We start from the raw sequence: 139,972 nt of genomic DNA, 5'->3' as shown, positions 1-139,972 counted from the left end.
TGGGCTCCCACCCTGCTCTGGCTGCTGGGGTGCAGCTGGCAGAGGCTCCAGCCCTGCGTGCTCTGGATGTGCTGGCAGGGGGCAGGGGCAGCATGGAGCATCCCTTCCTCTTCCTCAGACCTTCCCCTTTCCCAAACTTCCCAAACCCTTCCCTTGCCCCTTCCCCAAGCCAGCCCCTGGCAGGGCCGGCCCGGGGGCACAGGGTCACACCCCCCTGTGTCCCCATGTCCCCCTCCTTTGGTTTTTGGGGGGCTCCTCAGTGCCAGCCCCGCTCCCCCCGCCCCCACGGGCACTGACAGAGCCTCTCCCGGCTGCCACTCCTGTACAATTCCCATTTATTTTTCCAAGATCTCATTCCAGAGAAGTCCACTACCTCCTGAGAACCTACCGGGCTCCCCGCAGAGCCCCCGGGGCTGAAGCAACAAAACCTTTAGGGGAGGGAGATACAGAGGTTCCGGCTGCTGGAGAGTCCCCAAAAATGGAAAGGAAGGGGAGAAATTCCAGGGGAAACATCGGCCCCGCTGGCTGCTCCTGTCCCCAGGGAGGGCTGCCTGTCCCTGCACAGTGCAGGGGCTGTGCTGTGCCCCCTGCCCGGCTCAGGGCACGCCAGGAGAGTCCCTTGGGAGCCGAGGGCATCAAAGCTGGGAGTACAGGGAGTTCTCCACCTCCGGCGGCAGCTTGGCGTGGAACGGGGCGAGGCCCACCCCGAAATCTGGAGGGAGAGGGGAGAGAACTGTCAGCACCTCGTGGGGGGGGCACATGGACCCCCAGGGGCATCGCAGGGGCTGGGGGGCACATGGAGGGCATTGGCAGGGCACACAGACACCCCCAGGGGCATCGCAGGGGCTGGGGGTACAGAGAGGGCAAGCACATGGACCCCTCCAGGGCACAGCAGGGGTTGGGGGGCATGGAGAGGGCACTGAGAGGGCACACACAGCCCCCAAGGACATTGAGGGCTGGGGGCACAGGGGGGCACTGGGAGGGCACACAGACCCCAGAGACATTGAGGAGTTGGGGGCACAGAGGGGGCACACAGACACCCCCCAGACCATTGCAGGGGCCGGGGGCACAGGGGGGGCACACAGACCCCAGAGACATTGAGGAGTTGGGGGCACAGAGGGGGCACACAGTCCCCAGGCCGTTGCAGGGGCTGGGGGCACAGGGTGGGCACACAGTCCCCAGGCCGTTGCAGGGGCCGGGGGCACAGGGTGGGCACACAAACCCCTCCGGGGCACTGCTGCAGGCTGGGGAAGCAGGGACTGGAACCCGGCCAGGCCGTGCCAGGACAGATGGAGCAGGATGTGCCTTATCCCCGCGGGGCAGTGAGCCCATCCCGGCAGCCGGGGGGTCCCTCCCGTACCCATGTCGGCCTCCAGGCGGCCGGGCGGGGGGTTCTTGCGGTGGTCCTCGATGTGCAGGGTCATCTCCTGGCGGGAGGCGGTGGAGAAGGGGCACTGCGTGCAGCTGTAGCGGCCCCGCGTGTGCTCCCAGACGATGCGGCTGTTGGAGGAGTGCCCTGCAAGGACGGGCGGGCAGGGAAGCACAGGGATCGCCCTGGGATTGCCCCGGGATCGCCCCGGGATCGCCCGGAGCCGGGTGGTGCCGCGGGGCTGTGGGGGCTGGAGCCCCCCCGCTCTGAGCCCCACTCGCTCAGGGGTTCCCTTCCCAAGGGAAGAGCCCCGAATGTGGGAGCAGGGGGCCAGGCTGTGCCCCCCGCCCCGCAGCAAAGGGCACGGCGGCTTCTGGGCTGGGACTGGGGGTACTGGGGGCACTGGGGGTACTGGGGGCACCGGAGCCCAGGCAGCTGCTGCTGCTGCTCCTCCTCCTGCTGCTTCTGCCCTCGGGGCCAGGCTGGGGGGTTTTGGGGGGGTGCAGCCGGTACCCCCCCTGCCTCGGAGCCCAGCTGGGCCGCATCCCCTCTCCGCGTGGCTCCCAAAAAGGAGGGAGCCCGCCCTCCCCCTCTGCTCTCCCGGGAGCACTGCAGTGCCCCTGGGGCATCTCCCACCCCCTGCGCCCCCCCCGCCGCCCCCCAAACCCCCCAGTGACAGAAAGCAGCCCCCACCCAGGAGGTGCCAAACTAACCTGGAGTCACTCCTGAGCCAAAGCATGGGAGGAGTGGGCTGACACTCACACCTGCGGAGGGAATCGAGGCCCGAGACAAGCATTAGGTCTTCCCCTCCCTGGGGGGACATGTGGGAGGGCAGGCCTGGCCCGGCCCCCCCGCACGCCGGGGAGCAGCAGGGCCGGGAGAATTTGGAGGCGTTTTTTTGGCCCAATCGAGCATCATCACCCAGGGGGTGGCACGGGCGGGACGGGGCTTTTTTTGGGGGGGGCGGCCGGGCCGGAGCGGGGAGGAGGGGGCCGGATCCTCGGCTGGTCCTGCTCGGGAGCTGCTGCTGGTCAAGGCGGGAGCAGAAGAAGCTTTGTCCCGAACGGCTCGGCGCTCTCACCTTGGCTTTTCTTCCAGACGGCGTTGGAGACGCTGGGGGGGCCGTGGCCCGGCAGGAAGGGCCGCAGGCGGTGCTGAGCCGGGGGCTGCGCCAGCCCGTAGGGCGAGGGGGGCACGTAGGACAGGAACGGCACCGAGGACGGGGGTGGCGGCCCCGAGAAGCGAGGCAAGGACGAGGGCCCGAAGAGGCCGGGCTCCAGCAGCGGGAAGGGGTGAGGAGCCGGCGACACCAGCGGCAGCGGCTCCAGCGAGCCGGGCAGCGCCGAGGGCAGCGCGGCCGCGGCAGAGTCCGCGCCCGCCGCCGGCGATTCCTTCTGCAGCGGCCGCGGAGCGCTCGGCAGCCGGGGCAGCCCCTCGGCCGGCTTGGCCGGGGGCTCCTTCTCCGGGGCGGCGGGCGGCAGGACGGGCCGGTCGGGCCGGGGGGGCGGCGCGGAGCCCCCGGCGCTGTCGGAGCAGACGTGCAGGTGCTTGAAGAGCGAGCGGTGCGTGCGGAAGCGCAGCAGGCAGTTCTCACACCTGCGCGGCCGGGAAGGAGCCGTCAGAGCCGGGCACCGCCCGCAGCCCAGCCCCGGCGCCCGGGGTGGGGCTCGGGGGCGCCGGGTGGCCGCGGAGAGGAGGATGGGGACGGGAACTCACTTGAAGTAGCGGTTGGGTTTGTAGTGCACCTTCATGTGGGCCATGAGGTCCTGCATGCTGGGGAAGGTCTCGGCGCAGCCCAGGGTGGGGCAGCGGAAGGTTTTGCCTGGGCAGAGCAATTCGGGGAGAGGTTCAGCAGCGGCCCCGCTGCTGGGGCCGCTCCCATCTCCCCCCGCCAGCGCTGCCTCGGCTCTGAGCCCTGCTCTGCCCCCTCGCAGCGTGGCGTGTCCTGGCTTACCCTCGAGGGACTGCGTGGGTCTGTAGTGCACCTTCAGGTGGTCCATCAGCTCCTGCATGCTGGGGAAGGCCAGCTTGCAGCCGTAGCTCGAGCACTGGTAATGTTTCCCTGCAAGGACACAGATGCCGCGTCGGCCTCGGCCCTGCCCCGGCCGTCGCTGTCCCCTCCCCGGGGCGGGGCTGGGCTCACCTGGGACAGGTCTGCGCTTCAGCGGCCGCAGCTCCGGGGCCGGGGTCCCTCCGCTCCCCGCCAGCGGCATCGGGGCACCGGGCAGGGCCGGGGCACTGCAGCCTGCGGGGACAGCTCGTGAGGCTCGGCCCTGCCCTCCCCATCCCTTCAGAACAGCAAAGCGGGGCTCTGGCTGCAGGGACGGAGAGGCCGGAGCCCCCGGGTGTGAGAGCTGGCTGTGCCCTAGGGAAGCAGCCTTCCCAGGTGTGAAGGTGAAGCCTGCTGGCGGCTGGAACACGCTGGGTGATGCCACCTGCGCACCCAGGCACGCCCTGGCACACCTGGGCACATCCCCACGGGGGGGCTTCGGCCAGAGGGACCTCCCAGCCACAGGACCAAAGGCTTTCCCCTGCTCCTGGGGCACTCACCTGCCCCCTCCATGCCGAATTTGCCCCGCAGAGAGAAGGTGGCCACGGGCTCGTCCTTCTCTGTCTTCATGTCCTGGTTGGAGCTGGGCACAGGGACACGGCGGCTCCTCCTGGTGATGCTGCACAGGGATCAGGGAGGGGCGTTAGATCCCAGCCCGGGGCCACACTGACTCCCTCCTCCTCTTCCTCCTCTTTCTTTTCCTCCTTCTCCTCCTCGGTGCCCCGTGGTTGTGGGACTGATCCTCCCACCCAGGGCTGAGCCCGCAGGAGATCCCAGAGCTGTCGCTGTCCCTTCCTGTCTCTCCCAGCCCAGGGTGGTCCCCAAACCCCCCTGACATCCCCCCAGGCATCACCAGGATCCTGTTCGTGTCCAGCCCACAGCAACTGTAGCTAAAATTTCCCCCAAGTTGGGGGAATTCCTCCAAGGGGATCCCCTCCAAGGCACAGCCAAACCACGGATTGCTGCAGCTGCTCCAGCCTCCTGCTCCCAGGGCTGGGGGGCTCACTGGGTGCTCCCCTCAAAATTCCAAAGGGTTTCCAGGCAGGAGGAGCAGCAGGTCCCACTGAGTGACTGGGAGTTGATGATGGGCACTTGGGAACCGTTCTTGCCCAAAATTACATTGGCTTGGCACAAGGCTCCCATGTGGATAAGCCAAACTCAAATTCCCAATGAAAATCATCTGGAAAATCCCCTCAGTTTGGGAGATTTCCCTGTAGTGTCTTAATGTTGGAGTGAGAGAGAAAATGGTGGTAATAATGTCAATAATAATAATAAGTAATGATGAAAATAAGGTCAAAAGGTTAAAATAGAAAGGATAAAAGGGTAAAAATATTTATAATAATGCTGATGATAATGCTGATATTGATAATAATGACAGTGATAATAACAATAATATCAGTGATGGGGCTGAGAAGTGGCCACTGGGTGATGCTTTCCCAAGAACTCAGTAACTCCTTGGGAAATCTGGTGCTGGGGCACCCCATCCTTCCCATTAACATCTGCTCCAGAGGCATTTCCCAGCTTTCAGCTCTGGGTCTCGCCCAGAGGGGCTCAGCCTGGCCAAGCCGGGCTCAGCAGCTGTTCCTGCAGCACCCAGAACACTGGGATCACAGCCCAGCGGGAAATAAATCAGGGAGGGGGGAAAAATCCATGTGGGATTATTCCTGTGGCTGCCCCCGGGCTCCTGGCTTTGTCTGGGGCTTGTGGGGCCTTTTTTTGTTGTTGTTTTCTCAGCTCAGCAGCCTCGGGATGGGATCAGCCAACCATGGAGGGGGGTTGGCCATGGAACAGGGAATCTGGGGCAGGGCTGGGGCTGCTCATGGCCCAGGAGGAGAAATTCAGCCCTGGATGGAGGGGATGCTCCATCTCCATCCTCCATCCCTGCAGGACATGGGGTAAACACGGGAATTTCCCAGCAGCTTTGATGGAGCTTTGTTCATCAGGTAGAAATGAGGGGTTTGGTGGGAAAAAGGGTCTTGGGAATCTTCTTTTTGAGGGAGACAATGCTGAAAAGGTTGAGGCAGGGCTGTGCCTGCCTGCCCAGCCCCTGGGCAGTGTCCCTGTGGCATGGCCACGTTTTGGTGCCCAATCCTGATGTGTGAGAGCTGGAAGCACCGGTGCTGGAGAGCGCAGTGAGACAAAATTCCTGCTGCCCTGCTGGAAAAGCCCCTCTGGATCAGAGCCGGGTGGCCCAGCCTGGGCTGGCAGAGCCCTGGGACCGACAGGCTCCAGATGAGCCCAAAAGGAGCAGGGCCACGGTGCTGAGAGCTCAGGGGCAGCACAGGAAAGTCTCCCCAAGAAATCAGGACATTTTTCCCCATCAGCAGCAGAGGACAGGAGCTCCTGGAGCCCCAGGGTCAAAGGCAGCAGCCCCTTGAGATGTTGGAACCTCTGGGATCACAGATGCCACTCTCCATTTCCCTGTTGCAGCATCCCAGTGATGCCTTGTAAAATGATATTTTCCCTCTGGAAAAGCTGGAGAAGCTCTTGAGCAGATCCTGTGAGGGCAGGCGGGATGGACACTTGGCCCCAACGTTCCCCACGGGTGACATGGCAGAGGACACGGTGGCAGCACTGTGGCATTGCCCTGTGCCCAGCCCAGGTTTTTAGAGAGCAGGTGGCACCTGGATCATCTTGCTGTCATTTGTCACCTCCCCTGGGATGGTGGCCAACACTGCCCCTCCTCCAGCACTGTCTGTTCTGCAGCCCTGAGTGTGACACCCCACCCAGGTGCTGCTGAGCTGCCACTGTCCCCATCCCCAGTGACCTCCCGTGGTCACCAGAGATGTCACTGCCCCAGAGATGTCACTGCCCCAGAGATGTCACCCCCCCTGGTGACACAATTCCCCCAGAGACAGGACCCCACTGGAAATATGACTCCCCCCAAGATGTGACCACCAGTGCAAACCTGCCCTGGAACCCAAATCCTGTCCCTGTCATTATCCCCAGCATTTTCCTGCCTCCCCAAAAAGCTGCTGGCACAAAACTCCCTCCTCCCAACCCCTGTGGGGTGAACAGGGACCCCAAAAACCCTTCCAGGGACTGCCAGCCATGAGGGCAGGCAGGATGTTTGCATCTGCCCATCACCCTGAGGAGTCTGTGCTGCTGATTCAGTGAATAATTAACACCATAATTAGCACAATAATTAGCTCATCCCCCTCAAACCATCCGGGGGGGGCTTTATCCATACCCTGAGACTTTGCCCAACCCACCCCGCGAGGATAAATGGCACAAATAATCCGACTGGAGCATCTCTGAGGCCCGAGGATGAGGAGGCTGCCCCCAGCCGCGGCTCCTCGGCGCAGAGCTGAGACAAAGGCTGGGAACAAGGGGCTCATGTGATCGCATCGGGGGAGGAAGCGCCGGCAGTGCCACCAGCCCAGCTAAAACACAGCCTGTGCGTTCTCCTGGAGCCTTCAGGCAGCGCCGGCAGCTCACCGAGCTGGGGGTGCCGGGGGCAGGATGCTCCAGGTGTCCCACGCAAGGTGGGTGCCCCAATCCGGCCGTGGGCTGGGGCAAAGCTGCTGCCTGCGGTGCCACCCCTCCCTGGAGGGGTTCCCTGCGTTCCAGCTCACAATCTGCCGAGGAGCCTGAGGAGCACCCCCCAAAGCCAGGGTGGGCATCCAGAGGGGTGAGTGCTGAGCCTCGTGCCCGGCCTTGGTGTCACATCCCTGGCCTGGGGGTCCCCACTGGCCCTCAGGGTGCTCCAAGCCCTGCTGCCATTTCCCCACATTCCCACACCACCCCAGTGCCCACCTTTACCTGCCCATCCACCCGGCCACATCAGCTGGGAAAAAGCCCCGCTTTCCCTTCAGGAGCCACCGGGGGATGTTGGAGCTCCCTCCCCGAGCCTGGACAAAGCTGAGCCCAGCACCAGGCGAGCTCACCCCGTGGCCAAGGGCAGGATCCCCCCGCTCGGACAGCCCCAAAGCGGCTCCCAGAGGCGCGGCAGGATGGAGGGAGCACGGGCAGATCCCGGCAGGGGCAGCCCGGGATGTGAGGGGGTCCTGCTGAACCGAGGGCAGTGGCTCCCGTGGCCCCCTGTGCCTGTCAGCCCCACAGGTGACAATCCCAGGGTAGCCCCCCTGGCTACTGGTTTCTGGGGCTGGTAGCCCCCCACGGGCCATACACCCATGGCTGCAAGTCCAGGGGGTGGTGACAGCCACGGCCACCCAGCCCGTGGGCAGCGACCCCGTGGCTGGAGCCCCCGCGGGCAGCAGCCCCGGGGCTGCCGCAGGTCCCGGCTCCCTGCAGAGCCCCGGTACCCCGGGCCCCGCTCCGGTACCGCTGCTGGCCCCGGGGCAGCTCCAGCCCCGGTGCCGGTCCATCCCCCGGTACCGGTGCTGGTTCATCCCTGGTACCGATCCAGCCTCGGTGCCAGTACACCCCTGGCCCGTTACATCCCCCGGTACTAGTGCTCCCTTCCCGGTGCCAGCACCCCGCCGGTGCCGGGGTACCCCCGATACCGGTACACCCCTGATACCCGTACACCCTTGATGCCGGGTTACCCCCGATACCGGTACACCCCTGATACCGGTACACCCTTGATATCGGTACACCCCTGATACCGGTACATCCCCGATACCGGTACACCCCTGATACCGGTACATCCCCGGCGCCGGTACACCCCCGATACCGGTACACCCCCGGTTGCCGGTACACCCCCGCCGGTGCCGGTAAATCTCCGGCTGTCTGCGCACCCCCTGTGCCAATCCATTCCCGGTGCCGGTCCGTTCCCCGGTCCCGGTCCTGCCCCGGTGCCCGCCCGTCCCTCCCGGTCCCTCCCGGCCGTACCGGGGCTGCGGCGGGGCCGGCGCCGCCCGGGTCGCGCATCAGCGGCGGGGCGGCCGCGGGGCCATTTTCTGTGCGGAGCTGTCGCGAGAGCGGGGGGAGGAGGAGGAGGATGCCGGGGGGAGGAAGGAACGTGCGGAAGGGCGGGCGGGGGCCTGGGGGGGGGACCGGCCCCGCCCCGCCCCGTTCCCCCCCTCTCCCGGCTGCTTTTCCCGGGAGATTCTCCGCACCCGCATCCCGGCGTCTGCGGGCAGCTCGAGCATCCCGGGGTTTTGGAGCATCCCGGGGTTATGGAGCATCCTGAGGGCTTTGGAGCATCCTGCGGGTTTTGGAGAATCTCGGGGGTTTTGGAGCATCCCGGGGTTTTGGAGCATCCCGGGGCTTTTGGAGAAATCGAGGGTTTTGGTTTATCCCAGGGTTTTGGAGCATCCTGGGGGTTTTAGAGAATCCCGGAGAGGGAAAGGCATTCAGGAGCATCCCAGGGTTTTGGAGTATCCCAGGGTTTTGGAGGATCCTGGGGGCTTTCCAGGATCCCAGGGTTTTGGAGCATCCCAGTGGTTTTGGGGCATCCTGGGGGTTTTGGAGAATTTCAGGGGTTTTGGAGCATCCAAGGGTTTTTGAACATCCCAGGGTTTTGTGGGATACAGGGCTTTGGAGCATCCCAGGGTTTTGCAGGATCCCAGGGCTTTGGAGCATCCCAGGGGTTTTGGAGCATCCCAGGATTTTGGAGCATCCCAGGGCTTTAGAGCATCCCAGGGTTTTGGAGCATCCCAGGATTTTGGAGCATCCCAGGGTTTTGGAGCATCCAAGGAATCTGCCAAGTACCCCAGGGACTTTGGAACATTCCAGGGCTCATGGAGCATCCTGAGGCTTCCAGAGTTCTTGGGGGGCTTTGGAGCATCTCAGACTCCTCAGGGCATCCTGGGGCTTTGCAGTGTCCAGGGAGCTCTGGAGCATCCGGGGCTGCTCTGAGGGAACAGAGCCCTGTGGGAGGTGCTGGACCCTTGGAGCATCCCGGGGCCCTCTGAGCACCCCGAGCTCCTGGGAACACCCCGGACTCCTGGGAACACCCCAAGCTCCTGGGGACACCCTGGATTTTTGGGAGCACCCAGGTCTCCTGGGAACACCCTGGGCTCCTGGGAGCACCCCAGATTTTTGGGACCACCCCTCCAGCTCATGTGTGCCCCAAGGAACAGCCCAGGATGCTCCAGGATCCTCACAGCAACAAAAGCCCCTGAGAGACCCCAAATCCCTGGGAGCCCCTGGAGCCCTCGGGAGCAGCCCAGGGAGTGCCTGAGCTGGCCCAGTTCCCGTGTCCCTGCCAGGACCCAACACCCCAATCCCCATCCCCCTGCCACCCACCCACCCCCATTCCCATCCCCATCCCCCTGCCAAGACCCACTGCCCCCATCCCCATCCCCCTGCCAGGACCCACCGCCCCCATCCCCATCCCCCTGCCAGGACCCACCCACCCCCATTCCCATCCCCATCCCCCTGCCAAGACCCACTGTCCCCATCCCATCCCCCTGCCAGGACCCACCGCCCCCATTCCCATCCCCATCCCCCTGCCAGGACCCACCGCCCCCATCCCCATCCCCAGCCCCCAGGAAGGGCTGGAAGGTGCAGGATTTCCTCAATCCTCAGTTCCCAAAGCCAATATTTTTCATTAAAATCAAATCAGACACCTCCCTCTTGCACTCTGCAGTGCAAGTATTCCTAAAAAAGCTGTGATTTACAAGAAAAATCACCCCGAGGAGTGCAGGGGCTGAAAAACCCCCTCATGGTGGGAGGGGGAACCCACAATTTCCAGCGTGGGGCTGTGAGGAGCTGGGAATTCCACGGGAAAATTCCCATCCCAGTGGGGTTGTGCCCTCTGTCAATCCCACCCTGGAGGACACAGGATGCGCAGAACACCGCTGGACCCCAAATCTGAGGTGGGGAGGAAGGTCTGTGTGACATGGGAACAGCTCCAGAGCGGGCTGGGAGGGAGAGAGGAAGAGGAGGACTGGGCTGTGAGGTCAGGGAGGAAGAACAGGGCTGGCTGTGGGATCAGGGAGGAAAAGGAGGGCTGGGCTGTGGGCTCAGGCTCTGTGGGATTATGCTCTGTAGGATCAGGAAGAGGAGGGATGGGCTCTGTAGGATCAGAGAGGAAGAGGAGGGCCGGGCTGTGGGCTCGGGTTCTGTGGGCGCACAGAGGAAGAGGAGGGCTGGGATGTGGGATCAGGGAGGAAGAGAAGGGCTGGGCTCTGGGCTGAGGCTCTGTGGGGTCAGGCTCTGTGGGCTCAGGCTCTGTGGGCTCAGGCTCTGTGGGCTCGGGCTCTGTGGGATCGGGCTCTGTAGGGTCAGGCTCTGTGGGCTCAGGCTCTGTGGGCTCAGGCTCTGTGGGATCAGGCTCTGTGGGCTCAGGCTCTGTGGGCTCAGGCTCTGTGGGATCAGGCTCTGTGGGCTCAGGCTCTGTAGGGTCAGGCTCTGTAGGATCAGGCTCTGTAGGTTCAGGCTCTGTGGGATCAGGCTCTGAGGGCTCAGGCTCTGTGGATCAGGCTCTGTAGGATCAGGCTCTGTAGGGTCAGGCTCTGTAGGATCAGGCTCTGCGGGCTCGGGCTCTGTGGGATCAGGCTCTGTGGATCAGGCTCTGTAGGTTCAGGCTCTGTGGGATCAGGCTCTGAGGGCTCAGGCTCTGTGGATCAGGCTCTGTAGGGTCAGGCTCTGTAGGGTCAGGCTCTGTGGGCTCAGGCTCTGTGGGGTCAGGCTCTGTAGGGTCAGGCTCTGTGGGCTCAGGCTCTGTGGGGTCAGGCTCTGTAGGGTCAGGCTCTGTAGGGTCAGACTCTGTGGGATCAGGCTCTGTAGGGTCAGGCTCTGCGGGATCAGGCTCTGTAGGATCAGGCTCTGTAGGGTCAGGCTCTGTAGGATCAGGCTCTGCGGGCTCAGGCTCTGTGGGCTCAGGCTCTGTGGGCTCGGGCTCTGTGGGATCAGGCTCTGTAGGGTCAGGCTCTGTGGGATCAGGCTCTGTAGGGTCAGGCTCTGTAGGGTCAGGCTCTGTGGGCTCAGGCTCTGTGGGCTCGGGCTCTGTGGGATCAGGCTCTGTAGGGTCAGGCTCTGTGGGATCAGGCTCTGTAGGGTCAGGCTCTGTGGGATCAGACTCTGTGGGGTCAGGCTCTGCGGGCTCAGGCTCTGTAGGATCAGGCTCTGTGGATCAGGCTCTGTGGGATCAGGCTCTGTAGGGTCGGGCTCTGTGGGCTCGGGCTCTGTAGGGTCAGGCTCTGTGGGATCAGGCTCTGTAGGATCAGGCTCTGTGGATCAGGCTCTGTGGGGTCAGGCTCTGTGGGCTCGGGCTCTGTGGGGTCAGGCTCTGTGGGATCAGGCTCTGTGGGATCAGACTCTGTGGGATCAGGCTCTGTGGGCTCAGGCTCTGTAGGATCAGGCTCTGTAGGGTCAGGCTCTGTAGGGTCAGGCTCTGTGGATCAGGCTCTGTGGGCTCGGGCTCTGCGGGCTCACGGAGGAAGAGGCGGGCCGGGCTCAGGGCTCGCACTCTGTGCGCTCACGCTCCCGTCACTTCCTCCGGCGCAGGGCCGGGCTCGGGGCGGGCGGGGCCGGGCTCGGGGCGGGCAGGGCCGGGCTCGGGGCGGGCATTCCCGGCCCGTCCATTCCCGGCCCGTCCCTCCCTCTGCCGCTGAAATCCTCCCGGGGCGGCCCGGGCAGGGCTCGGCCCCCACCCGTCACCCCATCCCACACCCCACACCCCTCACCTCACACCCCACACCACATTCCGCACCTTCACTCCACACACCCCACACCCCATCCGACCCCACACACCCCACACCCCACACACACACCCTACACCCCACATCACACCCTGCACACCCTTCATCACACACCCCTCATCCCACACCCCACATCCCGCACCTCATCCCACATCCCACACACCCCACATCCCCCACATCCCCCACATCCTGCACCCCCAGCCCCACACCCCACATCCGACATCCCGCACCCCTCACCCCATCCCGCATCCCACACCCATCACCCCTCACCTCACACCCCACACCCACATCCCGCACCCTTCACTCTACACACCCCACACCCCACACACTCTGCACCCCACACCCCCCCTACACACACCCTACACCCCTCATCACACCCCGCACACCCTTCATCACCCCACACACACACAGCCCACACCCCTCACCCCACACCCCAAACCCCGCACCCCACATCCCCCACATCCCGCACCCCCAGCCCCACACCCCACATACCTGGCACCCCTCATCCCGCACCCCATCCCACATCCCACACATTCCACATCCCACATCCCCCACATCCCCCAAATCGCGCACCCCCAGCCCCACACCCCACATCTGACATCCCAAACCTCTCACCCCACCCCACACCCCTCACCCCATCCCACATCCCACACCCATCACCCCATCCCACACCCACATCCCGCACCCTTCACCCCACACACCCCACACACCCCACACACCCCACACACCCTTCATCACCCCCCTCACACACACCCCACACCCCACACCTCAAACCCCGCACCCCACACCCCCAGCTTTGCCCTGCCCTGGGCTGTGGCGTGTGGGCACAGAGAGTCGTGGTTGCCACCCCAAGCATCGGTCCTGGCCCCACAGGGATGTGACCCCACAAGCTGCGGGGCCCAGCAGCCTCTGAGCTCTGCCAGGAAAGGCTGTGACAGCTCCGTGGGCTTTGCCCGAGACACTCTTGGAGTTGTGACAAGCCAGGGCACAGTGGCAGCAGCCTGCTCCTGATCTGCCTCGCCGGCTGTGCTGAGTGACCCAGCGCCACGAGCTGCCTGAGCTGGAGCTGGTTTGTATTTTCAGCGTTTTCTGGAGGGTTCACGCTGGGAGGAACGGGGCTGCCTCCGGTCTGTGTCTGCCCACACAGCTTTTGTCACAGCCGGAGCGGGTGAAACACAACCCCCAAACTCAAGGTTTGAGTCAGGTTTGCTGAGTCTGCGTATTTGCCATCATTGTTAACAAAGACTGTGTTCGGACCACGGAGCAGTTTTGAGTCCCAGGGTATGAACAAGCAGCCGAGAGCCTGTCCTTGCCCCAGCTGAAGGGCCTGGCATTTGGCACAGTCCGGGGGGCTCATGAGGAAACGCTCACTCTGTGCCAGCATTGGTAGGAAAACTTCATGGTTTGGAAGTTTTTTAGGAAGTTTTGAAGTTGGTGGGAAAACTTTAGGTGCCCTGGCACGTTGGGAACAGCGTCTGTGGGTGGGGTGGGAGGATGGTGACCTCGTCCTTTTCTCCAGCTCAGATCCTCTGCACATAATTCCCAGGGAAAAGCCCTTCCTTGCCGTGCAGCTGGCCCTTCCACCAGCCAGAGGCATCTGGGGAGGAGACAAAAAATCAGCTGTGGTGCCAGCGCAGGGGCGTGGAGAGGAGCCGGGCAGGGCAGGAGCCTGGTACCTTCCATCAGGATGTCAATGACGTCCCCCACGTTGAAGCTGAGCTCGTCCACGTCCTGCCCGATGTACTGGTAGAGCGCCCGGCACCGCGGGCCCCCGGCCTTGGGCTGGGGCTTGGGGCGCCGGGCCGGGGGCGGCCGCTGGCCCACGCTGCGCCGCCGCTGCACCCTGAGGGCGGCAGGGCTGGGGTCTGCACGGGCACGGCGGGAGGGATGGCATGTGCTGCCCCCCTGCCCATCCTTCTGCTCCCCTGCCCATCCTGCTGCTCCCCCTTTCCCATCCTTCTGCCCCCCTGCCCATCCTGCTGCTCCCCCTTTCCCATCCTGCTGCTTCCCCTGCCCATCCTTCTGCCTCCCTGCCCATCCTGCTGCCCCCCTGCCCATCCTTCTGCCCCCCTGCCCATCCTTCTGCTCCCCCTTTCCCATCCTTCTGCCCCCCTGCCCATCCTGGTGCTCCCCCTTTCCCATCCTGCTGCTCCCCCTTTCCCATCCTTCTGCCCCCCTGCCCATCCTTCTGCCCCCCTGCCCATCCTTCTGCTCCCCCTGCCCATCCTGCTGCCCCCCTTTCCCATCCTGCTGCTCCCCCTGCCCATCCTGCTGTCCCCACACCCACCCCTGGGGTGCTCCGTGCCTGCAGGTGGGTGCTCCTGGTTCAGGGACTGGGGGAACTGGAGCAGGATGAGCTGCCCACCCTGGTGCTCTACCCATGGGGTGCTCTGTGCCAGCAGCACATCTAGGTGCTCCCAGTTCAGAGATTGGGAGAACTGGGGCAGGATGAGCTACACCCTCCTGCCCATCCTGAGATGTTCTGTGCCTGCAGGTGGGTGCTCCCAGTGCACAGACTGGAACTGGGGCAGGATGAGCTGCATCTTCTTGCCCACCCTACTGCCCCCACACCCATCCATGGGATTGCTCTGTGCCTGCAGGTGGGTGCTCCAAGTTCTGGGACTGGGGGAACTGGAGCAGGATGAGCTGCCCGTCCTGCTGTCCCACACCCATGGCATGCTGCATGCCTACACGTGGGTGCTCCCAGTGCAGGGACTGGGAGGACTGGGATGCACAAGAGCCTGGGCGATGTGTCCTGCCAGCAAAGCCAGATTGCCCCACTCCGGTCTCCTCCATCTCCCAGCGCCGGTGGCAGTGGGAGAGGAGGATGGGGCAGGGACAGGGAGGTGGGACAGGACCTACCCGGCCACCCCCTGGTCAGGCACGTTGAGGAAGTCCATGTTGTGCTCTGATGGGGGCCGTGCCTTGGGCTGGTGGCCGGCGCTGCGGGCGGGAGGAGCCGCGGCCGGGGGGCCCCGCGTCTGCTTCTGGGGCATCCTGTAGGTGTCCCTCTGGGCCCAGCCATCGCCGCGGGAGATCTGGGGACCCCCGTTCCTGCAGGCCCCTGGAACAGCCCGGCCCAGGAGGGTGCATTACAGCGGGGCCATGCACAGCCTGCACCCCCGGGTGTTCCCCACCCCGTACCCCCTCCTCACCTCTGGGTGCTGGTGGGGCACTTCGGGAAGCTGGACACCTGCTGCCACCTCTACCCTGTGCTGCCCCCTTCCTTGTGGGCTCTGGGGGGACACAAGCCCCCCGTTAATTGACAGTCCTCAGAGCCAGCTGTAGGGGCTGTCCCCCCATTTGTACCCTGTTCCCCAGAGGTCCCGGTGCTGCCCCATCACCAGAGCAGAAATGGGTCCTTCCCAGGGGAGACACAAACCCCACAGGGTACACCCAGCTCACCCCAATGCTCCAGCTGTGCCCTGTGACCCCAGCGCTCCTGTGTCCCCCCTCTGCCACCCCCCAGTGCCCTGGCACTCACTGGCATTCCTGGGGAGCCCATCCCCGATGCTGACCATAAGGGTTTTGCCTCCAGCTTTGAGGGCGGCCACATCGCCCTGTCCTCTGATGAAGGTGACGTTGCGCGTGCCACCGCCACCCCAGCCCTCCTTCTTCACCCGAAACTGTAGTCTGGGGGCAAGAGAAGCCATGAGGCCGTGGTGACAGGACCCTGTCCTGCTTTGTCACCTCTCCTGGCCTCCATCCTTACGTGTCCTTGAAGGAGAGGGGCAGCTTGGAGTGGGTGAGCTCCTCAAAGCGTTTGCACAGGAGGCTGATCAGCTCTGTTTTGAAGATCGACTCCAAGAAATTATCAGCATCATTCTCATGGAGAATGAAGAAGTCGTCCTGCCTGGTGCTGGGGGAGAAACCAGGGGTGTCAACCTCACTAAAACTGGTGGGGATTTGGGGATCCCACAGGGTTTTTGGGTCCACCCCAAGGAAATTTGGAGGGTGATTTGGCTGGAAAACTTCCTGGCTTCTGCAAAGCACACATGAGGAGCCTCCTCCTCAGGGCTGGACACCCCCATGGACGAGGGACTGGAGAGCAACAGGGCATGGAGAGAGGGAAAGCCCAGCCATGGGGACACCCCGTGCAGAGCCCCTGGTAAGGGACACACCTCAGCGAGACGCCGCTCACCGCCTGCAGCTCCACCTTCTTCTTGAGCACCTCCTTGATCTGCCCCTTCTCAGGCCCCTTCTTCACCTTCTCCCGCCCGATCAGGTAGAAGTACTTGGGGGTGAGAATGAAATCCCGCTTGATGGGCTGGGAAAGGGCAGGAAAAGGGGGTGAGGGGGCTTTGCTGGGGGGGCACAAACCCCCCCCACACACATCCCACCCGAGGGAAGCCACCAGGAGCTGCACCAGCTGCCCAGCCTCAGGTGTGTCCTTGTACCTTGAACCTCCGGTCATACTTGGTGACGGAGTCGGCGAAGTCGACGCGTTCCCGCTTGGCCAGGAACTGCCGCAGCTCCGGCCGCTCCTCCATGCCCAGGTAATCCCCCACGAAATTCCTGTTGATGCTGTTCCTGCGCCGCTCTTTGAAGTTGTAGAGGATGCTGGCGGCTGGGAGGGACCCCAAAGAGGTGCAGGTCTGACATGGCTCTGTGCTGGTGGCTCAGAGCCCCCCAGATGTCACACGGGTCATGGCAGCAAGAAGTGGGGCTTGTTTTATACCATGGGAGGAATCCCAGCTGCTTGAGCTTGGCTGGCTTTGAAACCCATTAATTGCCTTCAAAAAACCTTGTGCTGTGGGAGGGAGGGATGGACCCAGCCATTTTCTGGGTTTTTCTCCTTGATTTTTCCTGCTTGCTTGGGAGGGTGGGAAAACCCATGATGGGGTCAATGGCTTGTCCCATCCTTCTGCCAACACTGACTCCCAGCTACTCCCCTCCATCCCTGTGCAGGCCTTGTGAAATGCAGAGTGAGACAGCACAAGGCTCCCAGGGCTGGAAATAGGAGCAGGAAATCCATGCTCTCCTTTAGAGTGGGAAAAGACCCCCAACAACTCCCAGGCTGGTTCCTCCATCACCTAATCACCATTAGTGCCATGATTAGGAGCCAGGCTGCTGCTCTGACAGCTGGGGACACTATAAGGGCTGCTGGGGTGGCACTGTCCCTGTCCTTGCCCAGCCTTACCCTCCTCTCTCATCTGCTCGTATTTGCGGATGGCGACGTGCCGGCGCCAGGCCTTCTGGATCACCCGGGCGAAGCTGTCAAATTTCCTCTCCCGCATCTCCTCGAGCAGGAAAAGCTGGGAGGGACAGGCAGTGCTGAGCCAGGACACCCCAAAAACCCTCCCCAGTGATGCCCAGCCACGGGCAGTGCCCCCCAGGAGTCAGGGCCACCCACCGACTCGGGGTTCTTGACGAACACCTTACTCCTGCCCATCTGGTACTGGTCTGGGTCCATGTTGACCGAGCGCAGGAGGTGCTGCACCCCTTGGCGCTCGTCCCCGCGCCACGACGGCCACGTCTCGGGGGTGAGGATGGCGTAGCTGTGGGGACAGAGCAGGGTCACAGAATCCCACAGCAGTTCGGGTTGGAAGGGAACTTAAAGCCCATCCAGTCCCACCCCTGCCATGGAAGGGACACCTTCCACTGTCCCAGGCTGCTCCAAAACCTGTCCAACTTGGCCTTGGACACTGCCCTGCTCTGGGCACCCTGGGCCAGGCCCTCCCCACCCTCCCAGGGAACAATTCCTGCCCAATCTCCCATCCATCCCTGCCCTCTGGCAGTGGAAGCCATTCCCTGTGTCCTGTCCCTCCATGCCCTCATCCCAAGTCCCTCTGCTGATCACTTTAGTCTCTGGAAGGGGCTTTAAGGTCTCACCAAGGCCTTCTCTTCTTCAGGTTAAACACCCCCAACTCTCTTCACCTGTGAAGCCATGCCAGGGCCTCCCACACCCTCATCTCCTCCTGAGGAGGTGCTGTGGGATCTGCCAGCCCCGTGCCAGTGGCCACTCACCGTTGCAGGAACTTGTGGAAGAGGCGGCGGTAGGCAAACCCTGCCCGGCGCACCCGGATGTTCTCCTTCAGCCCCAGGTACTCGACCTGGTGCTTCACCCTGTGCAGCAGGGAGGGATGTGTGGGATGATGAAAGGTTGGGACGAGACCTAAAGGTGCGCCTAAAGAGGACAGTGTGTCCCCACGTGCTCCTTGTGCTTCCCTAAGCTAGTGGACAGCTCAGAGGGACAGCCCAGGGCTGCAGTTTTTGGAGGAAAGTTGGTCCTGGCCACATCTCCATGGCTGGGTGCCATTTCCTGGGCTCTGTGGGCTCCCTGTTACCTGCTCTCCTCCCAGTCCCGGGGTTTCTTGGTCTCGTTGGGTTTGATGCAGCGGATGTAGTGTGGGGTGCACTTCATGAGCGTGTTCACCAGGTCGTTGGCCTGTTTCTGGTGCAAGGATCGACCTCTGTAGCATCAAAGGGGGTGGTGGGAGCACTGCCCTTGCCACCGCCCCAGAGGCAGCTGCTGCTCTGCAGCCCATGGGACACACCTTGATTTTGGAGCCCGCGGTGGTTGGCCGTCCTTTTTTGTCAGAATCAAGTTTTTCTGGGAAAAGCATCCGGATGAAACCACTGGAAGGGAGGCGACAGTCCCCAGGTGAGAGCTGCCAACATGGCCTGGGCTGAGGCCAGCTGGGAAATCCTCTACTGTGGGGCTGAGTGCCACCTCCCTGACCACCCCCAAGAGCAGGAGCAGGAGCAGGAGCAGGAGCAGAGCTGCTGATGACCCTGCTCTGCCCAGCCCTGCAACCCTGGGATGCCCCCGGTGCCCATGGGGCCATGCAGGACTGAGCACCCCAGCACACAAAGGCAGGACCAGCCTTAAAGATCTGCATATTGAGGACTCTGCCCTCTTCCCCAGCCCTTTTGGGGTGCCCCAGGTCCCCAGCACTGCCAGACTCACTATTCACTGCTCTGCATCAGCTCGATCAGGTCGGTGAAGAGCACGTCCCGGTTGCGCTCGCAGAAGCCGTTCACATCGTAGGACACCTGGGGACAGGAGGGGACCTCAGCTGCGGCAGGTGGGGCTGTGGGGTGCCGGCTGTGGGGTTTGGGGTGCCCTACCCACCTTGCCAGCGTAGTGGTGGATGACAAAGCCTGAGCTCCAGCTGTTGAAGTGCTCGTGGGTGCCCACGGCCGCCTGCAGCTTCTGCAGCAGGGTCTGGTCGGCGCCCTCGCCCGTGGCGTGCATGGTGGCACACACGTCATCCAGGACACTCATGATCCCGGGAGGGTTCTGCCACAGGGAAAGGGAAGCTGTGGGTGTGCCAGGGCTCAATCCTGCAGCTGGTCACAGCTGCTTCATGCTGAGCCACAGCTTAGTGCTGGTGCCCTTGCACAGGTGCTGGAAGTGTCCAAGGCCAGGTTGGACAGGGCTTGGAGCACCCTGGGATCATGGACAATGTCCCTGATCCTGGCAGGGAGTAGAACAAGATGATCTTTAAGGCTCCTGCTAAACCAAACCAGTCTGGGATTCTCTGCTGCTTGGCAGGACCAGCTTTTACCACCTCATCATCCCACCCAGCCCCTGTCCCTGGGTGCCTATGCTCCCCAAAAAGCCTCCCCAGCAGAGGGGACCCCACTCACCAGCTTGTTCTCTATCAGGTCACACACCACCTTGTTGTTGAAGTACTGGATCTGCGTCCACTTGATCCCCTCCTGCACATACTCCTCCTGGAGAAGCACAGGGAGAGCTGGATGTGCCCCGAGCCCCTGGGAGGTGCTGCAGACTCCCTGCTCCAGCTGTGGTGCCGGGGATGAGGGAGGTGCAGGAATTGGGGTGCTGGCACTGCCCCACAGCCCCCAGCCCAGCCTCTTGTACCTGCTCTGCCTTCAGGGTCAGCTCGATGAAGATCTGCTGCAGCTTCTCATTCACAAAGTTAATGCAGAATTGCTCAAAGCCGTTTTTCTGCAGGAAAGATGGAAGAGAAAATGGAGCTGAGTGTTTGTCTGCTCATCTGCCTCATCGGGGGTATCCCAACCAGCAGAGCTTGGATGCCACTCCAGGGACCCTTCTCAGGTGCTGTCCTGTTGGAACTCAGAATGTCCCACAGACATTTTCGGAGGTTCCAGGCTCTGGTCAGAAGCATTTGAGACCCTAGCAGGCAGCTGGAAACAGCTGTGATTTTGGGTTTGAGCCATGGAATGATTTACCAACTTTACAGGAAGAACAAGAAGTCACAAAAGTTTAGATATTATAGTAGAAGTAGTCACAAAGTAGAGGGAAGAATTTTTTAGTATTGTACAAGGGGGTTTTAACACCTGTACAGGGGGGTTTTTGTTCTGTACATGGGGGTCAGAGGGTTTAAAATAGAGGAATGTAGGTCAGTCCTGTTCCTCTGCTTTCTTCCTCCTTGCCTCCATGTTCTTAGTGATGTTGGCACTCATAGATTAATTTAAAGTAGAAAAGCACCATTTAATATAGGTAATAGGTATTGGGGAAAAACTGTAAACATTTATCACGTAATGTACCATATAAAAAATAACAGCAGCCCAGGGGCAGGGGGAGAGAAGAAAAAGTCAGAGGACAGAAAAGATGTCAGGGTGTGTGTGTGCCTCTGCCTGAGCTGCCTTGAGACCGAACAACAAGAGACTGCTGAGTCTTTCTTTAGAAACACAGGTTAGAGGAGAGACTTTTCCACCACACAGAACCCCTGAAGCAAGCCTGGGTTCTGTCACTGTCCTTGCTGTGGGAGCAGGGCAGGACAATCCAGCCGGGCTGCACAGCACAGCCACACACACCTGGAATATCTCGAAGCCGTAGATGTCCAGCACCCCGACGCTGTACTCCTCGTACGGCTTCTGCATGGCCCGGTTGATGGACTGCGGGGACACAGGGGACAAGCTGGCTGCAGGGTGGTGGGATTGGCCATCTCCTGGAGCAGGGGGTGACCATCCCCTCTCAGGCCCACACACCTCCACCAGGAAGTCGAAGACGCGGGCGTAGAGCCCCTTGGCCAGCGCGTCCCGGGTGTAGGCCGCCTGCTCCACGTTGAGGGTGACGGTGATGGACTCGGAGCGGCCGCCCCACTTGCTGTCCATTTTCCTGCTGGTGACCTTCTCGTTGAGGCGCTCCTGGTCGACCCCCAGCAGGTAGGCAGGGAAGGCCAGGGCTGGGCAGAGCGGGGTTGGTCAGGGCTGTGTTCTCCCCACCTGCCTCCAGCCATGGTCAAAACCCTCGGCCCCATCCAAGTGTGAAGGACAGCAGTGGGACAATGACAGAGCACATGGGTCCTTCCTCTCCCAAAGTGACACCTGGCATCTGTCCCCTGGCTGATCAAGCTCTGGCTGAGCCATTTGCTTGCTGCCTCAGTTTCCTCATGTCTAACCTGGGGAGTGTGCTGGTGCTGTTTCCCTCCTCTGCCAGGGGATTTGTGACACAGCCAGTTTGCCGCTCATTCCCAAGGCTCCCCCAGTTCCCTGGAGCCACTTGGCTACTCACAGTCAGCGTTCTCCACCCGGGCGTAGTTGCCTTCCTCCCTGAAGCTGATGTTGCCCAGGTGCAGGATCCCTGCCACGATCTGCAGCACCAGCTGCTGGTCCTCGCCGCGGATGCCGATCACCTGCATGGCGTTCTGGGGGTGCACAGACCCCGTGAGCCCCCGCCCGGCCCCAGAGCTTTTGGGGACTCTCCTCCCTCGCAGGCACTCACCATGGTCTCATGGAAGTCGCTGTGGTCATCTGTGCCCTCCACCTGGTAGGTGTCTGTCTGGTTCAGGTAGAAGTAATAATCCGGGCTCATGATGCCCAAATTCTGCCGCTGCTCTTGGGACGCCCCTTGGATGAGCTGGGAGGGGACAGGGGGTTGTGCTCAGCCAGCTCTTGGTCCCCCCTGCAGCCTGGTGGCTCCAGGCCACCCCCATACCTGGTAGTAGATGTGGAAATTCCGCTCGCACTCGTTCTGGCTCACCACGCGCGACTTCTCCAGCAGGAAGTTGGAGATCTTGCCCCCATCGGGTTCTCCGCCCCGGCTGAACTGGATCTCAAAGTATTTTCCCTGCTCGGGTACAAATCCTGCTCAGAGCTGTGGTCCTGCCTCAGGGGATTCCTCATTCCCCCCAGGCTCTTCCCCACTGCACGAGGAGCTGTGTGGGGTGTGCAACCCCTGGCTGAAAACTTTATGGTTTATGTGGGGACCTCACTGCTCCCTCAAATACGCAAAGGAGGTTGGAGCCCAGTGGGGTCGGTCTCTTCTCCCAGGTAACAGGCAACGGGGACAGTGGAAATGGCCTCACATTGGCCCAAGGGAAATTTAGATTGGATGTGAGGAAAAATTCCTCCAGGGTGGTCAGGCACTGGAACACACTGTGGTGGAGTCACCATCCTGTGGTGGAGTCACCATCTCTGGAGGGATTAAAAAGCTGGATGTGGCACTTGGGGACACCTGGGGCAGGGTTTGGGGAATGGCTGGACTTGATCTAAAGGTCAACTTTGCAACCCAGCTGGTTCAGTGTTCTGCTGCAGCGCTGACCCTGCACCTGCCCTGGCACTTACGAAGCGGCTGGAATTGTTGTTCCGGACAGTTTTGGCATTTCCAAAAGCTTCCAGCAGCGGGTTGGACTGCAGGATGATGTCCTTCACGTGCTGGGGACAGAGGAGGGCAGGGCTCAGCACTGCTGTGTCCCACTCCAGGCCTGGGGACATGCCTGAGGCTTTGCGTGTCCCAGTCCTGGAGTGGCTGCCCCGTGTGTCACCATCAGCCCCCATCAGGGGGATGCTGGGGGCCGGGGTGGTGGGGATCAGTTGGGAAGTGAAATGATGAGTGGCAGGGGGGACAACAGACCTACCTGGACTTTCTCCCCACCCCCAGACACTTTGGAGATGTAGCCCATGATGTATTTTGCTGCCACCGTTTTCCCAGCTCCGCTTTCTCCGCTGTGCAAATGGCGAAGAAGAGCAGATGTGAAACGGCCCCACCAGAGCCACCCATCCTTGGGGGGGCTTTGGGGTGGGTCCAGGAGCAGGACCAGAGGATGACAGTGAATTCTGGGGACTGTGCCACCCCCTTGGATGGGGCTGCCCAGGGGTATCAGTGTGAGCAGAGTGTGGCTCAGTGAGGAGCAGCTCCATGAGACGTTGAATTTGTTCTCACCAGATTTAGAAGTGGAGGAGGGGGACTTGGGAGCCTCAGAGGGAAGTCTCTGGCCTTGCCCCACATCCTGACCATTTCCCTTGCAACACTGCCCCACAGAGCTGCATTGCACAAGGCTCTGTCCCTGCCTGGAACACCCCTGGTCACAGCCTCCAGTCACGCCAGAGCCCAGGAGCCAATTCTTCAGCCACCTCTCAGCTGGCAAACCCCAGGCTGGGGAGAAGGGGTGGTGGGGACAGGTGTCCCCAGGGGCAGTGGTGGCCCAGCTGTGCCCAGTGTCCCCAGTACCTGATGATGACACACTGGTTCTCCCCGTCGATCAGCATGTTCCGGTACATGTTGTCAGTCAGGGCGTAGATGTGGGGGGGATTTTCATACTGGGCCTAACCAGGGGACAGGGACAGCGGGGCTGAGCACAGAGCAACCCCCAGATCCCCTCCCCAGATCCCCTCCACTGCCCACAGGGGAACCAGGCTCTTCACAGTGACCCTAAAAGGGACAAGGACAGCAGTGCCGGGCACAGAACTCCCCAAATCCCCTCACTCTGCCCCTGTGGGAATCAGCCTCTTCCCACAAACACCAGCTCATCAGCAGCGTGTCTGGTGGTTTCTATCTCCCCCCTCCTCCTCGGGAAGCTCGCTGGGGCTGCATTTTACCATGTTTGGGTTTCTTTAGTGAGCCCTTCTGAGCTGAATTCCCCAGGATTTGCTGCTGGGTCTCTTGTTAGGAGCACTGAGCCCTGCAGCAGCCGGAGGGCTCTGGAGGATGGGGACCCTCAGGGGACGCCCCTAATTGCACGGAATTAACCCCAGATTGCCCCCGGGGCAGCCTCACCGCGCCCTGGTACAGCTCGATCTCGCGGTCGGTGAAATACGGCATCTGCTTGAAGGGGTTCACGGAGATCAGCACGGGCCCGATGTAGGTCTGGGCAGCAGGTCAAGGGCCGTGTGTCCTTCCCGTGTCCCCCCTTCCCACTGCCCGGTCCCACCCGGGGGCAGGAAGGTGCTTATGGGGTCCCTGGCACGTCCCGGGAGCTGCGCCGGGAATGCCACGAGGGTGGCAATTCCAGCCTGGCACAGGCAGGGCTGCCCTGCTGCCGTGACCTGGGGCACTCCCAGAGCTCCCTCAGCCCCTGCAGCGCCATGGGTGCAGGAGCATCCCCTCAGCTCCCTGCTCGGGCTGGGGATCGGCTCCAAAAACTTCTCCAGCATCCCTGGAATCCGCCCTCTGCTCACGCTCCACCTGCGGCTTTTCCAGCAGGAGCCCATCCTGATTTCACATCCAGGGAAACTGAGGCACGGAGAGGGGAGGAGCCGCGGGTCCTGCCTTTCCCTGCCCACCGGGCACCCTGCTGCTGCCTTTCCTGCATCGCTCCCGAGTCACTCAGTGCGGGCAGGGGCGCGGAAAAGCGGGAATTGCACCTGGGAGAGGCGCGGCAGCGGGATGGGGGTGAGCCGCAGCTGGGTGAGGAGATGGAGGTGGCGATGGAGCAGGTGGGCTTATCCCAAGCCTTTGCTGCCCTATTTGTGTCCCACCTGCCGCTGGGGCAGGGGGACAACGGCCAAAGGGCAGGAAGGAGCTTTTCTGGGAAATGCAGAAGCTTGGGATGTTGAGTCATGACTGGACAGAGCCCTGCGTGCAGCAGCGCAGAAAAAAAAAAAAGGAAGGGAGAGGCTGCGTGGGGTATTTTTCCCCTCCAAAAAAACAAAATCAAAAAGCTAAAAAAAAGCCAACCCCAAAGGCATGTAAAGCCCCGGGGCTGCGGGGGGAGGTGGCTGAGTCACAGCCGGGACAGCATCGCCTTGTAAGGACGGGGCCACATCCCCACGTCCCGGGGAAACGCAGCGGCGCGGGGAGCAGCCCCAGCCCCGCTGCCACCCCTCCCCGTGCCCTGCTGTGCCCCTCGGGGCTCTGCTCCTTGTCCCCAGCAGGGACAGCCACCCCCGGCCCGGGAGCAGGGCACCGAGCTGGCCACGTCCCCAGGCAGGTGTGGGGTGAGAAGGGCTCGGGGACACGTCCCTGTCCTCCTGCAGGGCTGTGGTGCCCGGCAGTGCCAGCTCTGCCGGAGCAGCTCCGTGTCCCCTGTGCCCTGGCACGGTGTCCCCTGCACTGGCACGGTGTCCCCTGTGCCCTGGCACAGTGTCCCCTGCACTGGCACGATGTCCCCTGCCCTGGCACGGTGTCCCCTGCGCTGGCACGGTGTCCCCTGCGCTGGCACGGTGTCCCCTGTGTCCTGGCACGGTGTCCCCTGCACTGGCACGGTGTCCCCTGTGCCCTGGCACAGTGTCCCCTGCACTGGCACGATGTCCTCTGTGTCCTGTCACCGCTGGGGACGAGGGGTGGCACCTCCTCCCCGCTCCATGCGGGGCTGGGTTTGCCGGGATTTGGGGGATTCAGCGCAGCCAGGACGCGCTGTGGGCACCGCTGGGGGTGGGTGACAGCGAAAGGGGACAATGTCACTGCTGCCAGCCCGTCACGGCAGGGTGCAGGAGCGGGTTTGGGTGCTGTGGCAGTGCCAGGAGCGGGGTTTGGGTGCTGCGGCCGTGCCAGGAGCGGGGTTTGGGTGCTGTGGCCGTGCCAGGAGCGGGGTTTGGGTGCCTTGGCCGTGCCAGCAGAGGGGTTTGGGTGCCTTGGCTGTGCCAGGAGCGGGTTTGGGTGCTGCGGCAGTGCCAGCAGCGGGGTTTGGGTGCTGTGGCCGTGCCAGGAGCGGGGTTTGGGTGCTGTGGCATGCCAGGAGCGGGGTTTGGGTGCTGTGGCCGTGCCGAGCGCGGCTCAGCTCGGGAGCGCGACATTCCCGCAGCCGGGCCCGCTCCTGTCCCCGCGGGGCACGGGACGCGCTGTCCCAAATCCCAACAAAGCCTTGGAGCCCATCCCCGCCTCTCCCCGCGCCTGGGGAAGGATACGAAGATGAAATCATCCATGAAACGCTTCTTGAGGTTCTCCACGATGGCCTCCTCGGAGATCTTGGACAGCAGCACCATGTCGTCCACGCCGCTCTGCTTGACATTGTGGCTCTGCCAGTGGAAGCGCTCCTTGCTGCCCTGAGGGGACGGGGACACGGCGGCTGTGCCGGGGCCACCTCCTTCCACCGGGGCTGCCTCGGAGCCCCCGGGCCGGCCCCGGCTCCCCGGCTCAGCCGCCACCCGAACCCGGCACCCCCGGAGCGCAGGAGGGGTTCGGCCACGCTGGAACTCCCAGAGCTCGAATGTCAGCGCGCTGGGGCTTGTCCCAACCGCCGGGACCCTGCTCCCCTCCTGGTACGTGCAGAGAGCTGACAGGACCTGCCCCAGCCCCCTGACAGGACCTGCCCCAGCGCCCTGACAGGACCTGTACCAGCCCCCTTCTCTCCTGGCACCCGCAGAGAGCTGACAGGACCTGCCCCAGCCCTCTGCTCCCCTCCTGGCACCTGCAGAGAGCTGACAGGACCTGCCCCAGCCCTCTGCTCCCCTCCTGGCACCTGCAGAGAGCTGACAGGACCTGCCCCAGCCCTCTGCTCCCCTCCTGGTACCTGCAGAGAGCTGACAGGACCTGCCCCAGCGCCCTGACAGGACCTGCCCCAGCCCCCTGACAGGACCTGCCCCAGCCCCCTGACAGGACCTGCCCCAGCGCCCTGACAGGACCTGCCCCAGCCCCCTGACAGGACCTGCCCCAGCCCTCTGCTCCCCTCCTGGTACGTGCAGAGAGCTGACAGGACCTGCCCCAGCGCCCTGACAGGACCTGCCCCAGCCCTCTGCTCCCCTCCTGGCACCCGCAGAGAGCTGACAGGACCTGCCCCAGCGCCCTGACAGGACCTGCCCCAGCGCCCTGACAGGACCTGCCCCAGCCCCCTGACAGGACCTGCCCCAGTCCCCTGCTCCCTCCTGGCACTTGAAGAGAGCTGACAGGACCTGCCCCAGCCCCCTGACAGGACCTGCCCCAGCCCCCTGCTCTCCTGGCACACGTAGAGAGCTGACAGGACCTGTCTCAGCGCCCTGACAGGACCTGCCCCAGCCCCCTGCTCCCTCCTGGCACTTGAAGAGAGCTGACAGGACCTGCCCCAGCCCCCTGACAGGACCTGCCCCAGCCCCCTGCTCCCTCCTGGCACCCGCAGAGAGCTGACAGGACCTGCCCCAGCGCCCTGACAGGATCTGCCCCAGCGCCCTGACAGGACCTGCCCCAGCCCCCTGCTCCCTCCTGGCACCCGCAGAGAGCTGACAGGACCTGCCCCAGCGCCCTGACAGGACCTGCCCCAGCCCCCTTCTCTCCTGGCACCCGCAGAGAGCTGACAGGACCTGTCCCAGCCCTCTGCTCCCCTCCTGGCACCCGCAGAGAGCTGACAGGACCTGCCCCAGCCCCCTGACAGGACCTGCCCCAGCGCCCTGACAGGACCTGCCCAGCCCCCTGACAGGACCTGCCCCAGCCCCCTGACAGGACCTGCCCCAGCCCCCTTACAGGACCTGCCCCAGCCCTCTGCTCCCCTCCTGGCACCCGCAGAGAGCTGACAGGACCTGCCCCAGCCCCCTGACAGGGCCTGCCCCAGCCCCCTGACAGGGCCTGCCCCAGCGCCCTGACAGGACCTGCCCCAGCGCCCTGACAGGACCTGCCGCAGCCCCCTGCTCCCCAGCCGGGCTGATGAAGGGCTTTTGTTGATGCACAGACGGATGAGGAGACAGAGGACGCAGGGGAAGGGCGGTGCTGGCATCCTCTGCACCCCCACATCCTCCTGGCTCCCTGCTCCCCTTCCTCGTGCCCAGGGCGGTGCCAGCAGCCCCTGCCCAGCTGTGCCCAGCCCTGTGCCCCGGGGCTGTGGGGCAGCAGCAGGGCTGGCCTGGGATTTTTGCCTTGTGGGGTGAACACAGCCCTGGGCTGGCAGGGAGGGATTTCACCGTGCAGAAACCACCCCGAGGCATCCCCTCGGCCTCAGTGTGCCCACAGACAAGCTGGCACAGCTGTGGTGCCCGTGTGGCCCCGGCACGGTGCCCAGGAGGGGTCACCCCGTCGGGACCGCTCCTTTTTCCCCACCCCCACGGTTCCTCTTTCACCCCCCGAGCTCCTGTCACCGATTTCACTTCTCCCCCATCAGCCCTAGCCTCTTACTCTTTCCATTTCCCTTTTCTTCTCCTCTTCCCCTTTTTACTTGATTTCCCTGCAGGCTCTCAAGTGTTCAGGGCTCTGCATCCCAACACCTTTGCAGGCTCCTGGCAGCCTCTGGTTGTCACCAGCTGTCCCCAGCCCCCTTGGGGTGTCTGTCACAACCTGGCTCCATCACCTGCCTGCCTCTCTCCTCACTGGGCCCTGCAACCCCAAACATCCCCTCTCCAAACCCCAAATTCCAGTCAAGCCCACGTAGCTGCTGAAGGGGTTTTTTGGTGTTGTTCCACCACCTTTTTTTGGGGTCATCTCAGGGGGCTCAGGGCGTCCAGGGCTGCTCACACAGCCTGAAATCACCCAGAGAGCTCCTCCTCTTCCTCCTGGGCCTTTTTCTTGCTTTCATCCTATTATCCCTTAGGAAATCACAGCAGGCTCAGCTGTCCTCTCCAGTCACTGTGGTGTCACCCACGGAGCTGCCAGGGACCCCAGGAGCTGCCCAGCTTCACCCAACCTGGCCCAAACCCTGGGTTTCAGGGGGGGAAGAGCCCATGGGCAGCCAAGCACCTCGGTGCCCTGTCCCCATCACCCCAAAGCTGCTGGCACAGGCACCCTGGGCTGCTGATCGAGGCCAAATTAAGGCAAAAGGAGAATTTCCTGCATTGAGAGCTCAAAGGTTTTGAGCTGACACCCAGAGATTCTCTGTCAGCCGCTCAGAGCTGTCAGTGGTGAGCGTGCCTTCACCTCCTCTTCCTCTGGGCCACTCAGGGGCTTTCCTGCCTCTGCTGGGGCACCTGGTGCAGCCCAGATGGGAGGAAAACACCAGCTCACTGCTGCCAAATGATGGGTTTGTCTGCAGAGCTCTGGGTGCTCCTGCCTGCCTTCCCTGAGCCTGTCACGGGGGGTTTGCAGGGTCAGGGCTCGCTAAAAGATGGGGTAAAATCAGAGTAAAGTCAGGATGAAGGGGAATTAGGATCCCTTAAAACCCTGATGTTGGCCCAGCTCAGTGCCCAGAGAGCTCCCATGGGACAGGGCTGCAGGTGTCATCCCTGTGGGGAGTGAGAGCACAGATTAATTTGCTTCCAGGGGTTTGGGGCAGCAGTTTCTCCATCCCCTGCTCTGTCCAGTCCCCTCCTGCCCTAGGCCAAAGCTGCACCGAGCCATTCCAGCCTCACGCCAAGCAGGGAGAAGATTTTGCCCCCCTCCACCTTCCAGGCAGCCTTTGCAGCCCCTGGGCACGAAGGGCTTTGCTCCGAAGGGGGCAGGTGGCACACGAGGAGCCCCTCAGCACCCCCAGCTGCGGGATGGGCACTGTGCCCACCCCTGTGCCCGGGGCCAGGATGCTCCTGGCACTCAGATAGGATCTCTGGGCAGGAAGGGGAGCAGCCCCGTGGCAGCACTTTGAAAACAGTGTATTCTGTTCAAAGCTGTGGTCTAAACCACAAAAGAAGCTGCAGCCCCGAGCAAGGAGCGGATGCAGCCCAAGGTGGCACCTTTTGAGATGAGATAGACCAAGCCCAGAAACATCAGCAGCTCCAAAACCACCAGAAGCGTCCACAGAGCAGCAGATTTGTCACAGCACTGTCACAGCAGACTTAGGCAGGGCTGGGGCTGGTAGGAGTCAGGGCATAGCTGCCTTTGGTCCTCCAGGAAGCCACAGAACAGTTTCAGGTGGTGGAGGAGGGGACAGTGCAAGTGTCTTTTGGGGACAGCATCTGAGCAGCTTCTTGGAGGTGACAGCCACAAGTGTGGGTGGCAGAAGGTTCAGTTTTAGCCTGGCCACTGTCCTCTTCCTGTCTGGTTGGAAACAGCTGGGGACAGCATCACCCCGCGAGCTGTGCCAGCCCCTTCGGCCATGTCTGAGCATCTTCTGAATTTTGAGAGCTTTCACCTTCCTCTTCTGCCTCCACACCAACCTCCAGAAGGGGCTGCTGCCCACCCTGCAGCCCCTGGCCCCTGCACGGCCTGACCACGGGGACCAGCACCCAGAGGGTCCCTCCTGGCCTGGGCCATGTGGCTGCCACCCCCACCCCACCCTGTGCCCCACCAGAAACCAGCACCACCAGTGGGGACAATTTGTCCTGTGGGTACCACAGTGACAGCAGTGACAGCAGTGACAGCAGTGACAGCACACCCCAAACCCCTCTGTGTCAGCACAGAGCCATCCCCTGGTGCTCCCCACCCTGTCCTGGGGGTCACCACCCCCCTGCACCCTCCCCCAGGCCTGTCCCCAAGCTGGGGCCATTGTCCCCTGTGCAGCAGGGACACGGGGCAGCTCCCGGAGCAGCCAGGGGCCAGGCTGGCAGCAGGGAGGGCAGGGCTCAGGTGGCCCTGGGGTGGCAGCAGGAGGAGGTGACAGCCCGGGGGGCTCGAGGGGAGCAGGGTGGGGCCCTGCTGGCACTCACCATGATGTCCCTGTGTCCCTCCCCAGGCCAGGTGCTCGGGCTCCCGTCACCGGCGGCCCGGGGCCATCCCGGAGCACTCGGATTTTATCTTTCTGCTGTAACAACGATCGTGACGAATTTTCTTTCCCTCCCACTTCCTCATTTTGAACCCTTTGTGGGGGTGGGGAGGACAACGACAGCTTTGCTACCGGGGACTTGGGGGTGGCCCTGCCCGGGGTGTCCCCACCTCTGCTGCTGCTGGCTGAGGGAGAGGATGCAGGGCAGAGCCCAGCAGGGATGCTCAGAGCCTCCGGACCTGTCACCCTGCAGTGGCAGCTGGATGTCACCTGCCCAGTGCTGGTCAGTCAGTGCTTGGAGGTGGTTTTAGGAACGAGATGCTTTTGGTTGGTTTTTTGTTGCTGTTGTTTTTTGGGCTTTCCCCCCCCCCCCCCCCCACTTGAGGTGCAGAGAAAAGTGGGGTTACTGCAGGAAACTGAGGCCACCCTGTCCTCTGCAGAGATACAGGATGGTTTGGTTGGAAGGGGCCTCAAAGCCCATCCAGTGCCACCCCTGCCATGGCAGGGACACCTCCCACTGTCCCAGGCTGCTCCCAGCCCTGTCCAGCCTGGCCTTGGGCACTGCCAGGGATCCAGGGGCAGCCACAGCTGCTCTGGGCACCCTGTGCCAGGGCCTGCCCACCCTGCCAGGAACAATTCCTGCCCAATCTCCCATCCAGCCCTGCCCTCTGGCACTGGGAGCCGTTCCCTGTGTCCTGTCCCTCCAGGCCTTGTCCCCAGTCCCTCTCCAGCTCTCCTGGAGCCCCTTCAGGCCCTGCCAGGGGCTCTGAGCTCTCCCTGGAGCTTCTCCTCTCCAGGGGAGCCCCCCCAGCTCTCCCAGCCTGGCTCCATGGCAGAGGGGCTCCAGCCCTGGCAGCATCTCCGTGGCTCCTCTGGCCTGGCTCCAGCAGCTCCACGTCCTCCTGCTGCTGCTCCCCAGGCTGGGGCAGCTCTGCAGGTGGGGTCTCACCTGAGCGGGGCAGAGGGGCAGAATCCCCCCTCCCCTGCTGGCCCAGCCCAGCACCACCAACACGGGGTGGGGTCTCTGTGCCATGGGGGAAATTGTTTCTCCCTGTCCTAAACAGCTCTGGGTGAATCCCCACCTCTCCAACCTGTTCTGCTTCCCAGAGAAAACCCTCCCCTGCTTCCAAACCCCTCCTTGGGGTGAACTGTGGTGCTGTGGGTGCCCAAACCCAGCCCCAGGCTGGAGGAACACAAGTGGGAGCAGAGGCTGTGCCCGGGATCGTAGCTACTCCTTTATTATAATTCATGCCTTACGTCGCTCCTCCTCAGAGTTAGTATGTTAAACATTGGTCAGTAGGATATATATCGATATAAAAATGGTGAAAACACCCCCTCCCCTCACCCAAAAAACATCAGAACGGAGCATGGCACCAGGAAGGAAGAGAAACGAGGTTTGCTGAGCACCAGAGAAGCTGCGATCGGCCGAGGAGCAGGTGGACACAAAAATGGAGCTGGGAGAGGAACACACGGGGGCTTTGCTCTGGGGGAAGGGTCTGTCCCCTCCCTGCACCACAGGGATGGCCCCAAGGGAACAAAACACAGCTTTGGACAAAGGTTTCCCATCGCTGTGATGTGGAAAGGCCTGAAAAGGAGTATAACAATAACAATTACAATGCCAACAAAAAGCACTTTGGAGGGTTGAAGTCAGGTCTCCTCCACAGGCTGCCCGTGGAGGAATTGGCCCAGCTTTGGCCACGAGGTGACCTGGAGGAATGTCAAACCTGTTCTTTTCCCATCGCTGGAGGCCTCCTGTGGGCAGAGAAGTGGGTGGCACTGGGACTGGCACCTCGAGGCCACAGCCACACGTGGCCAGGCTGCCTTTGGAGGCAAAGCACCTTTCGGAGGCAAAGCACCTTTGGAAGTCAAGCACCTTTGGAAATGAGGCTGAGGCTATCTCTGGGCAGGGTCCTGCTGTGCCAGGCCCTGGGGACACTGTGCCAGGCTCTGGGGACACTGTGCCAGGCCCATTCTTGTCTGCACCCTCCTGTGCTGCTCTCCCTGAGCCTGGCACAGCCTCGATGCCCGTGAAGTGACTGCAGCCCCCTGCACGCCTCTGCCCCCAGCTCAGCTCGTGCTTCGAGGGGTAAAAACTGGTCCTAAAAGTGACAAGGGCAAACAGGGGAACAGCCCAATCCAAGCTGGTGGCTACAGGAGGTTGGGGAGCCCCCTCTCCCAGTGTCACCCCCTGCTCATGGGGTGACCTGATCCCAGCCCCGAGGACACAAAATCCCTGCTCCGGCCCCACTCCCCCGGCGGCTCCTCTCCATCCATCACCCAGGAGCCACGAGCCACGCCGGTCACCCGAGGCACTGAACCCTCCTCCCTGGCTCCCCTGGGGTCCCGAGGGAAGGGCAGCAGCCCCGGGAGTGCCCAAGCCCCGTGATGGTGCCCTGGGGGCACGGAGCAGGATGAGGCAGGAGCGGGGCGAGCGGTGCCGCTTCCCCCAGCGGGACCTGGCTCCGCTACTAATAAATAACAACATCAGCATTTCAAGTAAAGTCCCTGCTCTGCCCAGCTCCCCCCTCTCCCAGCGCTCATCCAGCTGGGGCTGCAGTGGTTGAACTGGGAACCTGCCTCTGAGAAGCTCGGGGGCCGAGGGGGCTGTGGGGGACGGGTTTGGGTGACGCCCGTGGAAGCGTGACCGGAGTCAGCGTGGGAGCCGGGGGAGGTTCCCGGGGAGGGCAGGGCTCGGCAGCCCTCCAGTGAAGCTCTGGCCTTCCAGTTTTGCCACGGGGCTCCCGCTGGGTCCCGCTGTGTCCTAGTGGCCCTGGCAGGTTTTACAGCACATCTGTCGGAAGTAGGTCCGGCTGCAGAACTTGAACTTGAGGACCAGCGGGCAGTAGGCCACCTTGTTCACATCCTTGCACTCTGCAGGGGACACAGAGGGGAGCAGGGTCACAGCCAGGCTGAGGAGATCCTGGGGGGGTTTGTCAGGGAGCTGGAAGATGCAGCCGTGGTGAAGAAGCTGCTGAGGACATCACTGATGGAAACCTGTCTTTACCAGGGTGCATTTCTCAAGGTGGAGTTCCCTCATTTCTCAGGGTCATGGCACACCAGGTTGGCCCGGGACCAGAGGGGACCAGAGCCATAGAATGGCCACATTTTCAACAGAATGGTTTGGGTTGGAAGGGACCTTAAAGCCATCAAGTGCCACCCTGATACGGGCAGGGACACCTCCCACTACCCCAGGTTGCTCCAAACCCCAATGTCCAACCCAGCCTTGGACACTTCCAGGGATGGGGTCTCCCACCCTAGAGCCCAACTCTAGCTGCCATGTCCCTGTCCCCAATGACACGTGTCCCCTCTGCAGAGACCCCTCTTGCCTCCTGGCACTACACCCCGTGGACCATGTGCTGATGCTGGGCTGCTTCGGGGGGACATGTGGGACTCCCCCATGCTGTGTCTGGGTTTCTTCTTGGCTCTGAGGAGCTCTGGGGTCTCTACACAGCCCCACCCTGCACTCAGCCAGGTGAGAGTTGTGTCAGGCAGTGCCAGGGCAAAGAACCCGGGTGCCATCTTCAGCTGGGCCACAGGTATGGGTGGAAGAACCTTAATGATCAAATTTTTCCACCTCCTGCCATGAGCAGGGACACCTCCCACTACCCCAGGCTGCTCCAAACCCCATTGCCCAACCTGGACACTTCCAGGGCTGGGATCTCCCCACCCTAGAGCCCAGCTGGTGCTGTGCCAGCTCCCATGTCCCTGTCCCCAGTGGGACACGTGTCCCCTCTGCAGAGCCCCCTCACCTTCGGGGTTGTCCGTGGGCCCCGACTCGCACTTGCTCTCGCACTGCTGCATCCCTGGGGGCTGCAGGGCCTCCACGCAGTCCATGGCCGGCTGCCCGGTGTGCGCCAGGCACTGCACGGATCTCCTCTGCTGCCCGAGGCCACACTGGGCAGAGCACTGTGGGCACAGCACGCAGGGAGCTGCCGCGGCCACCACGGCCCTGGGACCGCGACAGCAGCGGGCACAGGCGGGGCAGGGGGTGCCAAGGGTGCTGGAGGGGGGTGTCCCTTCCCTCCCCGGCACGAGCGAGTGATGCTGCCCTGCATCCCAAAAAATGCTTGGTTTGATTCTCCAGGGCTCGGCGAGGATCCCACATCCAGCCCTAAATCACTGGCCTTTGCCAGGTCTCCTGCACCCCCCTGCAGCTCCAGGGGTGCTCAGGGCAGGGAGGACTGCCAGGGTCACCCCGTGGGGCTCTGGGGGGACCAGCAGTGGCCCTGCTTGGCAGGAGGGCCAGCCCACCTCTGCAGCCACTGCCCTGCTGACCCCCAGCCACCACAGGGACCCTTCCACAACTCCTGTGGGGTCCTGGCACACCCCCAGGGTCTGTTCTGTCCTTGGGGCACCAGCACCATCACAAATGAGCCGAAAAGGGGACAAAGAACACTGCCACGGGTCCCTGGATAGCTGTGGTGGCCACCCAGGCTTCTGCTGGCCCATAAAGGTGTCCTGCAGGGCAGGATTTGAAGGCCTGGGGAGGCTCCTGCTGCAATTCCCCCGTGGGGACGGCTGTCCCTACCTCTCCCCACTCGCCGGTGACCCAGCGGGGTGGGGGGCAGCGCCGCAGGTTGCACCTCATGCTGGTGGGGGGCTTGGCAGCCTCGTGGCACTGCGAGGTGGGCAGGGTCACGCTGTGGTCGCCGCTCTTGCACAGGACGATGCGGTGGCGGAAGCCGGGCCCACAGCTCGGGGTGCACTGCAGGGACAGGGGACACGGTCAAGGAGGGGACAGAGGCAGCTCTGGCTCCCCAGCCCTGCTGCTCCCAAATTTCCTGGCTCCTGAGCTGCCACATTCCCACACTGAGCTCTCCGTGGCTGTCACTGGTGATGGGCACTGTGCTCCTAGGGAGCAGCGCCCTCAGAGAGGGGAGGGATGGTCTCAACCATGGAACCAGAATATCCTGAGCTGGGAGGGACCCCCAGGGATCATCAGCCCAGCCCCTGTCCCTGCCCAGACCCCCCAACAGCCCCACCCTGAGCAGCCCTGAGAGCGCTGTCCAAACGCTCCTGCAGCTCTGGCAGCCTCGGGGCCGGGACCATTCCCTGGGGAGCCTGGGCAGTGCCAGCACCCTCGGGGGGAAGAACCTTTCCCTGAGCTCCATGCCAAGGCCTGGCACAGCTCCAGCCCTCGCTGGGCTCCAGGAGCTGTCCCAGAGCAGAGCTCAGCCCCTGCCCCTCTGCCTCCCCTCGGGAGGAGCTGCAGCCCCGAGGAGCCTCCCCTCATCTCCTGTGCTCCAGCTGAACGAGCCAAGTGCCCTCAGCCGCTCCTCAGACCTTCCCCAGCTCCGTGTCCCTCCTTGGCACTCGCCTCTGACCAGTCCAGGGCCACCCACTCAGGAGGACACGTTTGGTTGTTGCAGGGCTCCAGCATCTTTGGCCGTGGCTGCGTGCAGGAGGCGTCATCCAGGGTTTTCTCCTCGCTGGCAGAGATCTTCCTCTTGCAGAAGACGCTGCGGGTCCGGACGCCCTCGTTGCAGCTCCGGCTGCACTCGGACCAGTTCCCAATGGCCCAGCTGGAGAGGGGCAACAGCAGAGCTGGGAGGGACAGCCTGGGCTGGGCTGGGCTGGGCTGGGCTGGGCTGGGCTGGGCCGGGCTGGGCTGGGTTGGGTTGGGCCGGGCTGGGCTGGGCTGGGCTGGGCTGGGCCGGGCTGGGCCGGGCTGGGCTGGGATGGACTGGGCTGGGCTGGGCTGGGCTGGGCTGGGCTGGGCTGGGCTGGGATGGACTGGGCTGGTCCCACAGCCCTGGAGCTCCTCCAGGCACAGCCTGGCAGGCAGCTCTGCCTGAGCCACTGCACATCTGCCCTTCCCCTTCAGGAGGGGCTGGCACAATCCCTGAGGGACCCACTGAGATCCTGGGACACAGAGGAGAAACTCCCCCAGCAGAGCTGCAGTGACACCAGTGGGGCTGTGACTTGGGAAAGGCAGCCAGGGGGGAATTTCACTTGCTCACTCTGGTTTTCCCCCACAGCTCCCTGCATGTTGGATGAAGTCTTTTATTGACTTAGAGATGGGGTAAATGAGAGGCACTTCAAACATGTAAATTTTAAATTAAATTTTAAAAATTTAGATTAAATTATTGTAATTTAAAAAAATATATTTTTTATCTTTTTAGTCTCATATGAAAGGTGAGACAATACAGATGTTATAATTTACACTATTATAATTAGAAGTTAACTATTTCTTAATTATAATATGTTATAAATTTCTTGGGTTTTGAGTTTTTGCTACACTATATTGTAAATGCTTTAAATCTATTCTTATCTAAAATTGTTAATATTATTAATGATATTATATAATACTATAATATTAATACTATAATACTATAATATTAATACTATAATACAAATATTAATACTATAATACTATAATATTATAATATTATCCTAATATCCTAATATTATTATCTAAAATTCTCTAAAGCTATTAATATCTAAAATTAATAAAATTATTATTATCTAAAATTACTCTTTGTAGGTTTATCTTTCTTCGTTCTATTTCTCCAAAGAAACATTGATCTCCTAAATCAACATTTCTTATCTCAAAGTTTATGTCCAAATACAAACGACAGAAACTTTCTGTTAAATTCTAAAATTCTCTCAGAGTTCCTTTGCCACACTGTACTCACGCCGGGGGACAGGGCTCGGTGTTGCAGCTCCTCTGGCGCTCGGGGACTTTGGTGTCGGCGCTGCAGAAATGGTTGGGGACAGTTGAGCCATCAGAGAGTTTCCTGCACACCACAGACTGGATCTGGCTGCCTGCCCAGGAAAAAGAGGGAAGGGGGAAAGGGAGGAGGAGGCTGTGAGGCCTCAGGTTTGAGCTTTTATCATTTTCAGGTTCTGTGCTGCTTTAGTGGGTGGGTCTGGGCTTCACATGAGGGGATGCTGAGCTCTCTGCACAGAGCAGGGAGACAAAACAATTCCTGCTCCAGCTGGGCACCAAGGACAAATGATCCAAATCTCAGCCCAAGAGCATCAACAACATGGAATGAAGAGAGAAAAATAAGGATGGGACTTCATAAACTAAAGCTGTAATTGGACAATGATCTCCAATATGTAAATGGAGCAGAACATTTAAAAGTGAGAGACCCCATGACCAGTTGTCCATTTTTGTAGCCATTTTGGATTGTGCTGCCCAAGGTGGATCCATTGATGCCTTTTAATAAATTCCTGGTTTATTCTTTAGCTCTGTCCAGCCTCTGTTCTAGGTCAGCCTGCACAAGGCATCACTGAGGCTGGAGCAGAGGCAGGTCCTGGGTGCCAGCCCCACAGCTCTGCTGCCATGGGCTGATGTGACAAAACAACCTCTTGTCTCTGCACATCGAGCATGAATTTATTCCTCCATTCATAACCAAGGACTTCTCTGACATCTCCAGAACAAATGGATGGTGTGGAATGTTGGTGTCGATGCCTGGATGTGGCACTGTGGGTGACAAGGTGGGGAGCAGGACTCGGTGGCCCTGGAGGGTTTTCCAACCTCGATGGTTCTGGGATTCATCAGCCAGGGTAGGACATGCCAGAGGATGGAGGATCACAGCATTCCAGGGATCTCATGCTCAAATGAAGCTGTTCCAACCTTGGCCTTCTAACCAAGGTCTTGTGAGCCTGTTCTGACCTTGGTCTTGTGGCTTTCCTGGGCAGCACTTGGGGAATAACAGGAACAAGGAGGGACAGCTCTTGATTGAGGTCTGGCATGGAAGACAAGCCCTGAGCTTTAAACAGGGAGCATTACTGAGCCATTCTCTTCTGAATTCCAGCTCAGCCCTCCCACACAGGCTCTCCAGAGCCCTGAGACATGGCCCAGCCTGTGTGCCAATCCCCATGGGAACCAGTCCAAGGATTCAGGGAACACCAGGGGTGTTTCAGTTCACAGGCTGCAGAGCTGAGGCCTCAGGGGCTGTGATCAGCCAACCTGTCCTTGCTCCATCCCTGGCAGTGCCAAGGCCAGGCTGGACAGGGCTGGGAGCAGCCTGGGACGGTTGAAGGTGTCCCTGCCATGGCAGGGGTGGCACTGGATGAGATTTAAGGTCCCTTCCAAGCTAAAGCCATTCTATGATTGCATGAATTGCACAAGTAAATGGGTTTGAAAATGGATGGAGAGACAGGACACAGGGAATGGCTTTCCACTGCCAGAGGGCAGGGCTGGATGGGAGATTGGGCAGGAATTGTTCCCTGGCAGGGTGGGCAGGCCCTGGCACAGGGTGCCCAGAGCAGCTGTGGCTGCCCCTGGATCCCTGCCAGTGCCCAAGGCCAGGCTGGATGAATTGGAGCAGCCTGGGACAGTGGAAGGTTTTTCTGCCATGGCAGAGGGTGGAAAAATTTGATCTTTAAGGTCCTTCCACCCATACTTGTGGCCCAGCTGAAGATGGCACCCGGGTTCTTTGCCCTGGCACTGCTTGACACAACTCCCACCTGGCTGAGTGCAGGGTGGGGCTGTGTAAAGACCCCAGAGCTCCTCAGAGCCAAGCAGAGACCCAGACACAGCACGGGGGGAGGTCCCACATGTCCCCCCAAAACAGCCCAGCATCAGAGCTCACCCCCTGCACACAGCACGGAGCACTTGGTCCACGGGGTGTAGTGCCAGGAGTACAGGCTGGAGCCATCCCTGCCCACGGGAGCGTTGAACTTGTAGCGGATCCCCTGTGGCTCCGTCCGCACCAGCACCTGCAGGAAAGGCACCCCCAGGACATCAGTGCCACCACGGTGACCAGCCAGGTGGCATCCCACAGCCCCTCTACCAGCCAGGGCAGCTGCAATCGTCCCCTGCCCCCTTCCAGGGCAGCCACCAGTGGTGCTGGATCAGAGAATGAGCTCCCAGGCACTTAAGGGTGGAGTCATCCCAAAACCTGACAGATTAGGGCAGGAGGCCTGAGAATTAGGGAGGGAGATCTGAGAGTGCCCAGTGGACACAGCAGGCAGGGACTGTGGGCTCCTGTCCCACCTGGGGTGACTCTTGCAAGGCTGGATGTGGCACTCGGTGCCGTGGTCTGGCTGACAAGGCGGTGCCAGGTCACAGCTTGGACTCGATGGTCTCAAAGGGCTTTTCCAAGCTGATTAATTCTGGGATTTATTGTGTCAATTTAGCCCAATTTACCTCTGCTCTCTGTGTCCCTCTACTCCCAACAGCCACAGCAGGGGCTGATCAGCTCCAGTCCCCAGGTAGCCACAGCAAGATCCTTCTAGCCCGACTAGGACCGCACCGGGAGGGGCACGAAGTTACCAACCATGACAAAGAGGGTGATGTTGGTGGGTCCCAAAGCCTCCAGCGACTCAGGCTCCTCAGGAGACCTCCTGTAGTGGAAGGTGGTGCCGGCGATGTCGAAGCGCCGGGGGGGATCGATGGAGAGCTTCCCGTTGATGAAATATTCCCCACTGTCCCCTCGCAGCGCTGCCACGACAGGGGAGGTGGCTCAGCACAGAGGCTCGAGGCACCTGGGCCAGCTTCAGCCAGGTACTGCTCCCCTGCCGGGCTCAGGGCATGGCAAGGACAGCGGGGATGGCACCGGGGTGGGCACAGAGCCGCCAGCAGGGATGGAGCGATGGAGCCGCGCTGCGGGCTCAGCTGCCCAGCACCTCCCTGCGCTGCGGGCCAGCTGCGGCCACAAAAGCAGGCTCGAACACGGCTGGGCACGCTGGCCGGGGCTGCCGGAGCTGCCGGGGCCCGAGCCGGGCTGTGCTTGCCCGGGAGAGTCGCTAGAGGGGGAGCCGAGCGCTCGCTCCTGCCGCGCTCCGGGCGCCGCTGCCCGGCCGGCCCCATCGCGCCCGGGACACGCGAAACGTCAGTTTTAAGGAATTTGGAGATTTTGGAGGAGTTAAGGTTTTAGCCTTACTAGAGTTAATGAAAAGAAATGAGTGGGCCTTGATGAAGTTAAGGGTTAGTAGTTAACTAATAACTAATTGCTCGTCAGCACAATGTTGTGTTAGCTGGGTTTATAATGAAGAATACACAAACTGACAAAGAGTTTTAAGAACATAAGACAATTGTGGGGCTCCTCTGTTCTGAAACCAACTGAAGACAAGGAATGGGAGTTCTACCAAGAGTTCATTTGTCATATTTGCATTGAAAATGTAGAAAGGTCAGAACAAGGAAGACTTCATTGACTTCCTCATTTTGGGACCCCTCCGCATGAAAGGGACACCGACCCATTTCAAGGAACAAACCACGCATGCTGAATGGCTTTTGGAGTGATTAGCATGCAAAGCAGGGAATGGGATGTACCAAAATGATGAATATGTATTTGTATTTTGCGTATTCAATACTTGTATGGGTAAAAGGACTCTGGAATCACCTGGAAGCCACGGTGTTTATTTGATCCCACACGCAATAAACACACACTTTCTAACTTTAAACTGTTAGAGAATTTTTGTCCTTCACAGTTGGATATTGGTACTGTTACATTGAGCTCATGGGCATTCTGTTCCCCATTCCCCGGGACCCCTGTGACTCTGATCAGAGAACCCTGGACCCTCCTTCCTGCCCTGACAGGGTTGGTGTAGAGCCAGGGAAGCCCACCCTGTCCAAAGTCTGTACAGACCCCTGACATTTCCTGTTTGTTCTCTTTTGCCCCGCTCTCCACGTGGACATCGCAGAATAAAGAGAGCTGAACCAACATATCTGGGGTAAGAGCCTCTTTTGGGAATCTTTGCCATCTCCTGATATTCCTCCTCTCACAGCCTCAGATCTCTGGGCTATCCTGATAATTTAGGGGGCTGAGAGGGGGGGGGAAACATCAGGTACTAGATCAATAGCCGTATTTTTTTAATAAATCACACAGAGGATGCTCCCCCCATCTGGATGCCCGCAGGGATCCCAAAGTGGCAGAGCCTGTGGGCAGCAGAAATCCTGAAAGGAGTCCCCACGCCCTGGGCAGGGAGGGATGGAGGCACCTCTGATGCCAGGGGAGGGATGCTGCCAGGAGAACCCTACTGGCACCCAGCAGCATCCAGGGAGAACACCCTGCCCTGCATGGCTCAGAGGACAGGGAGGGAAAAAGGGGAAAGAAAATCCTCGTTGTGAAAGCAGGACTGAGCAAGGCTGGAAAACCAAGCCTGAGGAAAACATGAGCATTTTTAATCCCCAGGGTGGCAGAGGGGGGATGCCAGGGAGCCACAGGCAGTGCCAGGAGCTGAGGACGTGGGGTTTGCTCAGGGCTGTGATGCTAACGAAGGACAGGGACACTGGAGACACACAGCCCACACTTCCCCTGCCCCACATCCCCATTCCCAGCTGCCGTGGCAAGTTCTCCTCGCCAGGCCTTGCCCAGAGCCTGTTAATGCCAGGGAATGGCAGGGCCTGGCTGGGGTTCCAGCACCCCAGCCCCAGCTCACCCAGGTAGTTGATGGAGAGGTTCAGCTCCCGGATGTCGATGTGGACGGAGCCCTTGGGGATCTGGATCACCTCCTCGTAACCTGTGGGACAAACAGGTGAGCAGCATCTTCATCCTCCAGTCCCAGAGCCAGAGCTGCCCTGGGCTGGATGGGAGCGTGAGCCACCCCCTTATCCATGGGGAAATGATGGAAAAAGCATTTTGTGCACCAAAGTGTGTGACTCGGATGCAGTCAAAGAAAGAAACGGAGAGTTTCTAGCCAGGCAAGAGCCTGGGAAAGAGCTGGAGAGAATGTAGATAATTCTTTATCTCTCTTGTTGTTCACCTTGTTTATAGTTAAGTTCTATCACTGTGCATCAAGCACTTTGCACCAATGCTTTGAGTTGTTTTCACTTCAGAACCAATGGATTTGGTCCTTGCAGAGCTCTGTATAAAAGAGCAGGGTATTTTGAATAAACAGGAGTTTTACTCTCAGCAGCCTTCTGAGTCAAGTCTATTCATTCCCTTCCTGCCTCCACAGCGACACCAAAGTGCAGCGGGTTTGCACGGTGGGCTCTTGTGGTGGCACTGGCTGTCCTGGGAATGTGCTGTGGAGCTGGGATCAGCCCTGGGGAGCAGGAAGGGGCTTGGAGCTCTGTGCCAGAGACTGGGCACAGCTTGGCTGGTGGGCAGGAGGGATTTGCTGCCTCCTAGCCTGGCCCTACCCCTTGGGATTCAGCTCTGGGATTTGTCCCTGCCTGTCCCCAGGGGCAGCTGAGGTGGGGCAGGGATTCAGGGTGAGCAGGCTGTTTGTTCCCTACCTCCCTCGGGCAGGGACTGGTTGAAGACGCCCTCGATGGTCTCGCAGGAGCTGCCATCTCCCCCACAGACCCGGCACTTGTCCTCCTTGGCGTCGGAGCCCAGCACCCGGTCACAGCCCACGTGCTGCGGGAGGAGCAGCAGAATGAGCCGGCCTGGAGGGGCCCTGCCCTCCCTGCTGTCCCCACAGTGCCCCAAACACCTCAGCACCACCACCTCTGCCTGCCCTCTCCTGGGAGGGTCTCTCCAAGGCTGGGATAAAGCAGAGCTTGGCTGGAGCCAGGGGAAGCCCTGTCCCTGCAGCTGATGTGGCCTCTGTCCCCCTGCCACCACCCGTGGGGTGGCACCAGGGACACCAGCACAGCTGTGGCTCCCTCGGGTGTGATCCCCCTTTGTTCCACAGCCCCGTGGAGACAAACAGATCCCAGAGATACAGGAAGGGAGACAGACAGACACACAGTCAGTCTGTCTGTCTGTCTGTCTGCTGACCTCTCCCACAGCACTTCCTTAGAATTAACTTTTACATCTCCACCCAGATCCCACTGCAAGTGAAACATCCAAGGGGCTGGGAGTGCAGAGATCCATCTGTGAGGCAGGGAATGCAGGCTGGATGGGAATATTCCTGCTCCCACTGGGTGTCCAGGCAGAGAAATCATGGAATCACAGAATGGTTTGGGTTAGAAGGGAAGTCAAAGCCCACCCAGTGCCAGCCCTGCCATGGCAGGGACACCTTCCACCATCCCAGGGTTCTCCCAGCCCTGTCCAGCCTGGCCTTGGGCACTGCCAGGGATCCAGGGTGGGCACCCTGTGCCAGGGCCTGCCCACCCTGCCAGGAACAATTCCTGCCCAATCTCCCATCCAGCCCTGCCCTCTGGCACTGGGAGCCATTCCCTGTGTCCTGTCCCTCCATCCTTGTCCCCAGTCCCTCTCCAGCTCTCCTGGAGCCCCTTCAGGCCCTGCCAGGGGCTCTGAGCTCTCCTGGAGCTTCTCCTCTCCAGGGGAGCACCCCCAGCTCTCTTAACCCTCCACCCATCCCACATCTGTGTGAGCAGTTTGAGGGCAGTGCTCACCTGCCCGAGGGTCTCTTCTTGTCCCCTGCTTGGGGGTCTGCCCTTGTCCCCCCTACCCAGGGATCTGTCCTTGTCCCCCTATCCCGGGGGTCTGTCTGTGTCCCCTCTGCCCAAGAGTCTGTTCTTGTCTCCTCTGCTTGGGGGTCCTCCCTTGTCCCTCTTCTTTGCATCTGCCCTTGTCCCCTCTGCTTTGTGTCTGTCCTTGTCCCCCTGCCCAGGGATCTGTCCTTGTCCCCCCTGCCTGTGAGTCCATCCCTGTCCCCTCTGCCCGGGGTCTGTCCTTGTCCCCTCTGCCCATAGGTCTGTCCTTGTCCCCTCTGCCCAGGTTTGTCCCTGTCCCCTCTGCCTGTGGGTCTGTCCTTGTCCCCTCTGCCCCAGGGATCTGTCCCTGTCCCCTCTGCCCAGGGGTGTGTTCTTGTCTCCTCTGCTTGGGGGTCTGTCCTTGTCCCCCCCTACCCAAGGATCCGTCCTTGTCCCCTCTGCCCAGGTTTGTCCTTGTCCTTGTCCCCTCTGCTTTGGGTCTGTCCCTGTCCCCCTGCCCCAGGGCTCTGTCCCTGTCCCCCTGCCCAGCTCTGTCCCTGTCCCCCTGCCCCAGGGCTCTGTCCCTGTCCCCCTGCCCCAGGGGTCTGTCCCTGTCCTCCTGCCCAGCTCTGTCCCTGTCCCCCTGCCCCAGGGGTCTGTCCTTTCCCCCCCTACCCAGCTCTGTCCCTGTCCCCCTGCCCCAGGGCTCTGTCCCTGTCCCACCTTGCACTCCCCGTTGACACAGATGTCGTTGGAGTCCTGCCTGCACGGGGTCCCGTCCACCACGGCCGCCGCCCGCTCCGTGTAGAAGTTGAAGCCCTCGGCCAGGCAGTTGAGGGAACAGGCCTTGACACCCCCTGGGGAAGGAGCACAGCTTCAAACGTCTTCAAAAGGTAAAGAAAAAAAATCATAAAGGCTTCATAAAATCAAGCCTGCTCTCCTGGAATTGGTGGCAAAGCCAGCACTTTGCAAGTTCCCATGTGAAAGCAATCCTGGTGTGAGCATTTCGTTAAGATAACAGTCTGTTCCTGGATAAAAAACAACCAGCACCTTATAAACTGTTTTTAGATAGAAAAATGAGAACTATCTCTCACAAACAACTTTCCCTGCACATACACACCAGGGGTTTGAGTGACCAGTCAATACAGAATAACAGCTTGTTACTAATCAATAAAAGTAATTGGCAAGAAAGGTGCTGACTAATTGGAGTCACATATGAGGTCTGTAAAACTGGATAAAAAGGAGTTGTGTGAATAAAGAATTGGTTTTTTTCAACCATGAGGAAATTGGAGCTCGTGTGATTTATTCCCGTAAGAAAGGATGTGGAGAACCAGGAGGATGCCCCAGGAGGAGGGAGCCAGGCCCTGGAGCTGGACACAGACCCCTGTGGGGACACTGCCCCTCCTGCACAGCCTGGCAACGTGGGCTGGGTGTGACAGGCAAGGAAACAAAGTGGTTTGTTCTTACCCGGGGCACTCCTGGCACTTCAGGCATTGTAAAACCCTTCTGCCCACTTTACCAACAGGGAAACTGAGGCAGCAGCTCCTGAGTTACCTTTCCAAGGATTTTTCAGCTGCCAGAGCAGAACAACCAAGTTTCTGGGCCAGGGAAACCATTCCTTTCTGTCTGAGGTGAATCCTTCCCAGCAAAGGTGATGACAGCGGAGTGAGGGTGAAGAAAGATCTTCAAGTTACAGCTGAAATTTCTGCATTTCCCATATTTCCCAACAACCTTCACCCCAGGAACAGCACCTGGCTATCTGGATGAAGTGCCTGGGAGCAGGATGTGGCTCCAGCAGAGCATTCCCTGGCTCCTGCCTCTGGATTTTCTCAAACCCTGCTGTGGCTTGTGGCGTTTGCTGCCTTTCCTGAGCATCCCAGGAGACCCAGCAGGAGCCTGGCAGAGGTGCCTGAGCTCTGGCAGTTCCCCCCTGGAGGCACCACCCAGCTCCTGATCCCTGTGCCAGGGCTGGGAAGCACCTTGGATGGGAGGAATGGGAATGTGCAAAGCTGGAAACTCGTACAGAACATCAAAGGGGCAGAGGGAGGGGAGGGGGCCCAGCTGTGCCTGGAGTGCAGCTGGGGGGAAGAGAGAGCAAAGCTGGGAGAGGGAGGAACAGGAGGAGACAGGAGAGGGGAATTCAGCAGCCTGGAGGCATTTTCTGGAGCAGGATGCTTGGGCAAGCTCCTGGAGAAGCAGGGAGAGCTCAGCAGCCACCCCCTGTGAGAATCCAGAGCTTCCCTCTGGCTGCCCTGGCAGGTCTGGGACCCTGGCAGGGGTCAGGAAACCCCCTGGACAGAGCCCCCAGAGACACTGGCTGTGATCTCTGGCCATGGAAAAGAGTTTTCAATCTTACAGGATGAATTACAGGCTCTGAGTGGTTGATATCAGTAATAATTAAGTGTGTCACAGGTGCAAAAGTAAAATTTTAGGATTCTAGATAAGGGGTCCAAAGGGGACAAGATGGAGGAAATTGGGTGTGCCTTGTCCTTTTTCTCCTTCTTCATGCCCTCCATGTCTCACTGTGGTGTTGGCATTTTTCTGTTGGTTCAGGCTGGGGACACACTGTCCAACGGAGGTGACAGATATTGGCACGTTCTTGTAAATCCAGCCCAGGGAGTTTCTGGTATTTAATGTTTGTCACATCCCACTGAGGGCAGAGCCCCACACGCTGCCCTGCAGGACAGAGCTGGGCAAGGCAGCAGAACATGTGAGAGATAAACAGAATAAACAACCTGGAAACCAGCACAGACCAATTCTGGCTGATTCTTTGGCAGCGGGGCTGACAGACAGAGACTTTCTACAATCTCAAAATCATCAATACCTCAGATCCTGACACCCCTGAGAGCTGGGAGCTGGCACTGGGGTCCTGTGGTCCCACTGCTCCATGTGGGATGCTGCCTTGCCCCAAGGTATCAGTGAAAATTGTCCTTCAATTTGTCCTGTCTCAGAGTTTCTGATTAAAACTGGAGGATTTTCTTTCCATTTTGCCTTTGTGCTATTTGAAAAGTGCCTAAAAGTTGGAAGATTAGAGTCTGCAAATGAGCTATTAAAAAAAAATTAAAGACATGTCAAGCTTTGCTCAACCTCATCTTAGGGTTTTAGCTTTTATATTTTTCATCTGTTTGTAATCCTGCAGCTCTTTAGTGTAGAACTCTAAACTCAGAATTCATTGTGAGCTGCTGCTGTCCCATTTTGGGCAGACACAACAATTCCTCTCCAGGCCTGGCAATCAAGGACACCTCACTGCCTCAGGCCCAAGAGATGGAAACAAAAACGAGTTTGGGGGAACAAATTTGGGGTAAATGACTTCATTACCGGAAGCTGTATTTGGGAAATTAACCCCCAATATGCAAATAGACCAAACTTATAGAAGTGTGTAAACCTGTGACCTGTGGTCCATTTTTGGGTGTAGTCCCTGGGGGGCTTCATCTGCCCCAAATGTACCTGAAGGCCCTTCAATAAATGGAACTGCTTTTTATTCTAGAAATAGAAATAAATTATATATTATAGAAATATAAAAAAATTATATATTTTGTGTATTCATAATATATTTTGTTTATATATATTATAGTTTGTATTATATATATTATATATATAATTTATAATATATATGCATACTTTATCTATATAATATATAGATATTATAGTGTATATTTTGTTTATTGTATACTTTGTTTATGGTATACTTTGTTTATTGTATACTTCATATATTTATTTGTATTCTATAAATATATAATATTAGTATATAAACATAATATTTATAGTCTATGTTTATAGAAGAAATATATTCTGTATATAATACTATCTATGTTATATTAAAAAATTAAAATTATATTTATATATAAATGGAACTGCTACTTATTTCTACAAATCCATTTCTCACACAGCCTCTGTTTTTAGGTAGCCCAAAAAGGCCTCAGGGGTGAATCCCTGCTGGCTCTCCCCACTTGGGACAGGCCTTCACATGGGGATTCCTGCCCATAAAAGTGCCAGGGAAGAGGAACAGGGGAGGGAGCGTGCAGGAGGCCCAGAGGGGTGACCCTGCATTGGTCCCCATGTCCTGACTGCCACTGCTCCCCGAGCTCGGAACTGTCCCCAGAGCCTCCCTGGGGACAAATTCCAGGCAGGATTTGCCCTGGGCAGCCAGGTCGCCAGAGGGAAGGAGACTGGCACCGCTGCCCAGGAGCTGCAGTGTCCTTGGCCAAGAGGTGCCCTGGTGGCCTGGGCAGGTCCTTGTCCTTGTTCAGGTGGCCCCAGTGTCCCCATGGCAGCAGCGCTGAGCACAGCAAGATCCTCTGGAGCAGCACAAGGTGCCTCAGAATCCCTGGAGGTGGGAGAGGAGCGGCTCCCACAGAGTGATGGCACCGCTGAGCTGGCCCAGGGGATGCTGTAAACACAATTATGGAATCCCAGAACATCCTGACTTTGGAGAGACCCCCAGGGATCAAATCCAGCCCAGACCCCCCAACACCCCACCCTGAGCAGCCCTGAGAGCGCTGTCCAAACGCTCCTGCAGCTCTGGCAGCCTCGGGGCCGGGACCATTCCCTGGGGAGCCTGGGCAGTGCCAGCACCCTCGGGGGGAAGAACCTTTCCCTGAGCTCCATGCCAAGGCCTGGCACAGCTCCAGCCCTCGCTGGGCTCCAGGAGCTGTCCTGGAGGGAGGAAAACCCCAGCCAGGCAGATTCTGACCCCCTCCCTTCACTTGGGATCTGCCTGGTTCCTCCTTTGCACGTTTAACAGAGCTATTAAAACAGAATGTTTTCAGCTGATGCCTCCGAGGATGTTTTGTTCCTCCTGCTTGCCCTCTCCCATGGAGGAATTAAGCCTTATTACAATTTTTGGTGAGCAATCTCCTGGTTTCCTCAAGCTCCCGCTCCTCCCATGGCTCTCCCCGAACTCCCGAATGGGCCAAGAGCAAAATGAAGAAGGCAGCGAACAAAGCAAAGTAAACAAACAATGAAATCCGCATTCCAGGAGGGATGTGCGGACTGCTGAGCTCAGCGCTCCTCTCCGGGGCTTTGCCTCCCCATCCCGAGGTCTGGGCTGCGGGATCGCTGGAAATCAGCGCCAGGAAAACAGCCCCGACCTCAGGGAGCTGCTGTCCAGCTCCTTCCCTTCCCAAATTCCCGCAGGATTGGTGACCCAAATCCTCCAAGCTTTTGGTGGACTCCTTACCTGCAAGCTGGGTGCATATTTCCCAGAGAAATATGGTGAAGCAAGAAACCCCCAAACTGTTGGAATCTGAGGTATTGATGATTTTGAGATTGTAGAAAGTCTCTGTCTGTCAGCCCCGCTGCCAAAGCAGAAGCCATAATTGGTCTGTGCTGGTTTCCAGGTTGTTTATTCTGTTTATCTCTCACATGTTCTGCTGCCCTGCCCAGCTCTGTCCTGCAGGGCAGCGTGTGGGGCTCTGCCCTCAGTGGGATGTGACAAACATTAAATACCAGAAACTCCCTGGGCTGGATTTACAAGAACGTGCCAATATCTGTCACCTATGTTGGACAGTGTGTCCCCAGCCTGAACCAGCAGAAAAATGCCAACACCACAGTGAGACATGGAGGGCATGAAGAAGGAGAAAAAGGACAAGACACACCCAATTTCCTCCATCTTGTCCCCTTTGGACCGCTTATCTAGAATCCTAAAATTTTACTTTTGCATCCATGCCACACTTAATTATTACTGATATCAAACACTCAGAGCTGGTAATTCATCCTGTAACATTGAAAACTCTTTTCCATGGCCAGAGATCACAGCCAGTGTCTCTGGGGGCTCTGTCCAGGGGGGTTCCTGACCCCTGCCAGGGTCCCAGGGCAGCCAGAGGGAAGCCCTGGACTCCCAGACCAAACCACCCTCCCTTTTGGGATGAGCTGAGCAGCTGAAGGGGCTCAGGGTGGTGAGGATGGGCTCACAAAGCACCCAGAACCAAGCTGAGGAGCAGATTCCCTGCCAGCCGGAGGGAGGGATGCCCAGGGATGAGGCTGCCAGTAAAGGGGGATCCTGAGGGGCTGATGGGGAGAGGGGGACTGGCACCCCGAATGTCTGAGGCCTCTGGGCACTGCTGGAAGGGCTCAGGAGGTGAGGAGCAGCCCTCACTGCCACCCCAAAGTCTGGGGACACAGCCTGGGAGCAGAATATCAGTGGCAAGGGCAGGACAGGAGGGGTTCCCTGGGGTCAGATCTATGACATGGGAAAGGTGGAGCTGCAAGGGATGTCCCCACCTCCCCAAGATGTACCCCTGTCACCCAAATACCACCAAAAATCACAGAACCCCCCAGGCATGTGAGGATGGAGATCCTGTTGCTGCTGAAATCATGGAGTCACAGGATGGTTTGGGTGGGAAGGGACCTCAAAGCCCACCTAGTGCCACCCCTGCCATGGCAGGGTCACCTTCACTGTCCCAGGCTGCTCCCAGCCCTGTCCAGCCTGGCCTTGGGCACTGCCAGGGATCCAGGGGCAGCCACAGCTGCTCTGGGCACCCTGTGCCAGGGCCTGCCCACCCTGCCAGGGTACAATTCCTTCCAATATCCCATCCATCCCTGCCCTCTGGCAGTGGGAGCCATTCCCTGTGTCCTGTCCCTCCAGGCCTTGCTAAAATTCTCTTTCCTGCCCCCTTTAGGTACTGGACACACACCGGGTCTCCCCAGGTCTGAGAGAGAGCTCAGACTTGTGCAGAGAGATTCCTTGACTTCTCCCACTTCAAGGTTCCTCAGGGGACAACAGTGACACCCTTTGACTCTGAGTAAACAAAACAAAAATGCTTCTCATGAGCCACAGCCACCATGGGAAGAGGAGATGAAGCTCCCAGATCCCTTCAAAACATGGCACTGTCAGCACTGCCAGCCTCCCACGAGGGGAGAGGTTTCATCACTTATTTTGTGGCAGAGGAAGCTGAAGCTGAGAGAGGAAGGGGCTCTTTATGAAAGCAAATAACTCATATCAGGGACAGATGACACCCCAGGGGTGATGTTCAGCTGGCCAGCCAAGCCCTGGGCCATGCCTGGGGAGGAGAGAGGTCTGAGCCAGGGCAGCTCCAGCCTGCAAGGTTGTCTTCCACCTTGACATCCACTGGGGTCTTGGGGTGACTTTACAGCCTCCCAGTTTTATTACATTTTTATTGATCCATCCCCTGCAGCCTCAGCCCAGCTGCTCCAGCTGCAGGAGCCCTGCTGGGAGCTGGGCTTGTTTACACAGCTGGGAAGGATTTCCCCAGTCCAGTTCATTAACTGCACCAAGGAGATGAGCTCTTCCTCCTCATTATTGAGAGATTTCTGCCACAGAGCCTCCTCCAGACCCTTCTGCAGGACCCAGGGCTGACCTCAGGAAGAGGGAAGTGCTGCTCTTTGAAGGATCCACCAGATCCCATCCCTTCTCCTGCTCAGGAAGCTTTCCCTGCCTGCTCTGTCTCCTCCCCATCGGGCACCTGACTTATGATCCACCCCAGTTCTTTTCCCCATATGTTCCAAACTCTTGTGGTTTCTCCTTTCCCTGTTCTCTCATTGGTTGTGGTATCCCTGGTGGCCAGCCCCATCTTCCCTGTAGGCCAATGACCTTGACCTCAGACTGTGGCAAATGGATTTGGTAGAAAATTCTCAAAACGTGACAGAAGCCTCACACAGTGTGCATCTATACACAAACCTTGAGATAAGAAATGCTGACTTAGAATTGCCATGGAATAGGACAGACATTGTTGAAAGATAAATTAAACTAGAAACAAGTTTCAAAAAATAACCTTACAAAAAAACCTAAATACTTTTAAGAAACAAAACTATAAAAAATACATTCTATTAGGACCCACAAAGAATAATTTTAGATTATTTGCTTTAAGGCATCTACAGCATGGTGTGGTAAAAGCTGATAGGCCAAGAAATGCTTACAGTGTTTTGTAATTAGGAAATAGTTGGCTTCTAATGGTGATGGTGTGATTTATAACACCTGTATTATCTCACCCTTCAAAGGAGACTGAAAATGGAATAAAAGTTTTTAAAACACCTCTCAGTTGCCCCATTTCTGTGTCAGAGCAGGGCTTAGTCTGACATCAGACCATTGGCCACTGACCCCTACTTAACCTTGTGCAGAGCACATGGCCAAGTGTTTGTCCCTGATCCCTTTGGCGTGGTGGATGCCATAAACCTTCGCTGGAATACATCAAACAAAGACCCTTCCTGTCCTTCCTCCTCTGAGCTATCTGTGGTGTGTGTGTGCATGGACTTGAAGTGGCTGTTCTCACAGAATTCACAGAATCACTGGGTTGGAAGAGACCTCCAAGATCATCGAGTCCAGCCCAGCCCCAACATCTCAACTGAACCCTGGCACCCAGTGCCACATCCAGGCTTTGTTAAACACATCCAGGGATGGTGACTCCACCACCTCCCTGGGCAGCCATTCCAGAACTTTATCACCCTTTCTGGAAAAGGCTTTTTCCAAATATCCAACCTATATTTCCCCTGGGGCAGCTTGAGGCTGTGTCCTCTGGTTCTGTCAGTTCCTGGAGAAAGAGCCCAACCCCACCTGAGCACAGCCACCTTTCAGGGAGTTGTGGAGAGTGATAAGGTCACCCCTGAGTCTCCATTTCTCCAGGCTGAGCACCCCCAGCTCCCTCAGTCATTCCTCACAGGGTTTGTGTTCCAAGCCCCTCACCGGCCTCTTTGCCCTCCTTTGGACACATTCAAGGATCTCAATGTGCTTCCCAAACTGAGGGGCCAGAGCTGGACACAGCACTCAAGGTGCAGCCTTGTACAGGGCCAAGTACAGGGGCAGAACGTCCTCCCTGCTCCTGCTGGCCACACCATTCCTGATCCAGGCCAGGAGCCATTGGCCTTCTGGGCCACCAGGGCACACTGCTGGCTCATGTCCAGCCTGCTGTTGACCAGCACCCCAAGGTCCCTTTTGCCACACCGTCCCCAGCCTGTAACGTTGCCTTACTCCAGTGGCTTCTGAAGGAGACACCTCGAAGAAGGCTGCAGCATTTCTACCACCCTGCAACAAAGGAGAGCAGCCCCGAGCAGCCCCTGCCCCGCCTCACCTCCCCGGTAGGTTTTCCAGGTGTAGTACTTCCCTCGGAAGGGCACGTTGTCGAACTCGGCGCACTGCAGCTCTCGGAAGTCCTGCGAGCCCGGCGGGCAGTCCTGTGGTCACACAGCCACTGGTCACTGTGCGGCTGGGGCGGCCTGGCCTGGCTGCCCGGAGGGCAGGGGCACAGCCAGGCACTGCCACCAGCCCCTTAGGGACAGGGACACCAGCCCTGAAATGGGGACTGCCACCAGCCCCTCGGGGACAGGGACATCAGCTCTGACAATTTGGCACTGCCACCAGCCCCTTGGGGACAGGGACACCAGCCCTGAAATGGGGAACTGCCACCAGCCCCTTGGCGACAGGGACACCAGCCCTGAAATGGGGCACTGCCACCAGCCCCTTGGTGATAGGGACATCAGCTCTGACAATGGGGCACTGCCACCAGCCCCTTGGGGACAGGGACATCAGCTCTGACAATGGGGCACTGCCACCAGCCCCTCAGGGACAGGGACACCAGCCCTGAAATGGGGCACTGCCACCAGCCCCTTGGTGATAGGGACATCAGCTCTGACAATTGGGCACTGCCACCAGCCCCTTGGCGACAGGGACACCAGCCCTGAAATGGGGCACTGCCACCAGCCCCTTGGTGATAGGGACATCAGCTCTGACAATTGGGCACTGCCACCAGCCCCTTGGCGACAGGGACACCAGCCCTGAAATGGGGAACTGCCACCAGCCCCTCAGGGACAGGGACACCAGCCCTGAAATGGGGAACTGCCACCAGCCCCTTGGTGATAGGGACATCAGCCCTGACAACAGGGCACTGCCACCAGCCCCTCAGGGACAGGGACACCAGCCCTGAAATGGGGAACTGCCACCAGCCCCTTGGTGATAGGGACATCAGCTCTGACAATTGGGCACTGCCACCAGTCCCTAAAGGACAGGGAGACCAGCCCTGACAACAGGGCACTGCCACCAGCCCTGACAAGGGGGAACTGCCACCAGCCCCTTGGGGACAGGGACATCAGCCCCTCAGGTACAGGGACACCAGCCCTGACAATGGGGCACTGCCACCAGCTCTGACAATTGGGCACTGCCACCAGCCCCTTGAGGACAGGAACACCAGCCCTGACACTGCTACACAGTGGCAGGACAGTCCCTCCTGCAAAGCTGGACACAATTTGAAGACCAAGAGCATGAGGAGGGGCCCCAGGAGCTCTGCCTGATCTGTCACCTGGGGAGCAATCCTTCAAAACCCAGGGAAGCAACAGGACCCATCTGTTTCCCTCTCCAGCAGCCCGTGGGTGTTGAAGCTGCAGTTCCCCAGGTGCAGAGGTTCTCTGAGCATTCCCTCAGCACAGTTTTTTCTGTAAATCTTTGAGGTTTAACCCTCAGCCCCGGGAAGCAGAGTCTGACCCAGCCTCTCCTGAGCAGCAGGTACAGCCTGGGAGAAGCAGAGCTGGAATTCTCTATCTCCCCTCCTTTCCCTCCTTATCTTTGGGCCCCTCTGGATTCTGAAGCCCTGCAGGTCCGTGCAGCCCCCCCACCCTTGGAGCTGGCTCCCACACCTGCCTGGTCCTGCCCGGAATTCCCCAATGTGGGATCACTGCTGGCACAGCCCGCCCTGCCCCCTCCTCCTCTTCCTCCCACGGCTGCACAGAGCACCCCGCACCTGTGTGGAGAGGGCTCATCCCACCTGGACAGGGCTGATCCCACCCAGAGAGGGCTCATCCCACTTGGACAGGGCTGATCCCACCCAGAGAGGGCTCATCCTACCCAGGGAGGGCTCATCCCACCTGGACAGGGCTGATCCCACCCAGTGAGGGCATATCCCAGTTGGAGAAGGTTCATCCCACCCGGACAGGGCTGATCTCATTTGGAGAGGTCTCAACCCAACCCAGACAGGGTTCATCCCAACCAGAGAGGGCTCATCCCACTTGGAGAGGGCTCATGCCCCCTGGACAGAGCTCATCCCATCCAAAAAGGGCTCATCCTGCTGGAAGAGGGCTCATCCCACTGAGACACAGCTCATCCCAATCACAGAGGGCTCAACCCACCCAGAGAGGGCTTCTCCCAGTTGGAAAAGGCTCATCCCCTCTGGACAGGGCTCGCTCATCCCAACCGGAGAGGGCTGATCCCATGTGGACAGGGCTAATCCTTTCTGGAGAGGGCACAACCCAATCCAGACAGGGCTCATCCCAACCGGAGAGGGATCATCCCACCTGGACAAGGCTGATCCCAACCTAGACAGGGCTGATCCCAACCTGGACAGGGCTGATCCCAACCCGGACAGGGCTGATCCCAACCCGGACAGGGCTGATCCCAACCTAGACAGGGCTGATCCCAACCCAGACAGGGCTGATCCCAACCTGGACAAGGCTGATCCCAACCTGGACAGGGCTGATCCCAACCCAGACAGGGCTGATCCCAGCCTGGACAGGGCTGATCCCAGCCTGGACAAGGCTGATCCCAACCCAGACAGGGCTGATTCCAGCCTGGACAAGGCTGATCCCAACCCAGACAGGGCTGATCCCAACCTGGACAGGGCTGATCCCAACCCAGACAGGGCTAATCCCAACCCGGACAGGGCTGATCCCAGCCTGGACAGGGCAGATCCCAACCTGGACAGGACTGATCCCAACCCAGACAGGGCTGATCCCAACCCAGACAGGGCTGATCCCAACCCGGACAGGGCTGATCCCAACCCGGACAGGGCTGATCCCCCCTCCTCCCTCCCTCCCAGTCCCGCTGTCCCCACTCACGTCAGTGTTGCAGGAGCGGTAGCGTTTCCTCTCCCCCAGGCAGTACTTCCCTCCGATGGTGGGCCTGCCGAAGAGGGAATGAAGGTGTTGAACAGCTCCAGGCAATGTTCAGGGCAGGTTTTTGCCACAGGTGGCTTTTCCCAACCCTGCTGTACTACAAGGACTGATCCTTGCTGGGCACAGCCCCTAAAATCTCCCCCTGAGTGCACCGAGGGCTTTGCACAGGGGGTTTGGGGTGTGGTGCAGCCCCAACACCAGTGCAGAGCACAGAGCTGGACAAAGGCATTCAAAACCTGCCAAACCTTCCAGGAGTCATTACTGAAATGGAAGCAGGTCCAAATTTATGCAGACAGACCAAAGAGCAGCTGTCATTGATGCTCAGGTGACATGAAGGGACAAGCACAGGGCTGGGGTGGCACTGGAAAAGTGGATTATTGTCAGGGGTTTTTAATAGGATAATGTCCCTGCTCCACTGGGAATGGCCCGAAGGTGCTTTTCCTTCTCTCTTCCCTTTCCTCCCCCCACCCATCCCAAATGGATGGAAAAGGCAGAAATTGGTGGGTGAGTCAATTCTCCAACTGGGAAATTTCCTGTCTCCTCAGGGCAGTGCCATCTGTGCCAGCTTTATGCCTCATTCTCTGCAGTTTCACTCCTTGCCAAGCCTCAGGCACTTCCAGGGCTCTGAGGAGGGAAGGCAGAGGCTGATAAAGGAGCTGAGTGTGGAGGCACAGGTGATGCCTCAGGTTTGAGCTTTTATAATTTTCACGTTCTGTACTGCTTTAGTGGGTGGGTCTGGGCTTCACATGAGGGGATGCTGAGCTCTCTGCACAGAGCAGGGAGACAAAACAATTCCTGCTCCAGCTGGGGACCAAGGACAAATGATCCAAATCTCAGGCCAAGAGCACAAACAATGTGGAATGAAGAGAGAAGAACAAGCAGGATGGGACTGCCTGGGCTGGAGCTGGAATTGGACAATGAACTCCAACGTGCAAATGGAGCAGAACTTATAAAAGTGAGAGACCCCGTGAGCAGTTGTGCATTTTGTGACCATTTTGGGTCATTTTGGGTGCAGCCCTGGCTGGGCTCTTGTGCTGCCCAAGGTGGATCTATTGAAGTCTTTCAATAAATCCCTGCTTTATACTTTAACTGCACCTGTTGGAGCCTGGTCACTGAGAATTTCAGCCTTTCTGTGCTGACAGGCACTGACCCCCAGGAGAACACTGCATTGACCTGAGGCCATGGAGAAGCTTCCAGAATGGAATGACAGAACTGGGATTGTGGGTGTGGAGTTTGAATTGAAGTGTGGAATATCACAGGGTGGAAAACTTCAAGTTGAAGGGTTTAGAATATAGTAACATCTATAAAACAAGATTGAGGTTTTAGGGCAGAGGCTGGTCCTTCTTCTTCTCCTTCTTCTTCTTCATTCTTCTCCTTCTTCTCCATGGGTTTGGGTGGTTTTGTGTAATTGGATAAAAAGTCTGCATTGCAGACCATGGGTGGTTGGTTATTGGGTTAAAAGTAAAAATAATTTAGGTATAATTTCTTAACTGGACAATTTATCCTTAAAAGGCCTTGTAGAGAGAGAGATGAGGCTTCAATTTTTAGCTTGTTAAAGTGAAGTGCTGCAGAACTCAGGGTTTGTGAGACTGAAGGACTGATAGATAAGAACTAATAAACACCTGAGTCTGAACAAGAAAGAGCAATTAATCCTGACCCTGGCAAAAAGAAATTAAGACTCCACATCCATCCAGCCTCTGTTCTAGGTCAGCCTCCACAAGGCATCACAGGCACCTGGACTTGCCTTCCCCACGGGCAGAGGGCTGGGGACACTGCAGGGCCACGGTGACAGAGCCACGGTGACAGAGACATGACAGAGACATGACAGAACCATGGTGACAAGGCCACGGTGACAGAGCCACGGTGACAGAACCATGGTGACGGAGCCACGGTGACAGAGACATGACAGAGACATGGTGACAGAGCCACGGTGACAGGGCCATGGTGACAGAGCCACGGTGACAGAGCCATGGTGACAGAGACATGACAGAGACACGGTGACAGAGCCACGGTGACAGGGCCACGGTGACAGAGCCACGGTGACAGAGCCATGGTGACAAGGCCATGGTGCCAGGGCCATGGTGACAGGGCCACGGTGACAGGGCCACGGTGACAGAACCATGGTGACAGAACCATGGTGCCAGGGCCATGGTGACAGGGCCATGGTGACAGAGCCACGGTGACAGGGCCATGGTGCCAGGGCCATGGTGCCAGGGCCACGGTGACAGGCCATGTGACAGAGCCATGGTGACAGGGCCATGGTGACAGGCCATGTGACAGAGCCATGGTGACAGGGCCATGGTGACAGAGCCATGGTGACACAGCCATGGTGCCAGGGCCATGGTGACAGGAGCACGGTGCCAGGGCCACCCGCGCGTACCTGGGGCTGTCGCAGTGGCGCACGGACGAGGACACGCCGCCGCCGCACGTCCGGCTGCACTCGCCCCACGATGACCACGACCCCCAGGCTCCATCCACGCCCTCCGGCCGCGTCCCGAAGGGCACACACTCCCTCTTGTAGCACCACTGCGGGGACACAGAGCTCGGTGTTACGTGTAGTGAACATAATCCGGGCCATTCCTTGTATGAAATACGTAATATTAGATACTTCTTAAGATTTTCTAAAGCCTTCTGAGTTTACATTCTGTTAGAAAACTTTCTCACACAATTTTCTATAAACAACATATTGTTTTACATTCCTTCATAGGGGTAGAGAAACTTAATACACTAGTAGTTTGTCCAATGTCTTTGGAGAGGTGGCCCATTCACTCTCCAATCCACTGTCACCTTTGGAAAAGTATAAAAGTTAGAGAAAAAACTTTCTTCTTTACCTTGCAAATAGCAGTGGCTCGAGTTGTGCTTTCACATGTCCTATAGCGACACCCTCCCCCCCCACACACCCTCACAAAAAACCTGGTGTATATTAGAACCCAATTTATAAGTAAAAGGATGTGGCTCGGCCAGGAATGGGCCATGTCTGGAGAGATCCGGGGCACTGATCATGGCATAAATGATCCAAGATGAATTTCATGGAAATCCTTGGGCAGATCCACGTGAATGCAGGTTCCCGTAAATTCCATCAAGGGATTCAACAACTCCGGACATTGAATTGTTCTTCTTCATCACCAAAAAAGAAAATCTTATTAACCTATGGACTCTGAAGGGAAGAAAAGACTGATTGCTGAAATCTTAGCCTCAGGCAGAATTTTCCCTTTAAAAACCGCTCGTGCTAGGATGGAGGTGTGTGGGCATAGAGGGAAACCTCTGCTGAGGCTGACTTCTGGTGCTGATCCTGGGCTCGGCTCTGTTCTTTCCTTGTGGCTGGCTAGATAGAATTTGATTGCAAAATAAATATTTTAAGGTTTTCATTTTAATTTGGCTGGGCAAATTTTCATTTATAACATTGGGATGGCCTGGGCAGGGGGCTCCTTCTGCCAGAGCCTCCACAGAGCCAGCGCAGGGCTGGGATCTGCTTTGGTCCTGAGGAATCTGAGCTTGGAGCTGCACCAGAGCCAAATTCTCCGAGGCAAAGGGTGCTTGCCTCTCCTTGGGGTCAGTGGGAACAGTGTCCCCAGTCCTCGTGCACCATCCTGGAGGACAGGGAGGCACTGGCAAGGGGTCACATCCCACACGTTTCCTAGAGCAGCTGTGGCTGCCCCTGGATCCCTGGCAGTGCCCAAGGCCAGGCTGGATGGGGTTTGGAGCAACCTGGGCTATGGAAGGTGTCCCTGCCCATGGATGAGGTTTAAGGTCCCTCCCAACCCAAACCAGTCTGGGATTCTCCTCTAAAGAGGTCCTGGTCCCACACCTCACATCTTATAAATGCCCTCAGCAGAGTTCCAGGTGATCTGGGATTGGAGTTGCTGCTGCCAGGCAGGGCCAGGATCTCTGGGGGACATGGACAGAGACACTGCCAGGACAGAGTGAGTTTTGTTTGTACTAGGAGCTCAGATTGTGGTTCATGTGTCCAAAATGTCCAGATCAGCAAAGAGCTTGAGTTCAAATAAAGTTTAAATTATAATAGAAACGTTGTTGTGTCATCGTTCTGCTGAGGATCCTTAAAGAATCCGCCTGTCCCCGTCCTACTGGGAGACAGATGCTCATGGAAATTTGCCCATGAAATATTTCCCTCAGGCCTGGCACATGTCCCACACCCCCTGGAGTCCGCAGCGATGGGAGGGTGGGACGGTGCCAGAGCCGCTGTCCGGGCGCAGTGCCGGACACGGAGCCCTGGGGGCTGAGATAATCCCAGGAAGGAAGAAAGCGCTGTGTGCTCCTTCCAGAGACTGGGAACCCACCCTGGAGCTGCTGGCACAGCCTCTCCCTGCTCCTCCAGAGCCAACTCTGCTTGGGCAGCTGGGAAAAACGCATGGTGGCTTCCCAGGAATCCCAGCTCACGAGGCCTGGGAGCACCAGCGCCTCTCCAAAGGGGGATCCCATGTGGAGGAGATATTCCACAATATTCCCACAGCCTGGGAATAGCTCTAATAAATCCTGGGGGCACCTTCCCTTCCCTTCCCTTCCCTTCCCTTCCCTTCCCTTCCCTTCCCTTCCCTTCCCTTCCCTTCCCTTCCCTTCCCTTCCCTTCCCTTCCCTTCCCTTCCCTTCCCTTCCCTTCCCTTCCCTTCCCTTCCCTTCCCTTCCCTTCCCTTCCCTTCCCTTCCCTTCCCTTCCCTTCCCTTCCCTTCCCTTCCCTTCCCTTCCCTTCCCTTCCCTTCCCTTCCCTTCCCTTCCCTTCCCTTCCCTTCCCTTCCCTTCCCTTCCCTTCCCTTCCCTTCCCTTCCCTTCCCTTCCCTTCCCTTCCCTTCCCTTCCCTTCCCTTCCCTTCCCTTCCCTTCCCTTCCCTTCCCTTCCCTTCCCTTCCCTTCCCTTCCCTCTGAGGAACCCTGGTTAAAAAACAATTACAAAGCTGGGGGAAAGGGATGATTAAAAGTGGGGAAAAGGAGGAAAAAATGCCACTGTGGATTCTTGGGGTAAGACAGGTGAAGCCATAACAACCACTGGAGATTGATTAATGTAAAAAAGAAGGATCTGAGAGGAGGAAATACCCCGAGGTTTGGGATGTGGGCACAGCAGAGCTTGGCTCAGCCTTCCCCCACACTGGCTGGCAGAGAATGGGAATTTTCTTTCTCCTTTAATATTTCGTACTTTAAATTCCCTGATCCTTCTGTCTGCTCTCCCCAGGGCAAAGGGAGAAGCCAGGGAAGACCACGGAGATCTCTCCAGCCAAGGGCCGAGGTCTGGGGCTCACCCCAGGAGCTCCAGCTGGGGGCAGTGCAGAAACTTAATATAAAAGTATATTCTTCTTAATATAAAAAACATTATTCTACCCAAGGCCATCAAATCACTTCCAAAAAACAACTGGATCCAAAAGGATAAGCACAGGGAGGTAACTGAGGTTTCAAAGAGAGCCAGAATCCTGGGGGCTGTGACTGCTTCATTTCCCTTCCCTCAGGGCTTTTGAAGAAGCTTGGATAAAAAGCAGTCACAAAGTAGGGGGAAAAGGGATATTTAAAAGTGGGAAAAAGCCATGACTAGGAGGGGAAAAATGCCACAGTCCCTGTGAGTGTGCAGCAGGAGGGATGTGCAGCCCCAGGAACTGTCTGCTCCTCTCTGCCCCAATTCCCTGCAGAACTAAAATGAAAAAAATTGTGGATTTATCAGAGCCATGGTCTCCCCTGCACACCAGCTCCTCCAGCTTCCTAAGGATCTGAAATGTTTATTGGGGATTACTTGTCTTCTGGTGGAATGGGGAATGTCCCAGCCCTGATTCTCCATTGTCCCAGTCTGCAAAGGCTCTTTGTTTGAGCGGTGCATTCCCTTTGTACTGGGAAAATGAATGTAGGAGGAGAAGGGAGTGAAGCAATCAAGGCAAAATTCATGGTCAGGGAAAATCCTGCCCCCCCTTCCCAGCTGAGGGTAAAAAGCCAAGGTTTCATTGCAGCCAGTTTTCCCCAAGTTCCTCTGAAAGCAAAAATCTGGGAAAACTGGGGAGGGAAAAAAAAAATCCCTTTTCTCAGACCAGCCAGGAGATCCCAGGAGATCCCAGCAGACCTGAGGACAAGGTGATCATTTAAGGACATGGCATCCCATGACATCCTATTCCTCCTGAAATTATCCATGGAAAACTTGCTGCTTTTCAGGAGCAGCTTGCCCTGTCTGAAGTTATCCAGGAAATGTTAAACAGGTTCAGTGTCAGTGACAGAAACTGTCCTGGGATGGGCAGCAGAACCCAAGCTGCCACACCTGCTTGAGGTCACCTTGCTGTGCCTCAGGGGTGACACCAAGGAGGACTTTGCTAGAGCAGTGATTTCCCATTCCATATTCCACATTCCATTTTCCATAGTCCATATTCTATGTTCCATATTCCACTTTCCCCATTCCATATTCTACATTCTGTATATCGCATTCCATATTCCACTTTTCACATTCCACATTCCATTTTCCATATTCCATATTCCACATTCCACTTTCCACATTCCATTTTCCATATTCCATATTCCACATTCTGTATATCGCATTCCATATTCCACTTTTCACATTCCACATTCCATTTTCCATATTCCATATTCCACATTCCACTTTCCACATTCCATTTTCCATATTCCATATTCCACATTCCACTTTCCACATTCCAATTTCCACATTCCATATTCCATATATCACATTCCATAGTCCACATTCCACTTTCCACATTCCATAATCCATATTCCACATCCCACTTTTCACATTCCACATTCTATATTCCACATTCCACATTCCATATATCACATTCTATATTCTACTTTCCATATTCCACATTCCACATGTCACACTCCATATTCCACATTCCATATTCCCAAAGCAATCCATTGGGATAAATTTTGGTGAGGTTTTTTGTAGGACAATGGCACTTTCTAGAGGAAGGACATTCCACACTCCACTTTCCATATTCCATATCCCACTTTCCATATTCCACATGTCACACTCCATATTCCATATTCCACATTCCATATTTCATATAGCATATTCCATATTCCACATTCCACACATCACACTCCATATTCCATATTTCATATTCCATATTCCACATTCCATATATCATATTCCATATTCCACATTTCACACATTACACTCCATATTCCATATTTCATATTCCACATTCCACGTTCCATATTCCATATATCATATTCCATATTCCACACATCACACTCCATATTCCATATTCCATATTCCACATTCCACATTCCACATTTCATATTCCACATTCCACACATCACACTCCATATTCCATATTTCATATTCCATATTCCATATATCACATTCCATATTCCATATTCCACATTCCGTATTTCATATAGCATATTCCATATTCCACATTCCACACATTACAGCCCATATTCCATATATCATACTCCATATTCCACATTCCACATTCCACATTCCACATTCCATATTCCATATATCATACTCCATATTCCACATTCCACATTCCACATTCCACATTCCATATATCACATTCCATATTCCACATTCCACATTTTCATATTCCACATTCCACATATCATACTCCATATTCCACATTCCACATTCCATATATCACATTCCATATTCCACATTCCACATTTTCATATTCCACATTCCACATTTTCATATTCCACATTCCACATTCCACATTCCATATATCATACTCCATATTCCGTATTCCAGCACAGCACAAGCTGAGCTCTGAGCTGGACTTTGGGGTGATTTCTGGGCTCCTTGGCCCATCCCAGCCTCCCTCCAGGGCAGCTCTGCACTCTGGGCTCAGGGCTGGACAGGCTGCTGGGTGCTCCTAAGCCAACCCCACACCCCCAGCACAAGCAATAATCCTGTTTTTTTCTTGGAAAAGGGATGCAGCCCCTCCCTGCCAGCTCCCTGCAGTGCCCAGGGCTGCCTTACCCCCTTGTCGATGGTGTTGGTTTGGCAGATGGTGCCCTCAGCTGCCGGGATGCTGTTGGTGATGCAGCGGTTGCTTTTGCTCAGACACCACAGCTCGCTGCAGACTTCCTGCAGAGAGGGAGATTTGGGGGGGACACGGGGGCAGGGAGGAGGGGAGAGACAAGGAAACAAAACCCAGATTAGGATTTGCTTGTGCCAGGGGCAGTGTCACGCCTGGCAGGCACCAAGGGCACGGGGACATGGGGACATCGAGTGTCTTCAGCATGGTGGGGACAACGAGAGATCAAAGCCTGCCAGGTGCTGCCAGCTGCAGCCACCCCAAGGCCACCAAAGGTTGTCTGCTCACTGCACTGGGTGACACTGAGGACTCCAGATCTCCTTCCAGAAGGTTTCCTGAGCTTCAGCCCATTCTGACCTCTCAGAGCTCCAGCAAACAAAAAAATCTTCCCTTGGCTGTCCCAGCACCCACCCAAAAGTGAAATCAGGAAGTCCAGGCCCTTCCCAGCTCCTGTGGCACTCTATCCCCCAGGCTGGACTTCAGCAAGGCAACCCCTAAACTCTCATTTCCTGAGTTTTCTGCCTGCTCCCCCTTTCAGGGTTTTCCTGGGCTCAAAGACGAGGGGATGGCAGTGAGGTGGTGGGAGGGGGGGTTGAGGTGGGCAGCAACATCCAGCACATCCCTCACCTCACCTGGGACAAAGACTTTTCTCTGCCTGAGTTTATATGAGCAGCACAATGATTTATAGAGAGGATTATGGAAAATATATCTTTGTACAAAGAGAGGGGAGCCTGGATGGGCAGGACCTGCAGCAGCCAAGGAAGAGGCAAGAAGTTTCTTGCCATGGGATTAATCTGACCCAAACTGAGCTGGGATCAATACTTATTGATGGGACATCCCCTCCTGTGTGCTCTGCCAGGGAAGCACAGCATGGAGCTCACCAGGAGCTCACCAGTGCCCCTGGTTTGGAGCAGCACAGTGATGTGTGTGGGAATCAGAAAAACAGAAACTTCCACAGACACTGAGGGATTTGATCTGCAGCTTTGGAAGAAGCTGGGATTGATGTACAAATACAATACACAGATATTAAGCAGAAAAATCATGAACTTATGTTCCTATAGTTGTAAGTAAGAATATGCTCTAATGAGGTGGGAAACTGTATAGGTAAGATGGTGAAGGGTTTGTAATATAGGAAACTGTATTGAGAAAATGGTGAAAGGTTTATAATGTAGTAGATGTAGATGTTATAATGTAGATGGTGAAGGGTTTATAAATTAAACTTCCACAGACACAGGAGGGTTTGATCTGCAGCTCTGGAAGAAGCTGTGATTGATGTAAAAATAAAATACACAGATATTAAGCAGAAAAATAATAAACTTATGTTCCTATAGTTGTAAGTAAGAATATGCTTTAAGTAAGTGAGAAACTGCATTGGTAATATGGGGAAGGGTTTATAATGTAGGAAACTGTATTGATAAGGTGGTGAAGTATTTCTAATATAGGAAACTGTATTGATAAGATGGTGAAGCGTTTATAATGTAGGATAACATGTTGATAAGATGATGAAGGGTTTATAAGGTAGGAAACTGTATTGATAAGATGGTGAAGGGTTTATAAGGGTGTGCTTGTATAGAACAAAAGTTATAATATATATGTGTGCGAGTGAGACAGAAGCCATTGGGCAAAAATATTCACAGTGCAGTAGAAGTAGGTGAAGATGATAGGTTAGAAAAGCAAAATAAACGCTGTGGCAACTGTCTGTTGGTTTAGAAAGTTCTATATTGCCTTGTAAGAAAAAAACTTGTGACTTTGAGCTATGACCAACTGCCTGCTCCTCTGAAATCTCAGGCCTCTGACACCGATGTTCATCTGAGCAACAAATCGCTCTTAGCTTGAAACTAGTCCCATCCCTTCATTTCTAACGGCGACAATGGCAGATGTGGGCAGCGGGGACAGCCCCATGGACCCTTCCTCCCCCACATGCCCCCTCCTCCAGCCCTGGAACCGATAGTAAAGCAGGAAGGCTCTCTACCCCGTATTTACACTGGCGGGATTTGACTCCGTACTGGAAGCGGCACTGCTCGTCGGCGTCGTAGGCCTGGCCCGGGGCCACCGTGGGGTAGATGAAATCTTGCTTGGGAGGAGCGTTGTTCAGGCACAATCCCATCCCCGAGCTGAAAGCACAGAGGGACAATCAGAGCTGAGAAAGGGTGAGGGGAGAGAGAGCTCAGGAGGGGAGGGATCAGCCGCTGCCGCTGGCGGCTCTGCTGAGGGGATAAATCTGGGTCTGCTCTGGGTGAGAGAAAGTGCTCTGAAATCCTTCCCAGGCCGGGAAACACATCCTGGTTCCAAGGTCACTCTGGAAGTGTTGGTCTGAGGGTTCATAGATCATGGAATATCCTGAGTTTGGAGAGACCCCCAGGGATCATCAATCCTGCCCAGACCCCCCAACAGCCCCACCCTGAGCAGCCCTGAGAGCGCTGTCCAAACGCTCCTGCAGCTCTGGCAGCCTCGGGGCCGGGACCATTCCCTGGGGAGCCTGGGCAGTGCCAGCACCCTCGGGGGGAAGAACCTTTCCCTGAGCTCCATGCCAAGCCCTGGCACAGCTCCAGCCGCTCTCCAGGCTGTTGCCAGCCCCTGGCAGTCCCCGTGGTGTGCCCAGCACCCTCAGGTGGGCACTGGGTGGGCAGAGGGGCTGCTCCCCCACCTGCTGTGAAGCCCCAGCCTCCCCTCCAAGCCTGACCTCCTGCTTGCCAGACCTTTGTAGGAACATCCAAATTCTGCCAGAAATGCCTTTCCCTCCCTCCCCTTTCCTCACTGCTCTCTGAGCACCCCCTAAATCAAATCCGCTGTCATCACCCCCAGCCCCAAATCCTGCACACACCACATCCCACTGGAGGCTCCTGGAGCCTGGAGTGGCCACCACAGACCACGAGGAAAGGGGATGAACTCTCCATCCTCCTCCAGCCCTGCCAGGAGCTTGGGGTCAGCAGAGGACGAGGCTGTGCCACGTGCCTCGCTGCCTGCACGGCCAGCGGGCACCAGGCCAGGCTGTGGCCAAGCCACAGCTGCCAGATGTGGGATTTGGCCAAGCCACAGCTGCCAGATGTGGGATTTGCTGCTGAGCCACGAGGTTTGGTGGCAGGACAGAGGGAGCCCCTCAGGGAGGAGCCATGTCTGCTCCTCTTGCTGCATTCCAGAAGCTGAGCTCTGCTGCTCACACTTGTCCTGGCTTGTAAGATCAGCAGGTGTTCTATTGCCATCTGTTGGAGGTGGGGCAGTTTTCTTATCTCTTCCAAGAACAATGTCTCCCTAGGGGAGATATCTTCTGTTAATGGGCCATTAATGACTCCCTGCATGACCGGTAGAGTTCCATCATCCCATTGTGAGATGCTCCACCCAGAGGGAGGAGCCAAGCATTCCTGCCTACATAAAATCAGCACTTTTTTGGGACACTGGGCAGCCCCCTTCACTGGATTCCCAGAGAAGCAGCTCTCATTTCTGCTGGAATCCCACAGGAAGACCAGGCCCATCTACTCCATCACCAGACCTTCAGAGAAAACTCCACCCTTCTAGAGTTCACCACTTCAGCAGCATTTCATCTGCCCCTCCAGGAGGAGCAGCCACCATTTAACTGGACTGCTACCAACACCCTGACTCCTCAGGGTATCCTGACTCCATCACTAGTTTTGTTTGTACTAATTACATTTTTAAAATTATTTTTATTTAGTTTTTCTCCTAGTAAAGAACTGTTATTCCCATTCCCATATCTTTGCCTGAGAGCCTTTTTTAAAATTGTGGTAATTCGGAGGGAGCGGGTTTGCCTTTTCCATTTCACAGAAGGCTTTTGCCTTCCTTCACAGACTTCTGTCTTTTCAAACCAAGACAACACTCTCTGGGGGCTTCCCTCCATGCTGACCACACACTTGTGCTGCTTCCAGTCATCCCTCAAGCCCTGCCCAGTCCTTCCTTTAGGAAGTGCCGTTGTCCTACAAAAAAACCTCACCAAAATGGATCCTGATGGATGGCTTTGGGACGGAAAGTCCTACAAAAATCCTCACGAAAATGGATTTTGATGCATGGCTTTGGGATGCAAAGTCCTACGAAAAAAAAACCTCACGAAAATGGATCCCATTGGATGGCTTTGGGATGCAAAGTCCTACAAAAAACCTCACGAAAATGGATCCCATTGGATGGCTTTGGGATGGAAAGTCCTACAAAATAAACCTCACCAAAATGGATTTTGATGGATGGCTTTGGGATGGAAAGCCAGAGGCTGGCAGTACCTTGCTCAAGGGTTTGATTCAGGCATGGTGACAGCCTCCAAATGCTGGATTCAGGAGCTTAAATTATGGAATGGTTTGGGTTGGGAGGTGTTGGAATCCTGGATGCAGAAAATTAAAAAGTTTCTGAGCTAAAAAGCACAGACTCGCAAAAAGCCATAACATTTGACCTAAGGCTATAGAGAAGACTTCCAAAATTAATTAATAGCACTAAAATTACAAGTGTGTAGTTAATTAAAAGTGTGTAATATCACAAAGTAGAAAACTTAGAGTTTAACGTTTTAGAATATAAAAATAAATATGGAACAAAACAGAGGTTTTAAAGCAAAAGCAAGTTGTTCTTTTTCACCTTCTTCTTCCTTCCTCTTCATGGGTTTGGGTGGTATTTTGTAATTAGACTAAAAATTCCACATTATGAGCTTCAAAGAATCAGTTACTAAGTTAAAAAATAAAATAACCTAAGTATCATTTCTAAGTAGTTTAGTTTAATTTAACATTAAAAGGCCTTAAAACTATATATCAAAGGCCATTTTTGTACTATTTTCCTACATACAAAGTCTAGTGCAAACGAGATACTAAAGTTTTGAGAAGATAACAATAAACAAGAAGCTAAAAACCAAAGAAGTCCAATGTGTTTCTCATCCCTAACACAAAACTACTCCAAGAGGGATTCCCCCATTAGGGAAAGCTCAAAATAAGACCAAGAAACCAATAGGGAGGGACCTAAAAAATCATCTTATTCCATGGCAGGGACACCTCCCACTGTCCCAGGCTGCTCCCAGCCCTGTCCAACCTGGCCTTGGGCACTGCCAGGGATCCAGGGGCAGCCACAGCTGCTCTGGGCACCCTGTGCCAGGGCCTGCCCACCCTCACAACAAAGAAATTCCTCCTAATATCCAATTTAAACTGCTTTTTTATAGTTTGCATCCATCCCCCTTTCCCTGCCCCTTCTCCCGAATCCTAAAAGTGCTTTGTAAGAAAAAGAAACACAAAATCTTTGCCCTGCTTTGCTCATTGACACAGAAAACTCCTCCTCACAGCCTGGAGAAAGCACCTGCACCACACAAACCCAGCCCAGTCCCCAGCACAGCAACCCTGCTCTGCAGTTCCTGGCTGGACTTCAGAACCTGCCAAATGCCCCCAGGGGGGACTGATCTATTTGTGAAGTTTCTGGATGTGGGAATAATAAATCAACAAAGATAAATAATAATTATTTATAGATTATAAATATAGTTATTTCTAAATATATATATAATATATATATATATATATATATACATAAGGGATGGGGGAGGCTGGAGCAGGGGCGGGGAGGGGAGCACTCCTTACTCCAGGAAGCTGGTGATGTAGTCCCTGCTGCAGGTGGACCACACGAAGGGGTTGGTCTTCATGGTGATGTGAGCAGCCATCAGCTTGGCCGTCTCCTGCCCCCGCGAGCCGCAGCTGTTGCCGACCCCGTCGTGGTTCATGCCGAACCTGGAAACCACCAGAGCACGCACACACACTTGGGCAAATTGGCTTTCTCCTTCGTTTCTTAAAAAAGCTGCTCCAGCTAATGCTTTGTGCAATTTAACAATCGCTCTCGAGAACACCCAAACTGTTTTAACTGATTTTTTTCACTTATTTAAGTGCCTTGTGCTAGATCATTAATATATCTTATGATTGACAGTCTAATGACAAATTTAACTTCCTTTATGAACTGGAATAAATATTTCTCAAGAAGGAAATCAAGTTTGCAGATTTTTCTTTTCCCCTAAGCCCCAGTTATTGGGAAAATTCATCCAGCTGGGTTTGGACAGGCGTGGATGGTCCACATGAAGGGTTTTCAGGCTGAGAAAAACACCTTCACTCTCCTGTGAAAGTCTAAAAAGTTTAATAAAGGAAGGGTTTTCAGGCTGTGAAAAACACTTTCACTCTCCTGTGACAATTTAAGAAGTTTAATAAAGGACAGTAGTAGACAAAGACAAGTAAAGCAAAAATTATGGGATGTATCTTGGCGTTCAGCCAAGAGCACACCATTACCTTTGGGGACACCCCTTAAATACCTTTTCCTTTACATCACCCTGTTGCATATTCATAGATCCTTATGCATAGTAAGCTTTTCCCCCAAACTGGTTTACATATTCCAAGAACTGCTTAGCCTGGCTCCTCCTTGGGTCTGCCTTTTTAGAGCATGCACATTCCTTGGTTATGGTTTTAGTCCTTTATTTATCACCTTGTTTTTGGGCCTTGGTGCTCACTGTCTTCAGTCAGTGAGTGCTGATGGTTGGCAGATCTGTACAGGTGTCCTCGTTATATTTTTATTGGATGTTATCCCATCCCAGCAGGCATTTTATATATATATATATATATATATATATATATCAGCTATTTCACTAAGCTTAATTAACAACAGAAATAATAAACTATATCTTTATAACAAAGTTACTTTAACACCACACATACAGAACCCACTTTAATATTTGGATGAAATATTTAGAAGCCAATATTATACATTAGATGTGTCTATACCAAGCCCTTGGTGGCAGGGACGAGCAGCAGGAGCTGCTGGGGGCTCTCGGGTGCTGCACTCACGTGTGGCCGATCTCGTGGGCGATGGTGAAGGCCGTGGCCAGCCCGATGTCCTCGTTGATGCTGCAGCTCCTCTCCCGCTCACACATCCCACCCACGGGGGCCAGGCCTGGGGAGGGGACAGAGCTGTCACACAGGGCCACCACAGGGTGGCTGAGGGGTCGTGTTTGGGGATTTCCTGATGTGTTTCATGCTCTGTAACACTGAGCAGCTCCTTCTCACCACTGCACTGGGCATTGGGATGGACTCGTGGCTCTTAGGGGACATGGTCACTGAGCACTGATGGTAAATTAATAGTGACAGGCTCAGAAATGCCAAAATTCCTCTGAATTTTGTATCCAAATGGTGCAAAGGGGAGCAATCCTTGGCACAGCCCTAGTGGGGAATCTCAGCTGGCTGCACCAGCTCTGGAGCATCCAAAGCTGCCCAGGGAGAGCTGAGCAAGCCAGGATCCAACCTTGGTTCTGCCTGGCACCCACCAGCAATCCAGCATGACTCGTGTGGGGGACTGGGTGATGCTGTAATTCCCTGTGAATTGTGACAGCAAATTCCCTCTGCACTGGGCCAGGGCGGGGCCTGGCTGTGCCAGGAGAATGATTTGAGCCATCCCAGCACGTCCAGCCTCAGCAGCCGGTCAGAGATCCACCAGCTCTCCCCACAGTGATGCAGAGCAGAAATCCCTCCCTGCCTGCCCAGTCCAGACCTGGGCGAGACAAAGGAGGAGCTGCAAGGCTGCGGGGCCTGGCTGTGACAATAAAAACTCCCTTTGCAGCCATCACAAAAATACTGGATTTCTCCCTGCCCAGCCAGGAACTCCAGCAGGCCATGGACAAGCCCAAAATGAGAGTGGCTCTTAATCACCAGGCTGGAGCTGGCCCAGGGGTGGAACAGAGGAGGTCCAGAGTCCAGCCGAGATCAGGGCTGATGGTTTAGTGTTCACAGAGGGACAGGGGGCTGGAAAGCGCTGGGTTGGTCCTGGCCCTGCTGCTGGGCTGGGGCAGGAGCTGCACCTTCACTGGGAAGGGATGGAACAGCTGGGAAAGGGGAATGGAACAGCTGGGATAGGGATGGAACAGCTGGAAAGGGATGGCACAACTGGAAAGGGATTGCACAAGTGGGAAAGGGGAATAGCACAGCTGGGAAAGGGGAATGGAACAGTTCGGATGGGAATGGCACAACTGGAAAGGGGAATAGCACAGCTGGGAAAGGGGAATGGAACAGCTGGGAAAGGGATGGCACAGGTGGGAATGGGGATGGCACAGGTGGGAAAGAGGAATGGAACAGATGGGATGGGACTGGCACAAATGGAAAGGGGGTAGCACAGGTGGAAAGGGGATGGCAGAGGTGGGAAAGGGGAATGGAACAGCTGGGAAAGGAATGGCACGGGTGGGATGGGATGGCACAGCTGGAAAGGAAATGGCACAGTTGGGATGGGAATGGCACAGGTGGACATGGATGGAACAGGTGGAAAGGGGGTGGCACAGGTGGGAAGGGGGATGGCACAGCCCACCCTCATCACACTGCCAAAGCTCTCTGTGCTGCTGGGGGCTGCTGAGGGGGGGTCAGATTTCCACTCACCCAGGGTGCCACAGGGCTTGTTCTTGTAGATGCAGATGTCGTACCTGCAAGGAGAGAAGGCGATGACGTTAAGGACATTCTGGTTTTGGTGGTTTTCATTTCACCCATGTGTTCACATCCAAACCACTCCAAACCAGCCCATGAAATATTCTGGGATGAAGATAGCAATGGTGACAGTGAGGACAACACTCACTTTGCCCAGGCTGAGATTCGTTGAGTTTTAGTGACAGAGCTGAGCCAGGTCAGAGGTTTGGTTTTGATGAAATGTGGTGGTAGAGCATGAGCAGGGAAGGGAATGGAGCTGGGGAAGGGTCTGGAGCCCCAGGAGAGGCTGAGGGAGCTGGGAAAGAGGCTCAGCCTGGAGAAAAGGGGGATCAGGGGGGACCTTGTGGCTCTGCACAGCTCCTGACAGGAGGGGACAGCTGGAGGGGTCAGGCTCTGCTCCAGGGAACAGGGACAGGAGAGAAAACAGCCTCAAGCTGTGGCAGGGGAGGTTTAGATCAGATTTTAGGGAAAATTTCTTCATGGAAAGGATTATCAGGCATTGGAACGGGCTGCTCAGGGCAGTGGTGGAGTCACCACTCCTGGAGGTGTTAAAAACATAAGCAGATGTGGCACTTCAGGATGTGGTTTAGTGGGCAAGGGAATTTAGTCAAAGGTTGGAATTGATGATCCTGGAGGCCTTTTTCCAACCTTAATGGTTCCATAAATCAGCAGGGACAAGGTTATTCCAGACCTGGAGCTCTTTGGGTTTGGGTGGGTCCTGCTCTGCTCCCCAGCACTCCTAGGAGGCATCGGGCACAGAGGGAAGAGGACAGGGCCAACCTCTTCTCTGTCAGCTCAGGTCTCTTGCAGGAAATTGTATCAATCCAACAGAGAAACACAGAATGCCAGCATGGTTTGGGTTGGAAAAGACTTTAAAAATCATCTCATTCCACCCCCTGCCATGGCAGGGACACCTTCCACTACCCCAGCGTGCTCCAAACCCTGTCCAGCCTGGCTTTGGACACTGCCAGGGACGGGGGATATGAAATTCTGATGAAAAACAAAATAAAAATAAACACTTCAGTTTGAAAACATGTTCTGTTTCAAACCCCACTGTGGTTTCATGAAAACACTCAAGTGATTTTTTTTATATCTATTTTTTTTCTAGTTCAGTTTTTTACTGAGAATTTTCCAAACAAATCCAGTCTGAGTTGATTCAAGGTGACTCTTCCCTCTGCTCCTGGCCTCGACTTCCAGCCATTGCATGAAGGAATTCTCTGTTTGCACATCATTAGCTGGGTACAAGGAAAGGTAAAAAAAGGAGAGCAAAAACCTCCAGATGGAAATGCAGCATCCTCAAAATGGGAAGAGGTGGCAGCTCCAAAGAACACCAGTTTGGGTTAGAGAGGGAATATTCTCATTTCCTTTCAAAGATAAACATTTGGGCTTTGAAAATCTGGGCTGAAAGAGGCCAGGCTGAGAGCTGGGTAGGGTGGGGTCAGCTGAGTGACCAGGGGCAGCTGGGCTGGGCTGGGCCACCCCAGAGCCAAGGATTGTGACCCCACAGCAGGTTTGGGGACACCCATGGGGCAGGCAGGACCGAGGATTGTGACCCCAGAGCCAGTCTGGGTTCACTCATGGGGTGGGCAGGAATGAGGATTGTGACCCCAGAGAGGGTTTGGGGACACCCACAGGGTGGGCAGGGCCGAGGATTGTGACCCCAGAGTGGGTTTGGGGACACCCACAGGGTGGGCAGGACTGAGGATTGCGACCCCAGAGCAGATTTAGGGACACCCATTGGATGAGGGTTGAGGATTGTAACCCCAGAGATGGTTTGGGGACACCCATGGGGTGAGGGTTGAGGACTATGACCCCAGAGCAGGTTTGGGAACACCCACAGGGTGGGCAGGACCGAGGATTGTGACCCCAGAGCCAGTTTGGGGACACTCATGGGGTGGGCAGGAATGAGGATTGTGACCCCAGACCCCATGGGTTTGGGGTCACCCATGGGGTGAGGATTGTGACCCCACAGCAGGCCTGGGGACACTGGGCAGGACCGAGGATTGTGACCCCAGAGTGGTTTGGGGACACTGGGCAGGAATGTGGATTGTGACCCCACAGCGGGTTTGGGGACACCCTTGGGGTGAGGGTTGAGGATTGTGACCCCAGAGCGGGTCTGGGGATACCCACAGGGTGGGCAGGACTGAGGATTGTGACAGAGCGGATCTGGGGACACCCTTGGGGTGGGAGTGGAGGATTGTGACCCCAGAGTGGGTTTGGGGTCACCCATGGGGTGGGAGTGGAGGATTGTGACCCCACAGTGGGTTTGGGGACACTGGGCAGGACCCTCTGGCACCGCTCCCCCCACTGACCCCCGGGGATGAGGGTGGGCGGTGAGAAGCGGCAGCACACGAAGGGTTAAGTGCGACACATCCCGGGGATGGCTCCTGTCCCTTTGGCCCCTGGCGCTCCCTGGAAGTGCCCAAACCTCTCCCCTCCTCTCGGCAGGAAACCGAGCAGAGCACAAAACATTCGTTGCTTTGTTTTGAGCGAATGCCTTTAAAGCCTTCGGAGGCTCTGCTTTGCCTCGTCCCCGCAGGAGAAAAAAAAAGCCCCGAGCTCAGCAAGATCTTATCGGGACACCGGGAATTTCTGGGGCCGGATGCCGGGCGCTGTCCAGGCTCAGCGAGCGGCTCCGGGCTGGCTCCAACATCTGGAGGGAGGATGGAGAGCTCGGAACCGGCGTTTGCATCCCAAACGTGTGGAGGGAGGGCAGGAAAAAGCTGCAGCCCCCTCGGGAGGGGGAAAATCTGGGGTTGAGGGGTTCTTTTGTCGCTCCTCTGTGGGGTCTCATCCGTGGGGTGATCCAGGCTCGTGCTGGGGCTGGGGCAGGGAGCAGCACATGGAAAAAGGAAGCAGCTCCCGCCTGGAGGCTCCCCCCGCCAGCACTTCCATTTCCTGACTTTCTTCCTCTCCACGGGAGAGGGGGAAAAGGCACAAAATAATGTTGGGTTTGCCTTTGGCCTCTCCCAGTTTTATCTCTGTCCAAGCAGGGATTTGTGGGGACTGGAGGGACAAACCTGGGCACAGCACCTGGGGAGCTCAGCACTCCCTGTGCCCTCCATCCCTGCAGCATCCACTGGCCTTCCAGCTGCTCTGCCATTCCTTCCATTGTCCCTGTCATCCTCTGTGTGTCCTCCTTCCTTCTGACCATCATCCATCAATCCATCCATCCATCATCCATCCATCCATCATCCATCCATCCATCCATCATCCATCCATCATCCATCCATCCATCATCCATCCATCATCCATCCATCCATCCTTCCATCCATCCATCCATCCATCCATCCATCCATCCATCCATCCATCCATCATCCATCCATCATCCATCCATCCCAGCAAAGACTGAGAGAGAACTGGAGGGTGATAACAAACTGGGATGGAGATTGATACCAGACTGAACTGGAGATTGATAAAGACTGAACTGGAGATTGATAACAGACTGAATTGGAGATTGATAACAGACTAACTGGAGATTGATAACAGACTAACTGGAGATTGATAACAGACCAGGTGCAGGGTGATAGGCTGACCTGGAGGGTGATAATCTGAATTCAATAATCTGCACCCATGGAGACTCGGGAAGCCTTGGACAAGCTTGGAGCCAGGAGAGCTGCCAGCCCAGGGGACAGGGCTCACCTGGTGATCAGCACGGCGGTGTCGTGGTTGGCGATGCCGTTCTCCGGGATGGCGTTCCCGTTGCCGTTCCTGTTGACGATGGATTTCTGCCACTTGCAGAAGCTGTCCAGGGATTTCCCAGCGTGGTGGTTGATCTCCAGCGTGGGCTGGAAAGGAAGCAATGGCAGAGTGTGTTCCCAGGTGTTGGAACTCAAAATGTCCCTCAGACATTTTTGGATGTTCCAGGTCCAGGTCAGAAGCATTTGAGACCCTGGCAGGCAGCTGGAAACAGCTGTGATTTTGGGTTTGAAACATGGAACGATTTACCAACCTTGCAGGAAGAACAAGAAGTCACAAATGTTTAGATATTAGAGTAGAAGTAGTCACAAAGTAGAGGGAAGAATTTTTGAGTGCTGTACAAGGGGGTTTTAGTTTTGTACATGGGGGTCAGAAGTATTAGGATGGAGGGATTTGGGCCTGCCCTGTCCTCCCTCTTTCTTCTTCCTTACCTCCATGTTCTTGGTGATGTTGGCACTCACAGATTGGTTTAGAGTAGAAAATCACCATTTAATATAGGTAATAGGCATTGGGGAAAACTGTAACCATGTAACACGTAATGTACCATATAAAAGATAGAAAATCACCATTTAATATAGGTAATAGGCATTGGGAAAAACTGTAACCATGTCACACGTAATGTACCATATAAAAGATAGAAAAGCACCATTTAATATAGGTAATAGACATTGGGGAAAAACTGTAACCATGTCACACATAATGTACCATATAAAAGACAGCAGCAGCTCTGGCGGGGAGAGAAGAAGCCGTCGGGGTCAGAGAGGATGTCAGGGGGTGTGTGTGCCTCTGCCTGAGCTGTGAGCAAACCACAGCAGCCCCAGAAGAAAATCTTTTAGATAACTCACAATAAACTGCCTTGAGACCGAACAACAGAGGCTGCTGAGCCTTTTTTTGAAGGCACGGGTTGGAGGAGAGATTTTTCCACCACACGGAGCCACCCTTGACCTAGGGTGAGCTCCAGCACCCAGGAAAGCTCTGATGGGAAGGCACTGCTCACTCTGTGCCAGCAGAGCACTGCCACCACTCCAGGCACCCCCAGTTCCTCATGGAGCCCATGAGAAAGCAAGAAAAGTGGGACTTTGTTGAGTCTTAACTTCTTTTTGCCAGGGTTGGGATTAAGTGTGTGAGACATCATTTCTTGTTAGGACTCAGATGTTTGTTCTTATCTGTCACAGTCTCACAAAACCTGGGTCCTACAGCACTTCACTCTAACAAACTAAAAATGGAGCCCCATGTCTCTCTCTCCACAAGGTCTTTTAAGGATAAACTGTCCAATTAAGAAATTACACATAAATTATTTTTACTCTTAACCCAATAATCAGTCACCTGTGGCTCATAATGTGGACTTTTTTATCCAGTTACACAAAACCACCCAAACCCATGGAGAAGAAGGTGGAGAAGGAGAAGGAGAAGGAGAAGGAGAAGGAGAAGGAGAAGGAGAAGGAGAAGGAGAAGGAGAAGGAGAAGGAGAAGGAGAAGGAGGACCAGCCTCTGCCCTAAAACTTCAATCTTGCTTTATATCTATTACTATGTTCTAAACCCTTCAACTCTGAGTTTCCCACCCTGTGATATTCCACACTTCAATTCAAACTCCACCCCCACAATCCCAGTTCTGTCATTCCATTTTGGAAGCTTCTCCACGGCCTCAGGTCAATGCAGTGTTCTCCTGTCAGTGTCTGTCAGCACAGAAAGGCTGAAATTCTCAGTGACCAGGGCTCCAACATCACTGTAGGAGAACTAAAGCTGCTTAAACCTCCCTAAAATCACCTTATCATGGAAAAATACAGATTTCCAGAGGTCTGCTCAGCCCAGTCCTCAGGGGAGGATGTGCACTGGGGGGAATTCCTGGGAGTGACATCCAGGGGGGGTCACACAGCTCCTGAAGGGAAGTGCAGGCACAGGACAGGCTCAGCAAAGCCCAGCTTACCTGGTCCTCGGTGAGCAGGATCAGCCGGGTGACCAGGATATTGACAATATTGCCCAGACTCGAGTCCTGGAAAAGTTTGGCAACCTGACCTCCAAGAAACAAGAAAAGAGGAGTCTTAAAAATGAGCTCGGTGGCCAGGCGAGCTGGGGAGGGCTGGGCACTGCAGTGGGGGGTGTGAACCCAACATTTTTGGGAAGCAGGGATGGGAATGGGACCCCACACCACCATTGAGTAGCAGAATCCCCTGAAGCACGGTCCGAGCTCGCTGTCTCAGAGCAGGGAAGCCAAAATCTCCCAGCCCAGGCGGGGCAGTCCCCACTGCTGGCATTCCCTGCAGCACAGGGCTGGAGCTGGGCTGAGGGGAGGGCACAGCATCCCTCGGGGGATCTGGAAGGCCACAGCATCCCCCAGGAATGTTTCGGAGCAGATGAAACACCGGGATTGTTTGAAAAGCTGGCGGTCTGGCTTTAGAAATGCAAAGCATGGAAAGCGATCCTGGGGAGGACGGGACAAAGAGCCGTCTCAGAGGGGTTGCAGAGGGTTGATGGATAACTTCCAAGCCCATCTCACCTCACAGGAGGATCCAGCTCGGCCAATTCAGGCTGTTCACGGAGCCAGCAGTGCCCCAAAGCAGAACCACAGCTCGGGGGGATTTCTGAGCCCCTCTCTCTGCTCAGCCCCCAAGCGTGAGAGCTGCCTGTCCTTATGCTTTCCCATGTGTTTCTCAGCTTGCCCGGCAGCATTTGCAATGCTAATTTGAGCTGGGAGATGCTGTTCAGAGAAAGGCTTTTGTTCTCCCAGCCCGGGGTCAGACAGGCCAGAGTTTACCTCTCCAGGCTCCGGGGTCCCAGGGATCAGCGGCAGCAGCCTGGCAGGATTTTTGACCCCAAAACCTTGCTCTGAACATGGGGAGAAGCCACTGCCAGCCTGGAACAGATCCAATTTCCCCATCCTGCTGCATGCAGGAAAATCTCCTCTTCCCAACACGGATTTTTGGGGTTGGGAGGAATGACAGATTTATCTTTACAAACTATGGGGCTTCTGGTAGATAAAACCAGCACTGAGAGATAAAAGAAACAATGGGAAGGATTCCACTGATTGATGAATGGAAAAGGATATTTACCTTTACAAACAAACCCTAAGTTTGCTGATAAATGAAATTGGATATTGAAAGATGAAAGAAACAATGGGGGAAACCCCTAAATTGCATACGAATTAAAAATTAAAATGCAGGGTTATACATTAGAGGGAAATCTCTGGTATCAGGCGTTCCAGGAAGTCTGAACCTCTCAAGTACCTCAGCCAATGGGGAAAGAGAGAGGGAAATTGGGATATAAAGGAGGCTGCATCCTCCAAAAATTGGAGAGACCCCAGGGGAACGCCCCATGGCCTCTCCCTTTATTCAAATAAAGAAGAAGGACTCCTCTGTCTCCTCTGATATTTGGGGGTTAATTTTCCTGCCAGAGTGCCGAGCAGGAATTCTCCCCCATCCCGCGGGGTTCCTGGTGTGGGTGTAACACTTACAATATTCATGATGGCCAGGATGTATTGCTCGATGTCCCTGCGGCCGTGGTAGCCCACCATCATCTTGTCAGCCACCACCAGGGTCTCCACGTAGCGCTCGGTGCTCACCGACCTCTTCAGGGGCAGCTGGCCCCGCTGGCTGTGGTTGCCCGAAGGCTTCAGAGGGGAGGGTTTCAGCGTCCTCAGCCACCAGTGCCTCCCCTTCCAGGGCTTCTCGTCTGAGGAGGGAAGGGGATGAAGGGGATGGGTGTGATGCCCTCAGGCAGGGCTGAGGGGAGGGTTTGAGGCCATGGAAGAGCTCTTAAGCTGCACCAGGGGAAGTTTGGGCAGGATGCCAGAAAGGAATTCTTCACTGAAAGAGTTCACTGGGCAATGGAATCGTCTGCCCAGGGAGGTGGTGGAGTCACGGATGCTGGAGGGGTTTAAAAAAGCCTGGAGGTGGCACTCAGCGCCAGGGTTTAGCTGGTGAGGAGGTGTTGGGTCACAGGGTGGACTGGATGATCCTAAAGGTCTTTTCCAGCCTCGCTCATTCTGTGATTCCGTGATTTGTGCACCACAGGTGGACCCAGAAATGTCCCAAGGGCAGACCAGGGCTGTCCCCAGACTCCTGCCAGCCCTGCTGGCCTCTCCTCTGTCCTTCTGTCCCCTCCTGCCCAGCAGATCTGTGCCAAACCCTCAGTCCCAAACCCCTCTGGGCTGCACAGCCCTGCCCTCACCTCTGCCCCGGGGTGGGCTCAGAGACTGCACAGCCACCACCTGAAAATGAAGCCCTTGCAGAGCCTTTCCTCCCTCCTTTTCCTGCCAGGACCTGCATGTAGGACTTGGCTCTTCCACCACAGAAAGGGCTGCAGTCTCTGCTGCAGCAGCAGCTTCGTGGGACTTTGCTTCAAGTGCTGCTGAGCCGAGCCTGGGGATGTCCCCAGCAGAGCCATCAGCTCCAAATTCCCCACCTGGAGACCACCAGAGGACAGGGGAGCTGACTGGGACACTCCAGCCCTGCCAGCAGCCCTGCTCTGAGGTTCATCACACCCAGGCAGCCCCAAAAGCTCCCAGCTCCAGCTCCTGCAGGGATCCAGGGGAGCTCCTGGGCGTGTTCAGGGCCCAGGAGTGCTGGGCAGGGCAGGGCAAGGGTGGCCTTGCTGGAGCCATTGTGCTGTGGTTGCTCTAAACTTTGGCTCCCCCTGCACATCTCTGCTTTCCAAGAAACAATTAGGACAATTAGGAGCGGGCTAAATTATTTCTGGAAGCTGGGGAATGTGGCAAAGAGTCAGCAGGAGGGGAGTCTGCATCCAGCGTGGCTTCAGGAGCTGGGATGGGCAGGGAAGCACAGGGTGGCTCCAGAGGTGCTGGTGGCTCTGGGACACTCAGAGAAGGTGGCAGTGCCTTCCATCTGGCCAAGTGTCACTGCTGGGGTGGTGGATGGACACCCTGAAGTGACACCCAAACAGGAGCAGTCAGGGCCAGCTTTGCTCTGTTCCCACCAACGGATCCAGGAAAAGCTCTTGTGCAGGGATGGCATCTCCCCTCAGCCCTGCAGAGCCTCTCTGAACTGAGGGAGGGGCATCCTTCAACATTTTGGGTAGATGCTGAAACTCTGCCTGTTCACAAGGGCCAGGGATTCCAGCCAGACTCTGGGACAGACTGGTGGGAAGGGCAAGGACCAGGAGGTCTCATGGGGAGTGGCCAGGGCAGAGGTTTGTGGTTCCTCTTGGAGGTCAAAGCCCTGTAGGTGCAGAAATGGGGCTGATGTGCTGTCACATTCACCCTAAACATCCCACTGTGGTGGGCCAGGCCCCACATCCCCCCCTCCAAGGGCCTTTTCCACCTGGTCCCCACCAGCAGCAGAGTTATCCCAACATGGACATGACCAAACCCCAGAGCCAAGGCTGTGCTGAGCACACGTGAGCTGTGATTTCCCAATTCTCTGCAAACTGGCCAAATTTGGGAGCATTCTTCTGAAGAAAAACAAGAGGTGTTTTTTTTTTCTCTCCTATTCCATGCTCTATTTACAAATTTTCAAGCCCTGCTGCGAGGAGGGGAGGACGGGAGCTTCCCACAGCCCGGGCCACCAGAAATGGGTGAAAGCAAACCCAGGAAAATCTCAAATTCAGGAGATAAGTTTGGTTCTTTGCCACGTGGAACAGAGTGGGCCTGTTCTGCCAGGATTTTCCCAGCGGGTTTTGGGCAGGATTTGAGGAGGAGGTGGTGGGAGCACCTACCCATCACTCCACAGGCTGCATCCATGTGAGGGTACTGCAGGGACGAGCGCTTGTACACCACGTGGGGGCTGCCCTTGCCCTCTCCCCCCGTGCTGACGTTGGCTCCGGGGCTCAGGGGCTCGATGAAATATTCCTCCTCATCCGCCACGATCACCCCGTGCTGCAGGAGGGAACAGAGGGTGTGGAAGAGCTTTTACAACGACTTCTGTGAGCCAGAGAGGAGTTTGAGAAGAGGATCAGAATTTTCTACCGAAGTCATTGACAGAGAAACCAAGAAAGAAAGAAGGATAAATAAGAGAAACCTGCAACTGTCTGTACCAATAAACACTTTGTTTGTCTCATCACCAATGAGTAAAGTGTAAACTTATCAGCTTTGTAAGATTGTATAAAAGCATGCACGCTGTAATAAAAACAGGTTTGAAGCCTTCTGAAAATGGAGAGTTTTGCTTTGTACTGTCTGTCTCCACCATGACAAGAGGGGGGATAATAACAGAGGTGCACAGACAACCTGGTGGCCTCTCACGGTGAGGTTTTTGCTGATTAACCTGAATTTCTGGGGACTGACAAAAGCTGTGGAGGAATCCTGCACAAACACTGAACTACAGGAAGCCACAGAGCAGAGAAAACCCAGCCAGATGGTGGTGGATGCCTTGGGACATCTGTGTTCACTAAAGTCCTCTGGAAATCACAGCCTTGCCTTGCTGAGTTATGAATGAGTTGTTTCCTATTCCACCCACTCGGTCTCAGTGGGATCCCTGTGGGATCCCAAAAACCCGTTCAAACACAGCAGCACTCAGCTCTGAACTTGGCCTCCCCAAAAAACCTTCCCAAGCAGCTCAGGACCATCTCCAGCAGCTGAGAGCTCAGACCTGCAGAGTGGTAAATACCCAGAGGCTTTGGGAAACACCCCAAATGTTTAAAATCTGGAGGCTGATTAAGCAGAGGCCACCAGCAGTGCCAAAACCCTTCTCTGGAGCCTGGATGGGGCAGCCCAGCCCCTTGTACACCTCAGTGAGATCACCTCAGGTTTGCTCCCTGATTTTAGTTTTTTATTCTTTGACTGACTCAGTCTCAGCTGTGAGCCCAGGCTTTGCTGTCCTGTGAGGCAGTGACAGCCAGGAGGAGCAGATCCTGCAGGTGATCACCAAACCCACCAGGTACTTGCAAGGTCCCTCCTCCTCACCCTCACAGCAACTTTCCCTGAAGGGTCTGAGCAGCACCAAAAGTTTCTGGGAGCCCAAGACCAGCTCCATCCCGATTCCTGGCACTGAGTTTCTCCAAGGAATGTGCTGTCCACATCAAGGATTGTGGTGCCTGGCTCCCTCCAGGCACTCCTGCCCATGCTGGGCTCAGGGGGCTCCTCAGGAAAGCTGTCCCTGGATCCCTGGAAGTGTCCAAGGCTGGGCTGGACAGAGCTTGGAGCACCCTGGGACAGTGGGAGGTGTCCCTGCCCATGGAGACCAGCTCCATCCCAATTCCTGGCACTGAGTTTCTCCAAGGAACGTGGTGTCCCATCAGCTGAACTCCACCAGCAAGCAACTGAGGCACAGAAATGTGCCTGACACGGCTCAAACATCATCCCCAAAGTCCAGCACAGCTCTGGGTGCAGGCACAGCCCTGCCCTGCCACCAGCAGCGTGCCTTGGATGTGACAGCGCTTTTCCAGCTCCCTCTGTGCCCCAGGGATGGGAGCAAGGGTGGGGAGCAGGGAATTCTGCCCCTGTGAAACACCCCGAGGCCCCTCCATGGAAGTACCCCCTGGAACAGCTCCTGTGCCGGGTGTGGGTGGGGAGAACCTCTCGGGGTGTCACTCCCTGCCGGGCTGTCCCTGTCCCCTCCCCGGCTGGAGCTCAATCGGGGCAGTGTGTGAGCAGTCCCCCCATGCCGGGGGATTTCCTCCTGCCCCGGGCTCTGCTGCTCTTGGCTGGGCTCCACCTTTTCAAACACAAGCGACGTACTGTGAGGTTCCCTGGCCAGGCTCCGGCAGGGCCAGCTGGAAAGGCTTTGTGGGATGGGGGGAAGGAGGTCACCCGGAGTCCTGCCCCACATCCATCCCGCTGCAAAAGGAATGTTCTCACTGCAGCCTCTGCAGAGGCTCCACGCCTGCCTGGCACCTTCCAGCAGCGAGGTTTGGATGTCACAGGAGTCTGAAAATTGTCCCATCGCTGACCCCAAGGGACTGAGCTCTGAGGGCCAGGCATGGACGTGACACAGGGCTGGTAAAGGGGGTGGTGAGAGGTCCTGAGGGAGCTCTGTGGTTTGTGGGGGAGCTGGACTGCATATCCTGTGTGTGATTCACACAGGTCAGCTGCAGAGCAGGAGGGTTTGCACTGTCAGCTCATACTGCACTTGGCAAAGGCACAGCCACAGCCTGGGACCAGGCTGTGTGACAGCAGGGCCAGCTGGGTCCATCCTGCCCACCTGGGTCCATCCTCCCCATCTGGGTCCATCCTCCTCATCTGGGTCCATCCTGCCCATCTGGGTCCATCCTGCCCACCTGGGTCCATCCTCCTCATCTGGGCCCATCCTCCTCATCTGGGTCCATCCTGCCCATCTGCAAGAGGAGATGCCTCCTCATCTGTCCTGTGAGGCAGTGACAGCCAGGAGGAGCAGATCCTGCAGGTGATCACCAAACCCACCAGGTACTTGCAAGGTCCCTCCTCCTCACCCTCACAGCAACTTTCCCTGAAAGGTCTGAGCAACATCAAAAGTTTCTGGGAGGCCAACACCAGCTCCATCCCGATTCCTGGCACTGAGTTTCTCCAAGGAATGTGGTGTCCACATCAAGGAATGTGGTTCCTGGGTCCCTCCAGGCACTCCTGTTCATGCTGGGCTCAGGGGGCTCCTCAGGAAAGCTGTCCCTGGATCCCTGGAAGTGTCCAAGGCTGGGCTGACAGAGCTTGGAGCACCCTGGGACAGCGGGAGGTGTCCTTGTCCATGGCATGGGGTGGAATGAGATGAATTTTAAGGTCCATCTCAACCCAAAGCATTCTGGGAGTCTCTGATGAAGACTTGGCCTTTCAGCTGTTCTTCTGACACAAGAGGGAAACAATGGCCCTTTTCTGCTCATGGTTTTCTCCTGGCTGTGGTTTTTTGGTGGTGGGACGTGATGGATCCTTGGGGTTTCTTGCAGCCCAAGGGATAAAACACAGGGATTCCAGCTCCTGGCCAGGCTGGGGCAAAGCTGCCTGGGCTGCTCCCTGGAGGCTTCCAGCTACCTGGCCCTTCTGGCAGCTGAAAATCTGGAATATTTTTGGAAATGGACCATGTCACCCTTTGCTTCTAACAAAGGTCATGTGGTGAGATTGGCACTGTCCTGTGCAGGACCAGGATGGACTTTGAGAACCTTGTGGGTCCTTTCCAGCTCAGGATGTTCTGTGATTCTGTGACTCTGGGGACTGGGTGACTCTGCCTGGGCTGAGCCTGAAGCCCAGCAGGGCGTGGGAGATGGGTGGGGTGAGCCCTGCTCCCTGCCTGCCCTTGGGCCAGCTTGACAGTGCCTGTGGCTGGGAAGGGGAGTCACTGGGAGAGTGTCCAGGTGTTGGGAAGAGGAGTCAATGGGAGCCTCTCTAGGTGTTGGGAACAGGAGTCACTGGGACCATGTCCAGCTGTTGGGTGAAGGAGTCAATGGAAGCATGTCCAGAATGTCCAGCTGTTGGGAAGAGGAGTCAATGGAATCATGGCCAGGTGTTGGAAAGAGGAGTCAATGGAAGTGTGTCCAGTTGGTGGGAGAAGGAGTCACTGTGAGCATGTCCAGGTGTTGGGAAAGTGTCAATGGAAGCATGTCCAAGTGTTGGGAGGTGGAATCAATGGAATCATGTCCAGAATGTCCAGTTGTTGGGAGGAGGAGTCACTGGGAATGTGTCCAGGCATTGGGAGAAGGAGTCAATGGAAGCATGTCCAGTTGGTGGGAGAAGGAGTCACTGGGAGTGTGTCCAGGTGTTGGGAGGAGGAATAAGTGGAAGCATGTCCAGGTATTGGGAAGAGGAATCAATGGAATCATGTCCAGAATGTCTGGTTGTTGGGAGGAGGGGTCAACGGAAGCGTGTCCAGGTGTTGGGAGGAGGAATCAGTGGAATCATGTCCAGAATGTCCAGCTGTTGGGAAGAAGAGTCAATGGAAGCATGTCCAGATGTTGGGAGGAGGAATCAATGGAGGCATGTCCAAGTGTTGGCATCCAAAGCTGCCGTGCTGTAAGGTGAGAGGTGTGCTGGGGTCATTCAAAACCAAAGTGGTTCCACACCAAACCTTGCAGGCATGGGAATTCCTGAGGGATGTGGGAGCTGGAGAGCAGGAGGATGGCCTGGAGCTCGTTGCTGTGTTCACAGTCATCCCTTCCCCTCCTCCTCGTGCTCAACTCACCCCGTAACCAGCTCAGGTCCCAGTTTGTGCCCAGTCACCACCACAGTGCCCAAGTGCCCTGTGCAAAGGTGGGGCAGTGCAGAGCCCCCTGAGCAGGAACCTGCACATGGGGCCCTCTTCTGCCCCTTCCAGGATGGGTGATGCCCTCCTGAGGCAGAGCCTGCTGGGGACGAGGCATGGCACGAGTGGATCAGCTGTTCCTGGATACCCAGAGCACTGAAAACATCTCCCATGGCAAGTCCAGCCCCAGCTAAAAACATTCCAGACTCCTCTTGCCCAAATCCAGTTAAAAACATTCCAGACTCCTCTTGCCTGAATCCCCAACCCCACTGTCCTCAGTGACCCCAAAGCCCTCCTCCCCCATCCTCGCCGTGTCCGTAACTCTGGAGGGCAGAAGGACAGAGTTCAGGCAGAGGAGAGCATGTTGGATGACCCTCTGTCCCTCTCTGTGCCTGGCTGCATTCTCCCCCAGACAGCCCCTGGTGCCTCTCCAGAGCTAAACACGGCATGGGGACGGAATTCTCCCCGTTCCAAGTGCTGCTGGGCCGGTGCTTGCCGCGGCCGTGCTGCCCTGGGCAGTGGGAAGGACGGGGGATGCCAGGTTCCTCCGGAGCCAGCAGCACCCAGCTCACCCTTTGTGAGCACCACGGAATTCCCTGGGACTGGAGCAGAGTTCCCATGTCCAAACAAAGGGCTCGGGAAGCAGGAGTTTGTGCGGCTCGGGTTGCTGGCTGTGAGCTGGAAACTTTCGACTCTGTGATATAATGAGTCAGATTCTCATTTCTGCTAATAACCCACAGCACTGTTCTGGCAGGGTCACCCAGCAATAAATCAAACGGGAATTCGTTCCCATTTGGAAGCTCTTCCACACTGCCAGAACACTGCAAGGAGCTGGGGCTGGAGCAGAAATGAATATGAACCTGGCCTAGAGGGGCTTTTTCTACCCCTCCAAGGGAGCCCTCAGCCTTGGGATATGTATAAAACATTATGCATATAAAATATATAATGTTTTATACAAATAAAATATTATAGATAAAATAATATCAATCAATTTATATATGAATATATTCCTTTTATATAAATTATATATTAGGGCAGTATATTATATAAAATATAATATATTTTAAACCTGTAAAATACATATAATTTCTATATATTTTTTATATATATATTTTTTATATATATATATACAGAGAGATATAGTGTCCAGCAAACATACTCACGGGGTATGTTTGCTCCATCCTTCCATCTGGCAGCTCAGGAAATGCGCTGTGCAAGCCAGAAATCTCAGAAAATCACAGAAAAATAGGGATAGAAGTCCTCAGTCTATTCCCAGGGCTGGGAGAGCTAATGAAGGGTTTTTGAGAGGCTTTTGTCTGGCCTGCTCCAAAAGATCTTCCAAGATCTCGCTCTGTCCAAGCAACCTAGTCCAGAGCTCAGCTGTTCTTACACTGATGTCCACCACTAACATTCCTTGCTGATATTTAGGACTGGGATGTTCAATTTGAGCTGTCAGGACTTGGAAAATCAACAATTCCCACCCTCCTTCCTGCAGCCTTCAGCATTTGAGGAAATGACACCTTGCCCCCTTTTTGATGTTCCATTTTTCATATAGAAAAACTGATTATTTGGTTTTCTTTTCCTTTCAGAAGTAGCATTTTTTTATCTGCTTGAATAAAAAATGGATAAAACATGGACAGAAGCAACAGAGATTCCCAGGAGAGCACCTGCAGCTGGAAGGATCTGGATGCACGTGTGGCTCTGTGAAACCCCTGCCCTCCCTCACTTCTTCCTCACCAGCACAGCAAAACATCCTTTTCGTGGAAGAACTTGGTGAGAGGCAGGTCGGGGTATCCCCAGAGAGCCAGGATGATCCCATTCCAAGCCAAATCAGTGGGAAAATGCCCAGAAACTGGACTGGAAGTGACACAGAGATCAAGAACACCCAGGGATGTCTGAGGGATGCCTGCACCTCCACCAGCCTTGAGGCCAGTGTGGAATATTAAATATAAAATATATGAAATATATTATCTCTCTCTCTTTATCTACATATATATATTAAAAATATAATAGATATAAAAATAGAAATGATATGTACTTTATAGATATAAAATATATTTTATATAATATACTCTCCTAATATATAATTTATATAACAATATCTTTATCTATAAATTGATTAATATGATACTATCTGTAATATTTATATGTATAAAACATTATATATTTTATATGCATAATGTTTTATACATAGAGAATATTCTATGTATTTTATGTGCATAATATTTGATACATAAAAATATAATCCATATATTATATATATGTATATTTTGTATATTTATATGTATATAAATATAAGTCTAGATATATATGCATATACATATTATATATTTATAGGTATATATATGTATATGTACCTTTCTAGATAAAATATATATGTATATATTGTGTATATAAATATATATACATTTATATATATTATATATAATATATGTATATATATACTATATATTATAATATATGTATATACATTACATATTACATATTACATATTACATATTACATATTACATATTATATATTATATATTATATATTATATATTATATATTATATATTATATATTATATATTATATGTAATATATATAACTATGTATATTTTTTATCTATGTATATTTAGGCATATATATATTTATATTTTTATATTTTATGTATATTATATATATATTTAAATATATATATAAACATACCTACTTTTAATATATTATTTTTAATATACTAAAATATTTTTCTATATGTAAAATATATAAAATATATTTTTAAAAAAATATATATTAAAAATATATTTTAAAAATATATATTTTTAATATATTAAATATAAATCTTGCCACAAGCCCAAGCTGTTCCCAGCGCAGGGCTGCAGCTGCTGCGGGTCAGAGCTGCCGGCAGTGCCCTGGCCCAGGCAGACTCACCAGCCCGTTGCAGTTGCTGATGGCCACCTTGGAGCTGAGGTGCTGGTCCTGCAGGTGGCCGGCGTAGTGGCAGTCCTCGTGGAAGTCGTGCTGCCAGTCCACCCCGTCCCGCTTCCAGTACTCCACGGTGAAGTGCTCGGCCAGCAGGTTGGAGTGCAGGGTGAGGTTGAGCAGGAACTGCGTGTGGTGGGCAGAGACTTTGTAGAAGACCTGCTGCTCCGAGGGCTCGTAGGGCAGCGAGCGCCGCGGCCGCGGCCTCAGCTGCCGGCGCATGTCGAAGGTGAGGAAATCCCCGTTCTGGTCCACTTGGATGGGGAAGGCGATCTCATAGTGATCCAAGCTGGAGAGGAATTCCTCTGGGGAGGAAAGGATGTTGCGGTGTGATTTCATGGTTTATCTCGGGTTTCCCCCTTGAAGATTCCCTCCCAGGTGTGTCCATGCCTCCTCCTTTCCCCACCCTGACCCCTGCCAGCACTGTCTGCCACTCCTGGCATTCCAGAAGTGATTGGGCAGATTCAAAAGATGCCCTCCACCCCCGGAGGGCACTGGGCCATCCAGGTGTCCTTTGTCCCCTAAGACCTTCTCTCCCGTACCTGGCTGGTGGCTCCCTGTCCCTTCCCCCCTTCTCCCCCAGGTAAAAGAGAGGGGAACCACGAGGGCCGGGAGTTCTGCTGGAGGGGTTGCTGGATTCAGAGGCCTGCAGGCCAGAATAAAAACTCTGGATTAAACCTTCCATCAGAACCGACTCCTTTCCTTCACTGTCGCCTTAAAAGCTTCTCCAACAGCAGGAAACCTGAGGAGCAGAACCTCTGTGAGGGAAGCTCCATCCTGCTGCCACCTGAGCTCTGGCATGCCTGGACTTGGCTCCACGTGTCCAGGTGCAACATCCAGCTTGCCAAAAGTGTCTCTGGGCTGAAACACCACAGTTGCCTCTATTTGGTCCAGCTGCAGGGCCCAGACAAGCCAAGGCTCATCCCGTTCTCGACATTGGTAATACAAACAGAAGGACACACATGGGAGTGGCAGCCTGCAAAGGGAGCTGGACACCCAGCAATGCCAGCCCGAGAGCAGGGCAGCTGGAGGGTCAGCATCCTGCCACGGCATTCCAAAAATTGGAATCTCGAGGCTCTGCCCAGCCCGCATGATCCTGGGAAATTCCCCAAACACTGCAGCCTACAGAGCCTTGGCACGACAGTTTTTGGAATGCAACTTTTTCCTCTGCAGGTGATGGAGAGGAACAGCCTCGCCCAAAGAGCCCTTCAGGACACCCCGACTGTGGCTCTGGACCTGGAGTATCCCAAATCCTTTAATCCTCACTGGGCAGAGGGAATCCCAATTTTGCAGAGTCCAGCTCTGAGCTTTGGAGGGTTATTTTAACCTGGATCCTTCCAGGAAAAGACCCAGCAATGAGGTCTCTTCAAAAGGAGGCAGAAGGAGCCTTAGGGTGACAATGGCTGTGAGGAAAATCTTATTTAATTTTCTCCCTGGGGGTTCCTCAGGACATCTGCAGCTGCTAGAGGGAGCTGCTGGCTCTGAGAACACAAAACAACAGCACCACCCCAACCTCCCCTGCAGTCAGAGCCGTAGGGGTTATGGGGCACAGAGACCTTGAAATGCCAATCTTGACATCAAAGTAAGAGAGGGCAACCAGAATTCCTGCAGTGGTGCTGAAAATGAGCAGGAGAAGAAGGCAGACATCCCCATTGCCCAGCCAGGCCTCTGTCTGTGACCCCACCCCACCTTCCCTGCTCCCTGGGGTGGTTTTTACCACCTCAGCCTGGCTTAGCAGCTGCTCCTGGGGCCCTTGAGCTAAGCCTGTGTGGTTGTGGCTGTGGTGTGACACGGGCACTGTGCCCAGCCCCTCCACCTGTGCTGGCACAGCAACACAGCTCTGCAGGCTGCCAAACAAACTGGCACCCTGCAGCCTTGGCAGAAACTCCTCCTTTTCAAAGGAAAATCTCCCAGGGACTGCCAGACTGGATCTGAGCAGAGATCTGGTGTTGGAGCCCTGGTCACTGAGAATTTCAGCCTTTCTGTGCTGCCAGGCACTGACCCCCAGGAGAACACTGCATTGACCTGAGGCTGTGGAGAAGCTTCCAGAATGGAATGACAGAACTGGGATTGTGGGTGTGGAGTTTGAATTGAAGTGTGGAATATCACAGGGTGGAAAACTTTGAGTTGAAGGGTTTAGAATATAGTAATATCTATAAAACAAAATGGAGGTTTTAGGGCAGACGCTGGTCCTTCTTCACCTTCTATTTTTTTACCTTCTCCTTCATCTCCATGGGTTTGGGTGGTTTTGTGTAATTGGATAAAAAAGTCCACATTATGAGCCATAAGTAGCTGATTATTGGCTAAAAAGTAAAAATAATTTAAGTGTAATTTCTTAATTGGACAGTTTATCGTTAAAAAGGCATGTAGAGAGAGACATGGGGCTCCATTTTTCAGTTTGTTAGAGTGAAGGGCTGTAGGACCCAGGTTTTGTGAGACTGTGACACAGATAAGAACTAATAAACATCTGAGTCTGAACATGAATTACCACCTCGAGTGGTTTCAATCCCAACCCTGACAGAGGCAGAAAAGAAGCAAAGAACTGAGAGCCTGGCTCTGTCTGACAGCCCTCAGCCCCCAGGCATGGGCTGAAATGGGAAATATCCATGTGCTGGACCAGGAGAGCTCCTCCTCCTGAACCCCTCATGCCTGGAGGGTCTGAGCCTCCTGAGCCCTCACGGGAGGAGATTTTCCCTCTGTTCCCTCTGGAAAAGTCTTCCTGTGCTTTCTGCATCCTACTTGTGTTGTTTCCCAAGCAAGCAGGAGGGGCCTGGCTGCTCCAGGGGGGCTGAATTTTGCCTGGCTCCACAGCCCCCACCTTCAGAGCCTGCCCAGCCAGCTCCAAACTGCACTCTCACCACAGGGCAGCACTGGAAAGTTTCCTTTTCCTCTGTTTTTCAGTGTGGGAGCCTGACAGAGTGGTTTCTTTGGCCACCAGGACTGGGACAGCCCTTCCACCCTCTGGGATTGGGGCTGAGCTCCCACCTTTCCCGACCATAAACACTCCAGGCACCTCTGCCTTGCCAGAATTAATTATTAAGATTTTAACTTCCAGCTTTTCCTGCATCCCAGCACCTCCCTGTGATGGGGCTGGGCAAACAGGGGTGACTTTTTGCACTTAGAAATGACTTCAGGCTTGGAAAAATTTGCTGTCGGAAGTGTTTTGTTTTCCTTTTTGCCTCTTTGCAGTCCACGTGGGCTTGGAAAAGAGTGACTCAGAGGGTGGTTTGTGCTCTCTGTGACTACAAAGCACCTGGAACTCGGGGCTGGAGGCTCTGATCCTGACCTAAAAGGCACTTCCAGGAGGAAAAAAACGTGTCCAGAGCCGAGGGTGAGGTGTGGGAAGCTGGTGGTGTTGTGGGGCTGGACACTGCATCTCCTCAGGGATGTCACCCTGGACACAACCAAACCCACGACACCATCCTGTTATTACAGGACACGTGAAAGCACGACGTGAGCTAACTGTTATTTGTAAGGTGAAAAGAAGTATGTTTATTTTTTGACCTTAGCATTTATACTTTTTTAAAGGTGACAGTGGATTGGTGAGTGAATGTGCCACCTCACCAAAGACATTGGATAAACTACTAATATATCAAGTTCCTTCACCCCTATGAAGGAATGTAAAATAATAGGTTGTTTACAGAAAGTTGTGTGAGAAAATTTTCTAATAGAATGGCTAGAAGGCTTTAGAAAAATCTTAAGAATCAGGGCGACACCATCCCATCCCGTCCCGTCCCATCCATCCTGTCATGGTTTGACACAGAAATAGCAAACTTTTTCTCCAGTGCCATGTGTAACATAAAAGCACAAGATATAACAACTATATTTCTTAAGAAGTCTATAACACAAGAAAAACTCTTCTCTCCCTCAATAAATTAAGTATCAATTATCTAAAAAGTAAAAACCTAATTAAAGTCCAAATTGTGTCTCACTGCAATTTATTAGAGTTAAGTAGTAGGAAGAAAAATACTTCACAAACTTTTCATTTTAATCTTTGTGTATATTTTTTCTTCCTTTTTTTTTCTTTTATAGTAGTAGCTTAATAAAGTTTTTTTTCCCCTGTTATTAAACTTAAGCCTGTTTTACTCTATTCCCAATTGCATTTCACAACATTCAATTTAAAAATTACATTTCCATAAAGGCACTAGCATTGTGCCAGTGTCAAACCATAACATCCCTACCTTGTGACTGGAAGGGGAAGCCGGGGAAGGTGCCCCCGGCCAGGCTGAGGGTGACGGTCCAGGTGAGGAACCTCCAAGCTGTGGCCATGGTCAGCGCCGCTCGTGTCGGAGCAGGGAGATCTGTGCCGGCTGGCAGGGCGCTGTCCCCACATGTCTCTCCCTCGGCCACCCCCTTATGTCCAGAGAGGAGTCCCGGGTCCCTCCGCAGGCATCCTGGGCCGCTCCGAGCTCTCCCGAGGCTGGCAGGGGTGGGCAGTGCCAGGCCAGCGCCGCGGGCTCAGCGCGGGCTCGGCCCCAGCGCCGGCATCGCCCCTGCGGGACAGAGCAGGATCAGCCCAGGGATGGAGGAGAAGGACTCCACACAGACACAGGGATGAGGGAAAAGGGTCCTGGAGAAGGCAGGAGTGGGATGGAAGGAGAGGGAAAGAGGAGAAAAGGATGGGGAGGCTTTGAGCATGTGTGAAAAATGCATATTTTATGATTGGCTTTTCACAAACATTACAATGAATATTATATGCATAATGTTAGAAAGTGATGCTGTATTAATTCTCTTACGTAGTGTGTTAGTTTTAGGGTACAACATAATATTAAAATAGAAACTCTGTGATATAGGATTTGTTACAAGCTCAAGCAGGAAGATGAAATAATCAAGAAACTCTTCACACAGAGATGTCAGCAAAGGGGGCCCATAAAAAGTTACACCTCCTTATCAGAAAAAACAAACATTCTTCCACCTTCTCTCCGTCTTTGTGGAACCAACAGGATTAAGGAGAAGTTGACAAAAACCAGAAAAGTTCTTAATTTGCAAGGAATTTATGCATCATGTATGAGATATATGAATATGAATATGCAACAGGCTATTGCTTTTAAGGTCATTCCTTTGTTCACAAGGGATGCTTTTCGTGACTTTAGTGTCCAAGAGCATCCGGACATCCGTAATTCTTTGCTTTTTATTGTCTTGTAATTGTCCTAACTCTAAACTTTATTACTCTCATTGTATTATTATTTTTATAGCCATTTAATTAATATTAAACTTTTAAAATTTTAAAAACCAAGTGATTGGCATTTTTCACAGCATGGATTAACCCCATCAGCTCCTGCTCCACACTGCATTCCCGGGGGTTTTCCCAGCTTGGATTTATCTGGTACCTGCGGAAAGGAGCTCAGGATCAATGGGAATCCTTTATCCTTTGGCAGCACCCTCGGGGAAGAGCTGCCCCAAGAGTGTCCTGGGTCATCTGATCCCTTAAAGCGAGCAGGAAATAGCACTGGCAGGGGGGTGGGGAGCAGCAGCCCAGAAATCCTCTCTGGGGTTTCTCTGGATTTCAAACTCACTTTAAGAACTGTCACTGCACTGAGGGAAGAGCACTTGCTCTCAAAGTGTACCGGCTGAACCTAAAAAAGTGATGGAAAACGAAGAACCCATTCAGGAACTCACCCTCAGCCTCATCCACAAATGAATCCCGAGATTCCAATCGCATTTGTTCTTTAAAATGCTCTGCTAATTGCTCCGGTGAAAGATTCCTGGCAGAGAATTTCCACTCAGTCTGAGGCGATTACATCAAACTCGAATCGCGCTGGGGACTCGCACAAAGCCTGTGGCGTTTTCTTCTTGCCCACCCATTCCATGAGTGTGGGATGAGTGCAGCCCATCCCTCACCTCCCACAGAATCCCAAATATCCCAGCGGTGATGCTGCAGGGCAGCCCAGCAGCCAAACCCAAACCTCCCTGCAGGGGTGGCAGATCCCACGGGCTGGAGCAGGGCTGGGGACGGCGGGATCAGGTCCTGGGAAAGGCGGGATGAGTTCCCGGGAAAAGCGGGATGAGTTCCCGGGAAAGGCAGGATGAGCTTGTTATGTGTAGTAGATATAATTTGCGCAATTTCGAATATTATATGTGTGATATTGAATATTTGTTGGAATATACACGTTTGTATTAGGGCTCCCCCCACCCTCGCAGGCGAGACCTGGTGTATGTTGAAACCCGATTTACAAGTCAGAGGATGTGGCTCGGCCAGGAGATGGGGATGGGCCATGGCTGGAGAGATGCGGGGACCCTGATCGTTTTGTGAATGACCTCAGATGGATATCATGGACCTGGGATGGATCTCATGGACCTGAGATGGACATCATGGATCTGGGATGGATATCATGGACCTGGGATGATGGATCTCATGGACCTGGGATGGATATCATGGACCCGAGATGGATATCATGGACCTGGGATGGATCTCATGGACCTGGGATGGATATCATGGACCCGAGATGGATATCATGGACCTGGGATGGATCTCATGGACCTGAGATGGATATCATGGATCTGGGATGGATATCATAGACCCGGGATGATGGATATCACGGACCCAAGATGGATATCATGGATGTGGGATGGATATCATGGACCCGGGGTGGATATCATGGAAATCCTTGGGCACATACATGTGAATGCAGTGTTCTTGTAAATCATCAAGAGATTCAACAACTCCGGACACTGAATTGTTCTTCTTCATCACCAAAAAAGAAAATCTCATTAACCTATGGACTCTGAAGGGAAGAAAAGACTGACTGCCAAAATCTTGGCCTCAGGTGGAATTTTCCCTATAAAAACCACTCGTGCTAGGATGGAGGTGTGTGGGCATAGAGGAAAACCTCTGCTGAGGCTGACTTCTGGTGCTGACCCCGGGCTCGGCTCTGTTCTTTCCTTGTGGCTGGCTAGATAGAATTTGATTGCAAAATAAATATTTCATTTTTTCATTTTAATTTGGCTGGGCAAATTTTAATTTATAACAAGTTCCTGGGAAAAGTGGGATGAGCTCCTGGGAAAAGAGGGATGAACTCCCCGGGATGAGCTCCCGGGAAAGGTGGGGTGAACTCCCCAGGAGTGGCAGGATGAGTTGCCAGGAAAAGCGGGATGAACTCCCTGGGAAAGGCGGGATTGAGCTCCCAGGAAAAGTGGGATGAGGTCCCCGGGATGAGCTCCCCGGGAACGGTAGGATGAGCTCCGAGAAAAGCAGGATGAGCTCCCCAGGAATAGCAGGATGAGTTGGCAGGAAAAGTTGGATAAACTCCCCAGGAAAGGCGGGATGAACTCCCCGGGAAAAGCAGGATGAGCTCCCTGACAATGTGGGATGAGCTCCCAGAGCATGGGAAGAGGCTGGAGATGGGAGGAGGGTGCTCTTTACAAAGGTGTCCGCAGCCAGGGACTGTTCGTGCTCCTTATCCAGGAAGGAAAAGCTTAACCCCTGCCTTGCTGTGCTCTGGGCTGGTTTGAAGAGCCCAGGATGGGGGAGCTGCGTCCTCCTGGCATCTGCTGTGCTCCCTTCATGTCCTTATTGGAATCTGAATCCCTGAAAGTGAATTTCTGCTCCTGTGCCATGAATGGTATTTGTGCCGTAGGAATGACACCCAGCACAGCCCAGAGGTGGTGTAGGGGAGGTACAAGGGGAAATCCAGGAGAGGATTCCGGCCCCAAATTTATCATGGAAGTCACAGAATGGTTTGGGTTGGGAAGGACCTTGAAGTTAATCTCATTCCACACGGGCAGAGACACCTTCCACTACCCCAGGGTGCTCCAAGCCCTGTCCAACCTGGCCCTGGACACTGCCAGGGATCCAGAGGCAGCCACAGCTGCTCTGGCCAACCTCACAGGGAAGGATTTCTTCCTAAAATCTCATCTAAATCTCCCCTCCTTCAGCTTAAATTAACCTAAATTAATGTTTTTTCCCCCTACTAGGCAGAAACGGTGAGAGATGAAATGCGCAGCTTTAAACACAATTTGGAGTTGCATAACTTAAAGATTAAGATTTTTCACATAAGATTAAGATTTTTTTCACTTAAGATTAAGATTTTTCACTGTTTATTTGCAGTTCAAAATGGCCAAAGATCCTCAGTGAGGCCTCGGCCTCGACTCCCCAGTCCCATCTGGGGCCACTTGCCGAGATTTCCTCTGCAAAGCCCAGACACAACAGGATGGTGGCCTCCAACATTGTGTATCCTGTGAGTGGCCCTGAGAACAAACTGCCTGGGAGAGGAGCAGTCCCACCTTGGGCTGCTCCTTTTCCCAGGTAAAGGGGATCAGGGATTGGGGGAAGAGGGTTGGGGCAGGAATTCTGCCTTGTTCCACCCCAAAAGAGGATGCTGAGATATGGTGACAGCATCACCGGTGGTGCCACAGAGCCAGGCAAGAACTGTGGGGGCTGTGGGAATTGAACTGGAAAAGGGAGGAGTTGAAAGCAAATCCCTCGCCTAAATCAGCATTTTTCAGCATCTCCCAAAACTCGCCATTCCTTTTTTTCAATCCTGTCACAGCTCCAAAGCCCACGGAGCCCAGCTAAAGCGTATTTTCCCCTGGGCTTCACAGGACTGATTTCCCATTTTCCAGCTGTCAAACCCTTTTCCTCCAGGCTTCCCATCCTCCCCCCAGCTCTCCATGAGCCTCGTGTCCCCCCTGCCCTTCCCGGCTGCTCAGCATCCCCCGGAACAGCGGCCGGGAAGGAGCCCCGGCGCCAGGAGCCCTCAGCCTTGACCTTGGGGGAAGGAGACGCGCTGGGAGCAGCAGAAGGCAGAAATTCCAGCTGCTGCAGAATTCCTGCGGGCCGGGCTGGGGGAAGGGCCCGGCTGCGATCCCTCCCTGCAGGCAGCGGGGAAAACACAAACCACGGCCCCTTCCCGGCAGGGCTTCACTCCCAGAGCCGAGGAGCACCTGGAGGAAGGTTCATTCCCCACAGGTGGATCCTGATCCTCTCCCCATGGGTGCATCCAGCTCCAAGGAGCAGGAGGAAGGTGCTCTCCTCAAGGTGGATCCAGCTCCAAGGAGCACCTGGAGTACCTGGGGGAAGGTGATCTCCTCACTGGTGGACCCTGCTCCTCTCCCCACAGGTGGACCCAGCTCTGAGGAGCACCTGGAGAAAGGTGCTCATCCCACAGGTGGATCCAGCTCTGAGGAATACCTGGAGCACCTGGAGGAAGGTGATCTCCTCACAGGTGGATACATCCCCAAGAAGCACTTGAAAGAAGTTCTCTCCTCACAGCTGGATCCTGCTCCTCTCCCCATGGGTAGACCCAGCTCCGAGGAGCATCTGGAGAAAGGTGCTCATCCCACGGGTCAATCAAGCTCCCAGGAATACCTGGTGGAAGGTTCTCTCCTCACAGGTGAATCCTTTTTCCTCTCTGTGATGGGTAGATCCAGCTCTGAGGAGCACCTGGAGGAAGGTGCTCACCCCATGGGTGGATTAAGCTCCCAGGAGCACCTGAAGGAATGTGCTCTCCTCACAGGTGGATCCTGCTCTGAGGAGCACCTGGAGAAAGGTGCTCATCCCACGAGTGGATCCAACTCTGAGGAGTACCTGGAGCACCTGGAGCAAGGTTCATTCCTCACAGGTGAATCCTGCTTCTCTCCCCATGGGTAGACCAAGCTTCAAGGAGAAGAAGGAATGTGCTCTTCTCACAGGTGGATCCAGCTCCAAGGAGTACCTGGAGGAAGGTGCTCATCCCGCGGGTGGATCCAGCTCTGAGGAATACCTGGAGCACCTGGAGGAAGCTGTTTTCCTCACAGATGAATCCTTTTTCCTCTCCCCATGGCTGGATCAGGCTTCAAGTAGCAGGACCACCGGAAGGAAGGTGCTCTCCTCACAGGTGGATCCAGCTCCTCTCCCCATGGATAGATCCAGCTCCAAGGAGCAGGAGGAAGGTGCTCTCCTCACAGGTGGATCCAGCTCCGAGGAGTACCTGGAGCACCTGGAGGAAGGTGTTCTCCTCACAGCTGGATTCTGCTCCTCTCTCCACAGGTGGATCCAGCTCCAAGAAGCACCTGGAGAAAGGTGCTCATCCCACGGGTGGATCCAGCTCCAAAAAGTACCTGGAGGAAGGTTCTCTCCTCACAGGTGAATCCTGCTCCTCTCCCCATGGGTAGACCCAGCTCCGAGGAGCACCTGGAGGAAGGTGCTCATCCCACGGGTGGATCCAGCTGTGAGGAGTACCTGGAACACCTGGAGGAAGGTGCTCTTCTCACAGCTGGATCCACCCGTGGGATGAGCACCTTTCTCCAGGGGCTCCTCGGAGCAGGATCCAGCTCCTCAGAGCACCTGGAGGAAGGTTCTTTCCTCACAGGTGGATCCTGCTCCTCTCCCCATGGGCAGATCCAACTCCAAGGAGCAGGAGGAGAGCCCAGAGGAAGGAGAAGAGAGCCCGAGGAGCCCTGGTACTTCCATCCCTACCAAGTTTTCCATAACCTCACTTTGCATCTTGCAGGACAATCCCGAGGATACACGGGGGAGCTCGGGGACACGGTGTGACCTCTCTGCTCCCGTGCCTCCCTCGCTTGGGCCGCTTCCGATTTTGCTCCTTCCCAAGGAATTCGTTGTCCTTGGCAGGCTCGGCTCGGGCTGACGCTCCCGGCTCCCGGTGCCAAGGGTGGCTTTGGAGCCCAGCGACACCAGGGGACAATGCCACCAGCGCGGCCAGCTCAGCTCCTGCCAGCGGCCAAGGAAAGGGCTGGGAAAGGGGGGTGAAATTCCAGCTGGGATGGAGAGAGGAGAGAAGAGGAAGAGGAAGAGGAGGAGGAGGAGGCAGATGAGATGAGAGCTGCTGCAGACAGAGCTCCCCGCAAGCGGCTGCTGGGCCGGCTCCAGCAGCGCAGGGGAAGGTAATAGGAAGCAGATGGGCGATGCTCGGGGCCAAGAGGAAGGTTCAAGGTGCCTCCTAGTGCAGGGAAGAGGAATTTAACTGCTTTTAAAGATGCAGGCCCCGGCGGCTTCCAGGTTTCTCATCCAACTTTTGCAAATTATGAGCTCAGGTGTCCTTTTCCCTTTTTTATTTTTTTTTTTTCTGAGGGAGAAATAAATACAAACACAGATTTCTCCTTCCAACTTACCCTGGTGGGAGGAAATACTTTTAGTGCGCTCCCTGCCAGGCCTTCCACTGACATCTTTCAGACATGGGAGCACTGGGAAGTGAGAGCAGCATCCCAGTGGGAGCACTGGGAACTGTAAGAAAACAGAGGGAGCAGGACCCCACAGCTGCACCACCCCAACAGCATTTCTGGGCTGTGTTATTTTAAGGAATGAAAGCCTCAAGGTTCTTTTATTCTTGTGTAAAACAGGGAACTGACCCCCCCTATAACCACACCAGGGTTATTTGGGTTATCGTGGTGCCACATCTCACAGCTTGGCTCCTTTTTGGCCCCAGGTACCCCCTGACCCTCCCAAGGAGCTGCTCAGCCCCACAGCAGCCCTGGCAGCCACTCCAGACAGCACTGCAGGGGTTTGTGCTCCTCCAGCTGCTCCAGCCTGGGACTTGTTCCACCAAGTCAAAGTTTATCTCTGGGGGGAAGAGCTGTGAGCCCCAGGCCAGCCCCACGGGTCTCATTTCCTACAGAATCCAAGTTAAACACTGCAGGGACTGCAGGGGACTGGGACTGGGGCTCAGGGGCTGTGCCAGCGCAGCGAGGGCATTGGCAGCAGCAGCAGCAGGTTTTCCAGGCTTTCCCACCAGCCACACTGGGCTCAGCCGTGCTGGGCTCACTCCTGCTGCTCTCCAGGACACACAACAGCCCCGTGGTGCCTGCAGCTCCTGGCTGCTGCTCCTAAAGTCACCTGAGGAACAGGGCCCCTGTCACCTGCCATCGCTGCTTCGTGGAGGTGATGCCTCAGGTTTGAGCTTTTCTATGTTTCAGGTTCTGTGCTGCTTTAGTGGGTGGGTCTGGGCTTCACATGAGGGGATGCTGAGCTCTCTGCACAGAGCAGGGAGACAAAACAATTCCTGCTCCAGCTGGGCACCAAGGACAAATGATCCAAATCTCAGCCCAAGAGCACAAACAACGTGGAATGAGGAGAGAAGAACAAGCAGGATGGGACTGCCTGGGCTGGAGCTGGAATTGGACAATGAACTCCAATGTGCAAATGGAGCAGAACTGATCAAAGTGAGAGGCCCCGTGAGCAGTTGTGCATTTTGGGACCATTTTGGTTCATCTTGGGTGCAGCCCTGGCTGGGCTCTTGTGCTGCCCAAGGTGGATCCATTGAGGCCTTTTAATAAATCCCTGCTTTATTCTTTAGTTCTGTCCAGTCCCTGTTCTAGGTCAGCCTGCACGAGGCATCAGAGGGCCATGGAGTCAACTTTCACTCTTCCAGTGAAGAAATTTTTCCTCATATCCAATCTGAACATCACCTGGAGCAATTTGAGGCTGTGTCCCATTGCTTGTTCCCTGGGAGCAGAGGCTGACTCCCCTGGCTGTCCCCTCCTGTCAGGAGCTGTGCAGAGCCACAGGGTCCTACCCGAGCTTCCTTTTCTCCAGGCTGAGCCCCTTTCCCAGCTCCCTCAGCCTCTCCTGGTGCTCCAGAATCACCAAATCAAAGATCATGGAATATCCTGAGCTGGGAGGGACCCCCAGGGATCATCAGCCCAGCCCCTGTCCCTGCCCAGACCCCCCAACAGCCCCACCCTGAGCAGCCCTGAGAGCGCTGTCCAAACGCTCCTGCAGCTCTGGCAGCCTCGGGGCCGGGACCATTCCCTGGGGAGCCTGGGCAGTGCCAGCACCCTCGGGGGGAAGAACCTTTCCCTGAGCTCCATGCCAAGGCCTGGCACAGCTCCAGCCCTCGCTGGGCTCCAGGAGCTGTCCCAGAGCAGAGCTCAGCCCCTGCCCCTCTGCCTCCCCTCGGGAGGAGCTGCAGCCCCCAGGAGCCTCCCCTCATCTCCTGTGCTCCAGCTGAACGAGCCAAGTGCCCTCAGCCGCTCCTCAGACCTTCCCCAGCTCCGTGTCCCTCCTTGGGACACTCTCCAACAGCTTTGGACCCTTCTGACCTTGTGGTGCCCAAAGTGCCCCCAGCACTGGAGGTGAGGCTGCCCCAGTGCAGAGCAGAGTGGGACAATCCCTCCCTGACCCTTCTCACCATCTCTACATCCCTGCTCCTGCTCTCTTTGGGTTCTCTCTGTACACCCCAGGGCCTGGCAGGGGCAGGTCCCTCGCAGCTGCAGCTGCATTTCTGTGTTTCCTGGGGGGGTCTCAGCCCCTGCACTCCCCGGGGCTCTGCGTGTTCCGTGCGGGCTCAGCCAGCTCGGGGCTCCCAGCCCGCAGGTCCTGGCAGGTCCCTGCACATTCCCGAGGGAACATCCAGCCCCGCTCCCTGCTGCAGGCTGCTCCTCCCGCGGCACGGGCTGAGCACGGCCGGGATGCAAAGCTGGCCCCGAGACCTCCCTGGCTACCAGCATAACGTCCAGATATTCCCGACAAAATATTTGGCTGGGCTGCCAAGTGGAAAACATGCTGAGCTGCAGATGGCAAAGTCTCCTTGCAGTCATCTCGCCGGCACGACAGCAATTTCACTGGGAAGTCATTTCACTAGGGGTTAAACCCACAGAAATCAGCATTTTTGCTGCCAGGAGCATCTGCAAACTGCGAGAAAAGGGTTAAAGTCACAGGTCTGCAGAGCACAAAATAACTTGAGCCATAATCTGCTCTGCTGCTCCAAGTGTGGCCTCTCTGAGGCCACGGCGTGTGAGGAATTAGAAACATGGAGTTTTCCCTGTTCCCAGAACACGGCAGCCTCCAGCCCTGGGGTGGCTCCTGCCTGCACAGCCACCCTTTGGCTGCCCTGCAACCCCTCTGCTCGTCCCTGCCACCAGTGCCAGCTGGTGCAATGCCAACTCTGCCTGTCCCTTCCCTGCTGACCCCTCGGGGCTGGGAAGGGGCTGGGGATGCTCAGTGCAGCCCCTCTCCTTGCGAGGGCTCATTCACCTCCCCAAAAGAGCTGCCCCCAGTGACTGCGGGTCCCATTTCAGCTCCCCAGGAGGGGAGGTGCCATTTTCACACTGTTAAAATCAGATCCAACCCCATCCAAAGGCGCTGCCCGGCAACGTGGGAAATGCAGACCGACACTGCCAGCGTGACCCTGAGAGCTGAGGGGTCTGGGCCGGGGTCTCTGTCCCCCTGCCAGCACCCCGGTGCCAGTCTGGGTGCCAGGGGCATGCTCTCCCTGCCTTTGGAGCAGCAGCTCCCTCTTCCAGGCTCTCCCTGGTGCTCCACAGCCGGCCCTGCTGTGCTCTGGCCAGGCACACCCTGCATCCCTTTGTACAGCAGCTTCACGGGGCTTTGGGCTGACTCCAGCACTGTGTGGGAGGAGTTTTTTTGGTTTTGTTTTTTCAAAGACACGATAATTATTTTACAGTCAAATCTATTCAGTGCAATCTTGGTGAGAAAAGAGCTGAATCCCCCCTGCCTCGCTCCTCTCCGAAATATGTAATTTTGCCAGCAAAGGGGCAAAAGGAGCTTGTGCCAAAGCCAGGGCAGTGAGAGGAGAGCTGGGAGCAGCGACCTCGCTCTGACACCGCCGGCTCGGCTCTCTGGAAATCCTATCCCTGTGTTACATAAGGACCTGGCCCTATCTGGAACGCCGGGGTCATTGCACTTCTCCAAGTGTGGTAAAATGCTCGGAGGTCCTCAGCAGGAAAGCAGGAGGGAGGTGCCAGCTCGGATCCTCCTCGGGATGGGGAGCTGGGCCCGGGGCAGGGCTGGGCCCCGCTGGAGCTGCCAGAGCAGTGCCAAATCCCAGCCCGCTGCCAGGTGGGCACTGGGATTCCCAGTGCTCCCACCCTGGGACTCCTCCTGCTTTCGGGAGAGGACTCCACCAGGCAGGTCCACTCTCAGACAGCACTTATGCAATAGTTTGGAGCCTCTCCATGTGACCCAGACTTGCTGGCGCTCTGCCATCGCTCTCCTCGCTGGCTGCAGCCAGGCACGGAATTAGAGAGCACGGCGGGATTAGAGAGAGGCCGGGCAGTCATTAACGGAGTGCCAGTCATTAACGGAGTGCCAGTCATTAACGGGTCTACCATCATTAACGATGGTACCAGTCATCAACGGAGTGCCAGTCATTAACAGAGTGCCAGTCATTAACGGGTGTGCCAGTCATTAACGGGTGTACCATCATTAACGGGTGTACCATCATTAACGGAGTGCCAGTCATTAACGGGCGTGCCAATCATTAACAATGGTACCAGTCATTAACAGAGTGCCAGTCATTAACGGAATGACAGTCGTTAATGGGTGTGCCAGTGATTAACGGTGGTACCAGTCATTAATGGGCGTGCCAGTCATTAACGGCAGTACCAGTCATTAACGGCGGTAGCAGTCATTAACAGAGTGCTAGTCATTAACGGGTGTACAATCATTAACGGGTGCACCATCATTAACGGAGTGCCAGTCATTAACGGGTGCACCATTATTAACGGAGTGCCAGTCATTAACAGAGTGCCAATTATTAACGGCGGTACCAGTCATTAACGGGCGTGCCAGTCATTAACGGGCGTGCCAGTCATTAATGGAGTGCCTGTCATTAACGGAGTGCCAGTCATTAACGGGTGCACCATCATTAACGAGCATGCCAGTCATTAACGGAGTACCAGTCATTAACGGAGTGCCAGTCATTAACGGGCATGCCAGTCATTAACGGCAGTACCAGTCATTAACGGAGTGCCAGTCATTAACGGGGTACCAGTCATTAATGGGTGTGACAGTCATTAATGGAGTGCCAGTCATTAACGGGTGTACCATCATTAATGGAATACCAGTCATTAATGGGTGTGCCTGTCATTAATGGGCATGCCAGTCATTAACGGGGCGTGCAAGTCATTAATGGAGTGCCAGTCATTAACAGAGTGCCAGTCATTAACAGGCGTGCCAGTCATTAACGGAGTGCCAGTCATTAACAGAATGACAGTCATTAACGGGTGTGCCAGTCATTAATGGGCGTGCCAGTCATTAACGGTGGTACCAGTCATTAACGGAGTGCCAATCATTAATGGAGTGCCAGTCATTAACGGCGCTACCAGGCATTAATGGAGTGCCAGTCATTAACGGGCGTACCATCATTAACGGGTGTGCCAGTCATTAACGGAGTACCAGTCATTAACGGAGTACCAGTCATTAACAGGTGTACCATCATTAATGGAGTACCAGTCATTAACCGAGTGCCAGTCATTAATGGGCATGCCAGTCATTAACGGGCGTGCCAGTCATTAATGGAGTGCCAGTCATTAACGGGCATGCCAGTCATTAACTGGTGTGTTAGTCATTAATGGAGTGCCAGTCATTAACAGAGTACCCGTCATTAACTGGGGTGCCAGTCATTAACGGAGTGCTAGTCGTTAACGAGTGTGCCAATAATTAACGGAGTGCCAGTCATTAAGGGTGTACCATCATTAACAGGCGTACCAGTCATTAACGGAGTGCCAATAATTAACGGAATGTCAATAATTAACGGAGTGCATCCCCCACCACACTGGGACACACGTCCCATGAGTGAAGGGACACACGTGTCACCCGCACACACCCAGGGCACATCTGCAGCCCCTTGTGTGTGCAAGGGGATGGGGATACGTGGAGTTTTTATGCTATTTGCACACGGATACACGTTATCTGCATGTGCTAACACGTTATCAGCATGGGGATACACGCTGTCTGCATGGAATAGCTCTTATCTGCATGGGGACAGACATTGGGCATGGATACACGTTATCTGCATGTGATAACACGTTATCAGCATGGGGATACACGCTGTCTGCATGGAATAGCTCTTATCTGCATGGGGACAGACATTGTCTGGGCATGGATACATGTTATCTGCATGTGATAACACAATATCAGCATGAAGATACATGCTATCTGCATGGGAATGCATGTTATCTGCATGGGGATTCATGTTATCTGCATGGGAATACGTTATCTGCACATTAATAACTCTTTGTCTGCACACACTACCTGCAGACAGGTCTGATGCCCACTCCCCCGGGCCCTGCCATCCATGGAATACAGATATTCCATGCACAAATGCCATTTTTATACCCGGCACCACCGTGGCCGCGTCTGCTCCATGAAATGCTCCCTCCGTGTGGGGTTCAGCACAGCCAGGACAGAACCCAGACCTCCCGGGTCTGTGCACAGACAGCTCTCCCTGTGCTCCTGCTGCTCCTCCCGGCACGGAGCAGCACCAGGGCTCTGCCAGGAAAGGGCTCTGGGAAAGGCACGGAGCACTCACACCCTGGGCAGGGAAGCACACGCAGAGCCAGCCACCTCCATCCTGGCACGGCTGCTTCATCCCCATCCCAACCCGGCTGCTTCATCCCCATCCCGGCACGGCTGCTTCATCCCAATCCTGGCATGGCTGCTTCATCCCCATCCTGGCACGGCTGCTTCATCCCCATCCCAGCCCGGCTGCTTCATCCCCATCCCGGCACAGCTGGTTCATCCCAATCCTGGCATGGCTGGCTCCTCTCTCCATCCCAGCCTGGCTGCTTCATCCCAATCCTGGCATGGCTGCTTCATCCCCATCCCGGCACGGCTGCTTCATCCCAATCCTGGCATGGCTGGCTCCTCTCTCCATCCCAGCACGGCTGGCTCTCGTTTCTCCATCCTGGCACTTCTGGCTCATCTCCATCCTGGCATGGCTGCTTCATCCCAATCCTGGCATGGCTGCTTCATCCCCATCCCAGCCCGGCTGCTTCATCCCCATACCAGCACAGCTGGTTCATCCCCATCCCGGCAGGGCTGGCTCCTCTCCCCATCCCAGCACGGCTGGCTCTTGTTTCTCCATCCTGGTACTTCTGGCTCATCTCCATCCCGGCAGGGCTGGCTCATCCCCATCCCAGCAGGGCTGGCTCCTCTCCCCATCCCGGCAGGGCTGGCTCTCCTCTCTCCATCCCGGCAGGGCTGGCTCCTCTCCATCCCGGCAGGGCTGGCTCCTCTCCCCATCCCGGCAGGGCTGGCTCATCCCCATCCCAGCAGGGCTGGCTCCTCTCCATCCCGGCAGGGCTGGCTCCTCTCCCCATCCCGGCAGGGCTGGCTCTCCTCTCTCCATCCCGGCAGGGCTGGCTCCTCTCCATCCCGGCAGGGCTGGCTCCTCTCCCCATCCCGGCAGGGCTGGCTCCTCTCTCCATCCCGGCAGGGCTGGCTCTCCTCTCTCCATCCCGGCAGGGCTGGCTCCTCTCCCCATCCCGGCAGGGCTGGCTCCTCTCCCCATCCCGGCAGGGCTGGCTCTCCTCTCTCCATCCCGGCAGGGCTGGCTCTCCTCTCTCCATCCCGGCAGGGCTGGCTCCTCTCCATCCCGGCAGGGCTGGCTCCTGCAGCTCCCCTCCAGCCATGCCGGTGCTTACACAACCCAGCCGAGCCCTGGGCTTGCATAAAGACAAACACCCTCGTGTGCCAACAGCGAGCTGTGCTCACCTGCATAACCCCCCCAGCCCTCTCCAGGAGGGTGCTGCTCTGTGCTGTGAGTCCCAGCTGAGGCAGGATTATGTGGTTTGTGCAGTTCCAGCTCCCAGGCAGCTGTCACAGCTCTCACACGCCGAGTTTCCTCCTTGTCAGCCAGGCTGTAGGACAGGGCCATACCCCAGGCACAGAATGGTTTGGGTGAGAAGGGATCTTAAAGCTCATTTAGTTCAATTTCCCTGCCATGGCAGGGACACCTTCCACTGTCCCAGCCCTGTCCAGCCTGGCCTTGGGCACTGCCAGGGATCCAGGGGCAGCCACAGCTGCTCTGGGCACCCTGTGCCAGGGCCTGCCCACCCTGCCAGGTAACAAAGACCAAAGGTGTTTGGTAATCAGGCTGGACATGCTACAGGGGAGGGCACAGTCCCCCTACAGCCCCTGTCACCAGGTGCCACACCTTGTGCACCCACAGTCTCGGGCTGGAGCTGGAGAGACAGGAGAGCTCTGCAGATCTTCCCAAAAAAAGCCTCTGGGGTGACTCCTGCTGCCCAGCAGAGCAGTGAGAAGCACTGAGGTGCCTGCAGTGAGCCCAGGGCTCAGCAGCTCCTTCTGTCACTGTCACAGCACAGCCTCACCCAGCAATGGGCCAGTCCTGCCCAGGGGGACAAACCCACAGCTCCAGCTCCCCTTGGGCTGAGCTGCTCCTGCCAGGCTGAATTAAAGAGTGAGGTTGGGAGGGACACGAGGGGGTCTCTGGTCCCATCCCACTCTCAGAACTGAGTTCCCTTCGTGTTAGATCAGGACCTCACAGCCCAGCCTGTCCCAGAGGGTCACAGGAGGAAATGCAGGGAGCTCGGGAGTGGGGCCCTAAAGCAGCAAAGCCAATTTGGACCTGCCTGGCCTCCCAGGAAACCAGAAGCACTCAGAGGAGGGATGACACAGAGAAAATGCTCCTTCCAGAGCAGGACAGAGGGATTTGGGGACAGCCAAGGTAAAAGTGGGTGCAAGGCCATGGGATCACCCCCAGGGAACGACCCCAGGGTCCCCTCAGCACAGGGCAGTGACCGTGACAGAGGCGCCCACAGCCCCAAGCCCCAAGCCAGGTCAGATACCTTGGGTTTTGAGTTTTTCTGTTCTGTTGTGGTATGCAGCTTTTAGCTTTATATTAAGGATATATACATAGGATAAAGGATATATATATATCCTATATATATATATATGCTATATATAGGATATAGGATTGATACTAGGATCTTTTCACAGGCTGGTGAAGACAAAACAATCCTATTCCAGCTGGAGACTCAAGGACAATCACTTCAAACTTTAGGCCCAAAGCACAAACAATTTGCCCACACAAGAGGAGGCTGGGCAAGCAAGCAAGGAGGATGAAACTTCATCATTTGCAGCTATTAATTGGACAGTTAACTCCAATATGCAAACGGACTAAAACTTATAAAATGTGAGATCTCGTGACCAAGCCCTTTTTGGTTCTGTCTTGGAGCCATTCGGGTACTGCCAGGGTGTGGCCTTGGAAGGCTCTTCCATAAATAATCACTTTATTCCTCTGAACTCCATCCAGCCTCTGTTGCAGCCCCTTGAGGCATCACCCCCATGCCAGGGGAGCCCTGCAGGAGCAGAGATGCCTCCTGTGGGATGAAGCCTTGCAGAACACTGCAGCTGTGGAATCCCTCCAGCCCTTACAGACCTGCAGATCATGGCCAGGCTTTGGCTTCTTGGGAGCTCCTGGGCAGAGATTTTGGGTCCTTTCCCCCTCCCTGTAGGTTCTTTACTCAGGGAACTGTGGTCCAGGCGGTGTGGCTCAGATGCAGCCCCTTCCTCCATGGCCAGGAATGAAGAGTCCCCAACCCTGACAGCAAATCTCTGCTGGAAATTCAGCCTCGTCTCCTCATCCTAGGGAGAGGAAGCAGCTGGGTGATTTTGGAGATTCAATATGGGGGCTGTTGGTTGCCCTGTGAAACCATTTTTTCAGGCAGATTTTCAGATTATCAGATTTTTCTGATACCAAACTAATCTGAAAAATAAACTTTCTAGCAACTCCAGGGGCTGAAAATTCTTTATGCTATTTATCACCTCCTCCTCCTCTGCATTTACATTTTGGTCGAAGCCACTTCCCACCGAGGTCACAAATCCTGCAGGAGGAGGCCAGGACTTCACCTGCCAGTTTAGCTCATTTGGGACCAACATTTAGGAATGTTTGAGTTCAGAAAGCTTTGCAGGACTGCACAGGAATAGATTCATTTTAAGACATTTTTCCTTTGAAATTAAGCTACAATGTAAGAGTAGGAAACACAATATTGATAATAGGTGATAAACAGAAGTGTAAAGCTGTGAATATCCCATCCTTGGAAGTGTCCAAGGCCAGGTGGGACAAGGCTTGGAGCAATCTGGGGCAGTGGGAGGTGTCCTTGCCCAAGGCAGGGGTGGCACTGGATGAGCTTTAAGGTTCCTTCCAACCCAAACCATTCCGTGATTCCATTAAGATGCTGAGTAGTCAGATATGGAATATCCCAAGCATTTCCCAGCCTGGGAGGATGCAGAAGGTGAGAGAGGAGCAGCAGTGGAGCAGGGGGATGGGGACTCTGCACTGATATTGCTGCACTGAAGTCAGACAGAGCTCAAATATTCCAGCACTTTCCCAGTGGAGACTCTCCCAAGCCTTCAGCTGGCTGAGATTCCATTGAAGGCCCTCACAGGAACCAAGGTGGGAAAATTGGCTTGGATGGTGTCCCTTTAAACTTCCCTGAGTGCTGGAAAGCAAGGCTGCATCCAGGCTGGTGGTTTTCCATGTGCCTCTCTCCCACATGGGATCCGACCTGCTCCGTTCCTGGGAAATGGTTGTAACTCCTCGCCCTGCAAACATTTCCTACGGTGGTGGGGTCAAGAGAAGACCTCTGTGCCTTGTGTGTCTTCAGCACCTCTGAGCTGACATCACCCAGCCAACAGCTTCTGAAAACGTGACAGGTTTGGTCCCAGTCCTGTTTGTTTGAAGCTCATCTTGTGTCAACCCAAGATCGAGGCAGGGCAGGACGTGACAAACACATCCTGCAGTGCTCCCAGCTCAGAAGGAATTCAATGCTGGAAACTTGGCAAGAAATTGGGGCTTGGAGTCGGGGGTTTCAGATAAGGCTTTGCATTGAATCATCCTGTGCTGAGGAACTGCTCCTTCGGGAAGAGGCAGCCCCTGGACCAGGATTCCGTGGAATGGTGAGAACAGCAGCTCCTCCCCTGCAGTCCCTGGGTGGCCCGGAGCCATGGGTGATAAGGGAGCCTCTCACGTTTCAGGTTGGAGGAACAGGCACTGTTTCTGTTGAGCTGCACCACCTTCCTGCCCTCGGGGCTCCTCTTCAGCCTCTCGGAGGGCTCGTCGGGGCCTCCCGGAGCCAAAGGAACCAGCTCAGCCCCCCCGGCCTTAGCGGGGCAGGGCTGATTTGCAGGAGATGATTTGCAGGAGATGACAGCACCTTTCCCATCCCACCCCAGCAGCAGCAGCCGGGGGGAATGCGGCTGGAGCCGCCCCAGAGAGGCGCCGGGAGGTTTTTGGGATCCGCGGAGGAGGAGGGGAGCAGAGGGTGCTGCCCTGGGGCGAAGCAGGAACGGCGGGAGGCTGAGGATGGAGCAAGCGGAGCACTCAGCACGTTCCATATATGGAGAAACTTTGGGAAGAGCCTCCCGGGGACTGCGGGAAGCCTCACTGATGCGAGGATTTCGGAGCAGTCCCGGCAAGGCTGGAGCCGGCTCGGGGAACATCCCGCTGTGGGAATCACCTGGGTGTCCCCCAGAGCATCTCCCCTTCCACCTGAGGCAACAGAGACTCCCCAAATCCCTCCCTGCCGTGCCCAGCATCCCACCCTGGCACCACTGGCTGCTGCCAAGGAGGATAAAACCCAGCACAACCAGAACCAGAGCTCCAGCACCGGGGGTGTTGGCAGGGATTGCGGCAGGAACGCGAATGTCCCCTGAGGTTTGCATCTTGACCACAAAAAAGTCCCCCCAAATGGGCCTCGGTGTGAAATTTGAAATTTACCTGCCCCCAGCACAGCTGCACACTTCCCTCCTGGTTGTTTCTTCCCCTCTGGAAGATATTTGCCAAGGTTATTTTATAAACTCCTTTCTATTTATAGCCCAGCTCCTTCAGCTCTAATGAGATAATCTTCTGGCATCTCACCACCACTAATATTTACTTTGATGTTTAAAAAAACATCTTCTGAGGGATTGATTAAAAAAAAAAAAAAAAAGATGAAAAACACCTTTAAAACTTAATCAAAGCAAAGGAAGAACGGAGCAGAGCAGTGGGGCCGAGCTCCTGGGGATGCACACGGAGTCAGCGACACTGCAACTTTTTCAGGGCAGATTTTTATAATCCTCTGAGCACATCAGGAGGGAGAGAGGCATTGGCAGCTCCTGAAGATGGAGAGAGAGACGGGGAGAGAGGGAGAGGGAGCGCGGGCTGTGTTTATTCTCAGCAATGAAGGCAGCAGGGAACGCTTCATTCTGCAGCAGGGCTGGGAGCTGCTGCTCTCTGTAACCGAGACTCGGCCGCGGGCAGCCCAGCACAGCAGATTTGGGTTTTTTCGAGAGGCAAACATTCCATGCCGGGGTTAATGCAATTAAAAAGAGGGGCCGGGGGAGGCGAGGGAGGCAGCGCACCAGAGCCCGGCTCCCGCTGCCTGCAGCCACTTTGAAACACAAGCCTGCGTTTTTATGGAAACTCTGAATGTTGGAGAAGGGTGAACATGGTTTTCATTCTCATAAATGTTTTTCCAGCGTGCAAAGCTCTCCGGGCTCATTCCTTCTCCAGGGAGACGGTTCTGATTTCAAAGAACATTCGCATTCCCTCCACCCCAGACCACCCCACTCCAACCTCAAAGAGTCTCCTCTGGAAAAATTATTTTAAAGAGTGTTTTACCTTTTCGAGTGCTCTCCCTTCTTTCTTCTTTTTTTTTTTTTTTTTCCCCTTTTAATTCCTTCAGTTTCTTTCTTTTTTTTTTTTTTTTTTTTCTTCCTCTTCTTTTTCCCAGCAGCAGCCAAAAGCTCCTCTCTCCCCCTCAGCCCTGCGCGTGTCAGAAAGTTTCCAGGCTGAGGGTTTGTGTCGCCTTCCTTATGAAACTTCTTCTGTCAGACCCAGGCAGAGCTGGAGTTGGAGGCTTTGCTAAAAAGTCTCCTTTCAGGAAGTGAGCAGTAATAAGAGAGCGGCTCGGAGGCAGCACATGGATAGGGGCTGCTCGAGAAAAAAAAAAAAAAAAAAAAAAAAAAAGAAAGGAGAAGGAGAAGAAGAAAAAAACTTTGCTTAGGAATTTTGCCAGGATTGTCCAAAAGAAAAAAAAAAAAAAAAAAAAAAGAAAAAAAAAAGAAAAAAAAAAGAAAATCCCCAAACCCACAAGGCTGGAAAAGTCCCGCCCTGAGCGCTGACATCAGTGCAGAAGGCAGGTCTTGGCTGGAGCGGTATAAAACTACTCAGCCTTTCTGTGGAGGAGCTTGGGGAGCCCTGGAGGCGATGCTGGGGCTCCCCTGGGGATAAAAAGCGCCCCAGGAAAAGCCAGAAAGGAAAGAGGCCGTGCTGATAGTGGCACACAAAGCAGATAAAGCGAGCCTGCCTTGCTTTTTGCTTTGGTGGTTTTTTTTCCCCCTAACAACAAACCAACCCCCATCGTGCATTTTAACCGGAGTTTTCCTTAAAAAAGGAAAACTCACACAGGGAGTGTGTGAGGAAATGGCCTGAAAGGCTCCGCAGCAGTGGCAGGGAATAGAAAAAAGCTCTCGAGAGCTCGGCAGCGCTTTAGGAGTCGCTTCCCCGCAGTTGCATCATTCCCGCCCCGCTGGCCCCGCTGGTCGCGGCGCTCTCCTGCCCCGAGGACAATCCCCCCAAAGTCAAGGAAAAGCGCCCGAAATAACCAAAGGCTGCTCGTTCCCGAACAAGCCAAGGAAAGGAAAAGCGCCCGAAATAACCAAACGCTGCTCGTTCCCGAACAAGCCCCTCGCAGGACACCTCGACAGCAAAAGGCAGGAGCTCATTTCCTCCTTCGCTCTGAAGGCGGCTCTGGGACCCGGGGCTGAATTTGTGGGAGAATTGCCCGGCTGGAAAGAGGAGCCTGCTCCCACCGCCCTGCTTCCCCCGGGAAGGGAGCGGGGCCCCGGGCAAGCACCCCGGGAAAGGCTGGAAGCACCAGGGGGAGGATGCACCCCAGCCTGAACAACCCCCAGACCGGCCTGGCGGTGCCTTTTCCTCCAGCAGGAGCGGAGTGAAGAGTTAAGGGGTGAAAAGTTGCTAGGGGGAGATGTAACATGTAAAAAAAAAAAATAAAATATACTGAAATATAAATTAATTTTATGTATTAGATAATAAACATTAAATAAAATAGTAATTAGTATGTTAAATAGATGTAAAATTAAATATTGTGTTAATAATAATCATTAAATATTAAATATAATAGAATTAATATATGGTATGGTATGGTATGGTATGGTATGGTATGGTATGGTATAACGTAACGTAACGTAACGTAACGTAACGTAACGTAACGTAACGTAACGTAACGTAACGTAATATAATATAATATAATATAATATAATATAATATAATATAATATAATATAATATATATTAATATAATATATTAATATAATATATATTAATATAATATATTAATACATTGTATTAATATATTATATTAATATTTAATAATAATAAAATATTAAATATAATATAGATTAACTATTATATTATACATGTATTAATTAAATTATTTTAATATAGTAATATTATTAATTAATATATTTTATTTTAGTTAATTTAAATATATTATACATGTATTAAAGCAAACTCCCTGGACCTGCGGCCCCAGGAGGGGATTGCAGGGGGAGCAAGGCAGGGTTGGCATCCCTGGCAGTCGGTGACGGTGCCAAGTGCAGCCCTGGCAGCCTCGTGTCCTGCCCTGAGCCTCGCAGGCACCGCCAAAGCCCCAGGACACAGCCAGAGCCCCTGGCCACCATCCCTGGTGCCACCCAGGCTGCCCCAGCAGCCACCAGACCATGAGATGGACATGGAGCAAGAAAAAAGCCTCAAAGGCCTGGCCAGCCCCGTGTCCTGATGGGCTGCTGGCCTAAAAAAAAAAATAAAATTAAAAAATGGGTGAAGGGAAAAGCAAGAAGCTGTGGTACTTTTTGTGGTGGATCCCCCTAGATCCTCTGCTGTAAGCAAAGCAGGATGGACCTGACCCAGAGCTGGACCAGCCCTAATTCTTGTTCTGCCATAAATTTGCTTTTTGGAGCCTGCTGAACTCCTCTCTTTGTTGCTGTTGGGTAAGAAAGCAGCACAGACTTTTAGAAGGCTGGTTTGCACAGCAGCAGCTTTAATATGAAAATCTCTTTCTTTTATAGACTGTTCCAATGCATTTCACCTGTATCTGGCTAATTAACACAAACACCTTTCTTAGAAACAATTCTGGAGAAGAACAGGCAAACAGAAAGTAAGGAAAACACCACCTGCAGGTTGTTTTTAATAACAAGCCATTATTGTTTCTCTACAACTCCTTAAAAAGTCTCCCAAGTCCACAGTGAGAAAACTCATCAGGTTTTCTCTCTCTCTGACCAAGCTGTCACATCCACACCTCCTGGGATGGAGCAGCAGCAGGAGATGCCCAAGAGGAGCCTCCTGAGTGCCCCTGAGCTGCCGGGAAGGTTTGCTCATCCAAATAACCCAGAAAAACCAGGAAAAACATCCCTTGCTCCCAGGAGGAGGTGGCTGAGGGTGGGGGATCACAGCCCCAGCTCCACTCCAGCCACGCTCTCTGTGCAGACTGGAAAGGGCTGGCTCTGCGCTGCAAAACCCACTTCAAAAGGGACTGGGATTGATTGCTGGGCTGGATTTTGGGCCAGTTCCCTGGCTGGGTGGACAGAGTGGTTTCCTTCCTCCCCAGGCCACGCTGGCCATTGTCTGAGCCCCCAGAGCACAGCCAGCAAAGAGCAACCCAACAAAATATTTGGGGTTTAATTGAATGGTGCTGCTGCTGGCCAAGGAAAAACTAATTGCTGCAAGTGTGGCCTGGTGCCATTCCAGGGGTGCTCTGTCTGCTGGGGCTTGTCTCAAGCACACTCAGTGTGGAATGAACAGGGACAGAGGGGCAGACTTCCTTCCCCAGAGAGAGGCTCTGTTCACCAGACCCTCTGAAAAAATTTGGTTTTCCCTGGAAAATTTGTTTTTCCCTGCTTTGCAGGGTTTCCAGTCTCTCCTGGCTGGTAAATAGAGTCAGAGACTCCTGACTTACAAGGCAAATTCCCCCAGCCCCGTACCCCAACCCAGCACTGCTCTGAGCACCCTCAGATTTGTACCTGAGCAGCTCCAAAAATGGGCTTTACTCCAGTCCTGACCTGCCTGTGAGGAGGGGATGGAGCAGCACAACCCTGACAAGCCAAGACCTCCATCACCTGCACAAATCCTGGAAAACAGGGAATGCTGAAACGACCAGAGGCTCACAGCAAAGAGGAGGAGGTGATAAATAGCATAAAAAATAGAAATTTTCAGTCCCTGGGGTTGCTAGAAAGTTTATTTTTCAGATTAGTTTGGTATCAAAAAAATCTGATAATCTGAAAATCTGCCTGAAAAAATGATTTCACGGGGCAACCAACATTCCCCACATTGAATCTCCAAAATCACCCAGCTGCTTCCTCTCCCTAGGATGAGGAGACGAGGCTGAATTTCCAGCAGAGATTTGAAATCCTCGCTGCCGGGGGGATGGAGAGGAGCTCCGGTGACACTGCACCCTCCTGTGGCTGCACGGAGCGGGCGGGCAGCCGCGATCCTGGAGCGGCGGCGGGATCCTGGAACCCCTCGGGGGATGGAAACACCTCGGGGGATGGAAACACCAGCGGGATCCTGAAATTCCCCAGGATGATGGGAACACCTTGGGATGGTGGAAACACCTCGGGATGATGGAAACCATGGTGGGATCCTGGAACCCCCTGGGATGATGGAAACCCTGATGGGATGCTGGAAACAACAGCGGGAGGATGGAACCCCCTGGGATAATGGAAACAATGGAGGGATCCTGGAACCCCTCGGGATGATGGAAACACCTCAGGATGATGGAAACAGTGGCAGGATCCTGGAACTACGGCGGGATCCTGGAACCCCCTGGGATGCTGAAAACAACAGCAGGAGGATGGAATCCCCTGGGATAATGGAAACAATGGAGGGATCCTGGAATCAACCCTTGGGGTGATGGAAACCATGGTGGGATCCTGAAATCCCCCAGGATGATGGAAACCCTGCAGGGATGCTGTGAACAACAGCAGGAGGATGGAACCCCTTGGGATGATGGAAACACCTGAGGATGATGGAAACAATGGCAGGATCCTGGAACCCCCTGAGATGATGGAAACATCTCGGGATGATGGAAACCATGGTGGGATCCTGGAACCCGTTGGGATGATGGAAACCCTGCCGGGATGCTGGAAACAACAGCAGGAAGATTGAACCCCTTGGGGTGATGGAAACACCTCAGGATGATGGAAACAACTCAGGATCCTGGAACCCCCTGAGATGATGGAAACCCTGCTGGGATGCTGGAAACAGCAGCAGGAGGATGGAACCCCCTGGGATGATGGAAACAACATCGAGATCCTGAAATCCCCCGGGATGATGGAAACACTTCCAGAATGATGGAAACCCTCCTGGGATCCTGAAGCCCCTTGGGATACTGGAAACAATGACAGGATGATGGAAACCCCATGGGATGCTGAAACCCCTTGGGATGCTGGAACCTCCTGGGATGATGGAAACACTTCCAGGATGATGGAAACCCTGACAGGATCCTGAAACCACCCGGGATGCTGGAAAAAATGGGGGGATCCTGAAACTCCATGGGATGGTGGAAACCTCATTGGGATGCTGCAAACCCTTCCAGGATGATGGAAACACTGCCAGGATCCTGAAACCGCATGGAATGATGGAACCCCTTGGGATGATGGAAACTCCACAGGATCCTGAAATCCCTTGGGATGATGGGAACACTTCCAGGATGATGGAAACCCCTTCGGGATGATGGAAACACCACTGGGATCCTGGAGGCGATAGTGGGATCCCGAAACCTCTCCAGATGCTGGAAACCCCCTGGGTTGATGGAAACAACAGCAGATGATGGAAAACCCCTTGTGATGACAGACTGAACCCCCCCCAGGATGATGGAAACCCCACTGGGATGCTGCAAACCCCGCTGGATACTGCAAACCCACTTCAAGGATGATGGAAACATTTCCAGGATGATGGGAAACCCCTCAGGATCATGGAAACCTCACTGGAATGAGGGATTGAATGGAATGATGGGAACCCCCTTGGGATGATGGACTGAATCCCCCTGGGATGATGGAAAGCCCAGTGGGATGAGGAATGGAACCCCCCAGGATAATGGAAACTCCACTGGGATGCTGCAAACCCTGCTGGGATAATGAAAACCCCAGGAGGATGATGGAAACACTTCGAGGATGATGGAAACCCCAGTGGGATCCTGAACCTCCCTGGGATGATGGAAACCCCTCCGGGATGATGGAAACATTTCCAGGATGATGGAAACCCCAGTGGGATCCTGAACCTCCCTGGGATGATGGAAACCCCCAGGATGATGGATTGAACCCCTCTGGAATGATGGAAGCCCCCTGGGATGCTGGCCTGAACCCCAGGGAAGCAGAAAGACTGACACTTCCAGGCTGGTTTGGTGCTTCCTGGCGGTGCTGGATGGTGCCCAACGCATCCAACCCTCACCACACCAAGGCCAGGCTCGTCTGAAGGCTTGGAAAGGCTGCAGATTCCATCCTGGTTGCCATTAGGACACACAGGGAACGCTGCTGAGGCCTGGCGGGGTAATTTTGTGCAAGCATTTTGTACATAAAATGAAATATTCTCCCTGCCTTGCTATGTCTGAACTGCAGGGCCTGGGCAGAGTTCCCAGCTCTGGCTCCACATCACAGCCTGGCCCCAAGTCCGTGTTGGGACAAGCTCCTTGGCCACAGACTCAACCTTTTTATGGCTGTTCAGCACCCAACACAACAAAGCTCCATTCAGCCCTCAGCTACTGCAGCAATAAACAAAGTGCTGGGCTTTGTTTGCAGCCCAGAGGCTGCAGGTTGAGAACCTGCGAGTGAAACAAGCTGGAAACAAACAGGTTTGTTTTTCCACCAGGGCACAGACATGTAAACTAATTGCCCAACAGTAAAGCTGGGCTTAATTAGTCCCAGGTGTTAAATAAAATAGGGTTGGTGCTTCCCAAAAGTGTAACTCTGGCTTGAAGGAGCCACAGGCTTTGAGAGCAGAGCCATCAAGAAGTGATTATCGAGATCCTTGTGCCTGATCCTGCAATTCTGGGGGGATTTTGGCACAAAGGACAAATATTCAGGTGGGTTTTGCTGAGGGCACTGCAGTGGGGAGGTTTTGGGGTGCTGGATCTCACCTTGTCCTTGGTAAAAGCTTTGTTGTGGATTTTTGGGTAAACACCGTGAAGAGCTCCATGTGAAAATGAAAACAAAGGGCTCCTGGGGGAGCTCAACATCCTGTGGAGCTGAGGGATGCTTAGGGGTGCCTTGTACTCTGCTAATCCAACTTATTCCTAATTTTTTTTTTATTCCAATCAGTCCAGAACATCATTAAGCTCATCCTGCTTAAACAGGGCCTTAGTCCTGATTTCTACAATACAATTTTGTGGCAGAAAAAGTTAAGGAACTTTGGGATGGTTCATCTGTGGGAATCCAGGGCTTCCCTCTGGCTGCCCTGGCAGGTCTGGGACCCTGGCAGGGGTCAGGAACCCCCCTGGACAGAGCCCCCACAGACACTGGCTGTGATCTCTGGCCATGGAAAAGAGTTTTCAACCTTACAGGATCAATTACCAGCTCTGAGGGTTTGATATCAGCAATAATTAAGTGTGGCACGGGTGCAAAAGTAAAATTTTAGGAGTCTAGATGAGGGGTCCAAAGATGGAGGAAATTGGGTGTGCCTTGTCCTTTTTCTCCTTCTTCATGCCCTCCATGTCTCACTGTGGTGTTGGCATTTTTCTGTTGGTTCAGGCTGGGGACACACTGTCCAACGTAGGTGACAGATATTGGCACGTTCTTGTAAATCCAGCCCAGGGAGTTTCTGGTATTTAATGTTTGTCACATCCCACTGAGGGCAGAGCCCCACACGCTGCCCTGCAGGACAGAGCTGGGCAGGGCAGCAGAACATGTGAGAGATAAACAGAATAAACAACCTTGGAACAGCACAGACCAATTCTGGCTTCTGCTTTGGCAGCGGGGCTGACAGACAGAGACTTTCTACAATCTCGGGATCATCAATAGCTCATATCCCGACACCATCCATTCCTTGGGACACCTCTTTGCATTCTGCAGGAATCAGTCATGGATGGGGCTGATCCAAAGGGAGGTGTCCCTGCCCACGGGGGGGTTGGAAAGATGGGATTTAAACTTCCTTTCTAACACAAAGCATTCCATGATTCTGTGGTGCTACAGCCTTTCTTCAAGGCTGGCCCTTGTCCCTGTACCCAACAATTCCAGGATGGGTGGCAGTGAGCTGGGGGATGAAACAGAGATTTTTCCTCCTGGAAAAGGAGACCTGGCCCCGAGAAGCAGCTGGAAATCCTGCAAAACATCAACACCCTTTGGTGGCACTGGAGCTGGATGGTTCCCAGCCCAGCTGGCAGTGGTGGCACCGCAGATGGAAGGTCCCCAGCTTAACAACATTCTGGCCACTCTGGCACCACGAAGAGCTGATCACTGATCAGAAACGGGGAGGAGAACCAGGCCAGGAGAGGCTTCCTGGGCTCCTGAGCCCATCACAAACCACAACTCCCAAGCAGCCCCTCCCAGAGGGCCTTTCTCAGTAGCTCCTGGAAAACCCAAAGAAAGTTTTCCTTACACCTCTGTGACTTCCAGGAGGCTCAGCCTGGCACGACAATGGCTCTGACAGGAGGGGGCAGCCGGGGGGTTGGGCTCTGCTGCCAGGGAACACAGACAGGATGGAGGAAATGGCCTCAAGCTGCTCCAGGAGGAATTTGGAGGACATCAGGAGGAATTTCTCCATGGAAAGGATGCTCAAGGCGTGGCAGGGGCAGCCCAGGCAGGTTTGGAGTGCCCATCCCTGGAGGTGCCCGAGGAAGGCCTGGGGGTGGCACTCAGTGCTCTGGGCTGGGGACAAGGTGGGGATGGGACACAGGATGGACTCGATGACCTTGGAGGGCTTTTCCAGCCCTGCTGATTCTGTGATCCTGTGGCAAAGACACTCATGCACAGATTCCCTTTCCCACCAACATCTGCTCAGTGGGAGCTGCTCAAGGAGAAAACTCTGCTCCCCAAGCAACATCTCCCCTAAAACATCCATTTAAATAACGACAGCTCCTCACCACCTCCCTCTGACCCATTCCCTTCCCCAGCAGACCCCTGCCCTGGCACGGAGAAGATCTCAGAGCTCTGTCACTCTTCAGAGCTGCACAGCTTTTGTTTGCTCTCCTTTCCTTTCCTGTGCAACAAGGAAATAGGGTCACATTTCAGAGAAACCCAGCCAGCGGTGGTTTGCGAATGCCAGAGCTGTCGCTGGATGCTGCGGCCTCTTCTTTCCCAAAATCGACGTAACCCTCACTCAACAGAGATTATTTCCCCTCTTTTTTCCTTTCCTGCTCCCCAGCTGCTGTAGGGAAGCCCCCAGCACTGCCAGCAGAGCAGGTAAGAGGCACTTTTTGTTTGCTGCTGTTGTTTTGGGTGGCGGGTGCATCATGGCTGCTTTGTTCCCTGCCCGGTGCCTTTCTGCAGCACCAGGGCGTTCAGAGGGAAGATCCTGTGAAAAGTTGGGGTTAAGATTCCAGATTAATTCCTCATGTGACCTTGGTGCTCCTACTGATCACTCCATTGGAAAAAAAAACAGGGTTGAGTTGGGGCCATCACGTTCTTTTTGAAGCTGAGGGGGTTTAGACAGGTCAGAAGACGATGAGATGATCCATGTGGTCCAACACTCCTGGCCAGCCATTCCCTTCCCTGCGTCTCTGGACATGGCATCAAAACTCTGGAAGTTTCTCTTTAAATTCCCTGCAAGCCTCAGTGGCTCTGGGGGAAAGTTTAGGATCTCAGTTGAGGGAAGGTTTAGGATCTCAGTGACAATGTGGGAAGGTTTAGGGTTACCTGGATAATGCTCCAAACACTCCAGAAGAACTTCGGAGATTTGCTGCTGGCCATCATAGCAATAAATAGACTGAAATCCAGAGGCAAACTCACTTTTATTTCCTTGGGTTTCTTTGGCATCTCCTCTGTTGCTGCTCGGTGAGGACGGGCACAATTCCAGGTCCCATCAATCCAAACACTGTCTGGGCTGGTGGGGAATAACCTGGGACAAAGGAAACTTGGGTTTGGATCTCAGAAAACCTTTCCTATCCATTAGACTTGGAGTGAACCCCACAGCAACACCAGGGAAAGCCACCCCAGGGAAGAGCTGGGGAAGGGATCAAGCTTCTCGTTGGCTGGGGTTGAACAAAGTAGTCTACAAGGTTGTGCTTCCTCATTTATTTATGATTCTGTTGATTTCAATCCCTCATCCTCCTTTTTCCTCTTGGGAAGAGGGACCCAATTCTCTGAAAAGTTTGCTCATGCTGCTGGGAATAAGATTTCCTAAAGAAACGTGGGTGCTGCCACGGCAGGATTTAGAATTCACACATATTAATATACAACTTTCAAAGTTAATTCCCATGAAGGAAGAAGCTTTCTTAGAAGATCTCAGATAATCAGGACAATCCATGCTCTGTAAAGTGCCCAGCTCCACGGAAAGCAGAAATCCTGGGAATACCCAGGTTCCATCCATGATCTAAACCCACCAAAGCAGGCACAGAGAATTTGGCTTGAGCAGCAGAGGTCAGGAAGGACAAAGGTGTCGGTTAAGCCGAGCTTTTCCTCTCACAAACCCCAAGCAGGTGGGACTGGAGGCACAAAAATAAAGAGGCTGAAGGCAAAGAGGTGGCACTGAGAGGTTTTTTTTCACCTCTGACAGCATTTGGGGTTGAGTTGGGTAACGAGCAGGGAGCAGCTCCTTGTGGGGCAAAGCAGGAAGTTCTGGGAGGGCTGGAAATACTCAAAAGTACAAATAATTGTTATCAGGTGATTGAAAAGCTCACACATATTGTCCAGTGCTTGATTTCCTGGGAATCCCTGTGGACTCGTAGGGAGAATTAAGTGGTAACTGTAAATGGATGGGTTGGGAGTTAAAGCCATGGAATCCCCGAATGGTTTGGGTGGGAAAGGACTTTAAAGCTCATCCAGTGCCACCCCTGCCATGGCAGGGACACCTTCCACTGTCCCAGGGTGCTCCAAGCCCTGCCCAGCCTGGCCTTGGGCACTGCCAGGGATCCAGGGTGGGCACCCTGTGCCAGGGCCTGCCCACCCTGCCAGGAACAATTCCTGCCCAATCTCCCATCCAGCCCTGCCCTCTGGCACTGGGAGCCATTCCCTGTGTCCTGTCCCTGCAGGCCTTGTCCCCAGTCCCTCTCCAGCTCTCCTGGAGCCCCTTCAGGCCCTGCCAGGGGCTCTGAGCTCTCCCTGGAGCTTCTCCTCTCCAGGGGAGCACCCCCAGTGTTTAATGCTGGGTAATATAATACAGGTTTAAGTACACACACCTAAAGTATAAAAAAATAGATAGAATAAATACATTAATATTTACTAGAATTACATATAAGAATAGAATAGAATAGAATAGAATAGAATAGAATAGAATAGAATAGAATATTTAACATAATTAAATATAAACTTGAAGTATAACCCTCGTCCTTAGAGCAGGAATGTGCATTTTTAAACACAGCTTTGATCCCTGAATGTGCTGATTTGGCCTTGTAACATCCCAGAGGTGCCAGGAAAGGCTCTGCTGGGTGTGGAATTGAATGGGCACAGCAGAGAGACCCCAGAACATGGGAGAGATCCCAGGGGAGCACGGGCAGCTTCCACAAACTCCACACAGAGCCAGGAATCAAATTCCAGCCCCACTGAGGATAAAACATGAACCAGCCTGAAATAACTCCATTTTCCCACATCCCATCCATATCATTGGAACAAAACCCCTTTGCTGTTGTGATGAAGAAGGAACAAAATGCTTTGGGCAGATCTGAGCCTTTATTTCTGCCTCAGAAAGTCTTGTAGTAGAAGCTAAAAGATGTATATATACAGCTGTATATATAAAATATAAGCGTTATCCTTAGAAAATAGGGATCCAAGCTGCCCGTGAGTGGAGCATTTCCACACTCAGGGAACGTGGGAACAAATTCCCATTGTTTCCCTCACAAATCATTGCTCACGTGCAGGGATGTCCTGACCCCTCAGAGATGATGTCCAACACTTTCACTTCCCAGTTTTCTTCATTTTCCACCTCAGAATTTCAGGAATTTCCTCAAGCCCAGTTAGAATTTCTGTTTGATCCCCAGAACACAGATTAATAAAGGAACAGCCTCTGCCTGCTTTGAAATAACATTCCAGCAATGCTCAGGCAAAGTTTGAGCTCCCAGCCCCATGGAGACCCTTCCAGAGCATCTCCCACCACCAGGACATTTCACACGGGGGTTTCTGGGCCCTCAGCTGGATCCTGCAGAATTCCTTCCCTTGTTGCAGGTTAGATTCCAGCCATAAGTTCATCTTTCCTCTTTTAAAACTCCAACCAGAGCATCTGATGCTCAATAAACTTTCCTGCTCTTAAACTTTCTCCTGGAATGGAGCTCAGGGAAAGGTTCTTCCCCCCGAGGGAATGCTGCCAGAGCTCCAGGAGCTCTCAGGGATGCTCAGGGTGGGGGTGTTGGGGTGTCTGTGCAGGGCCAGGGGTTGGATTTGATCCCTGTGGGTCCCTTCCAGCCCAGGATATTCTGGGATGCTCAGAAAACCTTCTGGTGCAAGAGTTCAATGCCAAAGCAGAACCTTGAGCCTCCAAGTTCATCCACCTGGAGCTTTGGCAAGTGGATGGGATGGAGGAAATGGGACTCTGGATTCTACCCAGGGCTGGGTTGGGCAACACTGGATGAGCAAAACTGCAAAGCAGAAATCACTAAGCAGCAAAAAGCTGCAAAAAGCAGCAAAAACAGCATTTCTGAGGTAATTTTATCCATCAAGCACACCAGGAGTACTCCAGCACCTGTAGAAAAGAAGTGAAGTGTCAAATCTTCTTTTATGATGATTTCTCCAAAGCAAGCACTCTCTCCCAACACTTCAGGGATGTTTCTGCCCCCCAGGAATTAACAGGACAGGAAACACAGGCAGAGGCAGAGCTGGAGGAGACCCCAGCCCCAGCATCTCTCAGTGACTGACTCCAACCCCGAGCTCAGATCTCACAGAAAATCCTTCTGCCTCCAAGTGCCCAACACAATCACTTTTTGCCCAGTTTCTCTCTTATTCTGGCCAAAAAACCCAGGGGCTGAGTATTTTAAACCTTAAAAATCTCTGATTTGTGCCTCTGAGATTCTTCCAAACACCCCCTCCCCCAGGCAGAGCCTCTGAAGTCACTCAGGTGTGACAGGTTGGGCCAGGGAAGATCAGATTATTCAGGTTTTTGGCTCTCGTGCTCTTCTTCTCCCCAGGAAAATCCCAGTGTTGGTTTCTGAAGCGGAGTGAACCCTTCTAGAGTGATTTTGGAAAGGTGCAGTCAGCACTGAGCACCTTGAAGCAGATCACACTCAAATCTGTTGTTGAGATCTGCAGGGCAAGTGGAAAGTTTAGAGTTTTTCAGTGAAAATCACAACTTTTTTTCCTGTCAGATGTTTGTGCAGATCCAGCAGATGATCTGTGAACACATCCATGTGTGGTTTGCCCCTCAGTTTTTATCTGGCTTCTGATCTTTCACGCACAGAACTCCGGGGGCAGAGGTGGGAGCACCCCCATAAATAACATATCACAACCAATAAAACATCTTTTATTAATGCAGCCCTAGGGTGGAGGGTGAGACTGAGCACGTGCCCATAAATCAGCAGGAAAGCATCTCCCAATTTCTGTGTCAGATGGTCAAGGTCCTGTTGTCATTGTCACCTCCAGGGCAGAGAGGGGTGGATGGAAGAGTGTGGGAATCCAGAGCTTCCCTCTGGCTGCCCTGGGACCCTGGCAGGGGTCAGGAACCCCCCTGGACAGAGCCCCCAGAGACACTGGCTGTGATCTCTGGCCATGGAAAAGAGTTTTCATCCTTACAGGATCAATTACCAGCTCTGAGTGTTTGATATCAGTAATAATTAAGTGTGGCACGGGTGCAAAAGTAAAATTTTAGGATTCCAGATAAGCGGTCCAAAGGGGACAAGATGGAGGAAATTGGGTGTGCCTTGTCCTTTTTCTCCTTCTTCATGCCCTCCATGTTTCACTGTGGTGTTGGCATTTTTCTGTTGGTTCAGGCTGGGCACACACTGTTCAATATTGGTGATAGATATTGGCACGTTCTTGTCAATCCAGCCCAGGGAGTTTCTGGTATTTAATGTTTGTAACATCCCACTGAGGGCAAAGCCCCACACGCTGCCCTGCAGGACAGAGCTGGGCAGGGCAGCAGAACATGTGAGAGATAAACAGAATAAACAACCTTGAAACCAGCACAGACCAATTATGACTTCTGCTTTGGCAGTGGGGCTGACAGACAGAGACTTTCTACAATCTGGGAATCATCAATACCACAGATTCTGACAGAAGAGGGTCCTGCCAGAGCCAAACTGGGCAAACTGGGCACAGACTCCAGAGCTGTGGCTGAGCTGGGGAAGCATCCAGCAAATCCTGCCTCAGGGAACATGGTTTGGATGTGGAGGCAGACAAGAGTGTGGAGAAAAGCCCCATGGGCACAGCACAGCAGGGCTAGGGATGCCAGAGGGACGGGCAGAAGGCTCAGGGGTGCTCAGTGCTGTCTGCACCTCCCCAGAATCCACTCACACAGATTAAACCAGGCCTTTCTAGGAAATCAGCTGGGCCCAGGCAGGGCAGGACAAGCCCAGCTCAGCTGCCAGGGCCCTGCATTCCCTTTGATGTGAAGGGATTTCCACCCTGGCTCTGCTGGAAGTGCTCCATAAAAGCTGCTGGCCCTGTGAAGAGGCTGTGGGGGAAATAAGAACTCTGCTCTCAATGCCCCAAAACACGGCCAGGAATATCCCCCACAGCTGAGAGGGACCTCAAGCCCCAGTCCTCACTTTGAGCACAGCAAAATTCGTGTCCATGGGCTCTTGCTGTCCCCAGGTCTGCTGGGATCTGAGCTATTGATGATTCTGAGATTGTAGAAAGTCTGTCAGCCCCCTGCCAAAGCAGAAGCCATAATTGGTCTGTGCTGGTTTCCATGTTGTTTATTCTGTTTATCTCTCACATGTTCTGCTGCCCTGCCCAGCTCTGTCCTGCAGGGCAGCGTGTGGGGCTCTGCCCTCAGTGGGATGTTACAAACATTAAATACCAGAAACTCCCTGGGCTGCATTTACAAGAACGTGCCAATATCTGTCACCCACGTTGGACAGTGTGGCCCCAGCCTGAACCAACAGAAAAATGCCAACACCACAGTGAAACATGGAGGGCATGAAGAAGGAGAAAAAGGACAAGGCACACCCAATTTCCTCCATCTTGTCCCCTTTGAACCCCTTATCTAGAATCCTAAAATTTTACTTTTGCACCTGTGACACACTTAATTATTACTGATATCAACCACTCAGAGCTTGTAATTAATCCTGTAAGATTGAAAACTCTTTTCCATGGCCAGAGATCACAGCCAGTGTCTCGTGGGCTCTGTCCAGGGGGGTTCCTGAGCCCTGCCAGGGTCCCAGAGCAGCCAGAGGGAAGCTCTGGATTCCCACACTGGTCCAGCTGGGGGGGAGCAGAACACGAGGGCCCAAAGGTTTTCTGTGGTGCAGAATTAACTCTCTTGTGCTCCTTCTTGTGTCCCTTCCAAGAGGGAAATGCTGGGTTTTGCCTGCTCTGGGATGTCAGCTCTAAGGTCGCCTCAGAGGTGTTTTTCCTGGGTGGAAAAGTGAAGGGAGAGGTGAATAGTGCAGGTGGGAACAGCCTGAGCACGGGCAGTTATTGATTGATGCAGCCTCCCCTTGAGAGCACAGGAAGGACAAACACCAGGAACTCACCAGACCATGGAGAATGGGCTGTTTTTTCACCTCACTCCTGATCACTGGGTTATAAAAATGTGCCAGAGAATATTTACTGCTGTACACAAGGAGGGTTTCACTCTCCTTTCACACAAAAACACCACCAAAAATGTCACAAAATTCTTCTGTGCTCAGTGCTTTTCAGTTTTCCACACAAGACTGACAGAACTGGAGATCACATTGGCCCCAGAAAGAAACAATGCAGGATTTTCCCTAATGGAACTCAGGATTGAAGGAATTAGATATGGGAAAGTGCTGTGAGCTCATCCCTGTGGGTTTTTCCTGCCTGGGGAGAATTGTTCCCATTTCCTGACCAGTGCTCAGGGCCTGCCAAGGCGACTTCCACACTCCCCCTGCCCCACATCCTGATGAATCTTCTTGCTTGGAAATGTTTCTTGATACCCAGACTTCCTTTCCACTGATTCATTTCTTCTGCCTTATCCCTGCTCCATTTTATCAGCACATCCAAACCGGTTTTTCCTCTCTGAAGGAAACTGGTGCTCCTCAGATGCTTCTCCTTTGCTCTCAGATGTTTCCCCATCACTCTTGGCCAACAATTCATGTTTGTCTCCATCCCCCAGGGCTGAGCCCATCAGTCAGCCCAGCCAGGCCCTTCATCTCTTCCACTGCTCTTTCCTGACCTTGTCACATTTCCAACACTTTGAGGCTCAAATCACCCCCCAGAATAACTAATTTCAACCTCACCAACGTGCTGGGATCGTGGGACTGAGCCCCAGGGGTGGGATTTATTTTTTTCTTTAATTTTCAAACCACAGGGAATGTTTAGGTCTGGTCTGTGTAGACTGAGCTCCTTGTGGTGTGTCTGAGGAGCAGTGAGAGCACCCAGAGCTCCTCCAGCTCTTCCCCACCTGGCAGCAGCTTTCCTTTGTGCCCACAGGAATATTCTGAGTGTAAAGATGAACCCAACACATTCATTTTGTGGGGCTGGGAGCTTCACCTGAGATTTCAAAGACTGACTCACAGACAGCAGAGGAGGTTGATGCCTCAGGACTGAGCTTTTATAATTTTCAGGTTCTGTGCTGCTTTAGTGTGTGGGTCTGGGCTTCACATGAGGGGATGCTGAGCTCTCTGCACAGAGCAGGGAGACAAAACAATTCCTGCTCCAGCTGGGGACCAAGGACAAATGATCCAAATCTCAGCCCAAGAGCACAAACAACGTGGAATGAAGAGAGAAGAACAAGCAGGATGGGACTGCCTGGGCTGGAACTGGAATTGGACAATGAACTCCAATGTGCAAATGGAGCAGAACTGATCAAAGTGAGAGGCCCTGTGCCCCTGCACTTATAAAAGTGAGTGCCCCTGGCACTGCAGGCACAGAGAATTCGCTTTGGTGTCTCAGCCAACTCCAGAGCTGCATATTTCTGTATTTCTGCATTTCTAACCTGCCCAAAGCCCCTCCAGCAGGGCTACAGGAGGTTTTGTGTTCCTGTTCCAGGCACTCCTGGGGCACAGGAGCTGCTGTGCCCCACTGGAGGGTGAGAATGAAGCAGCTCCAACATCTGCTGCAGATGTTCAGAGGCCACAGTGGTTTGGAACTCCCACCTGGCACTGCCCCAGGCAGAACCCCCTGCCCAGAGGCCGTGGGCACTTTTGGGGCAGCTCAGAGCTCAGGGAAGCCTTTGTGCTGTGCAGGCTGAGGTGACCAAAGTGTGGCACTGCCACAGCAGCAGCACAACGAACTCAGCGCTGGTTTGGGTGGCAGCTGCTGGTTTGGGATGGATGATGGGGAGAGTTCCTTACTCAGACGGTGGGCAGGCCCTGGCACAGGGTGCCCAGAGCAGCTGGGGCTGCCCCTGCATCCCTGGCAGTGCCCAAGGCCGGGCTGGACAGGGTTTGGGGCAGTGGAAGGTGTCTCTGCCATGGCAGGGGTGGGATGGGATGGGATTTAAGGTCCCTCCCAACCCAAAGCATTCCAGGATTCCCTGAGCTCACAGGCTGGGAGGGCCAGACCCAGGGACAGCTCTGCTCCTACAGAAATGGGATTCATGTCCCTTTCGAGGTGGTTTTTGCTGTGTGTGAGCAGCTGCCTTGCTTCTAGACAGTTTTAAGAGCTGGACGTTCTGAAATGATTTCCCCTCCCTTATAATTTTAACCCATTCCTTTAAGGTCTCTCCAACCTTCCATGGTTCTGTGACTCCCTGCTCCAATCCTCCTCTCCAGGAGAGACCTGCAGACCTGGGTGGGTGATTCCATGGAGAGCTGTGAACCAGAAATGTCCAAAGTGCCACATCTGCACAGAGAGTGAGAATGCCTTAAAAACCCACCTTGGGCAGCAGGGAGAGGAGAAGGGAGGTGGCTTTGGGCAGAACCATCCGTGTCTGGCAGCACCCAGCACCCAGAGCCAGAGCAGAGGCTCTGCTCAGCAGGGAGATGTCATTCAGGGCAACACAACAACTATTTCAAAGTAAATTAAAGAAGAATTTAATTAAAATGAAAATTTTAGCAAATGGAAGCAAAATTAAATGAGAAGCAAATGAAGGCAGAATTACTGAAGGAAGGAAATGCAGCCACAATAACTTCATGCATTTATCACCTTTATTTCAAACAGCAGAGGCAAGGCAAGAATGCAGCTGCTCATGCAGCAAAGCCACTGTCACTTGTGGCTGGAAATAGAGCTGTGAGCCCCTCCAGCACCTGGAGCAGGGGCAAGGATGGCTCAGTGCTCAGGGCAGCTCAGAACCCTCCCAGCACCTTCAGGAGGACCCAAACCAGTGCAGGTCGGGGTAAATTTATTTCCAGTGCTCTCAAAGCCCTCTGTGTCTCCTTTCTTACACCCTGCTTGAGGCTGTGCTACCTGCAGGAGTAAGGAAGTAGTAAAGTAGCCAAGGAATGGGCTTAGCCAAAATTCCCTCCCATAAATATCTCATTTAATCTTCCTTTGGGGAGTCTGGCACTCCCCAAATCCTCTGCATTGGCGGGGGTCAATCCCCAGGTCCCTGATGCTGTGTATAAGTTGTTATTCCACCAAGAGGTGATGCAGGGGGCCAGGGAGAAGCAAAGGAAAAACCAGAGCCCTTCTCTTCAACTTGTGCACAACTGCTGCAGTGCCCTGTCCTTGGTTCCTGCTCGATCCCAAAACCAGAGGATCTGCAGGATCTCTGGCTGCTCTCCATTTGTTGGCAGCCCCTTGGTGGCAGGGACGAGCTCTGTGCTCCTCCAGCCCTGGAGAAGCTCCTGGCATCATTTGCTGGGAGCCAGGGCTGAGTTCTCAGCCACAGGAGCAGGGGGGACGCAGGCAGGAAATGGGGGGGTTGTGTTTAACTCTGTGCCCCAGCCCCTCATTACAAAGTGTTCAGGATCAATGGCTCTGCAGCCAGGAGTGTTTGCAGTGGCCCCACAAAGGCTCAGCAGGGAGTTTTCACAGCCTGCCCAGCTCAGCCCACAGCCAGCAGAGGAGCCCAGGCTGCCTGAGGACAGCACGGTGACTTGGCTTGGCACAGAATTGTGCCAGCAGTGCCACCCTGGGCCCAGCAGCCTCCTGCTCCCTCCTGTGCTGGAGGGAGGCTCACCAGGGACATTTGGCTGGGGAGAAGATCTTCTACAAGCCAGGGGCAGCTCCAAGGGCTTCTGTCCTCTCAGGATCTGTGCTATTGATGATCCCAAGATTGTAGAAAGTCTCTGTCTGTCAGCCCCCTGCCAAAGCAGAAGCCATAATTGGTCTGTGCTGGTTCCAAGGTGTTTATTCTGTTTATCTCTCACATGTTGTGCTGCCCTGCCCAGCTCTGTCCTGCAGGGCAGCGTGTGGGGCTCTGCCCTCAGTGGGATGTTACAAACATTAAATACCAGAAACTCCCTGGGCTGGATTCACAAGAACGTGCCAATATCTGTCACCTACGTTGGACAGTGTGTCCCCAGCCTGAACCAACAGAAAAATGCCAACACCACAGTGAAACATGGAGGGCATGAAGAAGGAGAAAAAGGACAAGGCACACCCAATTTCCTCCATCTTGTCCCCTTTGGACCCCTCATCTAGAATCCTAAAATTTTACTTTTGCACCCATGCCACACTTAATTATTACTGATATCAAACACTCAGAGCTTGTAATTAATCCTGTAAGATTGAAAACTCTTTCCCATGGACAGAGATCACAGCCAGTGTCTCTGGGGGCTCTGTCCAGGGGGGTTCCTGACCCCTGCCAGGGTCCCAGGGCAGCCAGAGGGAAGCTCTGGATTCCCACACTGTCCCTGCTCTGACCTCTTGGTGTCTTGGGCAGCACAAGAGCCCAGCCAGGGCTGCACCCAAAATGAACCAAAATGGTCACAAAATACACAACTGCTCACGGGGCCTCTCACTTTGATCAGTTCTGCTCCATTTGCATATTGGGGTTCATTGTCCAATTCCAGCTCCAGCCCAGGCAGTCCCATCCTGCTTGTTCTTCTCTCTTCATTCCAAGTTGTTTGTGCTCTTGGGCTGAGATTTGGATCATTTGTCCTTGGTGCCCAGCTGGAGCAGGAATTGTTTTGTCTCCCTGCTCTGTGCAGAGAGCTCAGCATCCCCTCATGTAGCCCAGACCCACCCACTAAAGCAGTACAGAACCTGAAACATAGAAAAGCTCAAACCTGAGGCATCAGCCTCCTCTGGTTGCTGTGACCTCACAGAAATTCCTGTCCCAGCCTCTGTGGTGAGGCACCTTAAAGCACCCAGAGGAAGCAGGGTGAGACCAAAAAATCGCTTTCTGGGAACCAAAAAACTGCTTTTTAGCCGTGCCAGCCGTTAGAGGAGGTGAGCAGGCTCAGAGGTGTTCCCAGCAGCCCCTGTCCCTCCCCTCCCCTGCTCTTGGAGGAAATAATTCTGAGAGAAACCATCCCTGGCACAATCTGAAGGATCTGGTGCCATCTGAGGGCACCAGAGCTGCCTGGAACGGATTTCCCAGGTTCTGCCTTTGGGGAAGGAGGAGCAGCCTCAGCCAGGACAGAGTCAGGACAGGGAGCAGGAGGATCTGAGAGGTGGCAGCAGAGGTGGCACAGGGCAGAGGTGGCACAGGGCAGACAGGACAGAGGTGACACGAGGCCGAGGTGACACAAGGCAGAGGTGGCACAGGGCAGAAGTGACACAGGACAGAGGTGGCACACGGCAGAGGTGGCAGCAGAGGTGTCATAGGACAGAGGTGACACGAGGCAGAGGTGGCACAGGACAGAAGTGGCACAGGACAGAGGTGGCACAGGACAGAGATGGCACAAGGCAGAGGTGGCACAGGGCAGACAGGACAGAGGTGGCACAGGGCAGAAGTGACACAGGGCAGAGGTGGCACAGGACAGAGGTGACACGAGGCAGAGGTGGCACAGGGCAGAGGTGACACAGGGCAGAGGTGGCACAGGACAGAGGTGACAAGAGGCAGAGATGACACAAGGCAGAGGTGGCACAGGGCAGAGGTGACACAGAGCAGAGGTGGCACAGGACAGAGGTGGCACAGGACAGAGGTGGCAGTGTCAGGAGGGGCTCTGGGAGCAGTGTGACCCCTCCAGCACGCGAGACACGACTGCTCACTTGTAAAAATTCTATTAAACTTCAGCAAACGCTACACAAAAGGCTAAATAAGGAAAAATCCCAGCGCCGGGAGCCCCCTGCCTACGAAAAGCATGCTGTGCCTTTATAGCGTTAGCCTCTCCCAAAGCGTCGGCTGTTAACTCTTTCTCTGCCGGCCATGGGTGCAGAAGGATTTCACAGCTTGCGGGATGCCGTGTTACTGTGCCGCAGCTCCTGGGAACAAGGAACCTCCTCTGAACGTGCTGAGCAGCAAGGCTGCTGGAAAGGGGAAGGGAAAGAGGCCTGTGAGGTGAAATATTCAATAACATTATAGACCCACATTATATAGCTATACAACTAGGGAATTCCCATATAGTCATCTGTATAGAATAGCTATATATTAATATCGAATTAATACCAATATTTAATAATTGTTTTACATGACATTATATATGATATGATATGATATGATATGATTGATATGATATGATATGATATGATATGATATGATAGATATGATATGATGATATGATATTACATTGCATTGCATTACATTACATTGCATTACATTCTATTATATTATATATTAATATAATATAATATAATATAATATAATATAATATAATATAATATAATATAATATAATATAATATAATATAATATAATATATATTAATATCTAATATCTATCTATAGCTATACAATAGCTATCTCTTAATTAGATCTTGTATAGATATAGATAGATAGATATTAACATAGAATATGAATATATGACAGATTAATACCCACTATTAATAGATATTACTATTAGTAAGTAATTAAATGAGTGTTACATTGCTTACCTATAGCAAACCCTCACCACGAGCAGTGACCGGTGGCAGTGAACGCTGAGCAGGGCTCAGGGAGCCCGGGCAGCCGGGGCTGAGCTCAGCTCCTGCCTGGGAAGGGACAGCAAAGCCTCCCTGGGCCAGCCCTGCCTGAACCACAGCCTTGCTGAGGGAGGAAAAACCCTTCAATTCCTTTAATGCAATGGGAAACCCAGCACGGGGAAAGCCAGCACCAGCCCTGTCTCCAAGTGCCACATGCTGTGCCCTCCAGGGATGGGCACTCCACTCTTGCCCTGGGTTTAGAGCTCAGAATAGAATATTTAGAATATTCAGCCTGAGCCTCCCCTGGCAGAGCTTGGGGCTCTTTTCCTCTTGTGCCATCACTTTTTACCTGGGAGAAAGGACTGACCCCATCTGTCAGTGTTGAGGAACACAAATGATCCCAGGATGTGATTCCATGCAGGTGCTTTTACTGAGAGCTCTGGGAATCAGGGGTACAGCCCCAAATCTGACCCTGACACGGCTTTTGAGCTGAACGTATTTTATATTCTAGCCTTATATAACTTACATATTCATTATTAAACTTATATTGTTCTATTGTATACATTTATATGAGTTTCTCATGATCTTTCTTAGACCCCTGACACAGTTTCTCATGATTATTCTTATGATTAAACAGTAATTATATTTAATTACTAAACAATAATCACATCTAACAATTATATCATTTATCATGTACTAGCTACACAGGTGCAGTTCTAGCAAGGTACAAGTCTTCATGTACCTAGGGTATTTAATTTTTTCAGGGCCTACTAAGCTTAATTTTCCTTTTAACCCTAAATCCCCATGATTTTAAAACCCTTTTACTTCCATCACATCACATCCAGCTGCACCCTTCTGTCAGGAGGAGGGAGAAGGAACCTCCTGAGCCTCCTTTTTTCTGAGACTCATGAGCACCTGAACAGAACCATCCCCTCTTCTTTGGAGCTCCACCAGCACTGGGATGGGGTGGCAGGAGGTGTCTGGAAAGGATTTAGAAGAGGATGGAAGGACATGAGGTGTCTGGAAAGGATTTAGAAGAGGATGGAAGGACATGAGGTGTCTAGAAAGGATTTAGAAGGGGATGGATGTACAGGAGGTGTCTGGAAAGGATTTAGAAGAGGATGGAAGGACATGAGGTGTCTGGAAAGGATTTAGAAGGGGATGGATGTACAGGAGGTGTCTGGAAAGGATTTAGAAGGGGATGGAAGGACATGAGGTGTCTAGAAAGGCTTTAGAAGGGGGTAGAGGGACACTGAGCTCCCCAGGACCAGTTTTTCCCTGGTTCTGCCACTGCCAGGAGCCTTCCCACATCACCAGGTCCCTTCACAGGCCTTGCCAGTGTTGTGGAATTCAATAATTTTCCTTCTGAAAAGGACTGGGGATTGTCCCTGGGGCCAAACAGCTCCCACATTTCAGCTCAGAGGGGGAGGAGGAGATCAGGGAGGATTTCTTCATGGCAAAGGTTGGTGGGCACTGGAAGGGGCTGCCCTGGGAAGCACTGAAACACCTTGGAGGTGTTCAAGAAACAGCTGGACGTGGCACTGAGTGCTGGGGTTTAGGTGTTGGGTCAGAGGTTGGATTTAACCCTGGTCTTTTCCACCCTTGGTGATATTTTGTGGAGCATTTTTGCATCATAGGGCACTGAGGACTCAGCTTGTTCAAGGCCAGCAAGAGCAGAGTGGGAATCGGGGAGGTTTTCCTGTGGATTTTCTGTAAACTCACCCGTTTTGGGCTGCTGTGAGTCAGTGAGCTCTGATCCTTATCTGCACACAGCCCGTGTTTCTGAGCACAAACACAGCCTGCCTCTCACAACTCCCACACAGCCCAAGTGTTAATCAAGAGCTGAGCAGCTTTGGCTTTAATTAGCAGCCAGCAGGGAGGGCAGAACAGCAGCTCCAGCCAGGAATGTGAGTGCTCCTAAATGCTGGGAAGAGCTGCCATGGAGTGCATAAATAATTAAACATTAGTAATTAGAAGAATGCAGCCAGGTCAAGGCAAAGTGAAGTTTTTCATGTTTTTTCTTTGAACTAAGGAACATTGCATTGGATCAAAGTTATTGCAAGTTAAATCAAAATTATTTCAAGTTTTCTGTTTAAGATTTAAAAAAATCTTATTTTTAAAGATTACAATTTTATTAAAATTTTATTTTTTTTAAGATTAATTTTTTTTAAGATTAAGATATTTAAGATTAAAAAAAACCCACAACCCCAGGAATCCTCCAGGAACTCCTCAGTTCCTCCTCTTGCACAGTCCTGGGATGAACGATCTGCAAAGGCCACTTGGACACTGCAGGTGTTTTCCAGCCTTTTTCTTATCTTCAACCACAAGTCAGAAACAAGAGAATGAAATGCAGGGAAGGGTTGGGGACAGGCAGGAGGTGCTTGGCTGTGCCCATCGCCTCTGCAGCAAACAGCACCAGAACAAAGTGCATTTATTCTGGCATTAAACGCAGGTGGGTCCAGGCAAGGAACCACCAGAAGCAGCTTTGTGGCCATTTGGCATCAGGAGGGGACAAGGAGGCAGCAGAGGCTGGGGCAGCTCAGGGCAGAGCTGGTGCCCCACACCCACCCCTGCCTCTGCCTGTGCTGCTGCTGCAGGATGGGCAGTCCCAAACCTGCTCCGTGCCCTGCCCATCAGGATTGACCCAAACAATCCCAAAATCCATCCTGTCCCCTGTCCATCAGGAATGACCCCGAAGCAATCCCAAATCCATCCTGTCCCCCTGCCCATCAGGAATGATCCCAGAGCAATCCCAACCCTGGCTGTGCCCCTGCCCATCAGCAATCCCAAACCCTTCCTGTGCCCCTGTCCATCAGGAACCCACTCTGGAGCAATTCCAAACCTGCTCCCATCCCCGTTCCCATCAGAACCCACCCCAAAGCCTCTCCATAGGACAGCCCAGCCCTGAGGAGCAGCAGAAGGAACCCCAGGAGCAGTTCAGAGCCCCCAGGGCCCATCCCAGGCTGAATTCCCCTCTCAGCCATCCCCAGGCACATTTTCCTGGCACTTCCTTTGAGCTGCCTCTCCTCCCCTTCCCCAGTTAAACTCCATTTAGGGAATTGTTAAAACTACCCCACATTGGCAACACACCACTCCAAACTACACCACCCCCAAAGGACAGAAACCCCCTCAGATCCCCCTTTTTACCTCTCCAGGCTGATTTCCCATCACAATTCCCATCCTTCAGCCCTTCCCCACCTGCTCTCCTCCAGGCAGGTCCCAACCACCCTATTGTGGCTGTGTTATCAGGGATTATTTGTGGTGTGTGGGATTATTGCTGCCAGGACCAGGAGACACAAAACGTGGTCCTAAAAGGAAGCTGAGCCTTGCCAGTGCTGCCTCCAGTTTCACCAGTACAACCCCCTGCTCTCGGGAGCTGGTCTGGATTTGCACCAAGTGTTCTGGGAAATTATAAAATCAAACCAGTTCCTGTTCGTGTCTGATCTGAGTAAAAATGAGTGGCCAGCTATAAATAGATCTGATCGAGTGACATCTCCAGGGCTTCCTGCCTGCCTTTCCTGTGGCGTGGGGCACAGATCTGACTGATTTCATGTGGCAGTTGTTTTTTTGGGTGCATCTTGATGTCATCACACCAACTTGCCAACGTGGCCATCACCAGAGGAGCCCTGGGCTTCCAGCCCTGCTCCCTGTGCCCAGCCTGTGGGACCACCCAAACCCAGGGGAACACCCAGCAGCTGCAGCCCCAGGGACACAGATTAAACTGGAAAAACGAGGTCCTGTTAATTGAAATAAATAACAGTGGAGGGTCCCTTGCACAGGTTCTTTCAGGTGTTGGTCCATGAAATTGGTTCTCATTTTTGGCTGCATTTGGCAGCGTGGGAGAACAAAGTTGAAGGAGATTTGTGCAGGTCTGTTGAGGTTGTTCAGGGTTGCTCAGGTCCATGCAGAGGTGGTGCCAAGGAACAGAGTTTGGAACAGGAATTAGAGGAGACCCTGAGCTGGTGTGTGGGCAATAAAACCAGCCAGGACAAATATTTAAAACTAAGAGCTTTAGAGGGATTATAAATTTTCCTGTTCCAATCTGCTCTCAGGCTTCAGGGGGTGACTTTCCCTCATGTCTCAGGACTGGGAAGGTTTTTCTCAGCAATTTCCTACCAGGGTTGATCTGTGGCAGCAAGGCTTGGGTGGCACCACCTGACCCAACCTCTGAGCCCTGGGTTCCTCTCCTGTCTCAGTGAGGGTTTCTTCACTTCCAGCTCTGTGGTTGGAGAGGAAAAACAGCCTGTTTGTAACAGAGCATCCTGTGTGGGCAGCTGGAAATTCTGTGAGGGCTCACATGTCATCAGTAACTTCTGCCCTCTCATTTTCACCTGGCTGAGCTAATGACAAAGGTGCTCCACTTGCTCTGATGTTCTGCTCCTGGACTTTCCAGAGAAGGGATTCAGCAGCTTTGGGTGCAGATGTCATGGCTGTTTATCCCAGGGCAAAGCAGCAGCTCACAAAGGAGGCCATCGCCGTCCCTCTGCCCACTCAGTATTTCCTGTTCCTCATGAACGTGACTCACAAACCTGATTGCAGCTGAACCCAAGAGCTGCAGTCCTCACTGCTCACCTCCTTCAGCCCATCTTCCTGTGAGCTGGGAGCAGGTTGGGCTTGGGCAGAGCTGGCAGCCAACTGGTCTCAGGAGCTGAACCAGCTCTGGGAACCAGCTCTGGGAACCAGTCTGGGCTTGGGGATGTCTGGAGGCATCACAGGATTAGGATGCTTTTCTTTGGTCCCAAGCACCAACCCCAGCTTGGGTTTGAGCCTCGGGGTGTTCCCATTCACCTCCACATTCCAGTGCCAAGACCCCACTTTGCTCCATTTGGTGAATTTGGGCCTTCACAATTTGGGCTGATTTGTGCTTGGGATGTTTTCTGCTGGTCCCTCACCCTGGCTGTGAACCACTGATGCTTCCTGTTGTGGTTTCCTGCCTCAGCTGAGACGCCTCCTCTCTGCCCTCCCTGTTCTCATCAGGGCCATTTCAGAGCTTCATGGGGACAACAAATAGGTAGAGGAGGCTCTGGTTGCCATAAATCCAGCTCCTGGCAGGCCTTTGCTGCTGAGGGCTGAGCAGGGCAGCGTGCACGGGGCAGGACAGTTCCTCCGGAGCCTTTCCAACACAGAGATCCAGCCAAGCCCTTCCCAGCTCCAGTGATGCCAGGGCATGGCAGGAGGGCCCTGTGCTGCTGAGAGGGATGAACCAAGCTGGCATGAGCCAGAGCAGGGCTGGCCACCAGGGCAGGGCTGACCACATGCCCAGGCACAGCTCTGGCCACTGCCTGCGAGCAGAGGCCACAGCACTGGGCTCAGCCCGTGGGGAAACAACTTTTCCCACCATGTCCAGAAGAGTCAAATTGGGAAGACTCAGAGAAAATACCCAGTGTGCTGCCCCAAAATCCGGTGTTTTTTTGCTCCTCACAAGAACGACGCGTTTGCCGGAGGTGCAGGTGGAGAAAATCTCCCTGACCTTTTTGGGGTCATTGTCTGCACAGGAGCAACCCCAAAGTTCAGGCTCCAGGGAACAAATGAGACCCTTTGGTCACGATAATGTTTCCACTGATTACAGCAAACTGGGCTCTGTCAACACCTCCTGGGTGGGATTTTCAATGATTCAAGATAGAGATACAAGCCCTGCACAGAGACAAGCCCTAAAGCTCTTCGGCACCAGGGGCTCTGCAGAGACTTGGTCAACAAAGGGCCCTCTCTGCCAAAGGGATCGGAGCATCAGGAACCAGACAGAGCCAGGTATTGTAGGGGAAAAATTCCACAGATTGCTTAAAAAACAATTTAAGGAAGGTTTCTTCTTGTTCCTGCTGACTGATTGTTGTAGTCTGCCCAGAAGCACTTGGATTTCTCTCCTTTCGCTGTGCTTGGTGCAGTTGTTTATCTAAATGTTGTTTTAGATGTTTCATATCCACCTCGTGTTTTAAACTCAATGCATTGAAGGTTTTGGCCTTCTAGACCTCCATGGCAAAGCTCATTTATTCAGAGAAGCCAAAGAATTTCCTTTTATTGTGAACAGGGCTGGAGAGAAAATGGTAGGAAGTCAAGGCTAAAAATGTCAGGATGGATTTAAGGAGCACATTTTTAATAGTGAAAGTAATCAAGGACTGGAGGAACTCACTGTAGGATTTGAGGCATTCTCTCTTGCTTGGAATCTTTAAATCAGGTTCAGGTGGTTTCTCTGTTCTTTGGCATCTCTAAATCAAGATCCAGTGGATTTTCTGTTGCTTGGGCTCTTTAAATCAAGATCAGGTGGATTTTTATTTGCACTTCCCTGCTCCAGTAAGGGCAGAATAGAGGAATGTGAGGTG

General features: G+C 54.5%; 3 protein-coding genes across 3 annotated transcripts; all 3 read right to left on the bottom strand.

The window, feature by feature from the left end:
* Positions 1-318: 318 nt before the first annotated feature.
* On the bottom strand, positions 319-8,323 carry ZNF414 (zinc finger protein 414). Its single transcript, XM_031507133.2, has 9 exons — positions 8,214-8,323; positions 3,920-4,038; positions 3,513-3,614; positions 3,324-3,431; positions 3,086-3,191; positions 2,451-2,965; positions 2,083-2,133; positions 1,361-1,516; positions 319-712 (listed from the first exon to the last, which is right to left on the bottom strand). Exons 2-9 carry the CDS (start codon positions 3,987-3,989, stop codon positions 636-638), a joined length of 1,185 nt encoding a protein of 394 aa, XP_031362993.2. The 5' UTR covers positions 3,990-4,038; positions 8,214-8,323; the 3' UTR covers positions 319-635.
* Positions 8,324-13,159: 4,836 nt separating this feature from the next.
* On the bottom strand, positions 13,160-30,651 carry MYO1F (myosin IF). Its single transcript, XM_077788752.1, has 28 exons — positions 30,542-30,651; positions 25,973-26,110; positions 23,904-23,993; positions 23,358-23,452; positions 22,765-22,852; positions 22,472-22,561; positions 21,843-21,974; positions 21,630-21,764; positions 21,420-21,552; positions 20,894-21,090; positions 20,720-20,800; positions 19,800-19,886; positions 19,565-19,651; positions 19,047-19,214; positions 18,882-18,985; positions 18,469-18,550; positions 18,259-18,365; positions 17,939-18,037; positions 17,325-17,469; positions 17,112-17,226; positions 16,369-16,538; positions 16,093-16,238; positions 15,684-15,830; positions 15,456-15,604; positions 15,127-15,207; positions 14,834-15,035; positions 13,648-13,814; positions 13,160-13,568 (listed from the first exon to the last, which is right to left on the bottom strand). The coding sequence occupies exons 1-28, from the start codon at positions 30,542-30,544 to the stop codon at positions 13,492-13,494; spliced, it is 3,315 nt and encodes a 1,104-aa protein (XP_077644878.1). The 5' UTR covers positions 30,545-30,651; the 3' UTR covers positions 13,160-13,491.
* Positions 30,652-33,358: 2,707 nt separating this feature from the next.
* ADAMTS10 (ADAM metallopeptidase with thrombospondin type 1 motif 10) lies at positions 33,359-93,250 on the bottom strand. Its single transcript, XM_077788787.1, has 24 exons — positions 92,983-93,250; positions 88,751-89,106; positions 81,419-81,578; positions 79,200-79,417; positions 77,676-77,759; positions 75,692-75,837; positions 72,005-72,048; positions 70,430-70,535; positions 69,185-69,331; positions 65,605-65,746; positions 63,575-63,682; positions 58,035-58,180; positions 55,598-55,661; positions 52,846-52,948; positions 44,543-44,676; positions 42,731-42,854; positions 41,932-42,012; positions 39,828-39,991; positions 39,141-39,267; positions 37,233-37,362; positions 35,915-36,119; positions 35,126-35,302; positions 34,347-34,503; positions 33,359-33,468 (listed from the first exon to the last, which is right to left on the bottom strand). Exons 1-24 carry the CDS (start codon positions 93,068-93,070, stop codon positions 33,359-33,361), a joined length of 3,321 nt encoding a protein of 1,106 aa, XP_077644913.1. The 5' UTR covers positions 93,071-93,250.
* Between the last annotated feature and the right edge of the window lie 46,722 nt (positions 93,251-139,972).

The sequence above is a fragment of the Lonchura striata genome, chromosome 28, assembly GCF_046129695.1.
Source record: "Lonchura striata isolate bLonStr1 chromosome 28, bLonStr1.mat, whole genome shotgun sequence".
Lineage (NCBI taxonomy): Eukaryota > Metazoa > Chordata > Aves > Passeriformes > Estrildidae > Lonchura > Lonchura striata.
The sequence above is the reverse complement of the archived record's forward strand: the minus strand, read 5'-3'. Positions and strand labels throughout refer to the sequence as shown.

Bases quoted from the DNA above. Each gene is read 5' to 3' on its own strand.
- ADAMTS10 (XM_077788787.1), bottom strand. From the start codon at position 93,070: ATGGCCACAGCTTGGAGGTTCCTCACCTGGACCGTCACCCTCAGCCTG. The intron at 63,683-65,604 runs GTAGAGAGCCTT...CCCTCTCTGCAG, and splicing joins CCCGCCAGTGTAAATACGGG to GAAGTCTGCAGCGAGCTGTG. The intron at 35,303-35,914 runs GCGAGTGCCAAG...CTGTCCCTGCAG, and splicing joins TGGCCCTGGACTGGTCAGAG to TGCACCCCGAGCTGTGGGCC.
- MYO1F (XM_077788752.1), bottom strand. The intron at 18,986-19,046 runs GTGGGTAGGGCA...GCCGCAGCTGAG, and splicing joins TCCACCACTACGCTGGCAAG to GTCCCCTCCTGTCCCCAGGT. The intron at 13,815-14,833 runs GTAGGTCCTGTC...TGCCGCCCTCAG, and splicing joins CCTGACCAGGGGGTGGCCGG to GGTGCAGCGGCGGCGCAGCG.
- ZNF414 (XM_031507133.2), bottom strand. From the start codon at position 3,989: ATGAAGACAGAGAAGGACGAGCCCGTGGCCACCTTCTCTCTGCGGGGC. The intron at 3,432-3,512 runs GTGAGCCCAGCC...GTGTCCTTGCAG, and splicing joins GAAGCGCAGACCTGTCCCAG to GGAAACATTACCAGTGCTCG. The intron at 713-1,360 runs GTACGGGAGGGA...CTCTCCCTCCAG, and splicing joins CCGCCTGGAGGCCGACATGG to ATTTCGGGGTGGGCCTCGCC.